Here is a 144,179-nt window from a genome sequence, read left to right on the forward strand (position 1 = left end):
GGTGGAGCTCCGTCGGGGCCTGCGATGAAAGGACAGAGGCTTGTTGCGTCTTAAGGACTAATCAGCGAATTTATCGCGGCTTAAGTTTTTGAGCCCAAGATACCTTCTTTAGACCAGTTCCAAAGAAGCAGCATCGTGTTAGCCTCTTGCAGCCGAGATTGTGGTACCAAGGGCAGTTATTGCGGCATCGTGTTTGAAGTGTCTGTTGTGCAGTTATGGTTGCAACAGACTAACCTGGGCTACCTTTCTGGAATGAGTCTAAAAAGAAGGCGTCTTCTGAGATGAGGACATCCCTTAAACACAAGGGGATGGATGTGTCATTGGCTGGCAACTTAAGGCGCAGCTATCCACCTGAATTGCAGCTTGCAGAACTCCAATGAGAAAGTTTCTCATTGGTCATGATCTTGATGCTCCACACACCAGAATCTAACAACTGGGATTCTGAGGTTGTGAAGAACTTCCTTGAAGTTGGTGTGCAGATAAAATAGGGAAGGAAGTATGGCGCATGTTGCCTGGTGGAAGGTTATATTAGAGAGCTGATTTGTTTGCTTCCTACGCCTAATGCTTTTCCTACACAAAGAGCACTTGGCTGGAAAATAGTGGAAATAAAGCATACATCCTGCTTGCAGAACCTCATCTGGGGTAATGCTCTTGTATTACATGCGCATGCTGGGGAGCCCCAGCTGATTGTGTCTTCCCAGCATGTGTGCATGAGTCAAAACATAATCCTATTTGATGCTTATGTGTACTAAGTAACACTCATGGTTCTTCCAACATTTGTGGGTTTTGTGTTGGAAAAGTGCAGCATGCAAAATGACTTGGAGTGTTTAGCACATGAAAGCTGCTTTAGCAGACCATTGGTCTATCAAGGTCAGATACTCTCTGGATGAAGAGGTCTTTCATGTCATCTATTACTGGATCCTGTTTAACCAGGGATGCTGGGAACTGAACCTGGGACCTCTGGCATGCAAAGCAGGTACTCTACCACTGAACCATAATCCTAGCTCCTAAAATAGGTATCTGGACGCAAGAAGAGACTGCTTGGAAGTCTCATACCTTTCTATCCCCAAAGCTGTTGTCCTTCACCCAGAGGTTAGGAATGGCTCTTCACTGTTTTCATGTGCTCTTTGGGCTTTGAGCCATGAGTGGTGAGGACTTTGTGCTTACCAGCTATTGCACCATGAAGTAGCAGGAATGCAACATTGACTATGTGCAGAATGCCTTTCCATCACCACTAAATAATCACAATCAGCCCATTCAGATTGGAGGCCAGTGGGACAAAGTAGATGTCTTCTATGCAGGCTTGAGCCCCAGTAAAACCTTTTCATTTTCAGAAATTCAAGCACTGAGTGAAGCTGAGAAATGGATAAAGTATAAGGTGGTGTGGCTGTAGCCATATGTCTACACATCTACTCAAGAGTGAGTCCCACCAATCTCAGCACTTCTAAGTAAATGTGCATGGAATTGGAGAGGGAGACTTGCAGAGCATCTCCAATGAAGCCTTGTTTTGCAGATTGAAGTGAAAAGCTGGCCAAAAAGCCCCAGCAATGAGGGGAGCCATCTGGGTGGCCCTTTACCCTTCCCTCTCCCCCCCCCCTGTTGCAGAGCCAGAGTTCCTTCTCACTTAGGGAGCAGCAGGGCACTCCTCTCTGGCATGTGCTCTTCGAATCTGCAAAGTGTATCGGAGCAGCTCCCTAATTGCTTGTGACATGGCAGTCTCCAGAGCCAAGCCCAGGCCAGGCCCTTGGGGAGAGGCTCAATTAATTCCGGGATCAGTTGCAGGGCAAAGGAAATGGTGCATGCGAGAGAACAGCAGAATGGCCTGACACATTCCATTAACTCCTATGCTGAGGAGAAGAGGGCCTCCAAGGCCTCTTTGGAAGTGGTGATTAAAACAGCCCCCTTTTAAACAGGATTTTTAAATGAGCAGGCATGAGTTTCTGCCCTTTAATCCATCTTTACTCCAATTCCCCTTACATAGATAGGAGTACTGAGGCAGAGAAGAATCTCTTGCTTGGTGTGGATTGTGAGGCAGTTTTCCAGGTTAGTATACTGGGGGAGTAGGACTGTTTAATCTGCTTCTTGAGTAACATCCCACCTGTTCTCATGGACTCATGTTGTTTTCAGTTCAGGACTCATCAAGTTTCCATGAAGCAAGTCCAACACTGTTGACTCCCAAGTCTTCTGTAATCAGTTGAAGAAGAAGGGTTAAACTGTAACGCAAAGTGGGTGATGCACAATAGGGAAGAGAGTATATTTGTACTGCTCCATTATATCTCTCTCATGTTTATATGCACAGTGAATGGCTGTGGCTCCCCAGTAGAGCATCTGCCTTGCAGGCAGAAAGTTCCAGGTTCAATCTTCGGAATCTCCAATTAAAAGGATCAGATTGTAGGCTATGTGAATGTAAGGCAGCTTTTTGTACTCTATCTCTAACACACTATTTTGTTTATTGGGGCTGCAAAAAGTAACATTGATTCTTTCGAGAAGAATAAAAAAATGACCAATGAGAATGGTTAAAAGTTTTTAAGACTGGCCAAAGTTTCAGAACTTTGAGAGACCTAGAAACCGACAAGTCACTGGGGTTGGAACTCAAATTGACCAACAGTCAACTAAATTATGTAACTTTCTGTTGCTTTTATGTACTTTTGTTTATTTTCATTTGAATAATACCAAATTGTAACTTGGAATAAACTCCTTTTCAGCACCAATTTTAAAAAGAATGATCCAGGAGAGGGCCTTTGAAATTAAGGATCTTTCAAAGGATAATGTCTTTTACAAAAAAAATTGGTGTAGGACATTATTAATGGCATACATTTTAAATATCTGGAGAAACAAGACTTGCAGAGGAGGCATTGGCATGGAGAGCTGTTGTTCACTAACCTTTTGAAATGTTCTGAGTGTGTCAACAAACTAGTAGATACAGGGGACTGGGTGGACATTGTAAGGCATGGATTTTGTTTATTTTTAAAGAAAGCTCTTGGCAGAGTCCACAGTGTAAGGAATCATAGCTATCATAGGATTAAGGGTTAAATCCTTTCTGTGGTTAAAGGACAGCAAGCAGTGGGCAGGAGAAGCAGACTTCCATGGAGGGAAAGTATTATGAATTATTGGTCTGGATCCAGTAGAAATCTCTGCTGACAGAAGGAGGAATTATTTTCCTCAATCCCCTGTCCCCATAGCAGACATCCAACTTTCCCTCATACTGTTCTTGGGAGATTCCTCTACCCCCCCACCCAGCACCATTTTGGGCAGCAGCTTCAGAGGAGGAGACTGGTAGTTTTGGAAAATCCTTTCTATCCACAGAGATTTTGCACAGCATCCAACCTGCTATTAATACCAGACTCTGTGAACAAATATATTTTGTCTCCACCAGGGACTAGATGGATCCTTAGCTTGACCTAGCAAGGCAATTTCTTATGAAGCTGTTTCCTTTTTACGCTGCTGTTTAGGAAGCTAATTGGCAAGTGGATTTGTTGCATTAGCCCAATTAAGCATGATAGCGAAATTGCTTGAGCCACATGATTCTTTTAGACTTCAGTGCTTTTTTCTCTTTATGCATCTGCAAGTATGTCAGTGGGATTGCCCATGTTCACCATGAACTGATTTCAGACTGGTATATTAATACTGCACCCTTAATGATGAGAGCTGAATGTAATATATAGATGCAAAGAAAAGCTATGTCAAAGAGTCAGGAAGGGATTATTTAGGTCAAAGCAGCTTGAGGGTGACAGTCTTTTAAAGGCAGCCACACTGTCCTGGGTTTGGAATGGTTTAGGGGAAATATTTATTTTCCTGGGGGGAGTTTAAAAAAGAGCAGCTTAACTAATTAGGTCTAGGAAAAGAGCTGAGGATGTTGAGTAAGAAATGCTGTAGTTTGTGAAGGAAAGGAGGAAAGTTTAGCTTTTGTAAGGGAGTAGAGGAAATGTGTAGTCATCAAACTTTCCTTCAAAAAGCTGAAAACACAATTGAGCAGTCTTCTAGTCTCCTTTGAAAATCTTTCTTGTTTACCTTTCCAGAGTCTTAATCCTTTGATTATGAGAACTTTGTTTCTATAATGTTGTTTTAATTGTAAGGCACCTTCAGCAGGACTCTGCAGGCAATATCCTAAATCTATAACATAAATACTGGTCCACCACATTCTCTTACAGATGACCCATAGCAATTGTGGTATCAGTGAGAGATAAATGGATGTTAGGAAAGTTTGGCCAGAGAGCCTTTGTTGGAACCAGTGCTTAGGTTAGATGTGCTATTCTGAGTCATCTCAAGAATCAGTTTCGCAAAGGGGAGGGGTATCACAAGTTCGGCTGAGGAGCAGGACTTTTTTGTAGAAAAAGTGCAGCAGGAATTCATTTGCATATTAGGCCGCACCCCCTGATGCCAAGCCAGCCGGAACTGTGTTCCTGCTCAAAAAAGGCCCTGCCAAGGAGTAACCTAGGTCTCTCCTTAACCCAGAATGCCAAATCAGCCCAAGTTGTTTTGGAACCTAGTGAGGTATACTTTTGTTTCTTACTATATTTGGGATCAGTGGGAGAGGATCACACCAGGACAGGATCTGCTAGAGAAACAGAAAAGGAATTGTAGCAAGAAGAATATTATTGTGCAAGCGGGGAGGGAATAGCTGGCATGAAGGGAATTAACTTATTTTATTGTGTGTTTTAAATTGTATTTTGCTGTATATCACAGTGGAGATTTTTAATTGTGGTATGTTGGATTTATTTATTAAGCAGCAGGGGAAGATGCCTTCTACAATGCTCCCCTAATCTATCCATGATTCTGTATGTGGAAGTCACTTATTGGCTGCCATTTTCAGGTCACATGACTTCCAGTGAAGTGGTCCACTTGTCTCCTGCTGTTTATGTGTACATCAGAAGTCCAGCATGAAAAAGAGATGGAGGAGGCAAGCTTACTATCTGGGCACCAAAACAGGGTCATGGCAGAGCTTAATCTCCATCTGCTAGGCCCCTGAGAGGCAAACCAGTTGTGAAGGGTCAGGCCGAAATATATCCTCTCTTCCTACTTTGTCTTCCCAGAGGCAGGCTTGACATGAAGGAAGATAAATGCTGAACTGTATTTATCCTTTCCTATCCTTTCCCATTGCCCCCGGCATGGCTCAGTCTCTCTCTCTCTCTGTGTCTGGCTTTCTTGGGACCTGTTGGTAAAACCAGACTATGAAACACTACAATGGCCTATGAGAGGGAAGAGAGCAGTTATTAAAGTGAAATGAAATAATAAATTAATATGCTGATGAAGTCTTGGCATTGGATGCTTTATTTTCTGTTTCAGGCTTTTTGATTTGGATCCTGATCTCTTGCCCCTTTTCCAGTACAACTGCAAAAAGTTCTCTACCCCTGAGGAGTGCCTCTCATCACCTGAGTTCCTGGAACACGTTCGGAAGGTGAGAAATGCAAAGTGACTCATCTAGTTTCTGGTGTGAATTATACTACAGATCACCCCAATGCAAAGTGGAAGACATTTTCTGATAAAATGTTTTTTTTAAGAAAAACATCACAATATCACTTCCAGGTACTCACCTGGAAATGACATCAGGTGAAACCGTGATGTCAGTTCCCCCCTCCCTTTTTGCTCCAGCTACTTATTCTCCCAGGCCAGGATGGGAAGTTGTCTGCCTAAAAGTGAGCAAACAAATCATTTTCTAATATAACCCAAAAGCACTTTTATGTAGGATATCATTATTAAATTGAGTATTCAACGGAATCTTTTCTGTAAATCCAGTTCACACAGCTCCAATGGGTGAAGGTAGTTAAAAAATCTTAGTGTAGTGTAATGGTTAGCATTTCAAACCAGTCCTGGTTAAACTTTGTTTAAAATCCTCTCTGCATCATGAAGTTCACTTAGGTGACATTGGGTCTTCACTGCCATTCAGCCTAACCGATTTCACAAGATTGCCAAAAGGATTGAATGTGTGCTGCTCCTTGGAGGAAGAGTGGAATAAAAATATAGTACATAAATACAGCCTAGACTAAAATCTTACCACCCTGATTTTTTTAAATGTTATTTCTTAAGGACTCTAACCAAAGTTTGAGTTCATAGAAAAATTGCAACAAAATCTACAATAATGAGGAACAGAATAATTCAGTGAGGTCTGTAATTGTGCCTTGCTGGCCTCTGTATGGTCTGACCAGTTGCACTACTGTTCTAAGACCACTTTTGTCCAATGGGCTATTGTACCTAAGGATGGAAATTCTTGCATGTATGTAATCAGAAGTATGCTAACTATGGACATAGAAGCTCCAGTTATAGCTGTTCCGTCTAAAGAGAACCCCAAAGTGCTATAGTGGTTAGAATGTCAAACTAGTGTTTGGAAAACCAAAGTTCAAATCCTGTCTTAGCTATGAAACTCACTGGGTGACCTTGAGCCACTCAGTTCTTTCAATGTAACCTACCTTACAGGATTGTTGTGAACATAAATGGAAGAAGGGAAACCATGTGCACTGTTCTTGACCACCTTGAAGGAAGTGTAAGATAGGAACATGATATATATCCAACAATAGGCTGTTCCCAACTAAATATGCATAATTCTTTAAAAATTACCCTTGACTGCAATCTTTTGTATGCTTATGAAGAAAGACATCTCTCTGAAATAATTGGGGACGTATGTGGATGGGGGTGCATAAATCATCTTATTAGAACTGCATCTATTTGCACATGCATTTGGAAAGCCATGACAATTGCAGTTATTAAATGAGTATAAATGGTGAGCAAACGAAGGTGTTTGTAATTGATACATAATAGCAATATGGTTGTCAAACTAGATAGAAGTACTTTCTGTGTAGAAAAGTCATAAATGTATAAAAAGGTCCTAAACAGCAGGATTGCAGTATTTGACAAATGGAAAACATTAGGTGCACAGTTCCCTCAAACTTGCTTTTTAAAAGGTTTTTGGGCTTGTGGTGATATTAAGTACAAACATATTCATGCCTACTTTGACATTTGCAAAAGGCTCATAGAAAATATGCTCTTGTTTAATCACAGTTAACCAGATTCCTCTTGTCTGCTTGCTAGGTGATGCTGGTAATAGATGCTGCTGTGACACATTTGGAGAACTTGCAGTGTTTGGAGGAGTACCTTGCCAACTTGGGAAAGAAACACCATGCAGTTGGCGTGAAGGTGGAGTCTTTTTCGGTAAGGTGCCCTTTTATTATGGGATATTTCCTGCCCAGGGCAGGGTAAAAGTATTTCGTTGCTCAAAGCAAGATACACCCATTATTAGCTTCTTCTGTGCTGCTGCCATCTGAATTCAAACCAAGTCCCTGAAGCAAGACCACTTGCACAAGTCCAAGAGAAGATGCCACACTAGTTATTTAGGTGTTTACACCCCCTCTCCGCTTTTCTCCCTAGTTCATGGGGACCCAAAGCAGCTTACAATATTGTTCTCCATTATATTCTTACAAAAACAACTCTGTGAGGTAGGTTGGGTGACTGGCCAAAGGTCACCCACAGAACTTTCATGGCAGAGTGGGGTTGTTTTGAACCTGGTTCAACATAACCCCATGCTGGCTTGCACTTTTTGTGCTGTGGGTGAATGGAAAGGAGCTGAGCCCTGTGCTGTTGGTGCCCTCCTTGTTGTAGCGGCTCAAGCAATTGCTTTGGTGGTTTGACTGGAGAAGTAGCCTTGCTTCTGCCATGGAATTCCTTGCCTGGCTTTATTTATCCCTCATCTCTTCTGTGTCACTGAATTCTTTCTTATCCCAGGTGTCTGATCAGTGGTTGACCCCACAAAGAGTTTGCTGCTGCTAAAATGTGGGGAGAGACGATATTCACACGGGAAGCCTGACAATGACAAATGAATTCAGCAGATGTCTAAATACTTAGCAGTATACCTATGAGCAGTCGCCAACAAGTGTTTTGACTTGTCTGGTGGTGAAATAGTATTATTATTAATGATTATTTTCATTTATTGTCATCCTTTCTAACTGGGACTCAAGGTGGATTACAAGTATGAGAGAAAATTACCAGTCAATAATACTTTGTTTTGACATTCTCAAAATTCATCTGGGATAGTCTGCTTACTTACCACAGGTTTTCTCCCCCAGGGTGGGGGGCTTTTGCCCAGGGCCCTAGAATCACTAAGCCCACCCTCTGACAGAAGGCTGACCACCTGTCCCTCCCTTCCCACTTCTGCCTGTTGCACACTTAACTTTGTCTCTTTCCTGTTTTGGTTTGCAGGCTGTGGGGGAATCCTTGCTGTATATGCTGGAAAAATGCCATGGCCCTGCGTTCAACTTGAATGTCCGTGAAGCCTGGACCAGGCTGTATGGCACTGTGGTGAAAGCCATGAGCTGTGGCTGGGATGTTCCAGGAAAGGTGGAATAAGCCTGGAAGAGGACATGTGGGCTGTGGCTGTTCATCCTTGGGAACAGCTCTGAGGAGAGAGCAAGCTCGCCTTTCCAGTTTGGTGTGCTTCAGAGTAATCTTTGCTGCTTGCTCATCTCTCTCTCATTTACTTTCACATTTCCCATCTCTTGTGATAATGTGATTTTGCTCCCAAATTTCAGTGTAGCAGTTTCACAGGTCTGGGGGTTTTTGGGTGAGGGGAGAGGAGAGCCAGGCTGGAATCATAGCCGGTAGAGGTGATGTCTGTAGCGGCTTTCCCACCAAAAGGTCTTATGAAGAGTAATTACAAAAGATCCCTCAGTACAGAAAGGTTATTCCACCAGCTATTCCCTCAGCCTACGAAGCCTGGGAGTGTTTGAATTAAGTCAGACAATGGTGGATGCTTTCCTGTGGGATTATCAAAGCAATGTATCTTTTTTTTAAAAAAGGGTGAATTCTGCCATAAAGCTCCTCTTGCTATGTCTAAGCTGCTAGCTGGTGGAATTCCAAAATGCTTGGCCACAAGAGAAAACTTGGAGATGCAGTGGTTACCCATTCCCTGTGTGTGAAAATAAAACTTTCTCATTAATTGAGTGACACCTTAGGCTTCTGTCCTGGGTAAAGCTTCCAAACATTTATCCTGGTTCCTGCTCAAAGAGTGTTTGTGCAGTTCATTTCTGGGCAATTGAGTAATATCCATACACTGCCATTTTCCCCAAGGCCTTTAAGCTCTTGTAGAATCTTTTAAACTTTTCTCAGATTTGAAGTAACTTTCTAGCCTTTGTTCTTGACATGTACATTATCTTTGAAAACTTTAAAAAGGATTATTTTAGTTTAAAACATTTAAACTATTTAAAGCAAATTACCTGTAGGATGGAGCAGATGGCCCTATAGAGGAATTCTGAGATGGGCAAATAGGGCCTAGTTATGTAAAAGGATGGGGACCTGTCAGATTTTTTCACTTAGTCTGGTCCAATTCTCTTCCTTAATACAACTCCCATCTCATGTGGCTTTTGTCCAGGCAAGTCCCGTGATTTTGGATGGGAAAAGGGGGACTTTCTTCCCTTTTTCACCAATAGAAAAGTTGGTAAGATCCCTCTCAGTGGGTTGGGTGGGGGAACTATCTCTGATATCCACATAATAGTTTAGTTAAGTTTTCTTTCTGTGATCCTTTCACCTAACCCACCTATACCAAAGACACTCTGATAGAGTTAGTGATAGTTCCTGGGCCTCTCACAAGTAGGGTTGCCAATCCCCAGGTGGGAAGAGAGGCCAGTAAATCCCCAGGTGGTGGCAAGGGAGCCCCCCAGTTTGGAAGCCCTCCCCCCCACTTCAGAGTCATCAGAAAGTGGGGGGGAAGGGAGGGACGGTGGCTTAGTGGTAGAGCATCTGCTTGGAAAGCAGAAGGTCCCAGGTTCAATCCCTGGCATCTCCAAAAAAGGTTCCAGGCAAATAGGTATGAAAAACCTCAGCTTGAGATCTTGGAGAGCCAGTGCCAGTCTTGATGGACCAGTGGTCTCATTCAGTACAAGGCTCCTTCATGTATATGTGGGAGGGCATGGATTTAGTTTGGAGCCTGACATAGCAGGGAGGATATTTAAACCTCCTCCATGTCATTTTCCAATAGAAGTCACCTGACAGATGGAAACTACATAACAGGGCAAAAAAGGAAAGGTGCAGTATGGGTCTTTGCCTCCTACTCTGGCTAAAACAAGATGTGGAGAACAATTTCTATTGGGGAAAGAATTCATCATCCCCATTTCCAGTCCTGCGACCTATATTGAGGCCTCCTGTGTATGCTTTCTTACATTAAAACACAGTTCTCCCATGTCCTGTGTAATTTGGCTATATTAACTGGTAGCTACATTGGGTGGGTGAAATTCCATAGCTTAGCAGGCTGATGACATAGTCCTACGCACATGTACTTGGAAGTAAGCATCTTTGAGTTTCAAGAAAGGTGAGATGTACAGTAGTCAGTTAAGTCCACTGTGTTCAGTGGAGCTTACTCTCAGGTAAAGATGCATATGGTTGTATCCTGACTATGATGAGGCCTTGAGACAAAAAGGGCAGGCCATTGTCCACTCCTGATCATGCATTTCCTTCAGGTGTGAAAGCACTGGCTGTATTGTGTAAATGTATGGTCCATGTTAGTCTCATTTAGTGTAGCACTGAAGTGTCTTTTATAGGGGAGGAACCTGCCCCCTCCCTCCCTTCCTCCCCCCTCCCTTAAAAAAAAGCAAGCAAATGCTTAGTGCAGTCTAGTCTCTCTATTATATGATGTCGCTTCCTGGGATGTTTTAGGGTGATTGGCAACTATTTTGATGTGTTTAAAAAATGCACAGAAGTTGCAGCCCAAGGTATGAAATGTGTCTGTTGTCCTTGACTGAATATCCACAGCTTTAATGCAGCTAGGATTAACAATAGGCAAATAGTTTGTCTGGCATATTTGTTATCTTGCCCTTCTTCCAGGAAGTGCAGGGCGGTGTGTATGTTTTTCTCTTGTCCTCTGTTATCTCCATAGCAGCCCTGTCAGGGTAGATTAAGCTGGAAAAAGAAGTGCCTGGCCCAAGGTTATGCTGTGAGCTGGGTAGAGATTAAATCCAGGTTTCCTTAGTCTTTGTCTGACATTTGAGCCACTATCATGCTCTGCACCAGAACTCCCCAAACCTGGTAGGATCCTGAATTTGTCATCCTTTATTGGGACACAATACTTTTGTTCACCCTCAACAAAGGGGAAGCAGGTAGCTGGATGTGAAGACCCAGGAGACTAGATTTGGTTATTGGGCCAGCAGGATATCTAGGAGAAATAGCCAGCTAAAAAGCTGTGTTGTGAGATCTTTAATGCCCAGAAATTAAGTGACTTGTCCTGAGAAATCCCCTTTTATGACACTGACGTACCACCTTCAAGTGCATTGGGAGTTTTAATTCTGCTTGTGAAAAGAGACCCTCGCATGCACATGCATACAGCTACATGATCTGTACCACAGGGTTTTGTTTTGCAGGGCTTGGGTTTCAGCACATAGTCTTGTTTTTTGACATTATAAATGGATAACTGTAATTCATTGGTTCAGAACTGTGGCAGTCATCTCCACATTCCCAGACAGCAGGTGAGGAGATAAGCATATTTTCCATCCTGCAATGGCCAGATTTTAGGCAAGGACTCATACAACTGAACTCTCGTACATTTTTTTTAAATCCCCACACTTAGAAAGCTAGTCTTTCAGGGACAAGGGTTCTAGCCTGGCTTTTCCACTGGCGTGCAAAACCTCTGATGCCTTTCATAACTCTTTAACTCTTTGTTCTTTTGTGCCATATTTTGGTGAATGTTGTCGAAGACATTTTAAAAAAAACAAACCCCCTGTTCTTGGTGTGCCTCAGACTGTTTTTTGCAGTGCTTTACGTGCTATGTCTGTTCTGCAGTGTAAAATGTTAAATTTAATCCACTAGGAAAGTGGTGATATGAGGAAGTGTGATGTTGTTTTGCTCTCTGGACATGACAGCTTACTCCCGTGCTCTTGGATCAGCTGTGACTTGTTCATTGACCCAGAGGAAATGCTGTCTTCTTTCTGCCATCCTCCGCTGCTGTCTTAGATGAGAAAGGGGGGGGGGGAGAAACTATCCTTAGCTGGGCCAAACTTCTGTCATGTTAGTTCTTCAGAAGGGAAAAATCCACCAGGTGGGTATGATGTCTGCTGTCACTGCAGCACTGGGAAGGGAAAAACTATACCCAGTGATGGCATTCGTCCTTCAGTGCAGTTCTTTGAGGTACAGGGCCTGGTAGGTACTGGGCCCAGACGCTGCCTGTATTCCCTGTACTTTCCCAAGCCTGCGGTAGGATGGTGAAGAGATGAACTTTAACAGAACTCAAAATTCAGGGATCAGGATCTTTACAAAGAAATGTATGTATATGCAGAACCAGCTGGCATAATAAAGTGAGATTGTGACTAAAGCCCTAAAGGACATTTGTTGTCATCTTGCAGTTCTAAAGAAAAATTTAAAGCAGAAATAAATAGAGAAATTTTAAAATGTTCCTTAATTGCTGCAGGGACAGGAAGAGGTATGAATTATCAGATTCTGGTCAAAAATTTGTGCTAGCTTTGCAAAGGCCTGGCAGATTGGGCCCCAAGCATATCAGCTGTTTGGTATTCACGGTGTGCACAGAACACTAGAATGATGGTAGCAGGGCATTTTTTGAGCAGGAATGCAGTTCTGGCTGGCTTGACATTGTGGGTGTGACCACAATGAGTTCATGGTTTTTTCCTATAAAAGCCCTGTGTGAAATGGTAAGTCAATGCTGGACTTTTTCTACCCAAAAAGCCCTGACTGGTAGGAAAAGTGCTTGTTAGTACCCCCTTTTGGGGGATATCAGTGGAGGTATAAAGGTACTAGCTTGGTTTGAAATTGCTGAATAGCGGCAGGATTGGCAACTTGGAGATGCCTCACCTTCTAGCCCCCATTCTGCAGTCCATGTCTTTCCCAAAGGAAGTAATTGGTTCCCCTCAACAGCTTAGTTTTTGTTACCATCCCATCTTTGTTGTCTATATTAGAGCAACAGTCCTCACAGAATCAATCTAGTTTTGTGGGAGTTCCAATTTCCATGGTTACAGAAGCAGGAGTTTGCCAGGGCAGATGGTTGCCTACAACAGCAGCAGCAGGTAGTCCTTTCTCATTGGCTGAGTATGATGGGAATTGGCATTCTGGGTGGAAGCAAGGTAACTGAGGAGATTATGCTGGGTGTGTGTGTATACACAGCTACGTACTATCTAGATTTGTGCTGGACCAGCTAAACAAAGGGACTGTCCTATTTTGACCAGGAAGTCAAGACATATAATATTTTTAAAAAGACCTGCTGATCAGACCAGTGGTCCATTTTGTCCAGTGTACTTTTCCAAAAAACAACCAACCAGTTGCCCTGGAAGGCCAGTAAACAGGGCATAGAGGGTTGAGGCTTTCCCTTGAAATTGCTTCCTAGCACTGGTATTGAAAGGTTTCCTGCCTTTAAATGTAGAGGTGGTTAGTGGCTACTAATAGACCTATCTTCCATGAATTCCTCTAATTATTTCTTCAAAACCATATTTGCTTGTGGCCATCCCTAAGTCCACTGGCAGTGAATTCCTCAATTTACTTGTTGAATGAAGTACTTCCACTTGTCTTTCCTGATATTGCCTATCAAGTTAATTGGGTTCTGGTATTACAGGAGAGAAAGAAAAGGTCGTCAGTTTTCCATACTCTGTATTATATTGGTGGTGGCCTGAGGTGGTGTTGGGGCTACACACTTTGTGCTCTTTTCTCTGTGTTATATGGTGGTGGCATGGAGCTGAGCTAGATGGCTATTTATTCAGACCCTGTGTTGTTTTTTCTGTTCCTGACCATCACCTAGGTATGCCAGCCCCCAGGTAGGACCTGGGAATCCCCAAAAGCCCTGTTACAACTAGTTTCCAGACTACAGAGATCAGTTTCCCATGGAAAAAATGGATGATTGGAGGGTGGATTCTGTGGCATGGTGCCCCATGGAGGTCCCTGTCCTGCCCAGGCTGCAGCCTCAAATCTCCAGGTGTTTCCCAACCTAGGTCTGGCAATCCTACCCGCCTATTTCCTGCTGGTGGCTTCGGTGGGGGGGGGGGGTTCCTGGCAACTGTACCACCACCACACCCAGCGAATGTTTCTTGACCCAGCCAGATTTTGTGCTTTGTGCAATACAGACCCGCCCCCCCTCAGCTCAGCTTTTTAGTGAACTCAGCAGTGGAAGTATTTGACTAGGACAATTAAATTTATCACTTGCTATCATTTGGATTGTGTTGAACAGGCATCCCTTTTCCAATCTGAGAATACACTGTCATTGAAGGCAGGGACAGGAAGTTTTGGGTGGAGAAGGCTTTTGGCTCATACCTCTACCCACATTAGCAAAACCAAACGAAGTGGCAAATTGAAAGGGGTGGGAAGATGGGCCAGGCCACCCTTTCCTTTTAACTCATGTACTGCAGCAAAACATTTTAAATCAGTTTTTTGTTTTAACATTCCCAGTTTCCACTAAAGCATGGGGGAACTGAGTGTTAGGGAAAGGCTTGTATGATTACCATTTGGGCAAAGCACAACTGGCCACACAGACCCACAAGGCTGGTGAGTGAGGGTTGCTATTGAATGCTTAATATTTGGTGACTTAATTAATAGAAAATATGCCTCATCACTGTAGCAAAGAGCTCTTGCAAGCCGCTGGAGTGCAGTTACACATCACACCTAGTCCTGGTGCTATGTTGTAGGAGCTGGTTTCTCATGATTGTTGTTTATTGCAGATTTATGGGCCTGCTATTCTGATTAACCAGCTGTTAAGTTTTTTTTGAAAAAAACACTATAAGTGGGTAGGGGAGATAGAAAGGTTACAAGTTCTCCCCTGGTTAAATGTTTAGCAGCTCTGCCTCTTCTCCCAGCCTGGTACAATTATTGCATAGGCTTCTGGGAGCTCCAATCTTCTTGGAAGATGTACCTAAGTCTCTCATTGGGTTTCTGGTTCGTTGGCGCAAACAGACCTGAGCCTTTCCCAGTGCTCAAAATCTCACTGCTTCTAGCACATTGAACAAGGCATGGTTTTTGTGCCAGTTTTTTTTTTTTGTCAAGTCACAGTGGACTTGTAGTGATCCTGTAGGGCTTTCAAGGAAAGAAACATTCAGAGGTGGTTGGCTGTTGTCTACCTCTGGACTTCCTAGGTGGTCTCCCATCCAAATTACTAACCAAGGCTGATCATGCTTAACTTTTGAGACAGGCTTGTAGCCAGTCAGGGGCACATGGGACAGTGCCCCCTCCCAATTCTGCCCTGCCATTACCCTGTGGCCTGCCCCTGCCAACTTCTGCTGACTGCAGCCAGATTAACAAAACGAGTGTTGAGCTCAGCATCTTTCTGTGCTCTGGGGGCAGGCTGGATGGAAGGGAAAGGAATCAGCATACCAGGATGCCTGATGTCACCACTGCTGCACCTGCCCATTGGCTGCTCAGCTGAAGGAAGGAGGGAAATTGGCTGGGCTTGATGTGATGGAAGGCTGTGCAAAAACCGAGGAGGAGGCTCCTGGTCAGTCCAGCAGTGATTTCAAACCTGGAGCCGTGGACATGATGGTTGCTGCTACACCCGCCCATTGGCTGCTCTGTGACATCTGGCTATGGGGCTGTTCTGAGATCTGATGAGATCAGGCTAGCCTGGGCTTTCCAGATCAGGGGATGTATTACTCTCTGTATAAACATGGTGCAGCTCAATCCCCGCCCCAGGCACCGGCTGGGTGACATAACTTTATTCAAGGCACGTTTATAGCAATAAAGATAACAAGAAGATACAGAAGTCTGGCACATTCCTAGAGAGTGACAGCCAAGGGAAGGACAAGAAACCAGAGCCCCACACCAAGACATCATACCCACGCACAGGCACTTTGCCTCCATGAAAAGAGACACAGGTAGGAAAGGAGGCCTTGAGGTTTGCTACATGAGCCTATTCACATGGTAAGTTCACTTAACAGGCTGCAGGAGGAACATGAGGAGGAGTTTCTTTTACCCTACATCACAGGGCTAGACCACCCTTTGAAGCAGGCAGCCATGGCCTTAACTGAGATGGGAAAAATTGCATTGTGGGCACATAGGCAAAGCTTTTTCCTTGATTTGGTGCTGTATCAAGACGGTAGGTTCCTCCACATGCATATAAAAACCTCAATGGACTTAGACAGTCAAACTGTAAGAGCCCTGGATTCAAGTCCCCACTTGCTCTTAAAATTATTGGGTGACTTTAGGTCAGTCATTCTAGGCTACCTCATGGGCTTCTAATGAAAACAAAATGGAGAGGGCAGCATGTATACTGCTCCAAGCTCCTTGGAGAAAGGGTGGGATAAAAATGTACTAAACCAAGTTATATGACACCCCCCTCTGCCTCCTCTCATATAAGCAGTGATTCAGGCCCCATTCTTCTTTCTTGAAATTAGCCATGGCCCTGAAGTTATGTTCTCATTCTGACAAAACTGGCCTACTGCACCTGTCTCTCCATTGTAAGGAAGACAACAGCTGCTATTTCTGACCCATAGGAGACAAAGAAGCCCAGCATACGATGTAGGATAGGCACACTCTTAATAACACCGCTATATATACATTAGAGACTGTGATTTGGTTCAGGGGCTTGTGTGTTTGTGTGTCCACTCATACAACACGATCCTGTAACTTTCCTCAGAACTAAACCTGTCCACTTGCACCCAGTAGGGCTTACTGCTATGTAACTGGGCAGGATTGCATTTTCTAAGTAATACTACGTCATTTGGAGGACATGTTCATGTATGAACACTCTCATGGGGTCAGAATGTTCATCAGCTCTCTTGTCATGGCCCAAAATAGTTATGTAATGCTCCCTTCGATCATTACTGTTTGTCTCAAACTTTCCAAGGCTCTGCATTAGAGACAGTGTGATTGTATGACAGGGAGAGAACACCTCACAGAGGTGTATATGCCGCTGTAAGATATTACCTGGGTCATTGCTGGGATACTAAATGTAGCTCATGAGCTGTAAAAGTCTCCAAAAACTGTATGAAAGGCAGGTGAACATATATTCTTAAAATGAGGAGGCTCAACATCACGAAATCAAATTAGGAGTTCATTTGGTCAGTTCTGGGGGGAGGGTGGTCTGCCTTGATTTCAATCAACCATTTTTGTAATGTGATCTATCTGACAACAATAATCTGTACATACATGCACTCATAAATGCACACTCACCTGCCAAGGATAATCCTGACACCTGTGGAATCACAACCACAAAATGGTTTTTGTGGAACAGCATCAGGTGTGCGGTGCCATCTTATAGGGACGCAGACACAGCCTGCAGAAGGCATTGACTGTCTCACTGTGAAACCTAAACACCAAAAACTACTCTTCATCTACTCATGTGGCCCCCTTTGGACACTTCTACTTTCCCCCTACTATAGATATAACATAGGTTGCCACCCTGCCTTACAATCCACAGTTCAGATAAGAAGAAGATGATATTGGATTTATATCCCGCCCTCCACTCCGAAGAGTCTCAGAGTGGCTCACAATCTCCTTTACCTTCCTCCCCCACAACAAACACCCTGTGAGGTGGGTGGGGCTGGAGAGGGCTCTCACAGCAGCTGCCCTTTCAAGGACAACCTCTGCCAGAGCTATGGCTGACCCAAGGCCATGCTAGCAGGTGCAAGCGGAGGAGTGGGGAATCAAACCCGGTTCTCCCAGATAAGAGTTTGCACACTTAACCACTGCACCAAATTGGCTCTCTGTTAAGATAAAGTCTGTGGAATCTCTGGCTCTCTCACAGATAAAGTCTGTGGAATCAGTTTTCACGTCATGGGAATATCGATTTAAAACATGCCACCACTCATGGTTCAGTAGTAGGGCATCTGTTTTGCATGCAGGTTCCAGGTTCCATCCTCAGCACCTCCAGTTAAAACGATGAAGTATGAAAAGATGTGGAAAATCTTGACCCAAGATCATGGCATTTCAGTGCCACTCACAGTAAACAATACGGACCTTGAGGAATCAACAGTCTGGCTCAGTGAAAGACTGTCTTGTGGGACTGATATTTTCTTCGGTTAGGTACCAACATTTTAAACCTACCTTCCCCCCTCTACCAGACCCCTCATTTATACTTCCTTCCTTGCCTAATTCTTAGAATAGGATTTATTAATGGCATATTTCTTACTATGGGCACAGCTCCATGTAGCTCTGTAGGACATGCTGTGGCACACACGATGCCTACCATTTCCTCAGCGAAAAGAGTTTGCATAGGCTGAGGTTCAGTTACCAGTTGGAGACTTCGGAGTTAAAATTACAAAATGTCTAGGTTATATTATATATTCACAAGATTTACTGTACGTATGTGGTGTCCAGTCAGCAAAACACATGTCTCCTCCTATCAGATTTCTGTACTTGCTGCATGCTGTTTCCTACCTGAAATTGCTTTCCAGTTGTCATACTATGTAAAGCTGGGAAGGGACCTCTGTCTGAGGTTCTGGAAACCTCAGTTAGGTCAGTTGTCTAGTAGCAGGCAAGAAGCTAACTGCTTTTATAAGGGTGTGCCTTACAACCTACAGCAAGTGATACTTAGTAACAGTTCATTAATTGCCTGAAGGCTCTCTGTTCATTCCTTTCTGCACATTCAGTCAGCAGGTTTTCAAGATAGGACAACCCATACATCCGAACAAACAGCCCTCTCTGCTCTGCAGCCAAAGTAGAGAGGATACTTTAGTATCTTTAATTCATCTGGTGTTTAAGAACAGTGAAGGAGAAACTTGGTAAGCCATGCCATCTCATGCTAAGAAGCAAACCAAGTTTTGGGATGATAACTGCCCTTCGGGCACTGCTTCATGAGACCAAGAATGGGAACTTAAGCCAGGCATGAAGCCACTGTAGAGGCGTAGTAAGAATATGTACCTGAAGAAATATGTGAATGTATGTTAAACAATAAAAAACTTTTTTTCTGCCATCAAGTCACAACCGACTTATGGCAACCTTGAGGTTTTCAAGGCAAGCCGTTCAGAGGCAGTTTGCAATTAACTGCTTTGGTAGTCCTATCTATGCATTAACCAGGGCTGATTCTGCTTAGCTTCCAAGATCTGATGATACCAGGCTAGCCTCAGCTATCTAGGTCATGGCATAAATGATTCTCAAGAGGAAATCACCACCACCAGACACTGGTAACTAATTTTAAGGATGTAAGCATGTTTATAGCTTAGCTTTTGGGAACCTCAAGGTGTGAAAGCATTTAGCTGCATTAGGTAGAATAGTCAGGTCTGAGTTGGGAAATACCTGTAGATTTGGGGATTGGATCTTGGGGAAGGACCTGAGCAGGGCTTATTGCCACAGACTCCACCCTCCAAAGCAACCATTTTCTCCAGGGAAACTGATCTTGGTGGTCTGGAGATCAACTGTAACAGCAGGGGATCTCTAGGTGCTACTTGGATGTAAGCAACATCTCCAGGTGTTACTAGGATGTAAATATTCAGCCAACATTTTCAAGGGATAAACTTGATTATTAAGTGGCAACATAGCCAAGTTCTCTGTAACATCTTGCAATGCAGTTAAAATTTTACTGTTCACCTGGTTCCCTAGCTACCCAGTTTGGTGGGTGTGGTAAAATTCTCCACAATTACACAGATTCACTTACCAGTTCAACTGTATGTGTTGTTCTGCTTGTTAAAGGAAGTGGCCCTTTATAGCGGTTGTGCATACAACAGCCCAGGTTGGGTTTTGATTAAGCTCAGTCTTGCATGTTATAGTTGGAAAAGCTAACATCTTAATACTTCATGTTAACATCTTGATTTACAGCAATGTTTTACTTGGAAGAAATTCCCATTGCTTTTTAATAGGATTTTCCCCCAAGGTATGCGTTTTGGATTGTAAACGTAGGTTTTACCCAATTTTATATTCTTACCTCTGGATTTAATTTAGGACCCTAACTCTTTGCCCCCTGCTTTGTGAATGGGAAAAGGAAGCTGACTTGATTGGTCCTGCACAAAACAGGCCTTATGCTCCTGTTTGATCTTCAGTGCCTTAGGAGTTGTGCAGCAGGTACAAAAATCAACAGGTGAATCTTTTCTACAACAGAGGTGCAGCAGCTTAGAGAAAGCTTTCTTCATTCCTGCATCTCTCTGTTAGGATGGCTTCACCTGCTAGGACCAAATCTAACATTACATCTGAGTCCCACACATGACCTAGTGATCCAGATATGCATGCAGAATTCTATGCTCAAAACTTAATTCCCCAATATATCTGGAACTTTGGTGTGTGGGGAAAGGGGACTTTAGCATTCCTTTCTACACCCTTTTCCTGACCTGAAATGGCCTTCGGGAACCACTATTAGCCTGACTGGGGGATACACATGTACTTACGGGCAGAGGTGAAAGTAAACAATTATAGCAGAGGTGGCCAACGATAGCTCTCCAGATGTTTTTTGCCAACAACTCCCATCAGCCCCAGCCAGCATGGCCAATGGCTGGGGCTGATGGGAGTTGTAGGCAAAAAACATCTGGAGAGCTACCGTTGGCCACCCCTGAATTATAGGATGGTAAGGAGAACCCGTAACAAAGTTGCTGATGTGGTACTTTCTGTCTTCAGCTTTGAAACTTGAGAGGGACAGAGACAGGATCTTTACCAATACAAATTGTTAAGTTCCGTTGACCCCTTCAGAATGGCTATGAGTGGGTTTCCTCAGTTGGTCATTTTATGTTGGGAAAATGGCTTCAACCCTTGCTCCCCACAAACCTGATCCAAATTGACCTACCGGTGCCTGGGAATTAAGTCCTGAGGACAGAATCCCAATGACACCCTCTATCAATGTCCTTTGTCAGCGTGAAGATTTTTGTACGGCGTACCCCCAATAATGGTAATTGGCCTTCCTTCTAGTGTTGTTTTTGTGTTTTTAATTGACTTATATAAAGTTAACTGTATTCTGAATTGTTTAAATGTTCTTTACGCTTGCCACCTTGTGGACCCTGATTTAGCAGAAAGGCAGCATAAAAGTATTTTAAATAAATAAATGAATATTTGATCAACAGGACTCGAGGGGAAAATAAGGAGTTTGTAATACTGAGTTAACCCTTAGTGCCTATCACACAACTGTTACCACTTGCAAGGAGTGACAAAAAAGGAGGCAACTCCACATCTGTAAGACTTGCATGCGAGTCACCTGTAACTCTGAAGTCCTTCCTCTCCTTTATGACACTGGCCGTGTTCCAAGCTCTTTCACATTCTAGAATACCAGCAATGAGAGAGAATTCCTTCCATGCATTTAACTCCAGGTACTCCACAGAACACATTTGGCATGTGTACTATCTAATAGCAAAGACAATGTACTACGCAACTGAGCCAAAGGAGGCCCTGTATGACTGAGGTGTTTCTAAACAGCTCTGAAATCATCCCTGTGCAGAAATCTACTTTTAAAAAGTATCCTGTCATCCTTGATTGCCCTCTTGGAGTCTATGGGGTGCATATATGATAACCATGCAGCTGGAGATGGCAATCTGGAACATGCTGGTGTACAAAGGCTTCCTTTATCGTTTAAAGTCCTGTTATTTCACTGCAGCCTTATCTGGATCTGCCACAATCACAAAGGAAGGACGGGTGTGAGTCATGTAAAGGTGCCAAAAGAAAGCATGCAGTCCCCTCAGAGCCCAGCTTACCTGTCTGCAGTCAATCCTGTGAACTCCTTTCCCCCTAGTCAGATACGAGAAGCAGGCCTAAGCCAGGGGGAAATGCCGAGTGGTGAGCACATCTATCTACCCGTTTTGCTTTTAAGTTCTGACCATGCCCCTTCCCTGTTCTCTATGCAATTCTGGCAGATTGTAGGCTTTAAACAGAGGCAAGTCTGTTGCTGTTGTGTTCTGTTAGGATCATGGCTGCTAGCTCAATCTGTCTTTCATCCCCACCCCCACCCTGGTCTGGAAGTCTACTTTAACAAGGAAATCTACCACCAGCCGCCCTTCTGGAGCTTGGACAAAGACAGGCAAGGCCTGAATGAGACAAAGACAGGCAAGGCCTGGAACACAACCAGCCTCAAAAAATACAGACGAGTCAGGCCAAATGGGCACAGCAGGTCTTTCTTAGAGACAGCTGATTTTGGGCAAAAGCAGCAGCAGCTTGTAGGGCACAACCAAAAGCTTTAAAGTTTTTGTCATTCACAATAGAGAGTCTCTTTGTGCCCCTGCAGCATTCAGGAACCTCTGTGGGCCTGAGTCTGCAACAGACACATTGCTCATTTTTAATTTGTTTCAGGAAACTCCTTCCCCTCCCAGTTCCCCCAAAGGCTTCCATAAAAGTTCACAGCTGCCGAGATAGGGTGAGGGAGGGATAGTACTGTGGGAACTCCACCATCTCTTTCCTTGACTGTCATGAGCAAAAGGCTGCACACGCTGCAGAAGGTTTTCCCCATAACCAGAGAAAACATAAAAGACACAGCAAAGGAATGGAAGAGGGAGAGTGTGAGAAAACAGGGTGACTGAGATTGGAAGTTTATCAGGAGAGTCAGGTAATGGAAGTCTGTAGGACCTGGAATGGAAGGATGAGAGGCAACAAATTGAACAGGTGCGGAACAGCCTGGAGCTACTGGAAGCAAGACGTCCCCCTGAATCTCCCTCAGTTCCGTCTCCACCACGAGTCAAGCTCTCTTCGCAGAGCACTCAGCTGCCATCCCAAGACTGAGGCCACAAGACATGCAGCATAGAAGGCTCATGATTCAACAGCCCAATGGGTCCCGGTCTCCTTAGCAAGAACCAGATCTCTGCCCAGGAGTGGTTCACAGCAGGACTGATACACAGCAGCACAGAACAATCTAGAGGCCTTAGGATGTGACACTTCCTTATGATGCTCTTAACATTTCGATGTTTCTATCTATCGGTCATTGCTCTGGCCAGAGGTTGTCAATGATAGGAACTCTGGTTGTCCAGCACCAGCTCTGTTCCGTATTCGTCCCCTGTGCTCTCCAGCTCCGTCTCAAAGCTCTCCATGCCGCCCTCATCCATATTCTCCACTTGCTCGAGGCGGGTGCCCATAGTGCCGTAGGACCGATGAGCTGGGGAGGCAGCGGGTGTAAGACTTAGCTCGGGCTCTTGCAGCACCGTGGCCACAAACATCTGTGACAGAGAAGCAAAGAGCAGGTTACATTCAAGAGGGACTTTACTTGCAAAGGAATAGAAGCCAGAGAAAAGGAAGGATCTGGCTGGTAAACAGAAGACGGTAGACTCATGCAGCCAGACGGAATGGTGTCCCAGGTTGCCTGTGAAGAATCCAGAATGCTCCTTAGTGCCTACAAAAATGCTGGCACCTTGACAGCCCTGGTGTGCAGGAAGAGGGGGAGGTATATGCAAAATGGAAGGCATGCTTACATTGGAATTGGGAGTGGAAGAGATGCTGCTCCTTTCTGTATCATTGAACGCTTCATCAGATTGCTCAGACATCTGCTTGCAAACAGAGAAAAGTACTGGCAGGAATGAGAGATAAAAAGAAGGCCCTGCCTACAAACCTCAAAAGGAATATTTCTCTCAAGAGATGAGAATTAAATTAGCAACAGTCAGATTTGGAGGATCAGGCCAACCTTGCCAGATCACTGCTGATTACATGCTGACACGCAGTTTTGCGAGCAAGTCATTTTCTACAATAATAAAAGGGTCTGTTGGGCCATCTGCGACAGAAAACGAAGCTGGGAGTGTTGAAACTGGTCACTAATGTCAGGATGACTGTGGAAGCTGCAGTGCCAAACATGAAGGGAATTGGAACATCCTGGCCCATGTAATCTGCAGCTACTTCGCCCCATTTTTTGCATTGAAAGCTATGGCTTACTCTGGCAGGCATAACTTATCAGAAAATAAAGCTAAGCATTTGAACATTGACCACAGAATCACAGAGTTGGAAGGGGCCACACAGGCCATCTAGTCCAGCCCCCTGCTTAATGCAGAATCAGCCTAGAGCAGGGGTGTCAAACGTATGGCCCATGGGCCAGAACTGGCTCACCCATGTCTTTAATCCAGTCCAAGGCTCTTTTCTCCCCCCTTGTCACCTCCCCGACCTGTTCTTACCCTTTGAAGATTAAGGCTGCCAAAGATCCCAGCTCTCTCACCTTGTATTGCCTCCTGCAAGCTCTTCTGGGCTTGCAAAGTTGAAAAGAAAATGTGGAATTAATTTTACATTAAGGGCTCTGCACCCAGATACAGTCCCAGAGTAGTCTATCTAGCAAAAGAATCTATGTTCTGGAACCTTAATGAAAAATCCATTCTGCATTTTGTGCTGCAATGTATTTCAATGGAGTGGAACTGAATTAGATTCACATTCCATTGCCTGTATGATAACTGAAGCTGTTTCCTTGAAAATAAATGGCTGATGTTTTGAGCCAGCTTGTCTCTGCTGACTGGACCTGAGAACAGGTGACCAAGTGAGTAGTCTAACCAGGGAATCCACAGTCAAACCTGGAGGAAGGGATATTATACTGGTGAATCACTGTGACTCTGAGTAGACCTGGAGAGGAGGGAGAAGCTTGCAATACCCAGGTGTTTCATGTTTTCCTAGGCTCAGAGCATTTTAGGTTTTTAGTTTCTGCTGTGATCCTTGTGCTTTTTCTTGATGTTTTATTTAAGAAATTGCATTGCCAAAACTCACTATTCCCCACCTTTCCATTTTAAACAAAATATTGCAAGTGTTTTAAGCATGTTTGTATTTTAAATAAGAACTAATGTCTTTAATTGTGTTTGTCTGTATCCTTTATAAAGTTTATATCTTCACTATCTGACATTGCATTCTATGATACACATGGTCCAGCCCCACAAAATCCCATTAATGTCAAATATGGCCCCCCAAACAAATCAGTTTGACATCCTTGACCTAGAGCATCCCTGTCAAGTATTTTTCCAGCTGCTGCTTAAAGACTACCGGTGAGGGGGAGCTCACCACCTCCCTAGGTAGCTGATTCCACTGTTGAACAACATCTATTATAAATTTTTTTTCCCTAATATCCAGCCAGTACTTTCCCACCCTTAATTTAATCCCATTATTGTGAATCCTCTCCTCAGCTGCCAACAGGAACAACTCCCTGCTGCCTTCTAAATGACAGCCCCTCAAATACTTTGAGAGCAATCATGTCCCCACCACCACCCGCTTCCTTTTGATGGTACCTTCCTTTCTGAAGGTCCACTTGGCTTGTCAGCTCCTCAGCTTTCGTGGAATGGTCTGCCAAAAGAGCTACAGAAACCCCCTTCCATTGTTGTCTCATAAACTATGCAAGGACATTCTTGTCTGGTAAACATTTTAATTTCAGCTTTTTGGAGTTTTAATCTGTGCTATCAGTTTCTTTTTAAGGTAATGTCTCCTGTTTCCTCAGGTTGGAGAGTTGTCTTGCTTTTGTTTTTTCCGATGGGTTTTCTGGAAGCCATTCTGAATGTTAAGACATCCACCATTGAAATAAATAAATTTGCAATTATTTTTGGGACTCATCCTGATTTCAGAAGTATATATGAAGTTTCTCCAGCTAAATGTGCTTCACATACCCCTAAGGGATCTGAAGCTCTTTTAACCCAGGCAAACTATCCAAAATGTGTTGGGATGCATACAGCATTTAAATAAATTTGTCTCCTGTGCTTGCTGAATTCCAGACTTTTTCTGTTTTATGTCACCTCTTCTAGAAAAAAATAACATGCATACCTGTTTCAAAAGCCGGACAAAATGTTAAGAAGGTAGTTGAAGAACGTTTATTTACACAGTGCATATGCATATCTTAAAAATAATGGAGGAACCAGTATTCAACATTTGGTTCCCTGAATTTGCTAAAGTCCACCTGAGATGCACAATGAACAACTTACTGGAAACTGGTAGCATTCTTTATTTCCTACCTGGTAACTGGAAGGTTTCCTTGGATGGAGCTTCTTCAGACAAAGGCCAAAGAAGGAAATAAGGATGCAGAAGAAAAGGACTACACAGGTGAAGAGGGTGATGGGCCTGATGAGGCCTGTGGCAGAGCGAGCGAGAGAAACAACACAGGAATCTGCATTAGCTGCTGTTGATTTTCCAAGTACATTTACTGTTAAGTCTAAAGCCCAAATACCACTAGTGCTAGGTATAAGTCTTTTGACATCTGGCTGGGAGCTCTCTAAGTAGTAATGATCCTCAGTCCTCAAACCAAGCTAAATTTTTAGCCCTTCAGAGAATCATCAATAGGCCACTCAGTCAACACTCCTCCCCCTGCAATCTTAGCATGTGCCGGTTAAAATCTGCCTCACATCAATCCAGCTTTGGCTGCAGCACAGATCTAGAAGCTGGGAGTTTGAAGATCAGTGGCAGAACATCTGTTTTGCATCCTTATGCTCCCAGGTTCAATTGCTGGTATCTGCAATTGGAATTATCAGATAGTAGATGACCTGGATAGCCCAGGCTAGCCCAGTCTCCTGAGAACTTGGAAGCTAAGAAGGCTCTACCCTGGCTAGTATTTGGTTGGGAGACCACCAGGGAATATAGGCAATGGCAAACCATATCTGAACATCTCTTGCATTGAAAACCTAATGGGGTTGTCATAAATTAGCTGTAACTTAGTGACACTTTCCACCACCAGAGGATCTGATACCCTGGGGAGCCACTGCTGGTTACAATAGACAATACTGACCTTAACAGGCCAGATTCTGTACAAGGCAGCTTCATGTGTTCATAAGTTCTGGGGCAGTGGAACATCAGTAAGACCTTCCACACCGGTGTTATCACCCTCCAGATATTTCCTAACAGAGTTGATTTTGCTGGTCAAAGTAGCAGAGATTGCAAATGCAGAAATCGCTGTGGCTTCTAATCCCTCACTTGTAATATAGGATGTATCCATGATAATGACAGGAAGACTTGCAAATCTCATCTCCAGCAAGAGCTGAGTGCTCAAGATAACCATGAGACCTCAAGTATAAGCATCTGTGACCTCGGCCATGAACATCTATGCAGCTTTAAAGAAGTCATCATCTCTCAGCCTTAAACTGTGTGTGTTCTTCAAAAATGAACTGGATCATAGGGCTGCTGTGAGTGTGCCCAAGACAGCAACTTCAAAAGTACTTAAGAAATAATTGTGCATGGATTGCAATGTGTAAGTCCTATTGATTTCAAATATAAAAGGGATAAGCAGCACTGATCATTTGCTTTTGGGAACGAAAAGTTATGTGATTTCTGAACTAGTTCAAGGTACAGGAGTGAACAATTGATTCAAAGTCCATGCTGGCAAACAAGGTTTGATCTGTCTGGAAGCAAAGTGATCAAGTGTGTGTTTCAGCAGCAGTGTTTGTACATAACTTTTCACAAATGCCAAGAACGAAAATGTTATAGCAGATGAACATTCTGCAATATTCCTATTCAGAAACTGCTACCATCTTCATATTCAGAGACACATGAATGAGTCTGCAAAGCATAAATTGTGCCTACCTAGACGGAGGATGGAGAAGAAGAGCAGCCAGAACATGCAGAGGATGGGAGCCACCACCACCTGGCTTACAGCTGCGGTGTGGATACGTTGGTTCAGCTTGGTGGGAATATACACGTAGTAAATATTATAGCGATCAACCATATGCTTCAGCAGCATATAGAGCAAACCTGTATGGAAAGAGATAGGTAGGGAGGAAAGAGAACAATGCAGAAGATACAATCTGGTTGCAGGTTCCATTCTTCTTGGTGATATTTCCTAAACATTTTGCTATGAGAGCCAATGGGGTAGAGTGGCTAAGAGTGACGAACTCTAATCTGGAGAACTGGGTTTGATTCCGCACTCCTCCACATGAAGTTAGCTGGGTGACCTTGGGCCAATGACAGCTCTTTCAGAGCTCTCTCAGCCCAAAACCAAGTCTAGCTCACCACCTAATGGTCCATAATGCTAAAAGAGCTAGAACTTCAGACTGCCAGACAATCTTAGGATCTTCTGGCTATATTACACACATTTGAAAATAAGAATTATTATTACATTTTGCTGATTTAAAATTCTGTATAATTCAAAACTTCCCACACATACAGAACCTGATCACCCAGAAGGACGGACTGTCCCAGATTAGGGGAAACTCTGCAGTGGCAAGCGTGTGACCCACCTTATGTTGCTTTCTGCTGCAGCACCTTCTTTGACTTTGATAGGCCAAGTCAAGGCACTGCAAGGATGGCCAGAGATAACGACAGCACCTTTTGAAGATTACCATGGATATATGAGGTTGGGCTGTGGCTCAGTGGTACAGCAGCTGCTTAGTGTGCAGAAAGTTCCAGGTTCAATCCCCAGTGTTTCCAGTTTTTTTTAAAGGATCAAAAAGTAGGTTATGCTTTAAGACCTGTAACTGAGACCCTGGAGAGCTATTGCCAGTCAGGATAGAAAATACTGACCTTGATAGACCAAGGGTCTGATTCTGCATAAGGGAGCCTCATGTGTACTCACCAAAGGGGACAATAATGGGGCAGGTGATGCTATAGGTCATGACCACAGCAAAAATGCAAGAGGTCCAGGCATATTCCAATCCAAATTGAAACTCGTACGCTTGGTTCTGAAGGGGAGAAAAACACATTAGCACACTTATTCTCAAGTTCCCTGAGATCACAAGAACACTGTAGCATGGGACACCATGGTCTAAGGCCACATGCAGAATAATTCTTGACCATAATTTGTTTTCTTTTTTTATCAAGGTTAAGTATGTTTGAATCTCAAAATCACAGATAAGGACTGGCCACAACCAATGTTCCCTCTAAGCTGCAGAGTCTTGTGAGCAAAAAATTCTACTTTGTGAGCTACTGGTATTAAAGTTGTGAGCTACTGGCAATAAAGTTGTGAGCTTCTGCATAAATTATTGTGCTCTGGGGTCATCCTTCCTGAGCTAAGACAAAAATGTGTGATCTGCAGGCTAAATGTCTGTGAGCTAGCTCACGCTAATTCAGCTTAGAGGGAATGCTGGCCACAACCCAGAATGAAAAAGCAATTCCAAGGGGATCTGCAAGCCAAGGTATTGCCTCTGGTTAAATGTTATGACTGCCCTGAGCAACCATGAGTAAGGCAGTTTCCACTTTGGCCTTCCTTGCTTACAAGGTAACAGACTGGTTTTGCTGGTGGCACATTTATATATGCCCTCTGTAAACCATGGTTTCACTGTACATTTAGGAAGAAGAAGAAGAAGATATTGGATTTATATCCCGCCCTCCACTCCGAAGAGTCTCAGAGCAGCTCACAATCTCCTTTACCTTCCTCCCCCACAACAGACACCCTGTGAAGTGGGTGGGGCTGGAGAGGGCTCTCACAGCAGCTGCCCTTTGAAGGACAACCTCTGCCAGAGCTATGGCTGACCCAAGGCCATGCTAGCAGGAACTAAACCAGGGCTAAAGGCAATGAACCATAGTAAATGCTAGCCATAGCTAAGCATTGTGTGTGTACCAGATCAAACAGAATTCCATATGAGAATTCAGCTCTTCAAGAATCCCCATCACCTGTTTAGTGGCATCCCTTCGCCAAGGTCTGAGTCAACTTTGTCATTGGTTAAAACCACCCAGGTGATTGTGTTATTTCTCTTCAACCACAAGGAACAGAAGGGCAATTTCCTTTAAAAGAACACTAAGCTGTTTGAGATGTGAATACTTAGCACTAGACTGCATGTTGCATAGCATGTTGCAGTGCACTGAACACACACAGAACATAACCTCGCTAATGACAATTCAAGGCCAAGCTTGTCCAAAGTCAACACTTTCTTCATGTAAGTTTTTGAAGAAACTAACATGTCTTTCAGAAAGTTCTTTCAGGCTTAAAGGGATTTGATACCAGAGCACAGTATGGGGTCTAGAAAAGGCACAACAATGTAAAAACCTAGTGAAGAAGAGAACGCCACAGAGTTCAAGAACCCATCCAAGCTTCAAGAAATAACAGAACTACAAACCCGCTTGATATGGAGTCGCTCTGGCTCAGACTTGGCAAAGCAAAGTCGAGTAGTGTAGACAATAAGTCCAGGAATGCGCAGCAACTCCATGGCTGTTCCTATCAGGCTGGAGGTGATGACGTAATTGACAAAGAAAGCGCCATTACCAGGAAGGAACACACACCTACCAAACAAAAAACAAGGGGAGAGAAAGAGGTGTACTGAGCATATTTTGGTAGTGACTGGCATTCCCCAAACTTTGCTGAGAACAAAGGCTGTACTTATATACAACCTCCCCTCATAAACACAAGCAGAGGCACCCGTCCCCACTGGTAGAACTGGTAACAAAGCACACTTGTGCAATCTTATTGTTCAGCAACACTCACTGAAACTTTATCTCTGCCTCATCCAAGAAGCGGATGTCAAAGAGCCATCGGAAAAAGAGATCCAAACTGGGGAGACACAATGGAGACCAGGAGATGGTTATAAGCCGATTGCTTAGTACAAAACAGAGAGGAAAATATTCAGGGCTCATGGGCAGGGATCCTCTACATGCAGGTTTTAGGAAAATTATCTTAGGATAATTTTTTTTACCAAGACCTTTGACCAAGCCTGATTAAAGTACAGTACTAGATCTGATTACAGTGCTGGAAGATGTTGCAGAAAATGTCTTGCATTCTATTAAAAACATTTTTGTCTGATCTGGAAAGCTGTCCGCTGAATGAGCCAAGTTAAATAGATCTCACTACAAAGGATTTAAGCAGTGTAGCTGAGAAAGCATAAGCAATCCTTTCTTGAAGCTACCCTGACTTTTGCAACCAGCATGGTGTTGCAAATGGGGAGAATCAATGGGTGCAATCACACACAAGACCTAGCCATGCGCCCCCTCCAGATTTAATGTGTGCAACATCTGCCCATACTTAACCTCGTTTTAGGACAGGCTGGAACTGGATTAAATAGCTACTGGGAACTTCTCAGTAACAAATCTTTGAAACGCAGGCAGGGTGCATTTCTTGGCTGTCTGAACAGCTGGGGCACGCAATGCAAGAGCCCTGCATGGGTAGGAGCAGTCTGAATGATCCTCTTGTGCATGTGCATCTCCTGGCAGCAGGGCAGGGCTGTGTGATTGCCATGGCTCATGTCAAAGAGAACCAGGTTTTTCAAAGCCAGGATACTGCCGCGCCAAATTCCCAGCATGATCCCGCGCAATGTCTGAAAAGCACTTCAAACCTAGGTTTAGGTTGAGCAAGCTTCAACTATCACATGGAACACATCCTTTTGAGATTCTCGCTACAATTTTTGGGGCCTACCAGTGTGCTTTCTGGCATCTGTCAACTTCTTCTGCCAAAGCAAAACATGTCCTCCACTTCACTGGAGCACAAAGTGCCCAGGAGGCATTAACTTTATGTCTCCAGGGAGCATCCATTTAGAAACAGTTGGCCTCCATCATAAGAAAGTGCTTGGCTTGGAAACTCCCAAATATTCTGATTGCTCCTCGCAGCCGCCATGGCAATCAATTGGTGGTGGGACCCTTCAAAAATGTCAAAAGCAATCACAAGCTGCCACAAGGTTGGGGAATTCTTCTCTAGACTATTACCAGGTACTGTTAAAATTATTGCTGGACTCTACAACATTGGGGGCTGAATTTCAAGTGCAGAAATTTGTGCGTTCCATTTGCAAACCATCACTGGGGGGGGGGGGTGGAGTTCATGATAGAACCGTTGAAAGGACAGTATGACCTGGATATATATTGTATGTACTTTGCTCTGTACCTGGTCAGTCCAAGTGAAGGCAAGATGATGACCATAAAGACCAGAAAAAAGTAACACTTGTGCATTGTCAGCTGATTTTCATTTGATCTAAAAGGGGTGAAATAAAATCTTTTTGTTAATTACAAGCAGATATCAAGGTAGCGAAAGTTATCAGGGAAAGCCAGATTAGAATTCGCTAGTAAACTGAAGTGACACACTCAGCATTCCCCTCCCCAAATTACATGTTTTTCTCTCTGGAGATAGAAAAAAAATTGGGAGGGGGGGGGTTTCATCTGAAAACGAACCAAGGAGCAATGAGAGTATTAGCTCTTGGGTACTGTCTGCACTACAGTTCATTAAATTTAGGCTTTGCTTTAAGACTATGAGTACTACAAAGCATACTTATTTTAACTAAAGCAGAGATTCTTAAGGTTATTGGACCGTTACCAAATTTTGTAACGGTTGGCATGGAGCTCCCTAGAGATCCTGGAAATAAATTGTGGGACCAAAACTAACTCCAGCAGTAAGATATGTAGTTACATTTCCAGTCTGAAAAGTAAGATAGTTGAGAGTTACCTTGTCCAGTGTGCCTCGAAGAAAGCTGAGTAATACACAATGAAAGGGAGGAATACAGAAAAGGCCCAAAGTAGCAAAGTGGGGAAGAACTGGGTGACAATAGGGTTCTGTAAAAAAAAGGGAGAAAAGGAATAAGCGCAGGACTTCCTCTGGTGTCCCAGAAATCTCTTTCCATGCAGCCCCCTGGGGATGGGATTAAAAATATACAATTTCTTCTCTATGAGGATGGTCCGCTATAGAGAGAGCCACTCCTCACACCTGCCTGATCTCCCATTTAGAGGATTCTTGTCTTGAGAAATACTGCGTCAGTGATCAAGACTGAGGCCTGACTTGCATATACAGCTTGGTGGGAAAGAATAACTCAGCCTCACTATTTTGCATGCACCCAGCATCTTGCTAACACTTGGTCCCGAGCTGCTATGCATTCAGCGTTGATTCACCAGAGATGTGTCACCTGGGAAAACATTGTGCTTAGCATGCTATAAGATTGTATGCATAGACCCAGTTTAAACAAGATGCTGGGTCCATGCAAGGCAAGTTCTTCAGACAGCTAGTGTAGTGTACTGGCTAGAGCGTTGGACTAGGTTCTGGGAGATGCAGGTTCAAATCCCCATTCTGCCATGCAAGCTTGCTGGGTGATCTTGGCCAGTCACATATTTTCAGCCTAACCTACCTCACAGAGTTCTTGTGAGGAGAAAACGGAAAAGAGGAGAGCAATGGGAAGAAAGGTGTTATATAATAAATGTTAAAAATTAAGCCTGAAGGGCAGTTGTGTGTTTGCCTCAACAACTGCTATCCGTATGTTGTTCCTTGTCCATATCAACAACCCATTCAGTATACATTTGCATGTCTAAGGCCAGTTTGATAGGTATGCCCACAGAGCATGCATTAGTCTTGGTTTTCCTGCTGTTCTGCAAACAAAGGCAGTAAACCTCCCTATCAAGTCCAGGGCAGGGGTATAACTCCCGGTGCAGTGCATTGAGTGGCACTCTCCCTTCATTTGATGAACATGGAATGAGCAAGGCCAGAGAGGCCTAGAGTGGGATGTCACCCTCTTCACAGCCAAGCTTTGGTGCCAACCAGGCAGAACCCCACGGGAGGGGTTTGTGCACCTTGAGGCTCTCCACAGGCCGTGTAACGTTGAACATGTCCATGGTGTTGACAATGATGGCGGGCGTGGTGAGGAAGAAGAGGAGGATGAAGAGGCAGATGTTGAGCAGGATAAATCGCACCCACCACGATGCACCACAGACGGACAAGTTCTCCCTACGAGAAAAAAAGCACATGCAGGATGGGGTGTGCAGGGAAGGCATCAATGCCCTCTTCTACCAGGATAGTGAGAGATCCAACCTCATAATAATACCCTGCTCAGCTTGCAGGATTCAGAACTTGTATAATCTTTCACAAAATGTTGGCTCTAAATTCCACCTGGCAAAAAGGAGTATTGGCTGGATTTTTAAAGAGATAAAACAACATGTCATCCCTATCATCTGCAGAGCTCACTTCCACTGATTGAGGAGACTAAAAAGATGATGGGTGGAATCCAAACCTTTCAGCACATGAAAATGTTCCTACTCATGAACAAGTGACATACAAAGTTTTGTTTCTTCTATGGCAGACCCTGTGCCCCAAGTGGTACTACTTCAAAGAGCATTTGGGCAGAGGGGAGGCAATTTTTAGGTAGCAGCCATTGTACCCGGAGAGCTGTGCCCACCAGTTTGCATCCTGGCCAATAAGTTAATGCATTTAAGAGCATGATATAGTTAGCGCGTACATCCTAATCTTCTCACAACTGAAGAAGGGAAAAATAAACATGCAAGAAAGTAATGCTTGGGTGTCCTAGGCTCTTGATATTTGTTTTGCTCTCCAAGCTTCTGGAATGCAGGAAATGAAACAGGCAGGATCTTGTAGAAGTTGATCCTTAACAGGGGGATTTGGAGCTGCTGTTCCTGATTCTGGTCAAAGTTGCAGTCGTAAGGTTGCCAGCAGGCATGCAGAAAAACTATTCTGCCTTTTTATCAAAGGCTTGATGCAGGGAAATGGGCAGCTGAAGCTTCTCAGAGCATGGAGGTCAATAACATCTCCTGATAAACAACATCCTATTAAGCTTCTATAAAAGGGCCAGGACATTTTTCTCCAGGCCAGTTGGCAACCCTATGCATTTCTTCCTTGTACATCTCTACAGGAAACAGCTTAGCTGACATCTGGCTTGCAGATGTCTATAAAAGCTCCAAGGTTGCTGGAGCCCCTTATGAGGAGGAAAGGTGGGGTATAAATATTTCAATAAATAAAATCAATAAGAATGCTGACAGCTAGAAGTGTTCACAGGAGAGCACTTCCTTCAAAATCAGATGATGAATATTTGCCATGAGGACATTCTGGAAGCCATTAAGGCCCTTTCAGAGGCTCCTGGTGTACCTTTACCAAAGAACTCATCCGCCTCCAGCAGAAGTGCTTTAACTGCAGTCAGCAGATGCAATGGCTGTTTTACTTAACTCTGCTGTGAAGAATGCTACAAAAGTTTTTATGGGTTCCCCTAAAATAGTACCTTGGGAAGCTGATCAGAATTATTTCTGCTCACAATATAGAGCTAGCATGTCTTTCTGGACTTAGTGCCCAAGATACATTTAATTTTATTTACCTCACTTGGTATCACCACCTGGGATTCAAAGAAGCAGATTTGCAATCCTCTACATACCTAGATGTTCAAAAGGGGAACGTAAGAGGCAGGAGAGGAGAATTCTTGGGCATTCTTGTCTGCCAGATGAATAAAGTCTGAGCTGAACTTTCAGGTAGATTTGGGCATTGCCAGAAGCACAAAGCCTTTTAGGATGATCCAAAAAGCTCTTAGCCCATGAGTCTCAGCCCGTGGCCTTGAGTGAACCAGCTCAGCGGAGCCAAGGCCAACCCAGCATCTGGTGGAAAAGGATGAACATTTACCAGATGATGTCATTGGGGGCAGGGGCATATCTGACCCCCCAGCAATGGGACTTCACCACTGTGGTAACGGAGGACTGTTGCGGATGCTTGCGGCAGTAAGTACGACTGTAATCCTTCAAAATACTGAGAAAGAGAAGAGGCAGTGGTTATAAATGAAGGCTGCATTGTGCTCCCACACAGAATCACTGTGCAATTATTTTAAAAAAAATCAATTAAGCAAAACAAGACAGCTAACTAAAGCCTTATATTAAAAGAAAAGAAAAGATAGAGAACAACTCCCCAGTCTCTAGACACCTCTGCAAGGAGAAATTCTGGCTCCAAATAAAGGCCTGAGGGCAAACGCACGCACACACACACACACACACACACACACACACTACACTCTCTAACAAGAAAATGCTCTTGGCATTTTAGTTATGATGTTTCATATCACAGCAGAAGGAGACACCTTCTCCCTTCAACATTTTAGGTGGGAAATCCTCCCAGCTCTAACAAGACTCAGCCATGGCACCACATTAAAGAATCACAGAGTGTTCCCAACACCATTTTAGAACCCATTTAGTCCAATATTAGCACTGGAAGTAAAGCTGGGAGGGATAAAGGTTCTTGGGAATAACGATATTGTAGATGGTCACTGACACTTATCACAGTCCACAGCAACAATTTTTATTTAATAACATAAGAGAACCCATGTTGGATCAGGCCAGTGGCTCATCCAGTCCAACACTCTATGTCACACAGTGACCAAAATCCAGGTGCCATCAGAAGGTCCACCATCAAACTGTTTCATGAATTTGGGCTGGACAAGCACAAGCTGGCAAGGTATGTCTTCTACAGGCAGCAGGATGGAGGCAGGAGGAGTCTCAGAAAACACCCTGATGAAGGGTGGGAAGGAGCTTCCAATTCAAAGTGCTACTCCCAGGATTACAACCAACCAACATGCTTACAAAACTGGGAAGAGGAGGGCACTAGAATGCATCTTGAATGGCTTTTCCTCATGTTCAGCTTTCCTAGCTATCCAATATGTGTTTTTTGGATATTTTCTAAGGTAATTTGTTTAGCTGCTCCAGCTCCAATGGAGATCCTTTGGATTCTATTTAATGAGATATATGTCTAGCCTCCTTGTTAAAAGACTGCAGACACAAAAGGGCCACAAGAACCATAACTTACAGGATTTTGCAAGGTTGGGATAGGCTCTTCTTGCCAACTGCTTAGATGTGTGTTCACAGTTGCAGTTACCAGAAAGCACAATCCTAGTAATGACAGATTTACTATGGACGCCACTTAAAATCATGAACCACATTTTTAAAAAAAAGATTATACACAAAAAGGTTTTAACTACTGTATATAACTGTAACTAGTATGTGTATTTAAGGTGAACTCTTTTTTCCCCTTCATGGCACACATGGGAAAAAACCAACAACACTAGCCTTCCAAACTGAGAAACAAACAACAGGAAATGTTTCTCAGCTGCTGAAAGAGGCCATGAAATGTAGGAACTCATTCACTGGATCTTGGCCACCTGAGTTCAAGCCATACCTCTTGGTACAGACCAAATGGACAGCCCCATTCAGTGAGGGCAAGTGAAATAAAAATGGAAAACTCCTTGAAGTGGAAACAATTAGAAGTTGTGGGTGCTCACGTGGCAGTCATCCTTTTATCCTGGAATGTGACAAAAGCCATATCGAGGCGCTTGAGCATAATCCGACTGCGTTCAGCATTAAACTCGTCCGTCAACTTCTCCTCTAGCTCCCCATAGTACTGCTCAGCATCCACCTAACAGAATGAAAGGAAACACAGAGAGCCTTGTATGAAACGGGTGCCTTTCTTTATTTCCCCAAAGGCTATACTCATTGGCTGTTTCCCTAGGCTCCATACTGCTTCTTTGGAAGTTGTTTCCAGCTCTACGATAAACTGATTTGTTCCATTGTATTAGAAGAAGAATTAAGCTTAAAGTCAGACTCCACAACAATACTGAATCAATAAAACGCTCATTGACTGCCAAATTCTAACTCTGGAGGTGCAGAGGGGCAGAATCTGCCATCACAGGAGGTGTGAGCATACAAGTGAGAGAGACTGATTGTATCATTCTGGTATCTTCAGGCCAACATGACCTGAAAGAAAAAGAACAGCAATAACCATGCCAAGGAGAAGAGCCTCCAGTAAGAGTCGCCAGAGGACTGTCGCTATTGCAGCAAGGCCTCTAGATGGCGCTGGATGAAGCAGGTTACACAGATGGTGTAGGGAGGAGCAAGCGTCTTCAATTTTTTGTCACCTCAGAATTCACCTTAAGCTCCAGTCTAAAAAACAGAGCTCTTTTTCAATTCCCTCATTTCATCTCATTTCTTTTTTCTTCTTCCTTCCCCTTCACTTTCTTGAGGAGAAAAAAATCCTTAAAGAACAACAAAATCAAAATCATGGGCATGACAGTGGCATGGCCCATCTTAGACCAGGACTTTATGGAATTGTGAGTAGGGCTGGCACATGTCTAGTATTTCCCAAGCACTCCATGGGGGGCAGAATGGGAAAATAATGGGCATATACGTGCCCAGTATTTTTAGGGTTGAGAAGGAACTGGGCCTGGAACACAAAGCTGGTAGGCAGCGGTGACAAAATGCAGCAAATTCTGCCATCTGCCAGGGCCTGGGCTAGGCGCAGAAGCAGAGGAGAGGGGAGCTTTGCCTCCTTCCCCCTTAGGACTTATTGAGGGGCTGGAAGCAACCAGCCACTCTCTTTTCTCCAGCATGCTGATGCTGTTGCTACTCCCCCCCCCCCCCACTGTGCACTGGGAAACATGCAAGATACTATGGATGCGCAGGGCTTTTTTTTAATAGCAGGAACTCCTTTGCATATTAGGCCGCACCTCCCCAATGTAGCCAATCATCCTGGAGCTTACAGTAGGCCCTGTACTAAAGCCCTGTAAGCTCTTGGAGGATTGGCTACATCAGGGGTGTGTGGCCTAATATGCAAAGGAGTTCCTGCTAAAAAAAAAGCCCTGGGTGTCTGTTTATTTTTTCACATGGTGTGTCATGATCCTAGGCCTTACAGGCTCCATGGAAGCCTGTGAAGGAGTAGTTACAGGGCGTACATCTCCCTTCTGCTCCTTTGATTGGTGAAAGCAGTTTTGGAGGGAAAACCTTCCCAGAGGGGTGGGATCTGGGAGAAAAGCATAAAAAGGTCCAGCTACAGACAGGGTTGTTCCCTCTGGAAAGGCTGCAGACAGAGAGAAGTAGTTTTCTCTGGAGAGGCTGCAATCTGGAGAGAAGGCAGCCAGAAGAGGGTGAGTCCATTTGAAATTAAGAAGGGAATGTCTAGTTACAATGCATAATGGCTTTTATTTCTTTATACCAACCTTTACTATTTTCTATATTCACTGTGCACCGAATGCTCTACTAGCTGCTTGTTGTTACAGAGAACTTCTTGTTGTTAAACAAGGACATCTTTGCAGAATATAATGCCCAAAAGCAATAGAATAAAGTTAGAGACCAGTGGTACCTTTAAGACCAACAAAGGTGTCATTGGACTCTAACATTATTCTATTGTTTCAGACTAACACCTGGATCAATCCCCAAAAGCAGTTCAACTGAAAGCATGGGTGGTGCTGTGGTTAGTGTCAGAATAGGATCTGAGTGACCCAGGTGCCAATGCCCACTCTGCTATGGAAGTTCACTGGGTGATCTTGGCCCAGGCATGACCTCTTAGTCTAAACTACCTTACTCAAGAAGCAACTGTATCTGGGCCTAACCAGAAGAAAGTCCCAGAAGTAAGTGCACATATGGGAGGAAGGTAGATAAATTTTTATCACGTTTTCCAGTATTTTTATTGAAACCATCTGACAACACTAATCATGGATCACAATTCATCAGTGGAAAGCTGGTTGTATAGTGGTTAAAGCGTGAATTGTGTGTCAGAATTAATCTAATTCTGAAGACCTCTCTTCATGAACCTACTTTGTACTCCATTGTTACAGGAATTTTGTTTTGTTTTTTGCTGTCAAGTCACAGTTGGTTTCTGGTGACCTCATAGGGCTGTCAAGGAAAGAGACATTCAGAGGTGGTTTGCCATTGCCTGCCTCTGTGTAGCGACCCTGGTATTCCTTGGTGGTCTCCTATTCAAATACCGGTGAGAGCCAAGCCTGCTTACCTTTTGAAATCTGATGAGATTTGGGTTAGCCTCAGCTATCCAGGTCAGGACTCAAAGGAACCTTACTCCTGGACAATCAAAATGGTTCCAAGCTGCTGCACAGACAGCCAAGTGGCTGTATTACAAGCACTGGAAGGATCAATATGCTATCCTCGATCACAAGTAAACAAAAGACTGATTTTGTAGTATCTGAAGACCTATCATGGTATCTCTTGTTGTAACTGAATTCCCGGTGCTCAAAACACAACAACAAGACAGCTGCCAACAACTAAACCTTCATCACTGACTCCTAACATGACATGCCTGTCAAAAACAGACTGTGGAGAACTACTCTCAAGACCAATTAAGAAATACCATTCAAACCCCTTCTTTCTCCTGATTTATGCTCCCCCCCCCAAGGTTTGAACGGATAAAACTGTAAAACCTTTACAAGAACTCAAAAAGCATCCGTTGTGAACTGGGAGTCCAGAGCTGAAATTTTACTATTGGAAAGCCACTAAGTCCATTCATAAGGATCATCTTCCCCTTGTTCTAAAAGAGTGACATTTTAGCAGGCTGAAGGAGACTGTCTCTTGCACAGATTGTGTAGCTGGTAAATTAGCCAAGCAATGGAGTGAAGAGAAGACACAAATGTCCAATCCCAGTCAGTCAAGAAGAATCAGCATTCTGATTTTCTCCCTCCTACCTCTTCAAACCCACAGATACGGCAGCAGAAGATGCGGGAACAAGGGTGGATCTTGATCATGATTTTCCCTTCCTTTTGAGCTTTGGTAGTAAAGTACAATCTCCCTTTCATTGCCTTGCGCCTGTGAGAAACAGAATTTATTTATTATATTTATTTCTTGCTGAGACTGAAGGCAGATTCCAAAATATAATGTTCTTACAGGACATATAATAAAAATGGAGAAACTGGATTAAAAATTAGAAAACAACATGGGGGGGGGGCTCTGTAAACCTTTGATGTCCCCCAAATTTGCTGAAAAATCAGTTAAGCATCTGTGTGATTTAGGTATTCATAGATGGTGATCACAGGCCACACACTGCTAATATTATATAGATGTAGTCAAAATAAGATTATACAGACAATAAACAATGTAATAATAAACCATCCTATCCATTTTATAAAAGCACTGTCTTGACAGCATTTTACTATGGCCCTTTCCCCTTCATAAAAATGACCTCCTGAACAATTCTGTTTTACTTATTCTATGGCATGACAGAAGTGGGTGTCTTCTTAGGGAGCAAAATTAGAGAGGTCAGCCATTTCTTCATCACAAATAACTAGAAGGGCTAAAAGGTGCATGCTATGTACACATAATTATTGTTCCACTGCAGAAGTGTGGAAATTTGGATGTCATGAAGGATACAGTATCCCCAGAATTTATACTACTTTTAAAAGGAAGCTTTCTAGCCCTTATGGATATGAAAATTAGTGCTGGTTACCAGTACCTAGTGGAATCTCAAGAGGCAGGAGCAGAACTGGTGGGGTTCAGCACAGCTTTGCCTTTCCTGGACTATCTTCCTAACCTGAGCAGGAACAACTGATTATACCCATCTCTTCCATGAATACATCCTGCTAATGTTCTTGAGCTCCAGAAAGCTAATGGCAATGCAAAAAGGACTCCATGCATACATGGCTCACATTGGCCAGACTAATGTGTTATGGGTAGTTGTGTACAAGACTGGGGTTGATTTCACACTGCCTAAGTCTCTGGTATAGCAGCTGGTCAGTTATTGAACAGTAACGGGTTTCTGCTGGCATTTCAGGCAGACCCAATTCAGTAACTGGCTGCTACTGGAATACTGTTACCTTTTCACACAGTCCCGCAGCTGTCCCAGGAGTGAGGCGTGCCTGAGTCATTTTTGACTAAGAGCAGTTCCCTCCAGTTTTCAACCCCTCCTTCCAGGTTGAAATCGCTATGGGGCGATGTGTGAAATACCCTGTAGCGATTCCGGGAACACTGGGCATTTTCGTGACCTTTTTTGCTGTCTGGCGCATGATCTCCAGCTTTTTTTTTTTTTTGAAACGTCAGACTAATTTATTTTATTTATTTATTTCTGTGAATTTATATTCTGTCCTTTCCCATAAGGGCTCAGGGTGGATTCCAACATGTCAAACAGTTAAAACCAACAATACATCAATAAATAAACAATAAAACAATTAAAACATATTAAAAGTTAAAACAGTTGAGCCAACAGCTCAGATTTAACTTAAGTTAAGGCAGGGTGGATAAGGTAGACACTTAAGTTCATGGCTTAAGTGTCCGAAGGATGTCAACTATATTGGCCCGCTTTCCTCCAGTCCAGATCAGTGTTCCCTCTAAACTTCAGAGTCTTGTGAGCAAAAATTCTACTTTGTGAGCTAATGGCATTAAACTTGTGAGCTGCTGGCATTAAAGTTGTGAGCTACTGCATAGATTAGTGCGCTCTGGAGTCATCCTGCCTGAGTTAAGACAAAAATGTGTGAGCTGGGGGCTAAAAATCTGTGAGCTAGCTCACGCTAACTCAGCTTAGAGGGAACACTGGTCCAGATGGTAATCAGTATTGGGAGGCCAATTAGATGGTATAGCAAAATAAAAATGCCCGCATACCTCCGAACAGGCCCTCCGAAATGGTAACAGATCCAGGAGGGCCCGGACCTCTGTAGGGAGCTGATTTCACCAGGCAGGGGCCAAGGCCGAGAAAGCCCTGGCCCTGGTAAAGGCAAGGCAAACGTCCTTGGGCCAGGGATGGTTAGAAGATGTTGGGTGGCCGAACGTAACAACCTCTGGGACTCATATGGGAAGAGGTGGTCCCTCAGGTATGCTGGTCCCAGGCTGTGCAAAGCTTTAAACGTCAGTACTAATACCTTGAAGCGGATCCGGTACTCAATTGGTAGCCAGTGCAGACTGCGCAGCAATGGATGACTGCTCGCCTGTACAGGTGATTCAGTCAGCAATCGTGCTGCCGCATTCTGCACCAGCTGGAGTTTCCGGGCCAACCTCAAGGGCAAGCCTGCATAGAGTGAGTTACAGTAGTCCAACCTGGAAGTGACCGTTGCATGGATCACTGTAGCTAAGTCCCGAGGAACCAGGAAGAGTGCTAGTTGTTTGGCCTGCCAGAGATGGTAAAAGGCAGATCATGCAACAGCTGTGACCTGGACCTCTACAGAAAGGGTGGCATCAAGTATCACTCCCAGACTCCTCACCTTCTGAGCTGGCGCAAGGGATGTGCCATCCAGGATGGGGAGCCGGATGCCCGATCCTAGCCCCTCGTGACCCATATACAGGACCTCCGTCTTAGTTGGATTAAGTTTCAGCTGGCTCAATTGCAACCAACCAGCCACTGCTTCCAATGCCCCGGTTAGATGGTTTGGGGTGGAGTCTGAGTGGCTGTCCATCAACTAAGAGTGTTATAGCACTATAACAACACATCAATAGCAACAGCACCAACATTGGGATACCTGGGCTCCATTGAGTTGTCTGATTTTCTGTTTTTGATATCTGTTTTTGATATGTTGATATGATATAATGCTTTTAGTTTGACATCCCCCCCCCCCAAAAAAGCTGGAGATTGTGCACGGGCTGGCAAAAAAGGATGCAAAAACAGTCAGCACTCCTGGAAGCGAAATAAAATTGGAACAGTGTGAAATGGCTTGCTTCAGACATGGAACCCTACCAGAAAGAAAAATCATGTGTCTGAAACTCCCATCCCTGTCCCAGATTACTCCAGGGTGGTACAATACCGATTCCCTTCCAGTTTCTGTTGGTAAGTGTGAAAAAGGCCTGGATTAGATCTTCATTTCCTGTTGTCCTACTACAGTTCTATGAACATGAAATGTACCTAAGGTTTCCTCTGTTACCACTCTACAGTGCCTGGGATTCAAGTAAACAAGGCCAAATGGATAGCATTCAATAGGGAATAGTCCTAACATTATAAGTTCAGCATCTGAGATTCTGTATCAGGCAAAGAACTGCTGAGATTTGAAACAGAAAGGTCAGGAGCAAACTAAATTTTAAAAAATGTGCAGTGCATCTGAAGTAACAACTATGAGATGATAACCTTGCAAATGCTCCTTGCAACTGCCAAGGGATGATGTCCTGCAGAGAGGCACTAGCACTGCCCCTGCACACAGGAAACACTGTGAACACCATATTCCAAAGAGCTCACAACAATGCTGTTACAAACCCACCTCTCCGAATCCAGCTTCATAAGTTTGCGTACATCCGAGCAGAACTGGACATCAGTCACTGTGCAGCTAGGATAAGCCTCACTGTAAGAAGAGACAATCAGGATTTGGGATTGATTTATAAACCCATTTGGAAGGGACACAACATTTCAGTGGCCCTGGTTCCAACAGAAAGCTACAGGAGGGACAGTGCTATGTAAGTCAGCATATATGGGATATTCCCTCTGAAATGCTTTGCACCTGTGCCTTATTTATTTATTTAAATATTTTATGCCCATTTCCTCCGCTGTGGGGTTTCAAAGACACCTATAATGTTGACCTCCCGACCTCTTCATTATCTTCACAGGGTTGCTACTGTGAAGTTAGGCTGAGAGAGGTGTGCTTCCACATATGCTAAATAATGCAGTTTCAATCCAATTCAGCAACTGTTTGCAAGTGGATGTTGTCATTTCACACAATAAAATCCAGTTGCAAAGTGCATTAAAAGCGGATTGAAAGTGCATTATTTAGTGGGTGTGAAAGCCCAATATCACCCATAAAACTTCCATGAGAGAGAGTGCAGGGATCTGAACCCATGACTCCCATATCCTAGGCCAGTACTCTAGCTACTACACCACACTGGCCCTTACAGTGTACTGGTTAGTACTCAGGGTGCCAGACATTGAGCCGCCTAGGCGGGGAGGGCGGGATATAAATAAAATTTATTATTATTATATTATTATTAATTCTTTAACTATTTTAAAGCAAAATCTCTCATGTTAATACTTTGCATTTATGTAGTATACATAACTATACTATATTCAATATTCAGAGCACTTCACATACACTATTTTGTTGCCATCCTTACAACACCTTGATAAAAGTAGGCCAGTTACTCATTGCGAGACAATGATTTGTCCAAGGTCTCCTAGAGAATTCAAGGCAATGATTTGAACCAGGGAGCTCCAGACCACAGTTCACTGCTCACTTCTGTCAGACACTGGAACGCTCTCGTGATATGATATGATGCTGTGTGCAAACTGCAATGTATTGCTTGACTTGACTGACTCCATTTTCTAACATTTGTTACTAACCTCAAATAGAAACCTTGCATATCAAAGTAGAAGTGAAACTGTTACTAACTCTACTGTGAATTCCTCTCCTTGATACTAACAAAGGAAACAATCCTTTGAAGATAAAATGCCTCAGGGAAGCCAGCAGAGCTGTTCCTGTGAGAATGGGAACCACAACGAGATAAGGGAAAGCAAATGTGTGAAATGTATCACTCTAGTGTGGGAATGTAGTTTTGTTTAGAAAACCTTTGATGTGCATTTAGTTAAAACATCTAGGCTCTAGGAAAAGAGTATCAGTTCCAATGTATCTATGCTCAGAAACTATGGACTACAAAGCCTTAACATTGTAACAAATGGAAGTCTTCTTACTTTGAAGTTCCATTGTCTGACAACTTCTTCAGATACAACAGAAATTTTGTTCATTTTTAAGGTGCTACTGGACTCTTACTCTTTTGTACAGTAGTCTGCTACAGACAGACTAACACAGTTACTCTGAGGACAGAGTTTAAGAGCTTTGGTGCCCAAATTGAGAAGGCTCTCTCCTGGGTTGCCATGTATATATTTTACAATTTAGACTCTAGTATTCCTTGTGCCATTAAAAATAACTTGTGACTGCGCCTTCAGTAATTGACTAGCAGCTGGACTAGACAAAGGAAGGAAACAAGGATTTGTTCAGAGTCAAAGAAAGCACCCCCCTGGCCCTGGGGAATGTACTTACTGGAAATGTTTGATGACAAGGGATGGGTCCGTGATCTCTTTGGGAATCCCTGTTACCATCAGTGTCCGGGCCACCTGAGGCAGGAGAAAGAGAGACCACTTGACATGGAGGCACCTAAAAGCAGCAGTGCTTAGGCTGTGTTGCACACAGGCAGGACCTCTAGAATTCTTCACTAACAAATTCCAGTTCTGCAATCAGAAACCCAGCTGTCTGAGGAACATAACTCTAGATTTGGAATAAATGATGGACTATCACCTTTTTTGGGTGCCCATAGAATTGGACCCTCTGGTCCAATCTTTTTGAAACTTGGGGTTCTTTTGCAGAGAGGTTCCAGCAGCTACACTGCAAATTTGGTACCTCTATCTCAACTAGGCCACTGAACAAACCCCAGGATAAATTTTCCATTGAGTTTAATGCTCCTAATAGGGTATAATGGACCCCCCAAAAAATTGGGATTCCCGAATATTACCGAATCTGAACACCATACAGTATTGGGATTTGGGAATACTGAAAAATACCAATATTTTTCAGGTCCAGTATATCCAAATCTTGGGGGGGGGGACCCAATTTTGTTCTTTACACACCCCTAGTGGTTACTGGGACCCAATTCTGGATTCCCTAACAAAGAATTCTTAGCAGATTTGGATGGTTTAAAATTCATTTCCCACTTCTAAAAACTATCTAAGAGAAATCTACTTATCCTGTTTAGCTGTTTCACAATTTAATGTATGAGTTGCTCATCTTTGATGCTTTTATTGTGTGAAAATGCTTATCTGATTGATCATCAGAGCAACTCAGTGAAGTCTTTCTATTGAATGGATCAAGAACTAAGGCTGAGGATGCCTTTATCAATTTGTTCCTGCTTCCTGTATCAGGACTGGAGAGGGAGCTTCACTAAATTCTCCCATGATGAGAAATTCAAGCTTATTCATATCTGTGTGGATGGAGCTGGGAGCTGGGCAAGTTCCCTACTTGGCCATCACATGGAAACAAGCACTGAGGAAAGCATCAGGATACTGTTAAAGATCTGAAGCTGCCTTCTGAGATTGTGACTTTTCTAGGGTTGCCAATTATGTCTACAGATAAGCTGGGATTTCAACCCACTTCTCCCAGAGCAAAGCTGGGATTTCAACCCACTTATCCCAGAGCAAAACCCAACATTCTAATTACTGGACGACACTCAGCTCAAACGTGTGGTACTTAGTTTGGCTACTAACAGCAATTAAAACTGATATTTGAAACAGCAGGAAGGGAGTGAGGCTGCCATCCTACCTTCTCATTCTCCTTGTAGTCAAGCTGGATGGAGTGATGAGCCATGCAGAGGATAGTTATAATAAAATAGAGGAGGGCAAAGATACTGTGCAGCCACAAGAGCCGGTCACTGCAAGAGACAAAGGAAAGAGATTTGTCATCCAGGAAAGCTAGGGATCTTGTCTGCAATATAAGGAAACATTAATCATTTCCCAGTATATTCTGAGTATCATAGTTCTGTGGTAGAAGATCTAATACAGAAGAACCCTGAATGCATGTATGCTGCTTAACCACCATGAAAAAACTAACCAGGGCTCATACAGACCAGGCATTCAAGTAAAACATTCAGTTCAGTGGTTTCCTGAGTTTAACTCTACACTGTAAGATAATCACACAATGGCTTTTGTGAATGGACATGAAGGAGGAATGTGGTCCATACAGTGTCCTGCAATTAAACAAAAAAAAAATGTAGAAAAAAAGCATAGTGCAGATAACTGGCCTTGAAACTGTTTACACTTACCCACAGCAGCTCCCCTAAGAATTCCCACAGTAAGAAATGCTGATGTTTCAATATTCTTCTTTCCCTCTATCCTCCCCCCCTGCCCCTTTGGGGGCTTAGAAGGAGAAACGAATCCTTTTATTATTTACCACTGAGACTTGGACCTACTTGCATAGCAAACGTGAACATACACAAACAGATTGTAGTGGTAACAAGGTATCTTTCTGAGTGAACCTGGAAATGCTAACAATGTTCTCTATGTATTCAAATTTGCCTTATTCACCCATAGGAATTATTACAAGCTACAAAGGTGGCAGATCAGAGGGTTGGAAATACATACTCTTTTGGAACATTGGCAATTGTGGTTCGGCCAAAATTAGCCGGCTGCTTCCCTGAAAGATAGAGATGAGAAAAATCAGACATGTGTAAGAACACTTTCATCGAACATTTATATATTTATTTATTTACTTACTTCATTTATACTCCACTTTTCTCTCCAACAGGGACTCAAAGTGGCTAACAAAATGTTTAAAGCTTGCAATTTCTCATTTTGCATTTAATGTTATATGTAGTCAAATGGTAATATTTTATGCATTTAATATACTAGGAATCTCAGCCAATTAAATAACTAAATTGCTTTAATCAACTATGCATTAATAAATTAATCCAGAGATGGTCTTTTGGAGGCCTATAGCCTGTATCTAGTCTCTGAAGACATCCTTTCTGATTTTCTAGTGGTCTTATCCAATTTAAATCAAGATGTGGTTAACTCTTTTTATTCACAGTTTTAATTCTTAAGGGAAGTTTTAACACTTTTTATTATATCAGTTTTCTCATTTGCATTCTGGAAAGGCAAAGAACCACTGGCAACCTGCCTCTTGAGAAGACCTTTCTGGAAGAATGTTTGTTCTTCAGCACTTCAATTAATGAACTCATATAATTGGAGTTTGTAAGCTCCACATCTGTGAAGCCTTTTCTGCAAAAGTCAGATTGTCTGATCCTTGAGCTAGTGATTTAGCAACAGAAGCTGGTCATCCCTGATTGAGTCATATATTAAATCTACATAGCCTGCATATTGCTAAAAACTCAATACCAGCAGTAGTTTGAGGAAATTTAAGATAATTACTTAAACATCTTTTTTTTTTTAAAAAGCTACCACTCTATTTGAAGAAATGCGATCTTTAATATTTGTCATTTGATACCTATCACAATAATGCACCAGGTCTGAACCAGATTCACTGATTGAGCAATCAGTGCTTAAGCTGATTGTGGGAACAACACTAAGCAGGAAGTAATTCCCATTTTATTCAATGAGGCACATTCCCAGGAAAGTGTCCTTAGGACTGCAGCCTAACTCTGTTGGCATGTATCCTACCTTAGGCTGGAGAAACTGGCTTCAGTCTGAGGAGCTATTGTTTCCCCCTACATCCAAAACCATGAAGACTGTAGAGTCAGCAAGCACACATGCAGTACTAGCCTCTAGGACAGGGGTGTCAAACATACAGCCCAGGGGCCGAGCAGGCCTCCGGAGGGTTCCTATCAGGCTCCTGAGCAACTGGCTCTTGTCTGCTTCCTTCTCCTACTCTCTTGCTTCCTTCTGCATCTCAACTTGCTTTGCGATGCTTGCTCAATCGCACAGGAACTACAGTGCAAAACCTCAATTTTCTCCATTGGTTGAGGCTCCTCCCCATCCTGGTCTCCTGGGGAGGGAGGGAAAGAGCCAGAGCTTCCTTTGCTCTGGATTCCATAGGAGAAATACAAAGAAAGCACCTTTAAGACCAACGAGTACTAATGTTTTAAGCATCTTTTATTTTAAGGGGTTTTTTTTAAAAAAAATCTTGTTGTGTTTGTCTGTGTCCTTTAAAAAGTTTATATCTCTGCTATCTAATCTTAAATAGGTACACACATGGCTCGACACAGCCCAGCCTGACAAGGTCTCATTTATGTCATTCTGGCCCTCATAACAAATGAGTTCTATACCCCTGCTCTAGGAACTATAAATCGAAGAAAATGTACTTATTTCTCACATTAGATGTTATATGTATTATGTTGAACATTTACTTCAGCTCAACTCATATTGCAACCAAGCTCAAAACAAAATGTGCTCCTTGTATAATTTGTGTGAGTGTTATGAATGATTCAAGGACAAAACTTCTCTGGGCCAGATGCCTGAATGACTTCCAGATGTTTCCTTTCTTCTGATTTTCACCAAACATTGGCGTCTCTCAGCTACCCGCTCTCAAAGTTTCTTTGACACTTTTCCAATTTCCTTAGCATGACTACTCATTAGTAGGAAAGTCGTGAAAACATTGTGAAAGCAATGTCACCCCAGAGTCGGAAATGACTGGTGCTTGCACAGGGGACTTTTCCTTTCCTCCCTCTGGAATTCCTTGGGAACTTTCAAATCCCGTTCTAGATGATCAATACATCCCAACAGTTATCACTGATGTCCACCCAACATATTGCTGGACTCTGTGCCCTGCTGTGTTGGTGTTATCCAGGTGAATCAGAATACCACATACCCAGGAGGTCTCCAGAGAAGTTGATTGGGAGGATGACAGCCACAGAGAGCACACAGATGATCATAAGCAGCACCAGTAAGTGCCGTTGGAAGGAGAGGTAGGTGGTGGCATCGATTCCACATTTGCTTTGAATTTCCTCATCCCTTATGGTTGTGTGGAGAGAGGAAGACATGTCATTAGAACCACATATTATCACTCATCTTCCCCTTTCTTTTTCTGAGAAAATACACTGTCAAACCATGAAGACCAAGTTCCCAGTTTCCTACACATAAAAGAGCAAAATGGCTCTTTACTGAGATATGCTGACAGTCAATGGTCTCATTATTGTACTTTATCTGGTGTGACATCTTTTCTAATTTGCTCCACTAGAACGGCATGTACGGCCAATGAAGAACAATACCAGCATGGTGTTTAAATATGTGTGCCCCGCCCCTGCAAACAGATGCAGGGTAGCTGCATCTGGAGTCTACCCCTCCCTTGACCTGTCTCCCATCAGTGCCTTCAGAATCTGGTGAGAAGGTTCTCCAGCACCTTCCTCATAAGTCCTCTTCCTGCTCCATTTAAAGGCACCTGATAGGCCACACATACCCCCTTTCCCAGCCCCAGCCCTCTCTGACAGATCCTTCTCCTCATGAGAAGCAGGGAGCCATTCAATCTGTAGCTGTGGTAGGGATTCTCCTCAGGCTGCCACCACTCAGCTGCTGCAAAAACTGATTTTTAAAGGGATTGGGCCCTGTAACGGCCACTCAAACCTTTGCTACACCTCATGGCAGTCTTTGGTTGGAGGTGGGGGTGCTCTACCCCTAGACACAGACTATCGTTGCCACAAGCCTCCCTACATCATGAAACTCTTGAAACTTGGTATGAGCAAGAGCCTTACAATGGAATCTGTTACGGTGTATTAAGAGAGGTCAGTGCGGTGTAGTGACGACAGCATCAGTCTAGGACTGGAGAGGTCTGGGTTCAAGTCCCCGTTTAGCTATTTAGTTGACCAAGGGACTTTGGGACAGTCAATGGAGGAGGAAATAACTGTTTTTGCTGCACTTTGGAGAAAGCAATAAATACATAATAGAATTAGAACCGAAAGAGCATTTGAGATGAAGATCTCCTTCATGGAAACAGAAAATGCAGGAAACATAATGCTACCTTTCCCAGGTGTTCTTCTTAGCAACTATAGATGAAAAATCCAATACTAAAGAGTTACAGCAGGAGCTCCCCAATGTGGTGCTTGTGGGCCACCATGAGGCCTGCCACCACTTTTCTGGGGCCTGCCAAGTGTTTTTAGAAAGTAGATGGAGTCAGGTGGAGCTTCTCCCTAGCAAGGCTTCTGATTGACCGTTAGATTGGCTGTCTAGATGTTTTAAAATGGTGCTTTGGCAGCAGCTGCCACTACAGGACAAGAATCTTCACTATGTGACTGAAGGTTAGCTATGGCTGCCATTTTGTGGCTAGTTTTGCCTCCTCTGACAGCCATTTTATGGCTGTCCCCACCACGCTATGTCAGAACTCCAAAGGTGCATGCAAGATCAAAAAGATTGGATACCCCTTAGTTACATCAATGATATTAATTTTGTCTTCAGAACCATGTGTTCTTCTGGTTTTTGTATCTCCGTACCCTCATTATGATTATGTCTCACTGAAGAATATACTCACTTCATCTGGTAAATGGACAGGAGCCAGGAGCAGAATCCCTAGAAAGACAGTTAAGGGGGGGGGGGGTGAGAACTGATTGAAGTCAATCAAAGAGCACACACCTATCTGGAGAGGTTTGCTTCCATCTCTGAAATTACCCCACATCTGCACACATGCAAGAATAAGCTTTTTCAAGGCAAAAATAAACAAACAAGAGCCTAAACTACAGTGCCTAGAAGCAAGAAGACACAGCAGAGGACTTATGCCATTATTTAATTACAGTTAATCAATATTAATTAGCTTCTTTTTGGAGGAACCTGAAAAGGAGGATGACTTGAACTCTATGACATGCTAGAACATCAGAGGACAGACTGCTACGCAAGTGCATTTTGCTTTTTCATACATTTCCACTCTCGTGTCTGGTACTAGCCATTGTCAAAGGTATCTGCCAGATTGAAGTCAGCAGGTCTTATTCAGAGATTGTCCCATTAACGAGATGATGCAATTGCTAGGGCTTTCTCGGGAAATGGCAGCACACAGGTTAATGGCGGTGATGGCAAGTTATGGATATGATTAGAGCATTATGATCACCTTGCATCTATTTGCCTCTGGCGTTATCTGCATTGTGGTATGATGAATATTATGATGCAAAGTAAAGGTGATAGGTTACCACTCCCTAAAAAAAAATACTGGCATGGATACTAAAACCTTCTCATGCTAGGTTCTTTTTGGTGCATGCTCCATAGCAAGGGACAAGCTCTACAAGGAGCAAAAAAAAAGAGTGCAAGTGGAAAGGAAGTACAAGATCCAAGCCATCAGCAACTATTCCCCTTTCACATCTGATTGACCCAAGGTATCTATATTACCAGAAATTTCCACCGGAACTCACCACATCTTTATTATCTGCATCTAGGGGACTGGTCTCCGATGGCGATTTCTCTTTTTCACTTTGCTCCCCATAGAAGAGTGATGTCAGGCTTCACATGTATCAGAAGAGAGGAAACATATATGGGAAGAAACAGGAAAGAGGGGAAAGAAAACAGGAGAAAAGGGATTTGAAAGTTTGAATTAAAGGTAGGAAGGAAAGGAAGAAGGAAAACATGATTCTGATCCGAACAAAGTTTAGTGCCTAGATCATCTTGCAATTATCCCAGTCCCTAGGAAAAGAGACAGGCCTACAGAAAGAAAAGAGAGGTAGGCAGATGAAGAGGAATCAAAACTTTCTAAATAAAGCAACTACACTCCAAGAACATTCTGATATTCAAGAAAGCCCATGGGAAACTGGTAGCTTTTATTCCCCCATGCAAAGCATTCAGTTTTTCCATTGTAGCTACATAGACAGTTGCATCACTGTAAAGGGATGGAATTAATACCCCCCCCCCCCCAATTCCAGTAACAGATTAATAGAACCAAGGGGAGGAGAGCTTCCCCAACAGTTTATAGGAATTTAATCTTTATGAATGAAAGGCACTGGAATTATGCATGCATCATTGCTCTTGACTGGATGGAAATGAAAACTGCTTTCATATAACTCAGTCCTATTATTGCTTATTCCTAACAAAAAAGACTCCTGGTCTGAATGGACTGGGGATCAAGGGAAATTTCTGTAGGTGGGATAAAAAAAAAGTCTGTTCACATAGGCATGTAGAAAAGCCAATAACTGTATAAGCAGAAATCTTCCCAGGGTTACTTCTAAATGTCCAGTCCCTGAAGAAGGGGCTATGGCTTGGAGACAGAGGATGTATTTTGCATATAGAAGGTCCCAGGTTCAAAATCTGGCTTCTCCAGTTAAAAGGATCAGGTAGCAGGTAATGTGAAAGACTTTTACCTGAGGCTCTGAAAAGCCAGTCAGGGTAGACAACAGTGAATAAGATAGACTATAAGAACATAAGAAGAGCCCTGCTGGATCAGACCAGTGGTCCATCTAGACCAGCATCCTGTCTGACCCAGTGACCAACCAGTTCCTCTAGATGGACAACAGGGCATGGAGGCTGAGGCCTTCCCCTGATATTGTCTCCTGGCTCTGGGATTCAGAGGCTTAGTGCCTTTGAATGTGTAGGTTCCCCTCAGTCACTATGGCTAGTAGCCATTGATAGACTTATCTTTCATAGACCTGTTTATTCCTGTGGCCATCACTATATTCTCTGGCAGAGAATTCCAGTTTAATCACTCTCTGTGTAATGTAATGTTTCCTTTTGTCCACCCTGAACGTACTGGCCATCAGCTTCACTGGATGCCCTGGAGTTCTAGGTTTTTGAGAGAGGGAGAAAAATTTATGTTTGATAACTCTCTCACCCCACATATAGTTTTATAAAGCTCTATGATGCCTCTCTTTGTCATCTCTTTTCTAAACTGAAAAGTCCCAGATTTTTCAGCCTTTCCTCATTGGGAAGGTGCTCCAATAATCTTAGTTGCCCTACTCTGTCCTTTCTTTTTCCAGCTCTGCAATGTCCTTTTTGAAATATGGGGAACAGGAACTGTACACAGTATTCCAAATGAGGCTGCAACATTGATCTATACAGGGGCATTACCATACTAATTTTATTCTCAATTCCTTTCCTAACAATCCCTAATACTTTTTGCTTTTTTCATTGCTTCGGCACACTGAGTTGACACTTGCACTGAGTTATCTGCTACGACCCCAAGATCTTTTCCCCTCCCAGCTTCAGCAAGTTCAACAGACCCCATTAGCCTATGCTTGAAGTTGGGATTTTTCATCCCAGTGGTGTGACTTAGTGTAAGGTAACCCCACGTAGGCATGTGAAGTCCATTACATCTGCCACATCTTCACCTCTTTTTTGGTATATCCACCCAGAGAAGATCAGGAGCATTCCTGCTTTGGCATATTCAGAGGCTTTCTAAAGCCTTCCAGGTGGTTTTTTAGAGTAACTGATACAGTTTTTTGGTCAGTCTGGCCTTAAGAATGTGTTAATGTTTATGTGGTTAAGTTTGTAAGTGGAATATAAATATTTCAATCAATAAATTGAAACTGTGGAATATAAATATTTCAATCAATAAATTAACAAATAAGACAAGAGATGACCAGTATGATAGTTTTGTCCAATATTTGACAAGTATTTTTTGACTAGCCACATCCTTCACTAACAGGGCTTTCCTGGGTTCCAAACAAGTGCTCTATGGCCTTTCCCCCCAATGCTCTGTCTTCTGATTCAGCAACAACTACAGAAGATCTGCTACTGTTCCATGGTTACATCACAGACATGATATCACTCATTTGCACAGTGCCACTTGCTTGTAAAATTTGGATAGAAAAAGCTTACATGGAGACAATATCCCTTAGAAGAGACAAGAAATTTGAGCCACAATGATGGTTCAGAAGGAGGGGAAAAACCTCCTGAGGCTCTTGACTAGAAATGTTTGCTATTACTGAAATATGAACTAAGTGTCTTGACCACAGCCAGCTATGGAATGACAAGAGCAAAGAAGGCGGCTGAGAGCATTTTTAAAAATATGGATGTTTCAAACAGGCTCCACAGTTCATTCTAATAAGCTGTTCAGACAATGAGCCTGTGAGAAGAAATACACCATGGAGTACAGAATGCGTGGCCTTATATAGCCAAATGTGATTAGTGAGTGTTTCCTGTGGCTGAATGGAATCACTAGAGACCCCTAGTTTGGCCTCAGAAAGGGGTGGAGTGTTAATTGTCCCTCCTTTACCTGTAGTGCTGAATCAAAAGAGTTCTGAGGATCTCTCTCCTGGCAGATGGTTGGCTCTATCTGAGCACTTATGCGAACAGAAGCATTTCTGCCCATGGAGTAAAAAATGCACCCCAGTGCTGATTCTTAGAGTCTGCTGTCCCCTAGTTTGAAAAATCATCTGGATACCTGAACCACAGCAAGGAACCCTGAAGTCTCTACAAATAGAAATCTAGAATTTGGTAAATACAGAGATTTGACAGGACCCATGCAAAGCAGCTACACATGCTTGTGTAACATCCCAGAGATTGGTAGTCAGGGCAAGTCTACAAGGGTGGGTTAATTCAGGTTGTGTAGTGCCCTAGTTTAAATAAGACATTGGGCCTGCACAAATGTGCATGCCAACATCACATTTCAACCCTCCACCTTGCTTATGATTAGCCTAAAGCACTTTGCAGATAGCCCACAGTCAACATTTGCAATCATTCTTACTGAGACACCACAGTTCATGGTTCAAGGCCCTTGGTGGATCATGGCTCAGAGGCAAAGCATCTGCTTTGCACACAGATGGTCCCAAGTTCAATCCATGGCACCTCCAGTTAAAAGGACCAGGTAGGAGGTAATGTGAAAGACTTCTGCCTGAAAACCTGGAGAACTGCTACCGTTCTAAGCAGACAATACTGATCCTGATGGATCGATGGTCTGGCTCAGTATAAGGCAGCATCATGTATGTGAGCTGTCTGACAATAGGGAATTTTTAGAAGAGATCTATCTTGTCTCATTTGGTATTGACATCTGTGAAATGAAAACCAGTGCCAAATAGCAACAAGCAACACAGTACAAAGTAGTAATAATCTCACACACTATGAGGAGAGGGCTGCTGGATCAAATCTGTTACAAGAGTTGCTTTAGAGCTGTGGTGTCTGAAATAAGCAATGCTCATTATTTCCTATGGAAGTGTCCTCTGGAACAAGATATGGCACAATCAGGGGTGCTCAGGAAATCCTATTTTAGTGTGAAACTGTAATCAATATTTATAGGATCAGATGCTGACTGCAGCCATTCACCACCAGACAGCCAAAGCCACAGAGTATAAGGAGGAAGACTCTACAAGAGGATATAGTCAGGAAGCTGCTCCATCTACCCTGCAGGTAACTTCCTGTGAAGGAAAGAAGGGCCACTGCAAAGCTGAGAGCAGAATTTCATGGCTCCCTAATACAAACAGAATAAGAAGCAGAGGACAAGTTCATCCAATTCAAATCTATCTCACAGCCTCTCAGGAGTTTGCCATCAGAAATTCCTGTATCATCCCACCATCACATTTCTACACAAATAATACTCATAGATTTCCTCCTGAGTCCTTTCTTCAGTCCTCACCACCAGTGAAGGCAAATCACCCATTGAAAGCTTACAAAGCAGGGGAGGGACACCCTTCCCCTGGCCAAGTATTTCCTTTTCACCTTGGCAGGATCAAGGAAAAAGTGAGGAAATTTGGGGGAACATAGCTATTCTTCTGGAACTGGATCCAATTTCCAAAACTTCCTTAAAAGCAGTGGCAATTCCTTCTCTTTCACAAGAATTCCCATCTCACCAACACCTCCATTCCCATGTCACCCTTTTATCATTACTCGTAGGAATTCCATGTGCTTGGAGGGAAACGGCTGGTTTGAAAAGAAATGAGGGTAGGGGCGTGAAAGAGAGATAATTAGAGCCGACCAATAATAGTGATACTAACACACTTCTTAGCATTCATAGAGAGCTTTAAAGGAATTCAAATTGTTTCATGTGGATTATCAAAAAAGATAAGACCATAAGGTCAAACTAGTTTGAAACACTTTCTCTGCGTTTTGAAGCACTTGCTTTTAGGGCAGCGAATCTGTATTCAAATAATCTCCTGTGGCTGAACATCTCTGTCTTCACCCTAAATGATCCTTATTTTATAACGTTTATTTTATAACTGTCATGTTTTCTTGACTATCTGTGATTATAAGCATTAGAACTTTGCTGATTATTGTTTGAAATGTGTGGTTCCTCAGGAGTCCATGTGGGTTTTTACATTCGGTATCATGAGGCACCACTGTATATAAAGGCATGCCATTCTGGACATGCACATGACATTTTGGCAACTGCTATCCTGCACTTTCAGATGTCAGCCCACAACCACCCATCTAGCATGGCTGGGCCTTTTGACTCAGAAAACTGCCCCACCACTATCAGCCCCTCCATCGGGAGGCCTTACCTGTCATTATCCACCAGCAAAGCCAGGAACCCGTAGTCCCAAGCTGCCCTCCGAAGGCAGGAGAAGACCAAGAGGAGGAACTGCAGCAGGAAAGAGAAATTGTGGCCCTCATGTTTTAAAAGATAACTCATTTAAACCTCTTTTCCTGGTCTTTGTGCTAACAGAAGCCAATGTAGCAGGTAATAAAGGCCCAACTTTATAAGATTTTTTTTTGAGAATCAGGTCTAGATTTGCCCTACCTATCCCTCATGCCATCAGTCACACATCACACTGCTGGGAACTTAGTTCTCAAGTATGTAGGTCCTTGATTGTGATTTAGGACCATGGTGTGGGGGAAAAGGGAGCTTCAGCCTCTCTCCCTGCACTATTTTCCTGACCCAAAACGTACTTTGCACATTTGGCCTATTTGCATATGCACAGCTCTCAACTTTGTATATGTGCAGCTCCCCAGTGTAGAATTGTGCTCCCATCAAGGCTGAGAAAATGATGTGGGGGCACAGGCAAAAGCCCTTCTCCCCATGCCATTGTCCTAATTGCAACCAAACCTCTGTTTGCTCAGGAATGGAGTTCCCAGCAATGTCATCGGTAGCTGATGATGTAAAAGTCAAATCTGGGTTATCTGACTTTTTAAAAAAAGTCTCATGTAATTCAGCCCTAATATATGGCAACCATGAAACAAAAGTATAGAGATAACAGGATTCTGCTTCCATATTTTTGGTATCTACATGTTTCTACAGCAAATGTGCATTCCTCATTTTGCATTTCCTCTTGCATATGGGAGAGGCAGGAAGAAAGGGTGCATAATCTTTCTTATGAGCAACAATTCTCACTGAAAATATCCTCTCAGTCCCCCATCCCTGCAAGATGGGCTTCATTGGAACTTGGTAGGTAAAAGGAGAAAAACCATCCAGAGAGGTAGTTGCAAATACAGCAGACTGGAAGGTAGGGGTGAGAAGGGCGAAACACTTTCTGCTCACCAGGTCTCCCCAGCAAATTCCACCCCTCCCAATAATGCAACATATAACTTTGGACAAACTTTTAGCAAGAACAAGCATCCTTGGTAGCCACGCAACCTGAACTTTGCAAACTAGTGTCAGGACAACAGCAATTACAGATAAGATTATTTGTTTGCAACAGGTCAGGTGCTGGTTAAGTCAATTTCAACTTAGTGATGGTCAAAGTTATAATGCAGATTCTACCTCCGCCTTCCCCAAGTTTTTAAAGACATCATCAAAGCCCCATCTTTTCAGGCAGGCTAATATTTAGTAAGTAAGAGGTTTTATTTTAGTTGTTTTAAAACCTCCTCTTTAAGAATTCCCCACCACCACTATTTCTCACTTATTTGCATTTTCTTGATGAATATATGTCCAGATATATTGTGACACTAGTTGGATCAAGACAAACAAACAAAGAGCTTACAGAGCAGTGTTGAAACCAATCCATTCATTCCCCATTAAAACACTTTCCCCCCAAATACTCAACCACATCTGCACATATGCTCCACACCCTTTGCAGTAGGGATGCCCCCTTTCCTCTCTGGATCTGAGACATCCTGTCTGTGTGCCTGTGTGACATCAATGCCCCATGACTAATTATTGCTTATCCCACTGACTGATCCCAGCCATGCCCAATTGTACACAGAGCACTTTGTGGGAGGTGGGTAATAAATGGACAGTAACAATGACCTATTGCTTTGGCTCAGCACCACTCACCAGCCAGAGGATGAAGTTGAGAGCAAGTACAGTAGGTACCCCACCAAATGGCAGCCCTTGCAAGACTGTGCTACGTGAGCGGGCACTGAAGCACTGCTCTTCTGTGCTGTTGCTCAGGGTCTCCAGAACGGTGAGAACACTCAAGGAGATGGGGCTCCCATCCCCTGACACAGGATCGTCTATGAGCATGCCGTCCATTGGTGATGCTGGTGGTCTTCTTGGGTGTTTCACTCCATAAAATACCTGGATGGAGTTAGAAGATAGAGGAGCAGAGCAGAAGGGATCTCAGAAAGCTCAAGCCAAGGTGGCCATCATTCTTATTCCAGCACTCAATTTAAGCAGCAGAAAATGCTGCAAGGTTTGAAGAAGGAAGCAAGAAAAGCTCAATGCATAAATGGAGCTGGCTTAGACTGAGAAGTGGCTGAATAAAGCCTGTCCCTGCCTCCTGGTTCTGGTATTCTGAGGAGGTCCCCCATCAAAGAACTTGCCAGAGTTGACCCTGCTCAGATTCTGAGATCTGGCTTGCCTGGATCAGCCAGGTCAGGACAGGTTGCTTCTCTTTTGTGCGGCTTACTGCCAGTCTCAAAGCCAAGACTGGAGAAGCCTCTGGGGGAAAAGCTTGGGGGCAAAATGTGTGTGGGCATGAAAACGCACTTCCCCTTCCCTTTTCCCACTTGAAGTTGTTCCCTTCCCCGTTGTGATTTATTTATTTAGGTAGATTTATATTCTGCCCTTTCCCATAATGGGCTCAAAGTGGATTACATACATAATAAAAACAGTTAAAATCCAACAATAAAATAATATACAATCAAAACAGCACAGCTTAATAAATATAACATAGGCAGAGCGGGCACATTTTGCAGATTAAAACATAAATATCGGCCCGAATATAATAGTCCAGATGATGAGTCATTGTAGGGGAGGACAATAGATGGTATAGGCAGTGGAGAAAGGACGCCTGCTTGCCTCATGAAGAGAGATGATGAAGAGAGATGGTGTTGCTGATTGGGCAGAGTGTCAGACTGCAATTCAGGGACAGCTGGGTCCAGATCCCTAGTCTGCTGTGACTAGAGACTGGGTGACTCTAGGCCAGCCATTTTCTCTCAGCCCAAGCTACCTCATAGAGTTGTTTGAGGACAAAAAAGGGGGGGGGGACACAATGCACAAAGCTGAGTTCCTTGGAGGATAACCTGGACAGGATGAAAAATAATAACAAATATCTAGTCAGCCACACAGGTCTGCTGCTGTTCAAGACTGCCTGGACCCAGAGGCTACTGCGAAGACAGAACACCACATTACTCAGGCTGGATCAAGCACCACCCTTCAATTGGGCAAAGTCAACCACTGCCTGTCCACATGCATTCTCTGGCTTGCCTGATGAGGTAGGAAGGCTCCCATTCTCTGGGCTGTCTGCAAATTACACAAAACTAAATTATTCAAGAGCAGTTTTTTAGCATGCTGTCTGATGTTATAAGTATGACCCAACAATGCAATTCCTGCAGTGTTTGATGTTGCCATGTAATTGCTTATGCTTTTTGGTTTCAGTTTGGTTTCAGCTCTGTGATCAGACTTCTGCAATCCAAACCTTTGGTGTGTCATTTACTGGATGTTCAGTTTCTGTTGATTTAAGCTGTCATGTGCTGTATAACGCCCCCCCTTGAGTCTCAGTAGAAACATAGGCTATAAATGTTGTAAATAAGTAAAATAAATACATAAAATCAGCAAGCCAGTTTTGTTTTTCTATCAGATCTCTACAGCCCCCTTAGCTGTCACTATTCAGAAAGATGCAAAGATTCTGGCTGCAGAGAACTCACAGCATTAACACAACACATCCATCTTTGTACATAGCAGAACGTGCAGGTTTATGCATACCTGAGAAGGGTCATTCCCTGTTTCCAATTCAGTCCCAGAAGCTGGGATCAGCTACTGTCATTATGGAGCAGTCTGTCCAAGGCACTACGAAAAAACTAAAACCAAAACAATGATTAGTCACTGAGATCTGCAAGTGCCCAGCATCAAGATATGGAAGAATCTAGTGAATCTAGTCCTGTTGCACAACACCATCCCTCAAAAAACAAACTGTTGTAAGAAGCAGAAATGTCATTTTAGGCCTTCAGACCATCTCCTCTTGGCAGTCTAACAGCATGATCATATCATTCAGTATTATGGAGCACTGGCAGCCTCTGCATTATTAAAGGCCAGCAAGGGTTTGTACTGAATTCTAAACTTTTCTTTGTTGCTAATATTTTTAGACCAACCTAAAGCAGACCTGGACAGCCCCAGGCTAGCATGAATTCATCACATCTTGGAGCTAAGCAGAGTTGGTCCTGGTTAGTATTTGGACAGGAGACAGCCAAGGAAGTCCAGGGTCAAGACCTAGGTTATGGCAACCCCCCTCCAAACATCTCTTGCCTTGAAACACAGCTGTGACTTGGCGGCAAACAACAAAAAAGCAGACACAGAAGTGAACTATATGCTAGACTTCCATTTCCCTCTTTTTCATTTCACATGGCCAGCCATGTTTGTCTTAAGTAGTAAAAGAACATTTGAGTCTAGTAGCTCTTTAAAGTGATATACCGAGTCCGGTACAAGGTGCTGGTTATTACCTTTAAAGCCCTATATGGCCTGGGACCTGCCTACCTGAAGGACCGTCTCTCCCCACATGTTCCCCAGAGAGCACTGAGGTCAGGAACACAAAATCTCCTCATTATCCCTGGGCCAAAAGAAGCCCGTCTGAAAGCCACCAGAGAAAGGGCTTTCTCCGTTATGGCCCCCGTATGGTGGAATCAGCTGCCGGAAGAGGTGAGGGCCCTGCGGGACTTGGCGCAGTTCCGCAGGGCCTGTAAGACGACCCTCTTCCGGCTAGCCTATACCTAGCCTATATTTAGCTAGGATAACAACTTGATGTAACTGGCCAGCCATCTGTTTACAGGAAACTGAATTACTCTGTTTTAAGGTTTTAACTGTTTAAATATTTAATTGTTTTATGCTTGAAATTGTTTAAATTTTATGTTTGATTAACTGTTGGAAGCCGCCCTGAGCCATTCGTGGGAAGGACGGGATATAAATCCCGAATAAATAATAAATAAATAAATAAAGACCAACAACATTTTCCAGGGTATAAGCTTTCATGAGTCAATGTTCACTTTGTCAGCTACCTGGGAAAATTACCTGTTAGTCTTTAATTTTGTTCTCTCTCTCTCTGAAGTTTGCTTAAGAAAGTTAACATTTTTGTTTACACAGGAGATAGGGTGATACGTCAAACTGAACTGCACAGGCAAAAGCAGGGAAGGTACCCTGATGGGAAATTTCTTTTAAAAGGTGTATTCTCACCACTACCCATATCTAAAACCTGATCCTGTGTATGTTCTCTATAAAGTAGGTCCACAGAGTTCAACAGGGCTTGCTCCCAAGCAATGGTGCAAAGGACTGCACTGTTCTCTATGTGAAATGCTCAAATACATACCCTACTTAAAACAAAGTAAGAACAATACATATCCTGTACACAGTCCTGAGTGCTTCTGTTCCATAGCAGGACCTCCTATTGTTAAATTCAACCAGAGTGAAACTATATACACAGGGACATGATTGCACATGCACAACTGAAAATCTCAGGCCCTGCATTTCCACTCTATAAATTGCTTGCTGTGGACCTTGTAAGTGCCAGGCACATTTCCTGCCTTCTATATTCCGGCCATGAAAGCCTGTCAGCCACTCATGGTCAGGGATGGCCCTGCGACTACACAAACTAGGCAATTGCCTAGGGTGCTGGCCTTCTGGGGGTACCAAATTGGGTGCCCCCTTTGTCTCAATGATGCTATCAGTGTGGGGGCAGGGCCAGAAATTCACCTTGCCTAGGCTGCCAAACAATCTAGGGCTGGCCCTGCTCATGGTGTAGTGGTATAGAATCTACTTTGCATGCAGAAGGTCCCAGGTTCAATTCCTGGCATCCCCAGATGAAAAAGGATCACATGATAGGTGACCAAAGGCCCTGAGTTGACAGCTGCCAGCAGAGCAGACAATACTGACCTTGACAGATCAATGGTGTGACTCAGTATAAGGCAGCTTCACATATTCATGTAATTGTTCAATCAAGTGAATTTAGTCAGCCTTAAAGAAAGCCAAGGAGAAAACAACAGGCTTCAAGACCACCAGCAGTTTTTTCAAACCTACTTAATAACACTAATTTGAATCCTTTTCTGTTCTATTGCAAGAGGGGAAGGATTTTAAAAGCATTTTCAGTAGGGAAAGCAGTCAAGGTGGGGGGCAGTAAAGTTTAATGGTACGTAGACTGAAAGAAATGACAGCATAGGAACAGAACACAGAATTACCTTTCCAGACAATTGTTTAATTGTGCAATAAAGATGGGTGATGGAGGGCAAGCAATGTTGCCTGAAAGGAATCTGAATGCCCAGCTCCAGAGGTATAGAATACAGATGATAATCTGGTGAACATTTCTGCCCGGTTCAAAGATTTGCTGCTTCCTTATAAAGCCACCCCTAGAGCAAGGGGTCTGTAACCTTTTACAATTAAAGAGTCAAACTACATTAAAATTCAGAGCAACATCTCAATTGACTGACATTAAGGAGAGCCAGTTTGGTGTAGTGGTTAAGTGTGCGGACTCTTATCTGGGAGAACCGGGTTTGATTCCCCACTCCTCCACTTGCACCTGCTAGCATGGCCTTGGGTCAGCCATAGCTCTGGCAGAGGTTGTCCTTGAAAGGGCAGCTGCTGTGAGAGCCCTCTCCAGCCCCACCCACCTCACAGGGTGTCTGTTGTGGGGGAGGAAGGTAAAGGAGATTGTGAGCCGCTCTGAGACTCTTCGGAGTGGAGGGTGAGATATAAATCCAATATCATCTTCTTCTTCTTCTTGATTTATCCCTGTTATCTTCTGCAGCCTAAACTCTAGTTGTTGTGAGTCCTTTATTAGGAAGCGGCATTTGCCAGGTCTCACAATAAATAGATAAACAAACACAGGTGAGCTGGCATAAATATGCCCACGGTTTGAGCTTGGACTCCTGACAACTGTTCCCCTCTGCAATTTCCTTTTCTGTGCAGAATCTCTAAAAAAGCCCTTTAGTCCCATAAAAGTCTTGCACAAAATCCCCAGGGCCCCTCTGCCCATGCCTACCATCTTTACCCTCCACCTGTGTGCCTCCCACCTGTAGGTCCTTCTCTTGCCCATTCACAAGCCCTCTCACCACCTGTATTCACAACCACCTCCAGCCCTTTCCCCCAGAGGCAATGGCTAGTGCATGCAGCTGTGAATGCCACCTCCATGACTTCCAAGAACATTGCTATTGCTGTGCACAATCCACACACGCTTCCTCTGCTGGTACTGGGCAGCAAATGCAGTCAGGAGCATGGATGGTGGAGTGCTTGCCAAGAGGGCAGGGGAAGGGCATATAGGCAGGTGACAAGGCAGGAACACAGGGGGTCAGCAGCCCACCCTGCCAGAAGCCCAGGGCCCCGGTAGCTGCTCCCCATCAGGGTATATAAATGCCAGTCCTGATCATAATGATTAATACAGGAGTATGAAAGTCAGGAGTAGCAGTAGTGCAGCATTGTCCTCCCCCCTCCCTCAAATAGGAGTGGGTGGGTGTCTGACTGTGGAACTGCAATGTGTAAGTTGAGGTTTGCTTTTTGAAAGCAGAAGATGTTGTGAAAGAGGCATCTGCACACAGATCAAAAGAGTATGCTGCAGTGTACGTGCAGGAGGAAGAAATACTCCCCCCCCCAATTCTAAAACATCCTCTTCTTTTATGTCCATTCAGTATAGGGTTGCCAGATCCGGATTGGGAAATACCTGGAGATATTGGGGGTGGAGCCTTAGAGAGGCAGAGTTTGGGGAATAATCCCATAGAATCCAATTCCAGAAGAAGCCATTTTCTCCAGGTGAACTGATTTCTGTTTCCTGGAGATCAGTTGTAATAGTGGGAGATCTGCAACACAACCACCTGAAGGCTGACAACCCTAATTCAGTACTCTAAACATCTCTGCTTAGAATCAAAGGCAACCTTGTGAGAGGGTAAGAGTGTTGCATGGGCAACACACCACACCTGAAAATGAAGGCACAGAGAGAGCCAAGGCAGTAGAAACTACCTGCATAACAAAGGGAGGTAACTGTTCCTTCTCCCATGATATACCTCCAGACAGGGGCCAGCACCATACCAGTTTTCCTTCAAACCAATTTGCATGTACCACTTTAGTCTACTCAGTCTGAAAACTTGGAACAATGGATGCTAAGGCCTGCTTTAATAACTTTGAGGCTGAAGACAAACAATGTTTCTTTAGAGAGCTCTAAGTGATATGCAAATCCATATGGGAGGGGGGGGGGAATCCCTGCTCTTGGTAGGTACACACATCCTGCTTTTGATCCTGAAAAGCGACTTCAAAAGGTTTTTCATTGCATTGTTTCAAAAACCTGAAAAACTTGTTCTATCAGTGGTAACAGTAAGTAAAAAGAAATATATCACATATACATTTTGGGAATAGGTGAGTAGCCGTGTTTGTAGAATCTGAAGGAGTAGTGACTCACAAAAGCTCAGATTTTGCCACAAATTTTGTTAGTCTTCAAGGTGCTACTGGACTTTTGCTCTTTTCTATGGCTGCATTTGGGAAGAGATGCCACTCAAACCATTTGAAAGTCTGAAAAGGCACTGTACTTTTTCAGCCTGTATCAGAATCGCCTTATTTCTACTTCTTATGCATATTCACCAAACCATCCCTGATATATGCTTGGCTCATGATTTCCTAATGGTGGGTCAGCACATAGAAGCTTCCTGAGTGGATCTCAAGGGCTCTGGACTTCTTCCTTGCAAAAAAGAAATAAGGTTAGGCAAAGAGTGGATATCTCTTAAAAACGAGCAGGTCACAACAGAATTCCTTGGGTTTTCCCCAAAGCTTTGAAGTGCTGGATTCTGCAGCATAGAACTCCAAGATGGTCTGTAAAGTCATGGGGAAGGCAGGGTTGCCAACTTCAGGTGGGGTAATTCCTGAAGGTGAGGGGTAGAGCCTGGAAAGAGTGGGGTTTGGGGGTGTGGAGGCTCTTCAGCAGAGTCATAAAGTCCACCCTCTGAAGGAGCCATTGCCTTTAGGGAAACTGATCTCTGTAGTCTAGGGACACTGTAATTCCAGGAGTTCTCCAGGCCCCATCTGGAAGCTGGCAACCCTAGGAAGTACATGACATGTGAGGGACAGCAGAGTGTGATAAGTGCAGCTTGCCTGCCTTCTCCCTCCTCCCCTCTGTAAACAGCAAGGAAGTCACCATCTGGCACTATCAGATGCTGAATAATTCATCTCCTCTTTGTTAACCATGAGAGCAGTCCCTGACTGAGAGAGCCTCTGGCCAGTCAGCAAACAAAGACTGCTGGCAACCTGCATCCCCTGCCCTGTGTGATCTTCCCTGGAACTCCTTATTCAGCAGCATCTCCAGGATCAGCATTTGCCATATTTCTCCCTTGCACAGAAAGCCTCTATATTACACAGAAGTCCTCTTAAATGATCTATACCATGCCTCCCCCCCCTCCAAGTGGCTTCAGAAAAAAAATAAACATAAAATAACTAGCAAATGAACAGGCAATATAATATATGCCCCAAATATCCCTGTTTAGCTGACACGGTCTCCATTATTGGACAGCTGTTCCAGATAAATCAATGTTCGTATATTGCTCAGGTTTTTTTGCTTTGGGGATATATGTTAAAATCCCATCAGTGCTGAATCTCCCAATCTGCACTACATGGATTTGTGGCATCTTTTAACTTGCTTTGAAGTGAGCTGCTTGTCTCACCATCTCCCAAGGTAATGTGGAGTCTCTCTGCCCTACAAACACTTAACTACTTACAATTGTCTTAGTAGAGAACAATGGTAGCCTGAATCAGATAGCGCTGGTCTTTTTGGAGGATACTGCTTGGCAGCAGTAATGACTGTTGCTATGCATACTGGTTAGGAACAAAAGACTTCAGAGAGAGAGTCGGCTCTGCCTTTGCTCAGTAGCCCAACACCGGCTTCCATGCAATTAGTAGGGCTTTTGAAATTTAAAAAATGGCTGCCCTAAATGTATATGAAACATTGTATATTGGCAAAAACAGTGCTTGGTTAATCTAGCCCACAGGCTATCAGAAGAGAAATAAAAGGTCAATGAAATGTGTTTGTTATAAAATATTCATCCACAAAAACCTGGGACTCTTTTTCCATGTTTAGATTAAAAAAAAAAAAAACCTTAGTTATTAAATGCAAGTCAATAAGGTTACCTCTATGATAGCTGAGGTTCTGTCCCCAAAGGGGAAATCTTTTCTGTTATTCAAGTCTGTCTGCCTAATAAATTCTCATCATTATGAGAAAGGCTGGATGAAAGCAAAGTCAACAATTGCTCATAAAATATAATGTTATTCTTTAAAATGCTTAAAAAACAAGTATTTTCTTTAAAGACTAATATGACCAAATCAGAAGTTTTGCTATTCTGAGCTGAGGCAAAATTATATTTGATCTTCCGAATGCTATTATTAAAATGAAATGTGCCATAGGTGGGTGCTTGTCTAAAAGCCACTTCAGAACTTGAGAAATCTTCCCAGTATCCTAATCAGCAAGTCATAACAAAATAAATTACAGGAAATTTTTTTTAAAACCCCACATTGTTTTGTTCCCTTATATTCTTAGCTCTGTTACATCCCCATCTGTTATGAGACAACCACAATTATGATCTAATTTTGTGATAGAACCAGGGGTGGAATTCTAGCAGGAGCTCCTTTGTATATTAGACCACACACCCCTGATGTAGCCAATCCTCCAAAAAAGAACCTTGTAAGCTCTTGGAGGATTGGCTACATCAGGGGCGTGTGGCCTAATATGCAAAGGAGCTCCTGCTAGAATTCCACCCCTGGATAGAACAATGAAGACATTAACATAGGTGAGATCATTCATGGTTGGAAAGATGAAAAGAGCCATTTACTCAGCTTCCTTGTAAGAGGTCCTTGTTGCTTTTGTATTCCTGCCTATTTGTAAACCCATTAAAGGTTTTCTCCACCTTCCAGTAGCATATGGCTATTAGGGTCTGGTAATATTAATCATCCTTTACTGGCCACAGCCACAACAAAAGAATGAAGCTCTCTGTTTGTATGACTTTGATGGCCAAGCCTGCAAGGTTACTGGCAACTTCCTGGGGAGGTGAAAAGAAAATATCTGCCAGAGATACTGACTCAGCACCACAGTCAAGTCAATAACTTGCTCTGCCTGGGAAAAAGGCATCAATCAATACCACCACACTGAGCTCAGCATAGAATACTAAGAGTGAGGTCATGATGTGCGGTGATGGGGGGGGCAGGGAAGCATGGATAGTCGTGACCTCCTGCATGCCTTACTTCAATTCACCAAGGAAAGAACAAGACCACAGCTTGCCTGGACCAATACCCTTTTAGATAACATTTTTTTAAAAAATGCATAGCAAGAAGTAGATATGCCAAACATGTGTGTGTGTGTGTTAAGTGCCATCAAGTCGCTTCCCACTTATGGGAACCTTATGCATTAATGTCCTCCAAATGTCCCAACAGTAACAGCCTTGCTCAGGTTTTGCCAACTAAGGGCAGTGGCTTCCTTGATTTGAGTCCATCCATCTCATCTTGGGTCTTCCTCTTTTCCTGCTGCCTTCAGTTTTTCCTTGCATTATAACTGTCTATGCCAAACACACCTGTAAAAATACATAATCACTAATAGCAAGAGAGCCTTTGCTTGGATAGCCCACTTTAGCCCTATCTTATCAGACATCAGAAGCTGAGCAGGTTTGGCCCTGCTCTGTGTTTGGAAGGGAGACCACCAAGGATGTCCAAGATTGTGATGTGGAGGTAGGCAATGGCAAACCACCTCTCAATGTCTCTTGAAACCCCTCGGGGTTGCCATAAGTCAGCTGTGACTTGATGGCAACAACACTATCAAAAAAATTAAATACCAGAGTAACAACTGGCTTTTGCAGTCCGTTCCCAATACCACATACCTTTTCATGCTCTGTTTGTGCTTACATGTATTTTCACAGAAAAGCCTTCCTTCAGAAAAGAGATATTAACCTTGGGTTGGAACCAACAGACATCTTCCAGGGAAAGATTTTTTTTTAACTCACTGCCATCTTCCTTTGTTTCTGAGGGTCTCCTGGCTGGAGCAGTGTTTCAGGGACTAAGTGGGTTGAACTGGGATGGGACAGAGGGAAGGTTATGCTCTGCTAGCAGAAGCTTCAGACACCAGAGAAACATGACTTTTGGATCCAGCCCAGTATGTCTGCAACAATATTTCAATACCAACAGGTTCCTGTAGAGAGGATAGCATACCATCTGTGGTGTCCTCTTCATCTTTCCCTTTGCCCCTACCTTTATTTTAAATTATCAAACTTTTGCATCAATATAATTTAGCAACAAAGGGAATACCTCCTACCTCCAACTTCTTCCTCTTGGTTCCTAATTTTGCACTCTCCTTCACACTTCAGCCATTTCATGCATATATATCCAGCCTTACTGTCACATAAATTCAAGGGGGCAAACCACAAAACCAACTAAATCAGCCAGCTTTTAGCAATTCATAAAAGAAATGCACATTGGAAATCTCACCTGGCTTAAAGGAGAACAGCAAGCCCGCCCATGAACAAGCATAATTACTGCAGGACAATAAGGTGCAGGCATCTTAGACCCAGAATGAGTTCCTGGAAGGCTGCTACATGACATCAATGATGTGAAGAAACACAGTGTGCAGAATAACGAAGGTGTGCTGGTACAGGAAAAGGGCATTAAGGGGCCCATTAAAGCAGCCTGGCAGGGTAAGGCTAGCCTTTGGAGTCAGCAAGCATTAAAAGGTTTCCAAGTGACAAAGAGGATTTTCCTGTAAAAACCTGATGTCCCAGCTCCTGCCCAGAGATTCATCAGGGAACAGAGCATTATGTAATGCTGGTGTGCTCCCCTCCCTTCACATGTGGAACATACCTGACGGCTCCCAGACGCAGGGACGGCTTTGAATCCAGTTCAGCTATGATGTCTCACTGAGCAAATAGGAATTCTAAATTAGCACTAAATCAAAGTTCAGAATCCCTGAAAAGAGCAAGAGTCCAGTTGTAACTTAAAGACTAACAAACTTTGTGGCAGGGTAGGAGCTTCGTGAGTCACTGCTCACTTCTTCAGATACAGCTTTAAAATCCTGGGGTTTTTTGGGGGGGGGGGAAACAAATGCAATTTTGCACAGGTGCCTGAATTAAGATGTTATGGCAAACTGAAATCTAATTCAAAACTCAGGGCTGAACTAGATGTTACAGCCACTAACACCATTTTAGAAGATAATTTACCATTTAACAATTACAAGGGGCTTGCAGCAACCTCTATATCACCTTTTAAAGTGCCAAAATAGCGGCTATGTTGGCACTTTAAAAGATGCCATTGGCCCAATCAGGATCAGGCCCTAATGGTGATTTTTAAATGGCTAACCTCCTCTAAAATGGTGTTGGTGGCCACAAATTGGACCCATGGCTTCTGTATAGTTCGATCCACAGAAGCCCTCAATAATGCTCCATACATGAAGGGGAAAAAGAGAAGCAAGCATGGAAACGTTCTATGTTGGTGCCATGATCAACAAATATGTTTGCTGTGACATCAGAATGCAGTCCTAATGTTTCCCTCCTCCCAAAGTACTGGCATACAAAGCTTGTACATGAAGAGAGTCAAACCACTGGGCTATTAGTATTGTCTATTCTGACAGGCAGCAACTCTCCAGTGTTACAGACAGTGGTCTTCGACATCTTCTGCTACCTCATCCTCTGAACTGGAGATAACAAGGACTAAGCACAGGACCCTCTGCTTGCAAAGCAGATGCTAAGCCATTCAACCACAACCTGTCCCAAACCTGTTCATCCACTGAAACTCTCTGATCCAACATTCCTCCCCACAAAGCAAATACAAGAAATTGTTAAAAATACTTTACTAACTGTGGTTTTACATAGATGTGCTTAGATACAGAAATATGCAATAAAGGAACTGCTACAGGAGCCAAGCTATACTGAAAAAAACTAAATAACAATAAAGAAGAAAATGCATGTTTGTGTTTGTTTATTATGGTGAATGTATTCTCCTCTGTCATATAATATAAATCCCTATAATTAGATTGCTTCCCTCCTCCTCTTTTCCTTATTACCAGCCGTCCCATGGGCTATTTTCACACAAGGCTGCTTTTGAGAAAGCAGGTTTTGCCTATGTCCTGACACCCACGTATAAAAAATGTGACTTGTATTAGTTATGGGGGGGGGGGGTAGTTCTCACAGCTTTTCCTTTGAAATGCATAAGGTACAGTGGCTAGACTGCTGGATTAGGATCTGCGAGAGTCAGGTTCAAATCCTCACATTGCTATGGAAACTCATCTTGGGCCAGTCACTCTTTCTCTCTCTCTCACCTACTTCACAGGGATATTGCTAAAATAAAATGGAAGAGAGGAGAATGGTATGTGGCAAGCCTCTTTGTTGTTTGAGCCTCCACTTAGGCGAAAATCAGGATATAAGTATCTAAATAAATGAAACAAGTAAAAGTGAGCAATCCTCAGGAATGCAATCTTCAGGAAAGTCGGAGTGTATGCCAAAGGAATACATATGAAGGAAACAACTGTAATTTATGAATGCATGTGCCATCATTACAGATATGACCTGCCTGGATTGTGTACGCAGACAAGTTACTGGAACCCACCTATCAAATGTATGGTTGTTAGGTCTGGGTTGGGAAATACCTGCATAATTGGTGGATGGAGACTGAGGGGAGCAGGGTTTGGCCAGGGGAGGGACTTCCATGAGGTATAATGCCACAGAGTCCACCTTCCAAAGCAGCCATTTTCTCCAGAAGGAGGAGGTTTGAATTTATACCCCACCCTTCATTTGGAGTCTCAGATCAGTTTATAATCTCCTTCCCTTCCTCTCCCCACAACACACACCCTATGAGGTAGGTAGGGCTGAGAGAACTCTCAGAGAACTGCTCTTGTGAGAACAGCTCTGGGAGAACTGTGACTGACCCAAGATCCCCAAGTTGGCTGCATGTGAAGGAGTGGGGAATCAAATCCTGTTCTCCAGATTAGAGACTGTCACTCTTAACCACTATGCCAAACTGGCTCCATTGCTTGTGATCAATTGAGTGATGCTCTGTATTCTTGGTGCTGGGTGGGGGGGGGCAACAGTGGGAGGGCTTCTAGTGTCCTGGCCCCACTGATAGACCTCCTCATGGCACCTGGGTTTTGGGGGTTTTTGGCCACTGTGTGACACAGAGTGTTGGACTGGATGGCCATTGGCCTGATCCAACATGGCTTCTCTTATGTTCTTATGTAATCCCATATTTCTAGCCACCACCTGGAGGTTGGCAGCCCTACCAAATGTCTCCTAACAGATGAACAAGAGTCTCCCCAGATTGCTGGGCAGCTTCCCAGAGAGTAGGCCAGGCTTGACCTGCCTGCCTTCCCTCAGTCCACTCCCACTGCCACGTCACAACTCTTTCCCTCCTGACTGCTCCGTTCACCTTTGGACAATATTTATTTTACCCCATTAAATATACCTGCATATGCTGTAATACAAAATAAACAATGTTATTCTACACAATGCCTCCACAGTAAAAGAGCCAAAGTCAGGAGTGGCCAATCATTCTGTTAAGTATGCCTAAGTAAATCAAGAAAGAGATAAGAGTTTGACAATGTATTTGAAGCCCCGCATCCTGCACTTTGACAGTTTTTTTCCTGCCACTTCTTCACTGGAAACATCTGGCAGTGCAAGGCAAGAAAGTGGGCAGCAGTTAACGTGTGTGTGTGTGTGTGTGGAACTTTACAAGGTTCCCACATGGGTGACAGCTGTCAACATCTCTTCCTCTGAACTAAGGCATCAAAATCTGGAGACAATGTCTTTGCTGTAGTAATCCTGAGTATGCTGCTCCTGTTTTTCAGGTGTGTATCTGTAAATTGCAAGCCTACTTTTGATCTATTGACATTCATTACAGTAATCTCATGGTCAGTGCTTTGAGCCTAAGACCCAGGGGAAAACATGAAATGGCTGGCCATTGCAAGCTTTTGTACATGTTGCTTCATGTGCTGGTCAGCCAATAGAAAAAATAGAGGCTTTGCTCTGTAGCCGCCCTGAGCCTGCCTCGGTGGGGAGGGCGGGGTATAAATAAAATTTTATTATTATTATTAGCTCCTGTGCAATTAAGAACATAAGAGAAGCCATGTTGGATCAGGCCAGTGACCCATCCAGTCCAACACTCACAGTGGCAAACCCCCCCCAACAGGTGCCATTAGGATGTCCACCAGTGGTGCCAGGGCACTAGAAGATTGAGAAAGCCTGGCAAAGCAAGCTGTGATGTAGAAGGAAGCAAGAGAGAGAGAAAGAAGCAGATGACAGTGAGTTGCTCATGGGCCTGATCCGGCCTTCAGGCCACACATCTGACACCCCTGCTTTATCATGTACCCGCCCCCCCCCCAATCTTCTCTTTTCTAAACTGAAAAGTCCCAGTTTCTTTGGCCTTTCCTCATAGGGAAGGTACTCCAACCCCTAATCATCTTGCTTTCCCTCCTCTGTACTTTTTTCAGCTCTGCAATGTCCTTTTTGAGATACAATAATCAGAACTGTACAGTATTCCAAATCATGCCGCACCATCGATCTATATAGGGGCATTACAATATTGGTCATTTTATTCTCAATCCCTTTCCTCATATCCCTTAACATAGTTTGCCTTTTTTTCTCACTGCAGCACACTGAGCTGACACTTTCATTGAGCTATCCACAACAACCCCAAGATCTTTTCCCCTCTCAGTCTCAGCAAGTTCAGACTCCATAAGGCTATACTTGAAGTAGGGATTTTTGTCCCAGTGTGCAACACCTTACACTTACCAACACTGAACTTCATTTGGCACATTGTCACCCATTCACCCAATTTGTGGAGGTCCTTTTGGAGCTCTTCACAGTCCGCCTTGGTTTTTACTATCCTGAATATTTCTGTGTCATCTGCAAACTTGGCCACTACACTACTCAGCCCCAGCTCCAGATCACTGATGAATAAATTAAACAGTACTGGCTCCAATACCAATGTTTTTGGGACCCTACTGCTTACTTCCCTCCATTGTGAAAACTGCCCATTGATTCGTACTCTTTGCTTCCTGTTATTTAACTAGTTTTTAATGCATAAGAAAACCTGTCCTCTTATCTCATGGCTGCTAAGTTTACTCAGAAATCTTTGGTGAGGTACTTTATCAAAAGCCTTTTGAAAGTATATAATGTCTACCAGATCACAGTTGTCACAGTTTTTCATGCTTGTAAAAAGGTAAAGGCAGTCACCAGTCGTTTTCGACTCTGGGGTGACTTATGTTTCACAACGTTTTCACGGCAGACTTTTTACGGGGTGGTTTGCCATTGCCTTCCCCAGTCATCTACACTCCCCCCCCCCCCGCAAGCTGGGTACTAATTTTACCGACCACAGAAGGCTGAGTCAACCTGGAGCCGGCTACCTGAACCAGCTTCCACTGGGATTGAACTCAGCTTCTCAAAATGATGGAGGTATATGCTGCTTTAAAACAAACTTGAGTAACCTGTAGAGATTTGAAGGCTTTTAAAAATTCTTCTGATGTAAAGACTAAGTAGTCTGGGAAAGCATTGAAAAAAACCATTTTTTCTTTGAAATTAGTGAAATTAGCATTTTGAGACATTTTACTTATTTAAAATGTGTCATTCAGTTTTCCTGATGGAAAAATGGAAACACTGGAAAAACTTCCACTGATTTTCGTTTTCTTTTGGAATGAACAAAATGTGCTATGATAGCATACTGCAGGGGTCCTTGGCTTTTTTCAGCTTGCCGGTGCCCTTGCAATTCTGACATAGGGTGATGGGAGCCACCACAAAATGGCTGCCACAGAAGGCAGAGCCAACCACCAAATGTCAGGGAATGAGGTTGTACATAACTTTTATAGCATCATTTAAATTTTTTAAATTATAAATTCTTATATGTTTTTGATCTTATAACCATAAGGCATTGTTACTATGGTATTGTGACTGTGAGCCGCCCAGAGTCCGTATAGAGGGGGCGGCATACAAATATAAGGTAAATAAATAATTAAATAAATAAAATAAACTTTTGATAGTAAGTCTTCAGTGTTTCAGGTAGAAGCTCTCTTTAATAGACATTCTTTAGAATTAATGGTTTAAAAACAATTTCTTGCATACACACATTTAGCAACTCATGTTGAATTTAACAACAGGAGGTTCTGCTAGGGAACAGAAGCACTCAGAACTGTGTACAGGATATGTACTATTCTTACTGTGTTGAGTAGGTTACATATTTGGGCATTTCATATAGGGAACAGTGCAGTCTTATGCGCCATTGTTGAACTTTGAGGAAAGCTAACAGGTAGAAAACTGATTCATTTGAAATGTGGTGTTGGAGGAGAGTTTTATGGATACCATGGATTGCTAAAAGACAAATAAGTGGGTTCTAGATCAAATCAAGCCTGATCTATCCCTAGAAGATAAAATGAGGCTATCATACTTTGATCACATAATGAGAAGAGAAGACTCACTTGAAAAGACAATAGTGTGAGGGGGTTGAAGGCCGTAGGAAAAGAGGAAGAGCCACCATGAGGTGGACGGACTGTCAATGAAGCCAGTGGCCCAGTTTGCAAAACCTGAAAATGTCTGTTAATAATAAGATGTTTTGGAGGCCATTAATCCATAGGACATAGGTTGGAAGCCGCTTGATGGCACTTCTCTCTCTCACACACACACACATTATTTGCAACTAAGAGAGCTGGTGATGAAGGGCTGGTGAAAGCTCCTTCCACTGTTACACCTCAAACAACTTTTTATTGGGGAATATTAATATTTCTTAGCTCAAAATGGTAGGCCTACGAGAGGTGAGGTGAATAGGATCTATGTCTTTGTCTACGGAGATAGACCACTGAAAATCCTTTGGTTAATAATGGATTTTATTATAGCATAAGTTTTCAGATAGTTACATCCCAATCAAACAATTTCAAGCATACAAGAGGAATACAAAGAGGTTAGCTGAATCAGTATGGATTGGGGGATGGTGATACAATACCTAGATCTTTGCAGGGTAGACTCAGTCAGAGGAAATGCAAGGCCTCTGGAGAGAGATTTCTCTTGAGAGGAAGGGGGGGGGGGTTTGAGGGTAGGAAGGGAGGAAGGGGGTTGCCACCTCCTCCTTTTCTCCCTTTGCTCTCAGGACCCCTGCTCCCTTCCTTGTTCTCCTAACCGGACAGGAGGGGTGGTCTGTTTTCTAGGGTAAATTACATCACGTCACTCAATTAACCTACCCAATGAGGGGGCAGAGTGTCACACCAATGGAAAATCGGGGTGTCTTATGTGTAATATCCAATCAGAGACCATTCGTATCACAGATCCATACCCCAACATAAAAATTTTAATTACACTGGCCAAATGACTTTATGGCCTTGTTTTTCCCAAAACTGGTTCCTTTGAAGCTCCCCAAAAGTGATAGATTTCTCTCTTAGTGTCAAACATGGATAGGCATCCATCAAGTGGTCAGGGGACTGGTTGACTTTGATGGCCTTAGCAATTAATTAAAGAAAAATAGAAACTTTGTAAAAGTCAGAAATGTGATATCAGTTTACAGGTTATACCACACATTCACAACAAGAGGAGTACTTAGCCTCTAACCTTCTTGTTTCTGCTGTCTTGCTCTGAGGAATACCAGACAAGCCATTTATTTGTGTTGGAGGTTTCCTGGGTCATATGCTTTGCTAAAAGGACCTTTAAAGGTTGCCAAAAGAGTGGAGGAATTTTTATGGCACTGCCCACCAGTCTCTCTGGGCCTGGAACTTTTTCATTCCCAGGAGCAGAAAGATGGATGCTTCTCAACCTTTCAGCTGGCCACATGTTGTTCTGGCTTGTGAACCAGAATCACATTACAGACCTGCTTTGGGTCAAGAAGGAACTGGATTTGTCTCCCTTATGTGCAAGAAAGACCATTCTAATTCAAATGGGCACTGCTGTATCCAATTAATATTCTAGGGTTACATTGCAATATCACATTCCAAGGATGCATGGCTTGGGAATAAGTACAGGGGTGTCTTCCTGGGTATCACCACATGTATACTGACAGAGAGATCCTGGCCAGAGTTTGATAGGAACACAAATGATATTTGAAAAGGGAACAAAGTTTGACACAGCAATGTTATTATGATGACTTCAACAGAAGTTCCAGTTAGGTGAATTAAGCATTTCAGTTGTGCAACCCAAATGCCTTTAATCAGAATCAGGTTCCACTGTGTTTTTAGAATATCACTCTGCTATTTACACAGGTAAAGTACTTCACATAAAGCCATTCTTGGCATTACACTATGAATATAAAAAACTTCAAAAGCCCTACCTGGTCCTGCCCACTTACTAAAAACCGAAGGAGAGCACCAGGAATGGTCCTTGCAGGTGCCAGCTGGCAGCTTTCTCTTGCTTTCACATGTGCAGTACTTGCAATTTTGATTATAGAAAACCAGGACACTTGCACCTGCATTTTATGTTATTAAAGGAAGGGCTAAGTTTGATATAAAAACACTGCATATATTTTAATCCTGCAAACAATTGGGTCACCCCCTCACTACAGGTTCATTGTTTCTGGATATTTCACATCTTTATTTCATATATGAGCAATAGTAATCTCACTTGAAACCCTGTTGGATTGTGGAGAGGAAGACTACCTAATTTGTTCTCCAGCAGCACACAACAGGGGAGACTGGGGTGCAGCTGACCTTAGTAGATCATTCAGCAACTCCTCTATGTTGTGCTTTGAGAGCATCTGAACTGCTGACTGAAGGGAAGTGAGGCTGCAAGCTTACAGCAGCTGAGTTCAGCCTCTGCTAAGTTTGTCTTTCATTCTTTTCAGGTACTTGTGTCCTGAGTGGGGCCAGAAGTATGATCCAGAGGCATGACCCAAAGGACAATAGTCAAAGAGCTCTTGGCCTGTGGCTTGTGCTAAGCAGCTTCCTTGGTTAGACCAGCCTATGAGCCATTTCTTTTGCTTTTTGTTGCGTCATCGTCTTTCAGTCCTTTCCTAGAGTTACCTTGAGTTTCTTTGGGGAGAAAAGCAGCATAAAATTGCTGCAATAAATAGGTACATCTGAACTTATAAAAACAAACAAACAGAAGGTGCAGATTGGGAAATATAGTTTCAGGCCAACCCTGCCATCTTTCTTCCTTGGGACATCCTTAGTGCTTAAAATTTTTTACAGCCATTATATTTTGCTCCTTGTTTGTCAACCAATGTGGGATTTGACTTCAACAATAAGTAGCATGACTGTAATCCTAACTAGATCTAGTTTGAGCTTGAAGAAAGAGAAATATGTGCTTTTCTTATGCATTTCAAATTTATTTTTTTTCACAGAGAAGTGTGCCAATGCCTTTTCTTGGTAAGTCATCTCAGAAAACCCAGACGGCCCTCAATGGGATCCTCTGTGAACTGCACTCGCGATTCGCTTGCCAACCCCACAGTGCTGCTGCTAAGCTCTCACTTCTTAATGCTGCATCATCTTTCAGCAGCATTCAGTTCTTGTTCATCTTCAGAGATCAATCTACAGTTTGGCATGCTTGCCAATTCAGAGTCATGAGATCATTTCAGTGCAGTTACAGTAAATGCATAGAATGGTAAAACATCATCATCCATAGTACAGGAGGGCAAGGGATATCAGACTATAAAGTACGCATGACCGGCAGTGCCAGGTTCTGGATTTTGGCAACGATCCCTCCAAAATAGGGTAGGCAGCCCTGTGTGGGTAATATTTGGGAGACAAAGCCTGAGGAGTAAGAAATGTCACTGATACTGGGCCATCACTATTCTGTGAGCACCTGGAAGTGATGTCATGGTGTACTCCCATTTTTGTGGGTTTTTTTTATCACCGAATTTTTGGCAATTGCTAGAAGCTACTCTCTGGCACTTCTGGGTTTCCCTAGAATGCAATGCTGTGCCCCCCATGTCCCCGCCTCTAACCCTTCCACTGGTGCAGGATGAAGCAGGGATCATGGGAGGTTAGCCTCCATGCATGGGCAACTGGTATGCCTACTTCAAAGACACCCTTAACTCATAAAGAGAGGTCCTATGCACCTCAAGCACTCCCACATACTACCTTTCACCACACTGGAAGTTCTGTGCAAAATGGCAATATCTGCTCTATCAGAGTGGTATCTGTCTTGGCAAATATCCAGTGCTGCTAGCCCTCCTGGAGACAGCCCTGATCACTGGAGAAACAGAATGGTATAATGATTCCAGTGGCAGACTAGGGCCTGGGGGAGACTTGTAAAAATGCATATCTTTCCATCCACATGGTATCCAGATAGGCTTTGACTGCCAGCCTTCCTAAAAGAGCGATTAGGAAAAACTGAAGATGAGCAAAGGAAACTTAGAAAATGGATCATTAGGGCATGACATTATATGGATGCTCCTTAGCCAAATTTCTGTGTATAAGCAAATCATCACCTGAACATAAGAAGAGCTCTGCTGAATCAGACCACTTAATCAGACTACTACTCCAGCATCCTGTTTCATACAGTGGTCAACGAGTTATTTTGGAGGGCACAAAGACTGAGGGCTTCCCCCATGTTGCCTCCTGGCACTGACATTCAGAGTTCCTGACTCTGTATATGGAGGCTCCCTTCAGTCACCATGGCTAGTAGCCACTGACAGACCTCTCCTTCATGAATCTTGTCTGCTTTTGATACAATATCTTGTAGCTTTATCCAGCATTTGGTGTAGCCAAGGCCTAAATCTTAGCATTAGGTGGGAAAGGTATTCTGGCAGGTCCTGTCTCAGGAGTTCTCATAGGGAAGGCATCACAGAAGAAGCATTTTTAGCAATGGCCAAATCCATTCCATGCAAGGGGCTGTCTTGTGTCCAAAGTGCTGCTCCTGCTTTGTCACTTCCCTGCATGCTCAAACACCCCTCAACCAAGCTAGCAGCCGTGCTGGTATGAAGGCTTGTATTTCACTCAAGGAATGAACATAACTCTGAGTGTGCATGTTTATCTGTGTGGGTGTGCATGAGAGGAAGACACAGCAGACGTGCAGGAATGTTTTCAACGCTGCCTCTCCATTTTAAAATGGCAAAACAAGTTTCCACAAATCAGAAATGGTCCCTCCACTTCTGTTGATTGGTTTGTGTTTAGGTTGCAAAAAATGTTAAAAGCAGCTAGTGATACTCAGCCAGCTATACATTTCTCTTGGAATAATTAGCAGTCAATTAGTTCTAATTGTTTCTGTGGGAAGCAAATGAGCACAGCAGCTGTACTTCGCTTCTATATAACAACAACAAAAAACCCTTTCTGCTCAAATGGGAACTGCCCATTTTCATTTAATTAGCGCACTATTACTGCAGGTTCATTTGGGTGCAATCATATAGTTGCTCTGCTGGAAGGGCAATTTTAAGATCCTCTAATCCATTCCCTTGAAATAAGGTTTCAAACTCTTCAGAAACAGCAGCACAAAAACTTAAACTTCCCTTGGCAATTTTTCTCCAGTACCAGACCTGTGTTTATTTCAGGTTACATCCAACTCCCTTCCATTTCTCCCTAATAAACAGAACACAAAAGGGAAGACAAAACAAAAAAGAAAAGACTACAGATCAATTCTCCATTATTCCCTACGGGGACCAATCTCCATACGGTATAATGGAGTGCCCAGTGAACACCACATACCCCTTTCTGATAACGCTGAAGCAGGGGGAGGGCCTTGAAACTATGGGATTGACAACCCTAAGGACCAACCACATCAAGTTGTTTCTGCATCCACCCCATCAAAGCAGATGTATGCTGAGAGCTCCAAACATGGAATTCTGAGCAGTTTATGAAACTGAACTATCAGGCATTGCGGGGCAGGAGGGCGGTTGATGCAGATCAAGACTGCAGCACATGCGAAATTGGAGCTTAAGCCTTCTTTTCCACTGTTTTCTAGGCCTGATGTAGCCATGGGGAGTCACTATTCACCTTGCTGGGGAAGTTTTCATGTAACCATGAGGTACACCCAAGTTTCCCCAGCTGAGCAAGCAACAGTTGCCTTGAGCCATTTCAGGTCAGGAAAACTGGAAGGAAGATGCCTGAGAACTAAATTTCAAAAATTTCTGGGAGGTGTAAACACAGAACTCCAGAGCGTGTCTGGTTTGACAGGGCCAATGGTAAAGCCGGGAATAGTGTAACATATGGCTGGAAGATTTACCCATTTAGAAACTCTTCAGCTCTGTGTGCAAGGGAAAGAGGGATGCAGGGTTGGATGAAACCCTGTGGAGGCCTTAGGCAGTCAAAATCTTGAGGGCCCCCTCGCAAATTATTTCCGAGTTGGAACACCCGCCCCACTGCCTGTGCCCCCTGCTGCAGCTTGCAGGCACTGGTGGCTAAAAAGGCATTCCCCATTTTCACGCTGACACTCTCCCCGGGCTCTTCCCACCCCATTCCTGCCTCCCCTACTCTCCTCACGGCCCCATTTTTGCCACTGCCGCTCTCCCCAGGCTCTTACCTGCCTCTCCCACTCTCCCCACGGTTTCGTTTTCTCCACTGCCACTCTCCCCGGGCTCTTTCTTGCCTCCCCCACTCTCCCCGCAGCCCCTTTCCCCCACTGCCGCTCTCCCCGGGCTCTTCCCTGCCTCCCCCACTCTCCCCGCAGCCCCTTTCCCCCACTGCCTCTCTCTCTCCGGGCTCTTCCCTGTCTCTTCCACTCTCCCCGCAGCCCCATTTTCCCCACTGACTCTCTCTCCGGGCTCTACCCTGTCTCCCCCGCTCTCCCCGCAGCCCCATTTCCCCCACTGCCTCTCTCTCCGGGCTCTTCCCTGTCTCCCTCGCTCTCCGGGCAGCCCCATTTTCCCCACTACCTCTCTCTCCAGGCTCTTCCCTGCCTCCCCCGCTCTCCCCACAGTCCCTTTTTCTCCACTGCTGCAATTCCCGGGCTCTTCCCTACCTCCCCCAATTTCCCCGCAGCCCCATTTCCCCCACTGCCTCTCTCTTCAGACTTTTCCCTGCCTCCTCTGCTCTCCCCGCATTCCCTTTTTCCCCACTGCCACTCTCCCCAGGCTCTTCCCTACCTCCCCCATTGCTGCTCTCCCCAGGCTCCTCCCTACCTCCTCCCCTCATGGCCCCGTTTTCCCCACTGCTGCTCTCCCCAAGCTCCTCCCTACCTCCCCCACTCTCCATGCAGCCCCATTTTCCCCACTGCTGCTCTCCCCACGCTCCTCCCTACCTCCCCCACTGCCCCATTTTCCACACCGCCACTCTTCTTGGGCTCTTCCCTGCCTCCCCTGCTCTCACTGCAGCCCCATTTTCCCCACTGTCACTCTTTGGGCTCTTCCCTGCCTCCCCCGCTCTCCCCACAGCCCCATTTTCCCCACTGCTGCTCTCCCTGGGCTCCTCCCTGCCTCCCCCGCTCTCCCCACAGCCTCATTTTCCCCACTGTCATTCTCCCCGAGCTCTTTCCTGCCTCCCCCATTCTCCCCACGGCCCTGTTTTCCCCACTGTCGCTCTCCCCAGGCTCTTTCCTGTCTCTCCCGCTCTCCCCATGGTCCCATTTTCGCTGCTGCTGCTCCCCCAGGCTCTTCCCACCCCCAAGAGTGTGAGAGCGAGCAAGCTGGGGCTGGGCAGCTGGCCGCTGGAAAAAGCAGCCAAGCCTCCACGGCCCTCCCAACCAAAATTTTATGCCCTGGGCCCGCCCACCCAGAAATTTCTGGCTACGCAGCTGAGCTGCAGTCAACAGACTAGGAGAGGAAAAGGAAAAGGAAAGGTCCCTTGTGCAAGCACCAGTTTCCGACTCTGTGGTGACATTGCTTTCACGTTTTCACTAGGGGAACCAACAGTTAATTAACAGCACATTTATCCATAAATCAGCCTCATGGTTACTTATCTTCTTACAGATGAAATACCTAGGATGTTCTCTGTCGCTCCACTGCTAAGTTGCTCAGCATAGCAGAGCTGCCCCTCCTGCATGGGATCCCATGGGTGGGGGCTGGGGGGAAAGAGCGAGTGAGACCCAAGGCCAAAGGGAGGGAAGGAGGGAGGGAGAGGGAGCGGAGCCTCACAGACTTCCAGCTAAGCCAGTCAGACTGAGCCAGCCAAGGAAATGCAGCCAGTTGTATGGAGGAGGTTCTTTTGGTGCTGGCCTTTCTCAGCTTCAGTTTGAAAACAGCTGCTGCCCGCCGTGCATGCCTGCTCCACCCCCTCCTGTGCCACAGCCAATCGCCAGCCAGTCTGCACAGGAAATCAGCAGGACGCTGGGAAAGAGTGCTGCCTGCTGGGAAAGTGAGTTTCAGAGTCATGCCGCTGAGGATGACAGAGGGATGCACAAGGAACATGCTGGCCATGAAAACGGGGTGGGTGGAGACGCGGGGCCCATAGGCAAGTGCCTAATTTGCCTAATTGTTAATCCGGCTCTGGAGGGATGGGTTACACATGCCCTGGACTAACCCTAGACTCATTCTAATCATGAACAAACCAGGATTTTTTTTCTTTTCTTTTCACAGAGTCTTAGTCTCAGCTAGCAAGGGAGTTCTTGTATTCTCAAGGAGGGATGCAGACTGTGCTTGCCTTTCCCATTAAGAGACTATGCAAAGTGGAAATCACCAACCCCACTGACAATCAAGGCTTGGTCAGACGAAGTATGGGATCAGTTTGTCATGGGCAACTTTCTATCATGTTGGATGCCACCCAAGCAACATTGGTGGCGAAACACTGGAAGTTTGTATTGGTTTGGGCTCTGGTCCAAATAGCAGAGAGAGATTTCCTTCCATCCAATCCATTTTATCATAGATAGCTTTTATTTTAAACTCTTGATCTGACTGGCTGTGTTGTTGGGAACCTTTATGGTTGACTTGCTAATCAGGTGATCCACATAGGCAGCTTCGTTACTTCTTGTGTATATTCTCTGCAGAAACCTCAGTGTATTGCTGATGGTACACTGATACTATAGCCTTGGTGCAACTGACTGGTATTTTTGTTTGTAACGTCAATTGTTCAAAATAAATATTTTATTTTAAAAAGAGAGAGAGACCATGCAAAGAGTTCAACAAGCACAGCCAGAGGGCCACAGCCAGTCCTGTGAACAGGAACTCATGAACTGGGGCCTTTTTTGGCATAGTGGTATAACATGGTGGGGTTTGCATCCCGTCACAAACATTTCTCACGCATGGAGAGTGGGGAAATTTGGGGCTTAAACCTTTGAGCATAATTTGCTGCTTGCTAGACCTGTGCTAGGATCAGTTGAGTTTAATGACCACACAGCACCCAAATGCACCTTTTAAATATTCCTTGTATTTCTGCTTGAAAAAAGCTCCTCCTTTTAAGCTGAGGCTCCGCCTTTCCAACGGCCTTTCCTCATTCAGGGGCACAGGTTAGAAATTTAGGACAGCATCATGCATACAGGATTTCTCATAAGGGCTGGTATCTGAGAGATGATGAACAATATTGAGAATTTCAGCTTTCACAATTTGAAAGCCACATTTATTTATGGCTTTGAACCTCTGTTTAAGAATGTGCAGGACTCCAGAGTTTGAAGGGAGGAAATTCTGTACTATGCATACTGATCCCAAAAGCCTAAAGTCATTCCTCCCTCAATGTATACCTCCTTTCGCTCAAACATACTCATATTTAGCTAGTTGCTACCCCACTGCCCTTACAAATTCTGAATTCTAGGATACTATATTTTTAAAAAGCAGGCAAAGCAAGAGGGGAGTGTGGTTTGGCAGCATCTGCTTTTCATGCTGAAGGTTCCAGGTTCAAGTCCTGGCATTTCCAGTTAGGGTTTCAGGGAACAAGTGATGGGCAAGACCTTTCTCTGCCCAGAATCTGAAGAGCTGCTGTCAGTCAGAGCAGACAACACTCCATTCAGATGGACCAAAGGTATGATACAGTATAAGGCAGGTTCATGCAACCTCACTTCATCATTTACATGTTTCTATGCAGTGTATTACTCGACTGATAGTAATGTGTAATGGATGGGTTTGGTGGAATGATGCAGAATTTTCTCTGCTTCAGTACAAAAGAAAATGTGTGTGTGTTTATGGTGCCAAAGCACTTCTTTTAAAACCTATGCTAAGAAAGAGCTTTAAATCAAAGTGCAATGTCTTGTTTCAATAAAAACAAAACCCACTTTAGAAATTCTCTCATCTTTAGGGAATGTTCACAGCTCTTTAAACACACACACACACACACTACCACGTTTGTATATTTTAGCTTTTGATTTACTTCAAGGTTTCCTAAATGGTGGCCAAGAAGACATTCTTGCTAATCCTCATCTTCCTATACCATACTGTCAGGAACAAATTTTGAACGTAACACTAAACTGGAAAAGGCTTCAAGATTAGGAAGGTCAAGTCAACAAGAGTGGCTTCTATTACAGGCCCATTCCAAGCATGAGTTCCTTCCAAAATGCTGCACCCCATTTTGAGGCCAGGAGGGCATAAGCACTAACCATCTGCCTCTGCATTCAGCACTACACAAAACACAACATTCAGTGCTTCTGTGGCATTCTCTGCAGCCTGAAAGCTAGTACATGCTTAGAAAGAAGAAAGCAAAGTTTATCATATTCCTGGTAAACACGGGCCCCAAAAAGCTGTTTCTCCACCACTGTGTTCTTCAGATCTCAGTCCCACACATTGGTACAAAGTTAAAATCCAATAGTAGAATAGAAAAATTAACAAATTAAGAAAACCTTTGATCTGGGTTGCATTAGTGTGGGAAACCATAAAACAGTAACATGTCAGAATGTGAGAATGCCTATTAATTATTCTATTGCTAATAAACCTGGGCCAAAATGAGGGCATTTCTTTCCCAGAAGTTTTTCCTGTCCAACTGATTTCCCTTTTAACATGTAACATAAATATATATACATCATTCTAGTTTGCCATTAGGAAAAAATACATTGAAATATAGTAGAAGGTGGGTTTAGTATATGTAATGAGATAAACAGCCACTATCCCTTGTTTGAGTATGTCAGTACAAAAGCATAATTCTGATACACTATCCCAAAAGAGAAATACATTGGAATACTCTGGATGTATCGTCATACTTGGTGAAAGTGGGTTATATGTAATGAGATAAAGAATACCATTGACTCGTGTCAGAAACTGGAGCTGTCTATTCCTAACACTGAAGGCACATTCAATTTCTCAGCTGCTCCAGCTCTGAAGATTTTTCACACAGTTTCTCCCTGTGGGAAACAGAAACAACCCAGCAAGGGTTTAAAAACTCTGTGAAGAACTCAGAATTAAAAGCGTAAACCGAAATTATAGCGCCCCCCCCCCTCCAATCCCTGCAAAGGCCCTGTGTACCAGGCCTGCTTACTATGGATACACCTGCAATGGTAGAGGCTACAGGAAACTCTCTGGCAACAGCAGATTAAGATCTTGCTTCAAGATATCTTGATGCAAATTAACAGAGGAAGGCATGGCATAAGTCAACATACCAACCTTTAAAAAAACCTGAGAAACCTTCTTGCAGTTTCTACTTACCCTAGACAACAGCCAGGAGCTTCTCAAATGCAGGCCACAACGTTAATGGAAGTCACTGGGGAAGGGAGAATGGGTGATCCTTGTTAGTGACTGGCTTATTGAATCTCTTCTCTGGGCCCTGACCAAGTTCCCAGAAAAGAGCCCAAGAGCTTTGCTTCTTGCTGAGAAACAGCAGCTGTGCCTCTATAGCTACAAGAGGGAAGATGCTGTCAGTACATCTGAGGCCGCTACGGTATGTACGCAGCTGATGATGCATGAAGAATTGGCCTCCTTCCCTGCTGCTCGCCTTTTTTGGACACGGGGAACAACCTTGCATTGACTGGCAGCAGATCAGAGTGGGATGGGTCAGCTTTGTGGAGAAGGCTTGGCTTTTTGCTTCCCCCAGTGCTAAGCACAAAACCTGACCTTGAGCAGGGGAAGCAGAGACCTCAGAGAAAGAACATTCAGCATCCTTGGGTACCTCAGCTGGACTTTGGCCACTGGAAAGCACCACCAGTTTATCTCAGAATGATGCTCTTTATGTATTATGCTCAGCAGGCCACACTGTTCAAAGCATTTGTCTATAACCAGAGTGTGTGTGGGAGGAATCCAGCAAGCAAACACACACACGGTTTTCCCCAATCCTGTCACTGCAGCAATCCATCAGTTTTGGTATTTCAGCTGCCCACAACTAGGTCACTATTTGGGGAGAAAGGGGCTCAGATACTACCTGTTTCCTGCCCAGCCAGCAACCACAGATGCCCCACAAGACTGAGAACCTGGAAGAGATTTCTGCTGTGCAGCAGCCAGCCTGTTCAGATTCTTTAGGAAAAGGGCCTCTGAATTATTTTATTGTACATCAGATGACTACAAAGAGGGTGAAGAGCCTGGCTCGAGCACAGGCCCAGTAGCAAGATTCTCAAGGTTTCCTGTTGGCATGTCTGCTCAAGTACCTCTCGCTGCTCTAAACCAGGAAGAATTGTGTAGGAATTGCAATCTTGGCCACATCTCAGGAGTCTCACCAGATTTCCTTCACTCTTCCTCCCGACCATCAAAGGAACTGTTCATCCACAATATTTTTTCAAGGTTATTCTCCTGCAATCACCAGCGCTGTCTACACAAATAAGGATATTCCAGTGAAAATCTTTTGTTGACTGCCTTGGGTCACTCACAGGTCACTGCATTTCTCTGTGGAACTGTGAACTCCACCCATCAGAGATAACGACCCTGCCCCCTCCATCCCGTCCTGAACAAGAGGAGTTTAGAGAATCATTGATCTTCAGGCAACAAAACGCTGCAGGCCTCTCTTATTTATTCATTGCTGTCACTCTTAATACAAAACCCAGGGTTTGAAATGCAGCTCTCTGCAACTACTAAATTAAAGGTTGATTCACACTTCACAGTGGTAGGCCTATTTGCCACACACATACTCACATGTTCTCTATAGGGGAAACAAGAAATGTCAAGCAGTGACGTATATCTCTAAATACAAAGAAGACACACATCAGGCAACCATGCAAATCACAGCTCCCTAGCACAAGTCCAGTAAGAGCACCTTACTGTTTGGAGACATATACCTCCCCTTTTTACTTTATGTTCTTGAAATTGTGGTGCAAACATAGAAAAACATAGGTTTCCACCAGCAAGTGGGAATCATCAGTCAGGCCCAAAGTGGCAAGGATTTTATGTTTTAGTTTGTGACCATTTTGCTGGGGAGTGTGCAACCTTCCAAGCTCCACAGAATCCTTCATCAGTACTGAATGGCTGTAACAAGAAGGAAGATAGAGATAGCCAAGGAGAGGACACCTGCCATCCTTATGCAAAATCCATCCTTTTGCTCTAAAACTTCCAACAAACACCACCGTCCAGCTTTGTTCAGTGAAACAGTCAGGTTCTAACCCCTACAAACAGCTTGTTTTGTAACTTAAATAACAAACGGTGCATGCACTGTGCCTTGACAATATTATCTAATACCACTTTCCGCATGATCCATCTGCAAAGCACCAATCAAACATTAACTAATTAGATGGCATGCTCCCCCAGGCAGGGACGTTACTTGCTTGGCAATGTTGTACCTTATGACTTTACAAGCACTTGACAACTGCATCAATACTCTGCATTTTTTCTGCTGCATTACCAAGGCTAGCAAAATATTTTGACAGCCCAAGAAACACTAATGGTTAGGTTGGTTTGTCCAAGTGACAGAGTTCGGGTTCACATCTCCTTGTTTCTGCTGCCTTCTCAGAGGGTGGAGCTTGTTCCCTCTGGCTGATGATGATGGCGAGGAGCTGTGACTCAGTGGCACAGCATCTACTTGGTGTGGAGAAGGTCCCACATTCTATCCTTGGCATCTCCATTTAGAAGGCCCAGGCAGAAGGTGATGTGAAAGACTTCTGCTAGAGACCCTAGAGAGCCACTGCCGAGTCTGAGTATATGATACTGACTTTAATGGACCAATTCAGTATAAGTCAGCTTCACGTGTTCATGAGTCTATTTCAACAGCCTGTAGGGATCAGTTCCTTCCCATAACCTCCATTAAGCTCTGAGATGTCTCATTCAAAGAGATGTGGTCAAGTGTTAAAAATGACAGAAGCTATTGTTTGCTAGGAATATCAGCAGCTATGCAAACCCACCAAGATTCAGGGATAGAATCTTTCTGTTGATTCCTTTGTGACAGTGCTAGAACTCAGCACCCACTAGTTAAGATCCTGTTCCTGAGCCCCCATCTGCAGAGATGAGAACAGGGGTAACTACAGACAAGACTTGTTCCGTGGTGGTGCCTTCCCTTTGGAATACCCTCTCCCAGGGCTTTTTTTTGTACAAAAAGCCCAGCAGGAACTCATATACAGATTAGGCCACACACCCCGATGCCACTGCGTTCCTGCTCAACAAAAGCGCTGCCCTCTCCCATGAGGCTCACCCAGCACCTGCCTTATTCTCCTTCAGGCACTTTTCACCTAGACTTTTAACTAAGGGGTTTTTATCTCTTTCAGCTGTTTTATGGTTTGCTTCTGGCCCAAGGACTGTTTTATCTAAGTCTTTTATGTGGTTGAATCTTTGTATGATACTGTTTTGATACTTTGGGTTGTTTTTATGGTTTAATGGCCAAACTTCTTTTTAATGGTTTTGTCCTGTTAAAGGAAGTGTTTTAATACCTGGTTCTATTATTTTTAATTGTAAGCGGCCTTGAACAGGTCTCTGTAGAGGAGACATATACAACTCCTTAGAAATATAATCAAGCAAACAGATGCAGAGCATTACCTAATTTAATGACAAAACTGCAGAGAAGTTGTGGTGGGGAGTGGGGCTGCAGAATGGAAGAAGGGTAATAAGTGTGTGTGCAGACCAGCAGGACATGGGTCAAGAGAAGGTACCAGGACCCCCCACACCCCGTCCTTACCTATACAATTTCAAGGACCTCTGATACCAGGATATAAATGCCCTTTTATTGCAAATTCTGTTTCTTTTTCACATTACAACATGATACCAAAATAACGGGAGAGTAGGAAAGTACTCTAGACATTGAATGTATGTTATTTAAGATTTGGAAGGCAGACTTGTTAAGGACAGACTGAAGGCAACAGATAGTGGCACCGAAGGGTGCTGATTCATATGAGTATTGGGAGCAATGGAGTGGACCAATCCCAGTTAAAGGATCTAGAAAAAGCAGGATGGAGAGGAGGCAACACTGGGCATCAGAGAGATCCTCCAGAAGCAGCTGCCCATAAGGGGTTTTGGGATTCCTGGAGCAAGCAAGATGTAGCTCCAGCAACTGCCAGAATGGGATTGAGATTTTAGAGGCTGCTGAAATTCTTGATCCTCTCAACTCTATGGTATAAGTGTATAAATGGTCAGCTCCCTTACAGAAGCTGAGTCTGGGCTTGCAATCTCATGCTCCTTCATTTCTGGGCATATTATCTGTTATGGCAGACGTGTCCCTAGAAAGTTTTCTGTAACTAGATATATATTGATGAATATTGCTCAGAGTCTTCACTGGTATCTTGAAGTTACGAACTTTTTTGTAAATGGTATTTTTGTATTTTTATGTGCATGTGTACATTCCTGCATGCACCTGGAAGTCATGGCAACCTCTGGTGACTGACCCCTACTGGGAGCCTGGAGGATATTCAGAGAGGTGGTTGAATAGAGCCTGCCCCTGCCCTCCCAACTTCTGGTGTACCACAGAGATCTCCCATCCAAGTACTTGCAAGAGTCAACCCTGCCTAGCTTCCGAGATCTAATGAGATTGGCTTTGCCTGGGTTTTCCAGGTCAGGGCTTGAGGTTGCAGTCTTAAGAACATTGGCCTGGGAGTCAGCCCCACTGAATACAATGGGACTTATTTCTGAGTAAATGTGCACAGGATTGCATACCCAGGGACTTAATCTTGCTGCAGGATCTGGCATTAGATCTCCATATTGCAGGGAATTCACAGGCAGGTCCTCCACATATTCTCTAATGTCAATTTCAGGGTTCTTCCAAGTTTGCTTCCTCCCTAAGATCATATCCCAGAGGTACTTCTCTTCTTTTAAAACTTCATCATCCTGGCTTGGGAAAACAAATAAACCATAATATTATTCACCAACAGCTACCTAAATGCTACTGTTCTTCCTTTTAAAAGTCATTAATAGTAAATGTGAGCTTATGCTCCTGTGTAACAACCTTTAATGGCTGAACATATTTTGGATTGAGTGGGTGGGTGCAACCCACTACAATCCTGGCTGCTTTGTTGTGAGATGTCCATTATGTTTTTTGTTTTCACTGCCACTCAACAATCCATGCAAACAACAATCCATGCATGTATTTAAAAAAAACTTTTTTACTAAATACTAAATCACTGTAAGTACTAATGCTTACTGTATCCCACCCCTAATAGAAATTACTTAATTCAGCAATATCCACATAACCTTCTAATTGGATCTGATTTTCATGTTGCATCCTGTACCTGCCTAGACCAGATTTTATGCTACTCCTGCTTTGGTGATCTGTCAGCAGTCTGGAATAGTCCTCACCCGCCCTTTTGACTGGATTTTATTTTAAATTCATCTCTCTTTGCAACAGCTCCCCAACCTTTCTTTTGTTTCTTTCTATGCCTCCTCTTCAGAGTCCGGTTTGAAGTGGCTTTCAATTAAAACAATGTAATGTTATAAAAACAATCCAACTGGACAAAATACAAATACGTTGACCTAACAGGATGGACACTTCATGTACCTGACGAAGTGAGCACACGAAAGCTTGTGCTACAATAAATGTTGTTAGTCTTTTAAGGCTCTTGCTTTATTTTTCCTTCAGATGTAACCAGCGTCACAATCTAAGAAGGGCAGACGTAACTATTTGCTAAAAGGGATTGTTAGAAAAACAATAGGTATGAGATCTCAGATAACATAGCAGGAACTGCAGTTCAAGGCTCTCCGCCCCCCTCACATTCACTATAGGTCCCTTGGTGACCCTACTTCCCAGCAGCTGCTGACTGAGATTGGCCCTGTTGTCTGCCGTTTTGCGTGGGTGGGTGAATACGTTGGCTGATGAGCAAGAGTCAAGCAGAATATTTTGCCGCTCCCAGCTCTGCTCTACTGATGGAGGCAAGGAAGCTTTAAAGACGACAGACAAGGGAAGCATTTCTATCCAGGGGAGGATGTGGGGGAAGAAGCAAGTCCTCGGATCCAACACCTACATGGAAGAGGTGTGAAGAGCATCGGAAATGAGCATCACAAAGTCATTAATAACACTTCAATGAAGCCCCATCCAAACACACTGAGCATTACAGTTTTAAACGCAACACACACCTGCTAAAAACCTGCAGTAAAAATGAACCAATAGTCAAAAAGGGAAAGACAACAAAACACCACAGATGGGATGTGACCAAATTAAATGACATACATAAGCTTGGGGTTTGTCTTTTTGAATGTGAACATGAATTTTCCCCTTGGGAAAAACATACAATCTTATTTGGAGGGTACTCAGAAAAACAGGAGATGGCCAAGGCCAAATTCACCATCCTGGGCAGAGAGTACCAAAGAAAGACCCTGGGCTAGTTCTTATTCTTGTTTTCAATGAAAGCAGCTTTGCCAGTGAAAAATCCACAGAATTGTTTGGTTAGGAGGGTTTCCTCACAGGAAACAGTGCTTGGATATCTCAGGTTCATAAGGAAAATGAAAAAGTTACTTTGATTAAAAAAAACCCTGTTTTTCTTTTATTTACTTCATTTACACTTTCTCTTTCTCCCCAATGGGAACCTAAAGTAAAGTGGCTTACATTGTTCACCTCTCCTTATGAGGTAGGCTAGCTCAAGGTCATGCTGCTATCTTCTGTGGCAGAGCAGGATTTGAACCCGTCTCCTAAATCCTACTCCAACACTTGAACCACTTCACCACACCAGCTACTTCTACACAAGGGCACAATATGAAAATAGCTCGCCACACACACCCTGCCCACAGAAATCAGCTAAGCACCCTAAAGACAGAGGCCTTAACACCATGGCTTGAAAGACATGGTTCTCTCTTCCCCACCTCTCTTTTGTTTTGACCATCCAACCTGATTAAGAGCTCTAAAGAACTTGAAAGCTAGAAGCACAATTCTGTGTCAGTTTTGTTGGTCTTCATAAGAAGTGACAAGTGGGTTGTTTTTGGACTTCAACTTCCAAAAAGAGCTTTCAAATGTCAGGTGCACCAATTCAGTCCTTGCAACACTTCCAAGTCATACTGGGGTTCTGGGCCACTCCTCTAGCAGGATCCATACAGGATGCAAAGACCAAAATGGCAATTTTGTTTGAAAACCACCTCAACTCCACCTCCATACCTACTGCAACACTAAATCAGCAAGGGGGAGATTAGCATCTTGTTAGCATCACTTGTGGAAATGATCACCATTAGCTTCAATATTGTGTGGATTTTTGTGCCATTTTTCAGCGTCTTCTAAATCATTTTAAGTCCATCCTCACTTAACATTTTATCCCAATCAAAGAACATCCGAGGTGGGGGGGCATGTTAAGTTGGAATAGAAAACGCTTGTCAATTTTGTTAAGAAATATTCAATTATTTTGCTTGTGGTTTTTCATGCAAAATCAGATGCAAAACTACAGTACAAGAAGCCTCCCCCCCAGCGCATTCCTCTGCAGGTGTTCCTCCTTTCCCCTTCAGAAGCTGCTCTAACCATTAGGTTTGGGGCTTGGTTATTTCTTTTCTAAGGGAAGCACCCCATACCTGGTTTTCTTAGGCACCAACAGTGTTCCAGAGATATCAGCAGGTGAAGAGAGTACCTGTCAGGTCTTCACTTGAGGTCTTCAGCTGGTGAGAAGCCTCAACAGTACTTATTAATGTATGATGCTCAGTAGAGTGGCAAAGGTCACCAGTTTTACCAAAGCCAGAAAAGGAACATCTCTGGACATTTCTGAAGATAACTTACCTACCACTATAAATTCGATGCAGTGAATACTGTTGTCCCCCCGCCTGTTGGTTTATTCTTTTTCCTATCACTGCTTTGTTAGTTATGTCTGTGATCTGGTTTTTATTGATTCTACTGCAATGAGTTTTTAAGAGTTGATCTTAAAGCTGCTGTTTAATTGCTGGTTTCTCTGTTTTATTAATAACTGCTTTATAATTGACTAGAAGCTGGCTTGAAAGCTTAGCCATAGGGAATTGTGGAAATATAAATATTTTTAAAATTGTGCAAAATCCACAAAATGTCTGAAATATGTGCCAAACATCTTCCTCCCAGGTGGTGCTTGGGTTGCACAAGGAAGTTGCGTTTTATCAACCCATTTTCTCCCAACCTAGCACTTCTCTGTAGCAACCAGGTCTCAGATTCAGTGGGAGCTCACAGGAGCACAGCTCCTGAGCCTTTCGGAGAGTTCCACCTCCTCCTCCTGAAAGTTCCACCTCCTTGTCCATTGACTAGTATTGTAGCTGCATAACAATCCCTGGATGAGCTCCACCACCTATTTTTCTACAAAATGACCGCTGGTAGCAACGGTGGGCACAACAACAGGGACTAAGATGGCTTGAGTGCCATGGGCACCTGCTGGGTAGTGCCCTGAAACGTGAGGCATGACCACAGGCTCTTTGCACGAGACCACCATTTGGAACCTTTTGAAATACGTTTCCAAGTTCCCCACCCACTAAGGGTACTCCTCACCCAGAAATTGCATGGCATATGGCACAGGGACTATTGGGAAAGGTAAAAAACCGCATTCCTCTAAGCAGTCTTGCTTAAATTCTTGGAAATTGCTGACATCAGTTTGTCTTTTCTCAAACAGTCTCCACATGGCATCCTGTGCCATTCAGAAGCACCCCCCAAGCACCAGGAGCAAGTTTTCAAGGAACTGCAATGGAAATGGACAATGTTGCACAGTGGATATAGTACAGTTTTAAGATTGGAGAGGTCCAGGTTCAGATCTCCACTTTGCCATCAAACCCATTTGGCAGTCATTCTCTTTCTGCCCCACCTACCCAGCAAGGCTGTTTTGAAGATAAAATATAGGAAAAGAGCTATATATGGAGATAAAATGTGAAGATAAGATGGAAAAGAGCTTTGCAGGTAAGGTGTGATAAAAAAAATGCGACTGCCAATCACTTTGAGACCTGAACTCTGGATCATTTGCAGTTCTCTGATCCCGTGTTTCAGAACCATGGTGGGTCTCCCCCACCTTTTACAAAAATAAATGGGCAGCTGAAGTTTTCATGCGGTGGAGATAAATAACATCCCAATAACCCTCTATGAAAGAGACATGAGGGTTTTTCCCCCTCCAGGCAATTGGCAACCTTACTTACTGGGCTGGCTTGGGTTATTTCTTGCCAATACGCAAGAATGGGCCTAAAACACACACACTGGTTTGAAGGAATGCTGCTTGTATGGAAGTTGGCAATGACCCAAGCCCAGCCTCTCTGGGGCCTTCCAGCATCTTGCAGCTGCCATTATGTGCCTGCACTTAGCCTTTAGAGCCCACTGAAATTTCATGTCCCTTGCATGGAGACTGCCAAAAAGCCTTTCCCTGTAGAAATGCTTTGTGCAATAGAGCAGCATGTCTTAATGTGTGCCTTTCTCCCTACTGCTCACAGTTGCTGTGGCAGAGGTTCTGGAGTGTACACACCATTGGCCACTGAGATGAACATGACACAGATCCTGAAAATGCACTATTTATGTATTATTCCAATTTATATACTACCCCTCCCCTATAAAGTGGGACTCTGAGCTGTTCACACCAGTAGAAAGCAAACATGATAAATATGGTTAAACCAGCATAAAAATGCAAATTACATTTTTTTTAAAAACACCTCATAACTGATAGCAGCTGGTTAATGGATTGCCTTCCATTCTCTCCTTATTGTGGCTCCTCAGTAGGACCAGTTGCTAACTATGATGAAGTTATAACTCAGGGCTGGCATCAAAATACCCTGATGTGGGCAGCTGCCAGGGCCTTGGACTTCTGGTGGGGATGGCTGCCACCCCCCTCCACCCACATACACAGCTTTCACCCACCTGCAGTCAAGTGCACACTCACCTGTGCCCCAAAGTACACAACATGCTGCCCAGTAACCTTAAGGAAAGAATGTGAGCATAGGTAGTGGGAGGGCTTGCGAGCAGGCAGTGGGAGAATGTCCAAGAAGATGGGTGGCACATGGGTGAGCAGGCTGAAAAGGAGTCATGAGCAAGGGGCCTGGTGGTATGCAGAGGAGGTCCCTGGGCACTGTCTGCTCAGGATCCTCCAAAACATGAGCTCAGTCCTTAAAAGTGAGAGGTGGTAAGCGTGGCTTTTGTTCTGCAAGCTCTCCCGACGGACAAGAGCTGAGCCACCCACTCACTTCACAAGGATATCAGATACCAGACAAAAACAGCTCGTGGTTGCTGCTAGAGATACAGGCAGGATTGCAGCCAATGTCCTGGGAAGCCCTGGTGCTTTGTTTTTGCTACCCCTGCAAATATTATCAATGGAAGACTATAATTAATAGCCCATGCTTTATCTGCAGTAACTTGGATCCCTGACAAGCCTTATCTCTTTTTAGAACTGCCATCTTCTCCTTCTTGCTCAAGGAACCAATGCAGAATTAATTAATTATCATATAGCAGTGTGCACAGCACAGTCAGCAGACCCTAAGATTGTCTGGCATCCAGAAGTTCTAGCTCTTTTAGCATTATGTGGTGGTGGTGAGCTAGAGTTTTGTGGGGGGTTTTGGTGTTTTTTAAGGCAAGAGATGTTTCAGAGGTGGTTTACCATTGCCTGCCTCTGTGTCATGCCCCTGGTATTCCTTGGAAGTCGTCCTTCCAAATACTAACCAAGGCCAACTCTGCTTAGCTTTCAAGATCTGACGAGACAGGGCTAGCCTGGGCTATCCAGGTCAAGATACCAATGCAGAGAGACACCAATAACGTTTACACAAGACATCACCTCAGAAATAGAAATGCCACAATAAATAACCAATCAGTCCCTTCATGCAAGTGACTAGACTGCTACAGCAGTACACAGAAGGGGTGAAGTCCCTCCAGTGTTGTGTGTGGCCCTTGGAAAAGACAGTTGTCTTGAAACTTCCAGAACACTGCAGAAGGCTGCAGTGTGAGTTTTACAGTAGCAGACAGAGCAGCAGGTCCTAGCAAAGTCCAGCCATGGGGATGAAGAATGCCAAACTTTGAAGGCTTCATCTGTATTGCTGCCCCTCCCTATAGGTAAAGGGAGTCCCCTGTGCAAGCACCAGTCATTTCCGACTCTGAGGTGATGTTGTATCATGTTTTCACGGCAGACTTGTTACGGGGTGCTTTGCCATTGCCTTCCCCAGTCATCTACACTTTACCCCCATCACCGACCTCAGAAGGATGGAAGGCTGAGTCAACCTTGAGCCGGCTACCTGAACCCAGCATCCGCCGGGATCGAACTCAAGTTGTGAGCAGAGCTTGGACTGCAGTACTGCAGCTTACCATCCTCCCTACCTCCATGTAATTAGTATCCCTTACAATGGAAATTCTTAGCTTTAGAGAAGGCCAAGAAGAAATGTGATTAATCTGCCCTGAGTCTGCTTGTGGGGGAGGGCGAGATAGAAATCTCAAGACGATGATTAGCATTATCATTTCTACAAGTCAGGGCAGTAGTAGCAGTTAGCCAGGAGGAACATCAAAAGTGGCTCAAGTACACACAAAAATTGGACCTGGGACCTTCTGCGTGCAAAGCAGATGTCCTACCACTAAGCCATGCTCCCACATCAAATGAAGCTGCCTTCTCCTGAGTCAGACCACTGGCCTCCCAAGGTTTGTGTTATTGTTTCTGGCAGAGACTCTCCTGGGTTTCTGGTGGAGGTATTTATACCAGCTACTTCTTGAGCCTGTTATCTGGAGATGGCAGAGGATGTAAGGCAGATGATATACCACTGAGCCATGGCCCCTTTTCAATGTAGGAACTAGTATGGGTATCATACTAGTTGCCATGGTATCAGTAACTAGTATGGGTAAAGCTGGTCTGTGTTGATCATGGAGACAAGGTAGAGCTGAAAACTAAGGCAAATCCAAGATATTCTGAAACCCAAGCACAAGTAGTGCACAGCCTAAGAGGTGTGCTGCAGAACTGTTTATGAGTTTGCAGGTGAGCTTGGGGTGCACCTTAGACCCCATTGCACAAGCAGTGACAGTGACTGCCAGGGACCAGTCCCCAACTGCAGCACTTTTTATGGGGTTGCAAAGCACACTAAACAATTCTGAGCTTGAACTCAACTTCCCTGGCAGGTCCTGCATTTGAGAGCTACATCCTATATTTCACAATGACATCCCAGAGGATGTCAGCACCATGTTAGTAGTTAAGAGCAGCAGGCTCTAATCAGGAAAGCCAGGTTTGGTTCTCCACTCCTTCACACGAAGCCTGCTGGGTGACCTTGGGCCAGTCACAGTTCTCTCAACTCTCTCAGCCCCACCTACCTCCCAAGGTGCCTGTTGTGGCTCTGGAGAGGAAGGGAAGGCGATCATAAGCCACTTTGAGACTCCTTAAGGTAGAGGAAAACAGGGCATAAAACCCAACACTACTACTTCTCTTATTTAATTTCACAATGACCAGTACTGCCGCTGCTGCTATGTAATTCTCAATGCAGGCATGTACCAGTGGCAAAGAATCTGGGCACATTGTTAGGACTGCACTGTGCATCCACTTCCTCATCTAGTGCACAGAAGACCACTAAAAAGAACATGCCCCTGCAATGGAGATCACTACAAGCCTGGCAGACTAAGCCAGGCCTGGTGGAAAGAGTGCACTCTGTCCCCTGAATTACAGCCCAGTGGAAATGTCCTTAGTCAGAAATTCCTTTGCGCAGAAATTCCCTTTCAAGCGTGTTAATCCAGCTAGCTGATCTCCAGCTAGCTGATCTAGTAAAGTAACAGCAGTGAGAAATCAGCAAAATTTACATGGACAGCATGTTATCCTAGGTGTGACAGCCTCTGAGATTATTGCCCAAGTTCCCATGCAGTTGCATATTTCTTTTTGGTACTCTTTCTCGCACTTCTAGATTCATGCTAGTTCAGATAAGCAGATATTCTCTCATTACCAATTTACCAACTGATGCCTCAGCTCTCTGCTGAGTCTAAGGCTAGGGGTCTAATGCTAGGAAGAAAGGTGCAGAAGGACTCACCGGCATTCCAGGGCTGAGCTACCCTGGCTGCCAGGAGGCCATTAAAATCACTTTTTGCAACCCCGTCCTGCTCTCTAGTCATTCCACTTCTCTAAAGATTCACGCAATCCTTCCAGATGCTCTCAGCTCACCTAGCCTGGGGAGCCGGCTGCTTATAAAGCAGGCATCTGGTGACTTTCCTCTTTTGGAAGCTAACAAGAAAGAAACCACTGGGTCCCAGTCCCCATTTGCTCAGCTGGTTTTATCCCACACAGCCTCCAGGAAAAGAGAAAGAAAAAAAAAGAAAGAAGGAAAGACCCACAGAAAGCTGCAGACGTGCTGCTCCGAACAGCACTCTGTTCCAGCCTCTTCCAGGCACTGTAATGAGGGCAAGCTCAGGGAACAAAGATAGCCTTTATCACTCCATTCATTCCTGAACAGAGTAGGATCCCCTTGCCTCCCGTGACATCTACCTAAGCCATGAATTCTGGTCAAGCTTCACATATTTCCTCCAGGTGAAAACCAAACTTCTTTTCCTCTGGGACAGTCAGTAAGTCAGAGGTTAGGTTAAACAGATTAAACAGCTATTAAAGGGACAGCTAGAGGGACTAGCCAAGACAGACATTCCCTCTGCTTCCCACAACTGGATTAAAGGATCAAGATAGGTGTTTCTTCAGAAAGCAATTAGAACTGGGTGTGTACCCACCACTGCAAATTTAAACACCACATTCAATCAACCCAGGGACAAACAGGCATGAGATGGTTTAATATTGACAGTAACAATAACCGTCAGTCAACATTGTCCAAACTTGGATTCTTCAGCTGCTCAAGAGCACCAACACAGATCACATAAACAAAACTTGCAACCAGTTCAGGCTTTGGGAAGAAAGGGAAGAGTTAAAAATGAGTACTGGGCAGGAATTGCTATACTGCCAGAAATATGATAAAAACAACAGCAATTAACTAAGAGAAGAGACAGCCTGACTGCAGGCTTAAGGCACCAACAAAAGAAGAATTAAGATCACAATCCCTGTGGGTGGCAGAATGCTGAAAGTGGGACCCAAGGACAGCACATCCCTTCTCATAGGTCTTGCAATAGTTCTTCCCCCCACCTCCTGCTACACACATCCATCCATCTAGCATCTGGCAAAGAAAAACAGTGCATATTGGCCATCAGTGAGGTTGCCATGGTATCAGGAGATGCTGCTGGGCAACAGTGCACCAATATAACCCTTCCTACCCAGCAATACATGGATTTCCTGATAACTGCAAGCCTTCTGGTCTCTTCTTCTGCAACTAGTGGCTGTTTCCTTTTCTTTGCAAATAATATGCATGCAAGAATATTTACAGGCCAGAAACACAGCTACTGGGGGGGGGGGGGGGGTTAAAAGCTCCATAATCTGACCACAGAATTTTTTTTGGTGGGAGCACACAATCTTTGTCAGTGCAACAATATTTTCTGCAGCAGACATGTAAAGTGTGAATGAGAGATATGAGCCTTTGAACATCCTGCCTAGGAACCCTATTTCAAGAGGAGATTTGTAATTTCTATTTTTAAAACAAGTTTTGAGATCTTGAGAAGGGGGGAGAAGCTTAAGCAGTATTTGAGAAGTCACAGGGAGGGGCAGGCCTTCCAACAGCCACTGTGTTTCAGCTTCACTATTCCACACAGCTCTCAGTATCCTCTCCAGGACAGATGCTCTTTTTTACAGGAACTACTCCATGCCTTTAAGAGCAAGTATCTCATATAGTAAATGCTCTCTGTCATGGGTACACTGATGCTTCCTGTGGCAAATAAGCAAACAACAGATGTGCACCTGTATGTATCTTTCTGACTGATACCAGTTAAGAACTGTACTGGTGCATTCTGGACCAACTGAGGTTTCTGGATTACATTCAAGTGCAGTCCAACAGGAAGGAGGTTGGCAGAGATGAAGTAGTCCCCACTGCTCCAGTTCTGAGCCTTATGTGGGTCCTGCATCCACTCTGACTATGGAGGAAGGTGGCACAACCTCAGAGAGGCACCCCAGACGCAACTCCAAAGCATATGTTTCCTTTGTTTCTCCCCACTGGGGAACAAATGTGGCTTGAATCATTTTCCACTCCTCCCTTTACCCTCACAATAACCCTGTGAAGTGGGCTAGGCTGAGAGGCGTGCGACTGGCCACAGACCACCCAGCAAGCTGCCACAGCAGAGCAGGGATTTGAACCTGGTTCACTTTACCCACAACCACTACTCTGGCTCTCCTTATCATATATGCTTTGGTAACATGACTGTGCTGTCAGGAGAAAGGTGAGCTTTAAAATGTTGTGAAATAAATAAGTGGAGTAGACTATCAAAATGTCCTTAGTGAGGGACCACCCTTAATGACAGCCCACACACTTCTATTGAGGCACTATGGTGGTTAACTGAAGTAAACAGTGAGATCACATGACATCAGTTTTAAAAGACTTTAAGTGATGACCATCTGTTTGGGGCTACATTAGAACTGCTGGTTCTGACTCTGTAAGATGTCTTTTAAAACATCCTTCTTCCATAAAAACCTCCCCAGCCACTGAAATTTTTATGGGCTTCCCTACAATGAGAATGGTTTCATCCATTGTACGATCTCCTCTGTAAAGGTTGCTGGACTAGCCTGAAAGATGGTTTTCTGAAGGCCAGTAAAAGCCATTTGGTTTCAGGTCTTTGCAGGATTATATGCAGGTCATGTTTTTCAGCATTTTACTGACCAGACTGTAAAGCACTTAGTTTTTTTAATCCAGATTGTTTTAGAGAATTAGACTTTATTGTGGCTATTGTAAAATGCCATAAGAGCACCTTGTGGACCAAAAGACTAAGCAAAGAAAGGTAATAAACTAAAGCAGTTTGGAGACAGTGCAGAAAACATCGTGTCCATATCAGGTATGGTTGCTATGGATAGCATTTAGCCAGTGGGACACATAGGTATTTAGCAAGGGAAACATACCCTACCACACTTTTGATCGTATTTTCTGTGTAGCCACTGGTTATAAAAGGCACAGAACCAGTCTTTTAGAGATGCAGAAATATCATTCAGGACTACTCTTTATTTCTTTAATAATTTTTATCCAGCCCTCCCTCCAAGGAATCCAGGACAAGGTACACCATACTCCCTTCCCCCATTTTACCCTCACATTCAGCCTGAGAGATAGGTTAGGGTGAAAGAGAACAATTGGCCCAGGAAGTTCCCAGAAGAGGGGATTCGGACTGGGTTTCCCAGATTCTAGTCTGATGCACTAACTCTGACCACATGCTGAGTCTCTGTCGGCAAGAGCCTGTCCTTATAGTCTAATGCATCTTAGAAGTAGGCTAAAATATACAACTATAAGCCAACTTGTATAACTTATTCACACTGCAGATGTGGCTTTCCAAGGCAAAGGGTATGTACTTCCTTGGCCGTAAGAGCTACTCTCTCACATGCTAAATCTTAACCATACAAGGTTATATCTCTTGAGGTTGTTCGTGTTTTTCACAAATGACCACCGATTGGTTGGCAAGGCAAAGAGTACTATATATAGGTTATTTATCATTAAAAAGAGAACTCTCCCCCACCAAGTGCTGAAAGTATCACTTGGACACACACACTTTGTTAATTCTTATATAAACTCTGCAGATTTGTCAGCTACCAGAAAGGATGGGAAAAGGAGGAATCCAGGTTTTTCCAGACCTAGTATTTGAGGCTGGAATGATGTACTCAGCAGGCTGGGGTACATTTTTCATGCCGGGCATTTGATATGACAGAGTTGTGAAACACTTCCAATATAAGCAGAACAAACTCCAAGGAATTTGGCAAACAGAACTGGTACAAAACCACAACAAATCACAGTGACACAGAACAGCCAATGCACTCTGACATGGCAAGCAGGGAAAGGGAGCAGAAGAGGAGCAAAGGTCAGCTTTCCTTACTCAGAGGAGGAAAGTCTAAGAGAGTTGTGATCTGTGAGACAGCCCAGACTCTCTCCAGCACATTCATTCACAAAAATACCTCTCTTCATCATCTAGAAGGGAGAGGGGAAAAGGGTTTACAGTAAGGCCACAAACACTCTTCCTTGCAACCCAACTCAGTGCAGCAGATCCAGATATGGGCTGCAATCAAACATCCTACATAATGCATCTTCAATCCACTTTTGATGCACTTTCCAAGTGGATTTTACTGTGTGAACTGGCAAATCCAGTTGGAAAGTGCATCGAAAGTGGATAAAAAGTATATTATTTAATGTGATCACAGCCATGCATTCAGGACACAATGGCCACCCCACATCCCCAACCACCCTTCAAGATCTATGTGCCTGGAGTGATAAACGCTGTCCCTGAGTACAGAGCAGCAATAAGTAACTGCAGGTGCCACATCGTTCGCTTTAATGAACTTGTAAAGAGGTGTGGGTGTGAAGAAGTGAAACAGATTTCTGAGGAGTATTGAATAGGGAAGGGAGAACTTCAGGAGGCAACCAATATCCTGACAATCTTAGAACCATGACTGGGCCTCTGAAAAAAGGAGCTCAGAGATATTCAAGGAAATCACTGATGATGCAACACACTCTGGTTAGTCTACCAGATGCTATCCTTCCAAGGTCGGTAAAATGAGTACCCAGCTTGCTGGGGGTAAAGAATAAATGACTGGGGAAGGCAATGGCAAACCACCCCATAAAAAGTCTGCCATGAAAATGTTGTGAAAACAATGTCACCTCAGAGTCGGAAATGACTGGCGCTTGCAAAGGGGATACATGCATGTAAATTCCAGTTTGCCTGTTTCTCACCTCCTCTTCCATCTGCAAGTAGGGAAGAGATAACCTCTCTGTATATTTGCCAGATGACCACAAGGGGCAACAAGACTGTGCTTTATCCAGGTGGGCAGCCGTGTTGGTTTGAAGCAATAGAACAAAGTTGGAGTCCAGTAGCAGCTTTAAGACCAACGACGTTTTATTCAGAACATAAGCTTTCATGTGCTCCAAGCACATCTCATCAGATAGCGAAATGTAGTAATTCAGACCTCACCACAAACTATTATTAACAGCTGTTAACAAACCAGCAACAGTCCTGAATTTGGAATCCTAGTTTGAAATCCCAGTTTGGTGCCAATCAACCAGTTCTGGCTTAATGGAACATTTGCAATCATATATCATAACTAACTTGGGTTGCATCAAGCCACAGACCATCACACTGCCTGAATGCTGCCATTGGTATATTTTTCCTTTCACAGAAGTCAAATTCTGTTCACCAGGTCCCAGTCAGGGCTGCCATACCAAGAAGCAGAAATAACCAACTCCACAGAAATGTGTTTTTCAAGCTGCCATCAATACCATAGGCAAGGTTCCTATCTTGTACAATTACAGTAGTTGCCAAATTGCACTACTGCAATTTTACCTTTGCACAGGCCTGACCCAGAAGAGAATCTTCCCGCATCCTTCTGTAATTCACTGCCCTTCCAAAACTATCTTTATTGGGAAAGTTTTAATTAACCCCCTGGTGAATCTCAGTGTATCAACCGGGAATCAATATTCTACAGATCTATGTATTTTAAAATTCAACATAAGTGACTCCATCAGTTATAAACCAAAGAAGCCGAGCCTCCGAGCCAAATAAGCACATGTGGTAATTATATACTAAGATTAATTTTGATCTAGTTTTCACAGAAGTGTCTAGGTTTGAACAGACTGCAAATCTGAGTCCTAATGCATAGCTTATTGGACTATAAATACCATCTGATTAAATTGTTTTATACTGTGCGATCCACCCCAAGTCTCAGAGAGAAAGGCAGGCTATAAAGTCATTAAATAAACTAAATAAAAAGGGGGAAGGCTCTATGGATGGATTCTGGTCAAGACATATCCCTCACAGGTGCAGGAGGGTGGGGATGAAGAAGCATTCAATCATGGGAGTCCCCATTTGAAATCTGAAATGATGCAACCCAGAAACAGACTTCCTGTTTCACTCAAGGCCAAACTATGTGTTTACAATGGAGATCTGTGATCCTCCCTCTTTTGACCATAAGAATAGCCAATGAGGTTCAGACCAGAACTGCAAGAGAGTTTAACTTGCCCCAGATGTTGTTTTCCCTTTCTGAATTTATTTATTTACTGAATTTACACCCTGCTTTTCTCCACTATGAAGACCCAACATGGCTCGTATTTCCCCCCTTCTCCATTTTATTTTCACAACAACACTGAAGTGGGCTAGGCTAAGACTGTGATTGGCCCAAGGTCACCTGGCAAGCCACCATGGCAGAGTACAGATTTGAATCAAGATCTCCTGGATCCTATTCCAACACTCAAACTACCAACATCATCCGTGGATTGGTGCAATCCCCATTTAAAGTCAACTGAACAAGTGGCCATTGCTACATCACACAGCAATGGCTCTCAAAAGTTAATTTATCATCTAAGTCAGGAAGTACTTCAGGGTTCAGTTTCTAAAGAGAGAGATGCTAAGGATAAGGGTCACGCATGAGACGCTTGTGAACTGGACACCCTGCCCTCCTCAACCCAGATATGTCAAAAGGCAGCCCTGAGCTGTGCCTTGGCTTTCAAATCAGGAGCAGCGACTCAGTCCTGGATTTAGTACACGTCAGCAAACACCACTCCTAGCCAAAAGCAAGGATCAATATGGGATCCAGTATCATTGGGAAATAATGACACAACACCACTGCACCTGATTTATGCAGTGGGCAAGATGTCATCTTTTAAAGTGCAGTACATCCAGGGAATCCTTCCCTGTGTTAATGAACAAGCAACTGGACTTTAAAAAACGGCATAGGGACATCTCATCCGCTTTCCTTTCTGTAATGTTAAAAATACATAAAGAAGGGCCCTATTGGGCCCACCCAAAGTTCTCCAAACCAGCATCCTGTCTCCAACTGGGGACAGCCCTATGCTTCTGGGAACCTGACATGCTCGGCACGAATAGTAATTCCTCCTCCACCACCCTCATCAGCCTCGATCTCCCAGTTCTTTTGTTTTAGACACGGGGCTACCAGAGAAAGCCTCCACAACCCCCTCTGCTAGGCTAATCGGCCTAACTAAAGGCGGCTAGAAGAGGCGATCTCGGCGACTGCTCCTCATGAACTAACTGATCAAGCAAGCGACCCCCTGCTGTCCACACTCGCACTGCTTCACACGGGTCCTAAAAGTGTCGAAACGGCAGGCGCTGCTCGAAGGGGGCAGTCAGTTATTGATTTTGAGAAAATTCCACCGGCCAGATCGTTTTCGTTCTGCATCCCTCTTCCTGAGCCTGAAAAGTATTCCCTTAAACTACGATCGCAAGGCGGGGACTCGGGGGAGACCTCTCCTCTCCTTCCTGGAGGGCTACTCCCCATCCTCACGTGCATGCACAAACCAGAATAGCTTCCTAGACTAGCTCTCCTCTGCGGATCCGTCGCCGTTGCGAGGGGCCAAACTAGATGGTTTGTTCCCTACCTGGAGAGCTGAGAGCTTGCCTTTTCTTCCGCCCCATCAGCCGACAATCCCACCCGGTGCACCGAGGGACCGTCTGCAAATTTCCAGCTGCATATTCAGACTTTTTTTTTTACACGGTTTTGCAGCTACTCCCTTTTCCAAGTCTGCCGCTACTGCAGCCGCCGCAAGTTTTATTGCCCAGGTCACCTAGTCTGCTTCAGCGGGCTATAAAAACACCCAGAGGGACCATAACAAACCCCACTTCGCAAGGCAAGGGATCGGCTACAAATTACCGAACCCCAGCGACGAAGAGCCTCTCCCCTTGAGAAACCGGAGCGGAGAGACGCGGCGTGCTCGCGCCCCACCCCACCAGCCGGCGTTTCCTTTGCGTGTGGTGACCGCACAGATGCCGCCTGCGTGCGTGGTTTGCCGCCCCTTTCCCAGGGATCGTGTGCAATCTGCGCTATGTCACGAAGGAAGCGCAAAACTTCACCCCTAGAAAACATTAGTTGGAGGCGGCAGCAGGCGAGGAGAGACCTTCCCGTTCCGCCTCAGCCCCTCCCTCCGGCAGCACTGCAGCAGAAAATACCTCCAGGCCCCCAAGTGCCCCCGGCAGGGACGATCTACAAATTCCGTACGAAAGTAAATAGTGTTAAACAAGCGAAAGGGTTTTCGGCGGTGCCAAAGAGTTCGGGCAGGGAGCCAGGCATAATTCCGTACTTGGAACACCCACACTGCCATTTGTACAATCTCATGAGTCATAAAAGGGAAACAAAAATCCATCTTGTTTTCAAAATGACGTAATACACAACGGAAATATAAAACAGGAGTCCAGCGTCACTTGAAAGACTAACCAGATTGATTCTAGCATAAGCTTTGGAGAGCTAGAGTGCACTCACTTCATCAGTTGCATGAAGAGTACATTTCAGGAAGAGTCATTTATACTAGAAGCTGCAAAAACTCTTCATGTGCGTCTAAGGGAGTAAACTTTGACTCATCAAAGGCTCTGGGGGAATGCAACAGTCTTGGCAAAAGTTCGTTTTGTGGGGGATAATTAAGAGCTTGACCTGACAACAAATCGACCAGCCATTCCCAACAAATTATAAATGATAAAGTTCCTCATCAAAGGCTGCTTAGTAAGCTCAAGAGTCATGGAGTAAAAGGACAGGTCCTCTTGTGGATCAAAAACTGGCTAATTAATAGGAAGCAGAGAGTGAGTATAAATGGGCAGTCTTCACAGTGGAGGACGATAAGCAGTGGAGTGCAGCAGGGCTCAGTACTGGGTCCCATGCTCTTTAACTTGTTCATAAATGATTTGGAGTTGAGATTAAGCAGTGAAGTGGCCAAGTTTGCAGATGACACTAAATTGTTCAGGGTGGTAAGAACCAGAGAGGATTGTGAAGAACTCCAAAGGGATCTGTTGAGGCTTGGTGAGTGGGCGTCAACGTGGCAGATGAGGTTCAATGTGGCCAAGTGCAAAGTAATGCACATTGGGGCCAAGAATCCCAGCTGCAAATACAAGTTGATGGGGTGTGAACTGGCAGAGATGACCAAGAGAGAGATCTTGGGGTCGTGGTAGATAACTCACTGAAAATGTCAAGACAGTGTGCGATTGCAATAAAAAAGGCAAACGCTGGGAATTATTAGGAAGGGAATTGAAAACAAATCAGCCAGTATCATAATGCCCCTGTATAAATCGATGGTGCGGTCTCATTTGGAATACTGTGTGCAATTCTGGTCACCGCACCTCAAAAAGGATATTATAGCACTGGAAAAAGTGCAGAAAAGGGCAACTAGAATGATTACAGGTTTGGAACACTTTCCCTATGAAGAAAGGTTAAAACGCTTGGGGCTCTTTAGCTTGGAGAAACGTTGACTGCGGGGTGACATGATAGAGGTTTACAAGATTATGCATGGGATGGAGAAGGTAGAAAAAGAAGTCCTTTTCTCCCTTTCTCACAATACAAGAACTCGTGGGCATTTAATGAAATTGCTGAGCAGTCGGGTTAAAACGGATAAAAGGAGGTACTTCTTCACCCCAAGGGTGATTAACATGTGGAATTCACTGCCACAGGAGGTGGTGGCAGCTACAAGCATAGCCAGCTTCAAGAGGGGGTTAGATAAAAATATGGAGCAGAGGTCCATCAGTGGCTATTAGCCACAGTGTGTGTGTGTGTGGCCTGATCCAACACGGCTTCTCTTATGTTCTTATGATTGCGTAATTTGATGGCAAGGATCTCGCAAAAAACTGCAATCCTATTGGGGCAGCTTTTCCTGCCATGGAAATGCATTGAGAAAAGGGCTTTGCTCATTGGATTTCTGTATGACTCGCAACTATGAATGACTCAACAGTTCTGTTAGGGAAAGGTGGGACAACACTGATGGATATAGGACTTCTCATCACAGTTGCAGGTGTTTAATTATAATCTCTCATTGTCGTGAAATAATTAGTATTTCAGCGACTTTTAAGACAAAATCGCCCCCCCCCCCCAGCTGTGAGGAAAAGTAAGAAAATGTGGTACTCGTGTGCCTCTAAACCAGTAGAACAATGACATGTTTCAGGAACATCATTTTTAAATTGAGATATAAAGCAGATAAATAATTATTTTATCAGTCCTGCTGTGAAGGCCTGTGGACAGGCAGATTATAATAAGGGAAGCAGAAGATTAACATGCGGAATTCACTGCCACAGGACGTGGTGGTGGCTACAAGCATAGCCAGCTTCAAGAAGGGTTTGGATAAAAATATGGAGCAGAGGTCCATCAGTGGCTATTAGCCACAGCATTTTATTGGAACTGTCTGGGGCAGTGATGCTCTGTATTCTTGGTGCTTGGTGGGTGGGCAAAGTGGAAGGGCTTTTAGCCCCACTTGTGAACCTCTGTTTTTTTTTTTTTGCCACTGTGTGACACAGAGTGTTGGACTGGATGGGCCATTGGCCTGATCCAACATGGCTTCTCTTCTGTTCTTATACAATGGTAGTGCATGCATGTGTGGGAGGAGTGTATTGCAAGTCAATACACAACAACAAATACCAAAATAAGGATATGAATATGTAAACATAATTACATTCTATCACTTTTCATTTTAAAAAGCACCCTGTATTGGCATATATATGAGAGGCCCCAGGCTGGACAAGACATCTGGTCATAAAGTTATGGTGTCTAAACAAGTGCACCGACTTCTACTTTCAAGTTCAAGTTAGCCTTTATTGGCATAAAAATATCAGAACAAATTAGTTAAAAAGGTAGAGTGGAACCATCACATACATATACAATCTGAGTGAGCATAAATTGTTTCGATGAGGTCCCTTCGCATACTTTTAAAACAGAGTAAAGAAACTCAGTCACGTTCTCAGTGACATTAGATGAAAAAACACTGACTTCAGTGTTTCAGAAAATGGGCTGTTTCACACTGATTCTCGCTTGTTTGCTTCACACAGAAACAGAGGGGACATGTGGCTTCTCTGTATTATCTCACAAACTGCAGCCCTGTACATCTCATATCATGTTCCTTGATTTTATTTACATATTCATACATTTTTGTAAATGTACTTGCGCATCTATTGTATGCTGGATCACAGCCAGAGCATTATAGAGGTTAAATCACAGGGCTAGAGTCTGGGAGACCTGGATTTGAATCTCCACTGTGCCCCTAGAAGCTTGCTGGGTGACACACTCACAGCCTAACCTACCTCACAGGGCTGTTGTAAGAATAAAAAGGATGGAAGAAAGGAGAATGATGTAAGCTGTTTTGGGTCTTCACTGGGGAGAAGGGCAGGGTATAAATGAAGTAAATAAACAAATACAATTTTGTATTACATTCAGTGCATTGGGTATTTCTCATAGTCCTTTCTTTCTTTGAATTCCTTGCCTGATTGATGTATTTTGTAGCCCTGGTCATTTCAAATGCATGCTGTCAAAGCTCATTTTATGAATTGCTGAAGCATGGTAACCTAATAAATGACTTAACAATCATTCTCCAAATTACATAAGTTAAAAGAAACAAGAAGGACGAAGTGCCATAGAGCTCTTAGGCTGCATGTCTGCACCCCAGCCTCAGACATAAAATATTCATAATTGCTGCCAATCAATCATTAAAGACCAACTCAGCTGAAGAGAGCAGCTGTGTAAGAATGGCACTCTTGGGCTCTATGTTTGTTGTCTTGATTTTAGACTCAATCCACCCTTCAGAATACTGACCTTCCCGCTTGTCAGTGTAACTGCCTCAGAAGGAGGGCCTTTCCTGGTTCTTGAACTGTAAGGAATCTGTGACCATCCACTTCCTTTGTATGATCCAATGGAAATAACATGCTTCTGAAATGCTGCTGATTTCACTAATTTTGACTAAGCAAAATTACACCCTTCTGAGACCATAAAAATTAATGGATATAGAAGGATTATAATAGTGCTCAGGGTGGCACTGTTAACTTTGGCTGGCTCAAGCTTCCATTTATCCCTCAGTAGTAAGCTTGCCAGCTCCACGCTGGGAAATACCTGGAGATTTTTGGGGTGGAATTTGAGGAGGGCAGGGTTTGGGAAAGGGAGGTGTAAAGTAGTGGGTTCAGACACTAGAGTTATTTCAACATAGATCTTTATTAGCAAAAACACCACTGAAAAACACACGTGGCAAGCTGCAACTATATACACATAACCTGCCATAAAAACACACACCCAGAATGAAAACCCACCAATAGAAACATCAGGCACTATGGAAACCCCATTTGGTAGAGCATTAGACCATAGTGATTACCTGATTGGCTGGCTCCACAAGAGCAGCCAATCTGAGTGGAGCTACAAGGAACCTCTCAAACAAAGGGTCTTTGCTTGAAGCTCTCCATACACTACAGGAAGGATTTCAATGGGCTATGATGCCATAGAGTCCAACCTCCAAAGCAGCCATTTTCTCCAGGTGAACTGATCTCTGTTGCCTGGAAATCAGTTGTAATAGTGGGAGATCTTCAGCCCTACACAGTGGGAAGCTGGCAGCCCTACACAGTGGTTTTACATCCATTTACATCTTACAGAAAGTACAATGTTTCTTGTAGATTTTATGGGATAGATGTGGCCAATGTCAGTGGGTACGCATGAACCTGCCTTCTGCTGTAGTGTGTGATGTAGTTTTTGGTGGTTCAGTCTTTGGTGAGACCATTGCTCTACAAAAGATATGATAGCCAAACTGGGTTCTGTACTTTCTAGATATCCCTTTAAAAAAAAGCTGAAGCTGGGTTAAAGCCTCATTTAGTTAAGTGGCTAACAATAGCCAGCCAAGTACATCTAGCAGTTTGCAGATTAGAGTCTGCCACTCTTAACCACTGCACTAAAAACACTCTCTGAAGGAAAACCTGAAATGGATTACTGGACTGGATTTTCTTTGGGACTTACTTGCATATTATTTTTTTTACTTGAAAGAAATGTTACATCTTTCCATTTCTACTTAGTTGAATGCCAGATACGATTAAAAGAGCCCTACTGGATCAGACCAGTAGCAAACTGTCTCATACAGTGGCTAACCAGTTCCTCTAGATAGCCAACAACAGGGCATAGAGACCAAGGCTTTCCCCTGATGCTGACTTCAGGCTCTGAGATTCAGAGGATTAGTGCTTCTAAGGCCCTTTTTACACTCACCTTTGATCCAGATTTTGTGAGCCCTGAATACACCTGCCAAAGATTCGCATCATAAAATAGCTTCTACATTCCAAAATTCGCTTCTCACCTTTTGTAGAGTTTTACTTCTGTATTAGCATAGCTTCCTGTGGTTCTGTGGTACATTTCCCCCCCAAAAAACTTGCAGTCTGTGTTTCCTTACATTATGTTAGGTGGCACATAGGGAGACAAAACCTGCAGAGAGAAAATTGGCATGGCTTCTGTAAAGGGAAGTCCTGCCTCACCAAACTTTCGGAGTTCTTTAAGGAAGTGAATAAGTATGTAGACAACAGTGACTCAGTAGATATTATATGTCTGGACTTTCAAAAGTCTTTTGACAAGGTACTTCACCAAAGTCTCCTGAGTAAATTTAGCAGTCATAGGATGAGGACAGATTCCCTTATGGATTAAATACTGGTTAAATGACAGGAGCAAAGAGTAGGAATCAAAGAACAGTTTCACAATGGAGGAAAGAAAACAGTGGGGACCCACAAGGATTGGTAATGGGGGAAGGAACTATTTAATTTATTCATATGGGTGAGTAGTGTAGTGGCCAAGTTTGCAGATGATACCAAATTATTCAGGAAGGTGAAAACCAACGCTGACTGTGAAGAGGACCTCTACAAACTGGGTCAATGGGCAACAATGTGGCAAATGAACTTCAATGTTGGCAAGCATAAGGTGATGCACATTTGGGACAAAAAATCCCAACTTCGAGTATAGAGTCTAAACTTGCTGAAACTGAGAGAGAAAAAGATCTTGGGGTCATAGTGGATGGCTCAATAAAAGTGTCAACCCAGTGTGCTGCAGCAATGAAAAAGGCAAATCCGATGCTGGGGATTATGAAGAAAGGGTTTGAGAATAAAATAGTCAATATTGTAATGCCCCTGTATAGATCTATCGTGTGGCCTCATTTGGAATACTGTGTCTAATTCTGGTCTCCGTATCTCAAAAAGGACATTGTAGAGCTCAAAAAAGGTCAAAGAAGGGCAAGCGATACTTAACATGACAAAAATAGAACATATAATGAGGGAAGGGAGTTGCAGCCTAGGATCAGCCTAGGGGTAGTACATAAACACCTAATTTCTTTAAATGAAACTAAGTCCTCATGGCCAGATGAACTGTATCCAAGGGTACTAAAAGAACTTGTGGATGTAATTTCCGAGCCTTTGGCCATTATTTTTGAGAATTCTTGGAGAACAGGTGAGGCGCCAGAAGATTGGAGGCCGGCAAATGTTGTCCCCATCTTCAACAAGGGGGAAAAGGAGGATCCGAGTAACTACTGACCTGTCAGCTTGACATCTATTCCTGGAAAAGTTTTAGAACAAATAATCAAACAGTCAGTCCCAGAACATTCAGAAAGGATGACTGGGATTACTAAGAGGCAGCATGAGTTTCTCAAGAACAAGTCATATCAGACCAACCTTGTTTCTTTTTTGAGAAAATTACTACCTTGCTAGATCAGGGGAATGCTGTAAACATATTTTATCTTGATTTCAGTAAGGCTTTGATAAGGTTCCACATATTATCATTGTTGACAAGTTGGTAAAATGTGGTTTGGATCCTATTACTGTTAGGTGGATCTGTAACTGGCAGACAGATCACACCCAAAGAGTGCTTGTGAATGGTTCCTCATCCTCTTGGAGAGGAGCAACAAGTGATGTGCCTCAAGGATCTGTCTTGGGACCTATTTTGTCCAACATTTTTATAAATTATTTGGATGAAGGAATAGAGGAAATGCTTATTAAATTTGCAGATTACTAAATTGGGAGGGGTTGCAAATACAGTAGAAGACAGAAACAGGATACAGGATGATCTTGATAGGCTGGAAAACTGGGCTAAAACCAATAAAATTAATTTTAACAGGGATAAATGTAAAGTTCTGCATTTAGGTAGGAAAAATCCAATGCGTCATTATAGGATGGGTGAGACTTGTCTTCGCAGTAGTCTGTGCGAAAAGGATCTAGGGGTCTTCGTGGACCATACTCTGAACATGAGTCAAAAGTGTGATGCAGTGGCTGAAAAGGCAAATGCAATTTTGGGCTGTATCAACAGAAATATAGTGTCCAGATCACATGAAGTGATGGTGTCACTCTACTCTGCTCTGGCAAGACCTCACCTGGAGTATTGTGTTCAGTTTTGAGCACCACATTTTCAGAAGGATATAGACAAGCTGGAATGGGTCCAGAGGAGGGCAACAAAGATGGTGAGGGGTCTGGAGACCAAGCCCTCTGAAGAAAGGCTGAAGGAGCTGCATATGTTTAGCTTGAGGGGAGGCAGCTGAGGGGTGATATGATCACCATCTTCAAGTACTTGAAAGAGCTGTCATATAGAGGAGTATGCAGAGTTGTTTTCTGTTATCCCTGATTTTTTTCAGGGGGCACATAGCTGCCCCAACCTCCATGGCCTTCTCTCCTACCACCGCTGAGGAGGAAAGCTGCCAGTTCGCTGCCATATAGCCTCCACCTTCCCCACAGCTGCCTCAAGGTGATCCCTTTCCACCCCTCTTCTAGCAGCTCTGGTGGGGAGCCACTCAGAGGTTTAGATACATGCCGCACAGTCTCCTGCCCTTGCCTGTATCATGATCCAGCTAGGCAAGCCCGGTGGGACAAGGGGGTGGTGGTGGTGGTGGAAGGCGCCACCAAGTTGCAACTGACTTCTGGGACTACAAGACCTCCAATTCAGATTTCTTCTTGTCGGAGGGCGAACCGAGGCTGCCCAAGTGCAGCTCCCACCCTCACTCGAGTGGCCAGTGAGACCAGGCCAGAAAACCCCTGCAGGTGAACATCACCTCTCCACTGATCCCCAGCCCCGGACTGCAGCCGGGACCTCCACTTGTGTGCGCCAGCCTACTCTACCCTGCCTGCAATGGAGCCATCCGCACCCTACCCCTGCCGCCCCACTTGAGGGCCAGAACGGTCTCTTCTTGCAGGCGCCCTCTAGCCCAACGTCTGCCCAAGGTGTCAGAACTTGTAACTTTTGCTTTATGTGCCTTAGCCAAACCGACTCCATGCTGTACCTTAGTAATAACATAGAGTGCCTGACCACTGCAATTAACCCTGGCCCCTGTGCTATGCCAAATATTTAGGGCAGTAGGGCGGACGACAGATAGTCTCTGCTTAACATCTACAGGTGCCCTTTGAAGACAGGCCGTTTGGCCTTCACAACAGGGGGGCATCCTCCTTTCTGATAACGGAGTCTGGGAAGAAGAAATGCTTGTTTGAAACCGTGTGAATGATTGCTTTATTGTGCTTTACTGATGGCATAAAATGTAACCAACTGCCAGGAGTTGTCATTACTGTTATTTAGTCGCTCTAGTACTGTAGTTCTTCAATAAAGATCCTAACTTGTAACAAGTATTGGACTCGTCTGAAGTTCGTCCAAGTTCTGACACAAGGTGGAGCTTAACTTTCAGTCCTGAGCGCTGAAAGTGCCCCATTGTTTCTGCTTGGCTGAGGGGTCAGAGATTTCTTCCAGCCCCTAAGCAAACAGAAGCAACACAGAGCTTAACTTTCAGTCCTGGACACTGAAAGTGCTCCCTTGTTTTTGCTTGCTGGGGGTCAGAGATTTCTTCCAGCCCCTAAGCAAGCAGAAACAATAGGGAGCTTAACTTTTAGTCCTGGGCACTGAAAGTGCTCCATTGTTTCTGCTTGCTGAGGGGTCAGATATTTCTTCCAGCCCCTAAGCAAGCAGCAGCAACACAGAGTTTAACTTTCAGTCCTGGGCTCCAAAAGTGCCCTGTTGTTTCTGCTTGCTGAGGGATCAGAGATTTCTTCCAGCCCCTAAGCAAGCAGAAGCAACTGTGTATGATCAGGTCCCCTAAGCAAGCAGAAGGAACCCTGTATGATGAAGGCAGAATGGAGAAGGATGCAGCCGAAGCACTAGAGGCTGGTCAGGGGACCCAAGTCATGGGGCCCTTTCTAGCAGTCAGGGGCCTGTGCCCCCACAGGCCCCCTCATAGCTACGGGCCTGCATCTGACAGCAATAAAGATCCTGTGAATTTAGGGGGAGGTATTTGTGAATTTCCTGCATTGTTCAGGGGGTTGGACTAGATTAATCTGGGGATCCCTTCCAGCTCTGTGATTCTATGCAAGATTATTAGGGGGTTGGAGCACCTTCCCAATGAGGAAAGGCTGAAGAATCTGGGACTTTTCAGTTTAGACAAGAGATGACTGAGTGGGTACATGATAGAGGTTTATAAAATTATGCATGGGGTGAAAAGAGTTGACAAAGAGAATTTTTTCTTCATCTCCCAAAATACTATCGAAAACTGTCTATAACTGAATTGTCTTTTATTTTATTAACATGTTTTAATTGTTATTCATATTGCTTTTATAATGTTGTTATCTGCCCTGAGCCCTCTTTGGGATAGGGCGGACTATAAATGACCTTAAATAAATACATAATAAATACTAGAACTCAAGAGCATCCAATAAAACTGATGGACCATAGATTCACGATGGGCAAAAGGAAATGCTACTTTACAGAGAATGATTAAAATGTGGAATTCTTTGCCAGAGGATGTAGTAATGGCCACAGTAATAAACAGTTTTAAAGGGGGATTAGATAGATTAATGGAGGATATGTGTATCAATGGCCACTAGCCATAGTGACTGAAGGGAACCTCCACATTTAAACCTGTTATGAAGGTAGAAAGCCAGCAGAGGATCTGGGGCTATGCAGTGTTTTGCAGAGCGTGCCACATGTGTGATTATTTACCCACTGGGTGGAAATACTGGGGGTGTGCTTGCTGAGGTTGTGGTTCTTAGGGAGCAGGTTCATTCCCTAGCTGGGGAAGGTGGGGCGAAGAAGGTGGGGCGAAGACTCCGCAGGGCCCGCACTTCATCCAGAAGTTGATTCCACCAGTGTGGAGCTACAATCGAAAAGGCCCGTTCTCGTGTGCTCTTCAATTTGGCCTCCTTCGGCCCAGGGATTGTCAAGCAGTTCTTTCCCGCTGACCTCAGTACTCTCTGGGGCTCATATGGGGAGAGATGGTCCCTAAGGTAGGCAGGCCCTCGACCATATAATATATATTTTCTAAATGTTTCTGTGTACTGTTGTTTGATATATTTTTGTGATAGAAATAAATTTGTTAACCAGGTAAGTCTGTGAGAAAACCTTTTCCTTTTATTTTTATTGAATTGAAAAAAGCCAAAAGTTTTAAAAAAGGCTTCAACATAAATTTAAAATCAAAAGTATCCACAACAGAAAGACCTAAATATGTTTCTGATAGGTTTCAAATAGGTTTGAAAGTCAGGGAAACATAGGGTACATGCATTAGTAACCTTGACACTAAATTAATTCTGCAGTTCTGTAGTAGGGTTGCCAATCCCCAGGTGGGGGCAGGGGATCCCCCGGTTTGGAGGCTTTCCCCCCGCTTCAGGGTCATCAGAAAGCGGGGGGAGGGGAGGGAAATGTCTGCTGGGAACTCTGTTATTCCCTATAGAGATTTATTCCCATAGAAAATCATGGAGAATTGATCTGCGGGTATCTGGGGCTCTGGGGGGGGCTGTTTTTTGGGATAGAGGCACCAAATTTTCAGTATAGCATCTAGTGCCTCTCCCCAAAATACCCCCCAAGTTTCAAAAAGATTGGACCAGGGGGTCCAATTCTATGAGCCCCAAAAGAAGGTGCCGCTATCCTTCATTATTTCCTATGGAAGGAAGGCATTGAAAAGGTGTGCCGTCCCTTTAAATGTGATGGCCAGAACTCCCTTTGGAGTTCAATTATGCTTGTCACAGCCTTTATCTTGGCTCCACCCCCAAAGTCTCCTGGCTCCACCCCCAAAGTCCCCAGATATTTCTTGAATTGGACTTGGCAACCCTATTCTGTAGTCAAGATGTCAAAACCAGCAAATTTTTCCGGCAAATTTACAAGCCACCTCTTCCCCCTGCTGAAGATCTCTTTCATCAGCAAACTGGAGTCTGGACTGCTAATGAAGAATAATGAATGTAAACTTTTTTCAGGCAGCAAATGAGAAGCAGGATTATTACTGCAAAACTGCCTGTCCAGAGCAATTAAGGAACAAGCTTGTTCCATATCCTGACAAACAGACGTCATTTAACTATGCTCTGTTGTTTGCACCAGGGCTGTTATATTCCCATTCTATGATTACAATCTCTATTCCTTCCTGAAAAAAACTTATGAGAAATTATCTTTCGGGATGAAGTCTTAAATTTCAAGCAGCCAGATTTGCTAAATGTTTTTAATGAGCTTTCAAGCAAGTGATACAGTTATTGCAAAGATAAGTGTGTGGGGGGGATGATGATGATGATTTTCACTGGATTCATGAGTAAAGGTCTTGACTGATGTAATACAGCTGGGGAGAGCCAGCAAGGGAGATTTTTTTTTAATGAGCTGTCTGCTGTCTCACGATTCAAACCACACTCTCAGATATGCATTTCTTCAAGAGCTATGATTTTTCTCCACCTCTATATCCTTGACCTTCCTACTAATGAGTATAAAATGGAAGTCCTGCTTGGGTCTGCAGACAATACATGCTCTACTTCGAATTTAAACTATATTCATTACCTATATCAGGGGTGGCCAAAATGTGGCTCAGGAGCTACATGTGGCTCTTTCACACATATTGTGTGGCTCTTGAAGCCCCCACCACCCTGTTGGCCAACTTAGAGAAGACATTTGTTTCTTTAAATCACTTCTCCAAGCCAAACCAACTGGCAGCATGGAGAATGTATTTAAAGTTAAAGTTGTTTTCTTTCTACCTCTCTCTCCCCCATTTATTTGCCTGCCTGCCGTCCTTCCTTCCCTCCTTCCTTCCTTCCTTCCTTCCGTCTTGCAGCTCTCAAACATCTGACGTTCATGTCTTGCTACTCTCAAACATCTGACATTTATTCTATGGGGCTCTTACATTAAACAAGTTTGACCACCCCTGACCTATATGATGGGTACTGGTGGCTTTTCCCCAAGCTGGGGAAAGGCAGCTGGGGAGTGATTTTGTGTTGATAAATGGCCCTCTTCCAAACCTAATCAGTCTTCCTTCCAGTGTTGCTTTTTGGATTACAAAGATCAGGATACATACATCTGTATGTACTGTAAAGTTTGGTTCTCTTTCAGGAGTCTGAAGTTTTCTACTTTGATGATATAGCTTTGACTCCCCAAAACTTATACCTTGAAAGTCTTGTTAATCTCTGAGGTGCTCCTGGACTTGACTCTAGCTGTCCTTCTGCAGACCAACACGGCTACCCTCTGAAGCTATTCAGAAAGGAATGCCTTATGGTTTGTAATGTTGCGAGTCTGGAGTTGGATCCTGTTTAAAGGTCTATCCTAATGATCCTCAACAAGGTATTTGTGGGTAACATGTCCATGCTACCTTCCAAGGGGTTTTCTGGCACCCATCTGAGCCAGTTCAGTATAGTTCTTAAGTGCATGGACTCTAATCTGGAAGAACTGGGTTTGATTCCCCATTTCTCCACATGCACCTACTGAGTGATCTTGGGTCAGCCACAGTTCTTGAAAGAGCTGTTCTCTCAAGAGCAGCTCTCAAAAGAGCTCTCTCAGCCCTACCAACCTCACAGAGTGTCTGTTGTGTGGAAGGGAAGGAGATGGTAAGCCACTCTGAGTGAAGGGCAGCGTATAAATCCAATCTCTTCTTCCTCCCAAAGCAAATGTCTAGTGCTGGCTTTCTACCTCAGCGGATCAGGAGGTTCTTCAGAAGAAACCAGAAGGCTTCATCGCTGTTACTTCAGGGAATATCCATTCAGAAACAACTGCATTCTTTGAAAGATGTTTGGTGTGTATTCTCCCAACAGTTTGTGATTGGTCCCAGTCAGGGCTTTTCTCTCTCTCTTTTTTTTGAACAGGAGCGCACAGGAACACAGTTCCAGCTGGCTGGTGTCAGGAGGTTTGGCCTAATATGCAAATGAGTTCCTGTTGGGCTTTTTCTACAAAAAAGCCCTGGTCCCAGTATCCCATGGCAGACATTTTGTGATTGTGCTCACACTATACTCTCAAAATTTCATAAGTTCCCACAGGGCTTGACCTAAAGTAATATTCCTGAGGAAGGGGCATAAGACAAAAGGCATGACAATGTTTCTTGCCTATCATAGATATTTTTTCAGTGGATCGTAATTGTTAGGAAACGGTTCTGTCTAAGCATCTGTTAGTAAGGTTGCCAGCTCTGGGTTGGGAAATACCTGAGAATTTTGAGGAATGAAACCTGAGGAGGGTGGGGTTCAAGGAGGGGAGAGACTTCAGGGGGGTATAATGCCATAGAATCCACCTTCCAAAGAAGCCATTTTCTCCATATGAATTGATCTCTGTCACCTGGAGAGCAGTTGTAATAGTGGAAGATCTCCAACCCTATCTGTAAGGGCTTGGAGCAGCTGACTCCCCTTCTAGTGGAAGAGACGGAAAAGTCTTTCATCTGTGTAAGAAGAAAGACCAATTTAGATTCTTACAGAGATAATAGCAGACTGACATTGCTTGGATTTGGTTTGAGAGATCTCATTCTCTTAGGGGATCTGCTATGGGGTATCAGACCTCCTACTCCAGAAAAGTTAATCTTAGCCTCCGGTGGTGCTACATTGAAAATATAATCAATACTTTTAAAAGATAAAGGTAGTCCCCTGTGCAAGCAGCAGTTGTTTCCAACACTGGGGTGACATTGCTTTCACAACGTTTTCACAGCAGACTTTTTTACAGGGTGGTTTGCCTTTGCCTTCCCCAGTCATCTACACTTTCCCCCCAGCAATCTGGGTACTCATTTAACCAACCTCAGAAGGATGGAAGGCTGAGTCAACCTCAAGCCAGCTAGCTGAACCCAGCTTCTGCTAGGATCGAACTCAGGTCGTGAGCAGAGTTTAGGATTGCAGTACTAAAGCACTATAGGTCTCCAGTTTCACCAAAGGGAAGCGGAAAGTGTGTCCCTAGAACTTCTCATTGGTCAAAGAAGCATGGAGAGTTTATGTTTAATTCGATTTATACCCTGCCCTCCCCACAGAGTGTAATGCCACTGACCAGTGGCCATCACAGGACATATCCAGTTCAGGATACTTACAAAGAGGTAGTGCTAGGATGAAAATTACAGAGGATCAACAGACATGCTTAGTTTGCTAGGCTCCCATCTCCCAGCAGTTCCTGGAAAAGAGTGGCAGCAGATCCACTGACCCACCCTTGTGAAATTTTCCTTACATCTGCCTGAGCCAGTTTTATTTTGTTCATCTATCCATAAGCCCTGTTCACATGTTACAGTGAATGAGCATACTTTCTGAGAGTACACATGTACATCTGGTTGAAAGACAGAGCCAACATGTATTCACTTTGAATGAAATTGGGGACCATTACCATTATCAATTGCCAGGTGGGGCCTGAAGATTTCCAGTAATTAAGTTGATCTCCAGTCTACAAAGTGGCCCCGTGACACAGAGTGGTAAAGCAGCAGTACTGCGGTACTGTGGTCTGAACTTTCTGCTCATAATCTGAGTACCCAGCTTGCTGGGGGGAAAGTGTAAAAGACTGGGGAAGGCAATGGCAAACCACTCCGTAAAAAAGTCTGATGTGAAAACGTGAAAGCAACGTCACCCCAGAGTCGGAAATGACTGTCGCTTGCACAGGGGACCTTTCCTTTTCCTCCCAGTCTACAAAGATCAATTATTCTTGAGAAAATTATTGCTTTGGAGATAAATGTCATGGCTTTACACCCTGCTGAGATCCCTTCACTCCCCAAACCCTGTCCTCCTCAGGGTCTACCCCAAATTTTCAGGAATTTCCAAACCTGAAGTTGGCAACCCAGTTGCCTGGATAAATGTGCATTCCTCTGTCCCCTTCTGTAGCCATCTTCCACCAGCATGTGAAGACTTTTATCTGGCATTTCTTCAGAGATCCCTCCTTCCTGCTTGGTTTTTAATTGATATTTCCATGTATGTATATTATATTGTATTATACGTATATTTTGACTTGGTTTTAATTTAAACCCAGTGGGTTTAGAGATATGTTTTTATTGCACGTTTTTAATCTGTCAGCCACCTTGATGGCCCTGATAAAGGCAGAAAGACAGGGTATAAATTTTGTAAATCAATCAATTTTTAAAAACTTGATTCTGCAATTTGCCTAGTTTGTACCCCATTCTTCTAGGACAGTCTGTAAAGAGTGAAATGTTTACTTCTCAATATTCACACAAGAACTTCATTTGAAAATGCAGTCATCTCTGTGATGCATAGTAATAGCATGAAAACTGAGAGAAGTAACTCTTAATGAAACAACTGAAAGAAATATTGTACCCTTTGTCCAACTGAAACTGTAAAGAAAAATTTGCCATGCCAGGTGATCCCCTTGTATAAAATTATAACATCATGTACCATGTTAATGGTACAAAACACTGGACAATATAGTCAATTTTAGAATTCTAACAGTATTATTGACCACAAACATTCACCAAAGTCTCTGTCATGGCAGCACATAGCTACTCTAAATGAACCAAATAATTGTCACATTACCATCTGCTTGCTAACTAAATATATAAAACAGTAACTTCAGTAAGCCATCACTTGCACTATTTATTTATTTCATTCTATTTGTATCCTACCCCACCTTGCAAACAGGCTATCAAAACAATTGCATAAGAACCAAAAGAAGGCTGTGCTGTAAATATCAGCTTACTATTGATGTTGTATTCTAACAAAACATACAAATTAGGACAAAACTGCTTAAAGGACAAGGAAATCAATTAGGAAATGCAGTAGCTTCACATCACCTTTGTGTGTATCTATAAATATCCACACATTTTTCTTCTAGCATCTTTGTTATACATTTTTACTGGGAGATCCTGAGTAAATTGCCAACAAATGTATTAACCAGTTCTACCCAAAAGCTGCATCTCTGGTGAATTATATATCTCATTTCTCCTCCCTAATAGAAAAATAGTTTGAGAAATTGCTGTATCTTTCAGTTTTATGTCAGACAGTTACAGTACTTGCTTCATCCAGTAAGGAAGCTAGTTCCACAGAGACAAGCACAGAGAGCTTACTGGAAGCTGTGTAGAAAAATTCACATTTTCGTTAACATTAATTGTCTGTCACTAAATTGCTTCTCTTGACTTGTCCATTTCTTCTGAAGTCTTACAATCTTCTGTTTTAATTCTCTGTTGGCTTCCTTCTGATATTTCCCACTGTCTGGTAGAGATTATGGGGTATATAAGTAACACTTTGGATTTCTTTGAGACATTGTCAGTCTCTACTGGTGCAAGGAGCAGAGTCTGGGGCTGTCAGCACCCTCCAGAGTTCACCTTTTCTGTGCCATGCTCAAGAACAGCCTCATTTTTCAGGTAGAGAGGGGAGTTCTCTTTTCCACCCACTCCAGGTTTGGGGAGCGGAGGTACCCCAGCTGACACAGAGTACAATGCAATAGAGTTCTCTCCTCAAAGCAACAATTCTCTCCACGGAAATGGATTTCTGTCATCTGAATATCAGTGGCAAATAATTCCTGGAGATCTCCAGGCCCCATCTACATCTGATTCCCACCTCCCTTCTGAGTAGAGTTGCCTGCTCTGAGTGAGGAAATGCCTGGAGATTTTTTTTTTGGGGGGGGGGGGGTGGACTTAAGCCTAGGGATGGCAGGTTTGGGTGGGGGAGGGAGCTCAGCAGGATACAATGCCAATGGGTGCTTTCAGACGGTGACTGTTTGCAAGTGGATTTTGCCATTTTTACACAATAAAAATCCAGTTGCAAGGCATGTTATTTAGTGCGTGTGAATGCACCCACAGGGTTCAAAGCAGACATTTTCTCCAGGGGCACTGATCTTGGTTGTCTGGAGATCAGCTTTAACAGCAGGATATCTTTAGGTGCCACTTGAAGGTTGGCAACTGCATTTCTGAGGCATGCACTGAGCCTGCCAGATTCTGAGACTGCTGCTGATGCTTTTTGAGATGTGATTATATGACTCCTTTCCCCAAAGGCTCTGGTTGGGCTGCCTGCCTCAGCAGTGCTTAGATGAGACTGCCCCCCTCTGGCATCTCCTCCAGAGCATATGAGATTAATCTGATGAGTGCAAGCTAGGACCACCATCTCTGTACAGACATATAGGAACACAGGTACATTTCAAATCTTGTAATGCCATTTTATTGATTGAATCAGGACCAGTTGGAGGCATTTTGTCACCCTGAAAATGTATAATTTTGCTTCTCCCTTTCCTTCTTCCTAAACAGTACAGCATAAATTCTCAGAAAATAAACTGCACTTTCCTGGGGTACACTTTTCTTTTCTTTTTTAAACTGAACATTAATTGCATAATATTAATTTATTGCAAGGAATCATAGCTCCATGGCGGAATGCTTTTTAATGGTGCTGCAACTGCTTTTCTTTTTATAAACAAAAAGGAGTTTTGTGGCATCTCAGAAGACTGATTTATTGTAGCATGAATAATTGCTAAATTAGAATTTAATAGAGGATGTAATTGTATTTAATCATAGCTTAAACTAACACCATTACAGCTGAATTCCTCTATCTGAGTTGTGCTGGAGTTGGAAGAAGCCTGTAATGCATGCATTAATTAAAACTGAAGTCACTGGGAGGAAAATTTGGAGGGGAGAATGTCAGCAAATCCATATAAAAGTATTTATTTTATTCAAATCTCTTGCATGCAAATATTCAAATTTCTTGCATGCCTCAATAACTTATGTTACTAACAATGATAAACAGAGCGGAAGAGTATTATCTTGAAAGGCTTCAGAATACAGGAATACAAATGGGAGACCTGCAAGACTGGGGGGAGAGAATCTGAGCTGGCTACTCTCTAGGAGATTTTGGGCACCCTAGGCAAACTATGACTTTGGCATCTGCATTCAACAGAGAGAATAAATTACATGGTTCATCATGCTCTTCAAAAACCCTCTGTGTTTCATCCTGGCAGCTACAGAAAACCCTAGTCAACAGATGGGTTCTGGAAGCCATGTGATGTCAAGCTTCCCTTCAAGCTGGTAGAGGAGACTCCTCCCACTTTTGGGGTTCCCCCAAAATTTGGTGCCCTAGGCAATCACCTGGGTTTGCCCAGCGGTCAGGCTGGCCCATCCTGCAGCGTCACCTGCAAGAAGGGACTCCAACTATAATACAGTCAGGGCTTTTTTTGAGCAGGAATGCACAGGAATGCAGTTCCGGCTAGCTTGGTATCAGGGAGTGTGACCCAATATGCAAATGAGTCCCTGCTGAGCTTTTTTTTACAAAAAAGCCCTGTGTGAAACAATGGTGATGTCAGGGTGTGCAGCCTAATATGCAAATGAGTTCCTGCTGGGCTTTTACTACAAAAATAGCCCTGAATACAATCAAACTGTAATATAATCAAGAGGAATAGAAAGAAGAAAGATGGGAAAGAACCAGAAGTCAATCACAAAACAAGGGACCAGGGGTGGGGTGGGGAGACATGAAAGCACCTGTGGTTGAAGCAGATCTTCTTCCTTATTTCCCCATAGGAGACACTTCTGTTATGCATGCAGCAGCTTCCCCAGTTTATGGGAATGGCTAAAATTTACACTGGCTCAGCATTCACACAACATGGTTGCATGAACTGTGAGACTGAGGCAGCCCTCAATAAGAAGCACAGCTGGTAGGTCAGGCAGCAGCTCATCAAAGGGAGCATAATGAGAATTTAGCTAATTTAGCACTGCCATCTACTGGTTTCCCTGGAGATGTTCAGACATTGATTTCTAATCCCCACAAGAAACTAGGCTTTCTTCAGTACTGGAAACGTATTAACATAGCCTAGGGATATTCAGCATGCATGTTCACCTCCTGAGCTTTGGCTAAACCACACATTATTTTGGGGTATTTCCATCTCTGATTCTGTTCTAATGTGATGCTGTAGCAAGGGATGCTGGAGCAGAACTCTCCTTTTGTGACTGCTGTATGCAGCCAGAGCTTGGCTCAACAGATATCAACAGATATGGAGATTCCAGAAGCTGTTTGATGCCATGCTTCCCTTTATGCCCCCAGTGCAGTATGGTTGTCAGCAGGGCCAATCTGTCTATTAGGGTGATAGGACTTGTGTCTGGAGGGGCTGGGGGTCTAGATCAAAGATTTCATCTTCCTTTTATATTTTGATTTTCCTCCATTGTGGTGTTTGAGGCAGCATAAAGGGTCACCAGTGGGAATGCAGGACCTCCTTGGCCTTGCTCAGCACTCCCAATGGATGTGATGGGAGGGAGATGCAGGAAGCCCAACTGCTCTGCCTTTATCTTAGGGTTGCCAACCTCCAGGTGGTGGCTGGAAATCTCCTGGGACTATAGCTCCTCACCAGGCTATAGAGATCAGTTCGCCTGAAGAAAATGGCTGCTTTGGAAGATGGAGTTTATGGCATTATACCCCATTGAAGTCTCTCCTGATTCCAAACCCTGCCCTCCTCAGGCTCCACACTCAAATTCTCCAGGTATTTCCCAACCCAAAGCTGGCAACCCTACGCTGCTACTGCCTACCTAGGATGGGCAATGAAGCATGTCCAGACAGCTGCTGAGGGTGACTGTAAATGAATGCTGATGCTCTGGCTTCCCCTCTCTTCTCCTGATGGTACCATCAAGAATAGAGCTAGAGGGTCTACTGTCCAACCACTCTGCATGTATGAATTCTCCAGCATGGCTGCCATCAGGGACAGTTGGGAGGCCTATTGGGAGGTGTCTTAGCAAGGTGGGTGAAGGGACCATGGAAGGCTGGGAAAAGGAGGAGCAGAGGGTGGCAGGCTGTAGCTGCACATCTTTAGGAAGGGACTGTGACTCAGTTGAAGAGCACTGGCTTGGCATGCAGAGAGTCCCAGGTTCAATCATTGGTGCCTCAGTTAAAAGGATCAGTCAGCAGGTGACGTGATGGACCTCTGCCTGGGACCCTGGAAAGCTACTGCCAGTCTGAGTGGACAGTATTGACTGTGATGGATCAATGGACATGCTGCTGGCTGCTCTTTGTTGTTGTCCTCTTGTGGGGTGTGAGGTGAGTCAGGAGCAGACAAGGGGGTTGCTGCCAGGATGCCCCCTGCTCATCTCAGTGCTTCTTTTGTTCCCTGGCTGTTTCCCTCCACTGGTGCTACTAGCAATGGCCCAGGCTGTTCCAGCACCTCCCTGAGCCGCTCTCCCAGCTGGGCTATTGGGTAGTAGCGGTGGAACAACAGCAGCAGCAGCAAAGACAACTAACACTCAGGAAGGTTACGAGAAGGAAGGGAAAGACAGATGATGGGAGGGCAGCAGCTTCCCTTTGCAAGCCAGGAGAAAGGCACATGGGTATCCTCTCCCCTTTTTGGCACCCCTGAAAATCTGGCACTCTAAGTAATAGTTTGGTTGGGCTGGCTCCCTGTGCATGTGATTGCATACAGTGACTGGGAAAATGGGTGGGAGTGACTATTAAAATCTGGCCTGACAGAGGAATCGTGGTGAATTTTAGGGTTGCTGCTCACAAAGATGCTGACTTTTCACCTAACATCTTATTACAGAAAACTCTAAAGAAAATATTTCAGAAGTCTGTTTTTTATAACTTGATTATTGCATGGTTTGGTATAAATTTTTGCAGCCCTCTCTAGTGTGCCTCACAATAACTAAGCTACTGAAACAAATGCTTAAACAAGCCAGGGACTTTCGGTATGCCTGGCATGCACTCTTCCATAGAACCAAAGCCCCTTACACAGCTTCTGCTGCTTACGTGTCTGTCATTCTGCAGCTCTCATTAATAGTAAACAGTAAATGCCCTCTGTAATTTGTCTTGCAAAAAAAAATTGAGACTAATTGCCAAACTGGATTTAGTCCCAAGTAACAAATTCCATTGTGGTGATTGTGTCAGTCTTTTGCAGTGAAAACAAAGACAATTCAAACAGCGCTGGAAGAATTGTTTTTGCAGTAGCTCAGTTTCAGTAACCTTCAGTCTTTAAGAATGCTTTCAGTTCCAAGGAAACATGCAGCCTTAGCACACACCCCTTTCCTAAACTGACAAATATAAAGGATTTAAGCCAGCAGAGTTTGGCACGTGCCCAGGGCTGGCATCACCATCCTGTGAGGTAGGGCATTTGCCAAGGCCCAGGCCTTCTGGTGGGGCCCAATGTAAAACGCTTGGGGCTCTTTAGCTTGGAGAAACGTTGACTGCGGGGTGACATGATAGAGGTTTACAAGATAATGCATGGGATGGAGAAAGTAGAGAAAGAGGTACTTTTCTCCCTTTCTCACAATACAAGAACTCGTGAGCATTCGATGAAATTGCTGAGCAGACAGGTTAAAACGGATAAAAGGAAGTACTTCTTCACCCAAAGGGTGATTAACATGTGGAATTCACTGCCACAGGAGGTGGTGGTGGCCACAAGCATGGCCACCTTCAAGAGGGGTTTAGATAACAATATGGAGCAGAGGTCCATCAGTGGCTATTAGCCACAGTGTGTGTGTGTGTGTGTGTGTGTGTGTGTGTGTATATATATATATATATATATATATATATATATATATATATATATATATATATATATATATATATATATATATATATATATAAAACATTTTTTTTTGGCCACTGTGTGACACAGAGTGGTGGACTAGATGGGCCATTGGCCTGATCCAACATGGCCTCTCATGTTCTTATGTTATATCTGTTGATGGACAGTCAGCCAGATGGATGGATACTATACCAGATGTCTTGGCAGAGGGATTGGAAGCTGTGGTTGGTTGGTTGAAGCAGAGCTGACTGAAACTAAATCCATCAAAGGCAGGAGTCCTGTACCTGATCTGAGGGAATATGGGGTCTGGGGTCTGACTCGCAGCTCTTGATGATACATTGTTAATGCCAACTCCAACTGTGAAGAGTCTGGGTGTGATTTTGGATGCCTCCCTTTCTATAGAGGCCCAAATCACAAATGTTGTCCACCTAGCATTTTCCCACCTACATCAGGTCAGACAACTCGTTCCCTTTTTCTTTCCTTCGGACTTAGTTACAGTAATCTAAGCAATGGTGACCTTCAGGTTAAACTACTGTAACTTGCTGTACATGAGGCTACTCTTGAGACTTACCTGGAAACTCCAGATGGTTTAGAATGCAGCAACTCGCGTCCTCACTGGAACACCACTAAGAAGTCACATGAAACCAGTGTTCTGCCAGCTGTACTGGCTCCAGGGGGAGTACAGGATCAGCAATGTTCCCTCTAAGCTGTGGGGTTTTGTGAGCAAAATTCCTACTTTGTGAGCTACTGGCATGAACCTCTCCTGGTACATCCTCCATATAGTTTTATGCTCAGCAGATCAAAATCTTCTGGTAATCCCTGGCCTGAAAGATATCCACTTAATCTAGGGTTGCCAGGTTTGGTTTGGAAAATACTTGGAGATTGTGGGGGTGGGTCCAAAAGACAGTGGGGTTTGGGGAGGGGAGGGCCTCAGCATGGTACAATGCCATAGAGTCCACCTTTCAAAGCAGCCATTTTCTCCAGGGGAGCTCAACTCTGCCACCTGGAGACCAGCTGTAAAAGTGGGAGGTCTCCAGGTCCTGCCTGGGGACTAGGGTTGCCAATCCCCAGGTGGGGGCAGGGGATCCCCTGGTTTGGAGGCCCTCCCCCCACTTCGGGGTCATCAGAAAGCGGGGGGATGGGAGGGAAATGTCTGCTGGGAACTCTTTTATTTCCTAGGGAGATTTATTCCCATAGAGAATAATGGAGAATTGATCCATGGGTATCTGGGGCTCGGGGGGGGGGCTGTTTATTGAAGTAGAGGCACCTAATTTTCAGTATAGCATCTAGTGCCTCTCCCCAAAATACTCCCCAAGTTTCAAAAAGATTGGACCAGGGGGTCCAATTATATGAGCCCCAAAAGAAGGTGCCCCTATCCATTATTTCCTATGGAAGGAAGGCATTGAAAAGGTGTGCTGTCCCTTTAAATGTGATGGCCAGAACTCCCTTGGAGTTCAATTATGCTTGTCACAGCTTTGATCTTGGCTCCACCCCCAAAGTCCCCAGATATTTCTTGAATTGGACTTGGCAACCCTACTGGGGACTGACAACCCTAACCTCAACCAGAACCAGAGCCTTTTCAGCTCTGGTACTGGCCTTGTGAAATGTTCTCCCAGGTGAAATCCAAGCCCTGTGGGACTTGATGCGATTCTGCAGTGCCTCTAAAACGGAGCTATTTCACCAGGCCTACAGTTGAGTCTGTAGTAACCATCTGGACTGGCCTCCCCTTGTACATTTTCTTTCTTGTCTGCTTCTCCTGCTCCTCTGTATTATTAGGGGAGGGATGGTGGCTCAGTGGTAGAGCATCTGCTTGGGAAGCAGAAGGCCCCAGGTTCAATCCCTGGCATCTCCAAAAAAGGTTCCAGGCAAATAGGTGTGAAAAACCTCAGCTTGAGACCCTGGAGAGCCGCTGCCAGTCTGAGAAGACAATACTGACTTTGATGGACCAAGTGTCTGATTCAGAATAAGGCAGCTTCATATGTTCATATGATGGACCGAGGGTCTGATTCAGTATAAGGCAGCTTCATATGTTCATATGTTTATATATGTTCAGTGGACTTTAACATCTATGGTATTGTAATAACATCTATGCTATTGTCATCTATGGTATTGCTGCCCTTGATGCAAAACCCCCTCTGGGATGTATTCATCTTTTCTAGTTTTTGGCTGCCATGGGACATTGATATTAGACTTTGTTCTTTATGCTAACTTATATTTATTGTTTTAAATGTTTTATTGTTATTGTTGTTACCCACCTTAAGTCTGCTTGCAGGGGAGGGCACATTTTAAATCAATCAAATCAAATTATCTTCCTTGCTATTTTTGTGCTAAATATTCCCCAAAAGCTGCTCCCCAAAGGGTCCTGGATGAATGTTTAGCCCACACATACCTGGAATCTTGCAGCGGAGTGATGGGGAAGTAAAATGGAAAAGAGATGGATGGGGGAAGGTTAAAAACGCCTCTCTTTGTTTATTCTCTGCTACAAATTCCCCCTTATCCTGACCGGCTTTTTCCTAGAAGAAATGGTTGCCATGGTTTTGTTATACAGGTTGATTGGAACACCTGAAGATGCCTTATACTGCCAATAGGGTTGCCAGCCCCCTGGCTGGCAGTTCTTGTCATCACTCGAAGCAGAGGTAGTAGGAAAAAATAAATAAATAAGTGGTCATTGGCAGGACATCTCTTTCAAGAAAATGCAGAAGTGACATCACACTTCTCTAAGAATTGCTAAAAACCCTGCAGTTTTGGTGATTCTCAAAGAGGGCTGATGTCACCTCTGGGTTTCCCCTGTAAGTGACACCAGTCCTCTCTAGGACAGTCCAGGAAGAGGCACATGCAGCCCAAGCAAGGTGGCTCCTGGCCCCATGTGTACATAATTCAGGGAAGGCTATGCCCAGCCGGTGAGCTGCACATGGGACATGGATGGATGCTATGCACAGTGCATGGATGGAGCTGAGCTTTGATAGGTATGGTGCTACCTTTTTCTTTCTCCCTCCTTTGAGGGGGAAGCTGGGGCAGGCTTGGGGGTGGGACTCTTTTCCAGTGCTGCTGTTCTCTCCCAGACTGCCCCGTGATACTACCTGATCCTTTTAAATGGAGACACCAAAGCCCAAACCTGGGTCCCTCTGCATGCATTGCAGAGCAGGTGCTTTACCATTTAGCCGCAGCCCCTCTTCTACCATGTGGTTCTACTGCTACAACTGTGTGACTATATATATATGTGGATTTATCTGCAGAGCTGTACATTTGGTAAGAAGAGCCTTGCGGAGGGAGTGAAATGACATGAATATTTTAACTTCAGCAACTGGTCATTTCCATTTTAAAGCGATTATAAGAACAACCATCTGTTGGGTGCTGAATATTCAACACTCATTCAGCAACCAGGTTGTGTATGAATATAAAAATGTGTTATTATTTTTAGGGCTTCATAAATATGAGCAACACTTCACTGACAGGAGGGGTTTATTTATTTATTTATTGGATTTATATCCCACCCTCGCCAGCAAGGTGAGCTCAGGGCGGCTTACAACATATAAACATAGAACAATAAAATTAATAATTATTAAAATACATATTCAATAATTTACAGTAGTTAAAACAATTAAGACAGCAGAAACAGAGACAGGCTATTAATTTGGTGTTAATCTGATGGTGACGGGCTTCCTCTGAAGTTCTTAAATGCCAGTCAGTTGTATGCTAACCGGAAGAGGAGAGTCTTGCAGGCCTTGTGGAACTGCCCAAGGTTCCGCAAGGCCCTCACTTCATCCGGTAACTTGTTCCACCAGCAGGGGGCTGTGATTGAAAAGGCCCTATCTCTGGTCGATTTCAGTCGGGCCTCCTTCGGCCTGGGGTGGGGGGAAACCATGAGAGATAGCAAGGACATCGGCAGAGACTTTGCTAGCAGGGAAGAGAAGCCTTGGGAAGGCTTCTGCTGGAGCCATAAGACCTGGACTGAGCTTTTGCTTCCCCTCATGTAGTCAGAAGAAGTGTATTTAGCCAGAGGTATGAGCCGTCTGCAGGTCTTTGCCTCTTGGCTCTTAACCCATGCTTAGCCTGTGGCTTTGAGTGAATCAGCCCAGTGGATTCCAGACCAGAGATGTAGTGTGTGTTTCTGTTAGTTTTTTTTTTGTTTGCCTGCATTATATTTGTACTTCTTTAAGCCCCAATGGGGAGAAAAGCAATATATAAATATTTTAAAATAAAAATAAATACACTTTTAAAAAAGTGTCTGCCCCATTTTGCTGCTTGGGATTGCTAGTTCTATCCATGACTATGGAATAGCCTGAGGGCAGAAGGCTCCTTCATTCCCTGTCTTCAGGAAGGCATGCAAGACACTTATTTCATAGAGCAATTTAGTGGAGGGTAAACTGCTTTGGCAGATTTGGTTATTTTGTTTAAACTTGCTTTTATCTTTTTCCTGGACACTAGTATTACTTTTGTGTCCTTTTAGCTAGTGCTGCTTTGGTCAGCCACCTTGAGACCAGGTAGGAGGTGTCTCTGCCCATGTGGTTATGCACACAGGGACACAGAAACATACCTGAACACTCCTGCACTGGCCAGTGTCGAACAAGTGCTCCTTTTCATGCAAAATCTTTCCTAAAATGCCCAGCAGCTCTTGAGGAAGAATCTTTCCTCCTAACCTAGCCTCCTCCAGAAAAATATTTTCTCCCTTCCTCAGTCTGGGATCTTTGTCAAGCCATGTGGCAGCTTCCAGTCACTCTACATAAGATGTTTCTGTTATGTAATGATAGCCCTGAGCCTAGCAGTTAGAAATGGAGGAAGTGATTGTGACAGTAAGGGAAGGCAGCTGTTTGAAGACATGCATGCTTGTTGCTAGGACACTAGTATGGAAGAGGGCAGACTCATGAGAGGACAACTGAACTCTGAATCTGGCACATGCTCCTTTACTACGCTGGGCCCAGGAGAAACACTTTGATCCCCAAACTGTTACATGCTCTCTTGGGTATTCGTTCTCTCCTTTCCATTTCAGCTTCACATTATATTCTCTAGATTTAGATCAGCCTGGCTGATCTAGATGTGTTGCAGAACGAGGCAGTCATGAGGTGACGGAATTCTGAGGCAGTAGAACGAACTGTACCACTTCAGAGTGCAGGTAGTAGTATTGCATATTCACATGTCTCATGCAAATTAAACTAGCACAGTATGTGAAGGGATTGGCTATTTCTTTTCCCCCAGATATGCTAATATTTTGTTTGTAGGATGTTTTCACATGAGTGAGCACTAAAAATGGGGTCTCCCCACCAGCAACCAGAAGTGGTACATCCTATCTTCCCACCACAGAATTCTACCACCTTATTTTAACACACATGTAGTCCAGGCATCAGACCTTTACCATGACAGCCTTCATTTCCTCAGAATCCCTTTAGTGCCTACCATAAACCCAGAAATGCTTCAGAATACATGAGAAGAATTAGCTAAATAATCCCCAAAGATGACCTACTTGCCACATTCCTTTCAAATCCACAAGTCATGCAGCTCAAAACAAGAAAGATGATTGACATAGAACAGCTACAGTGGATATGGGAAAAGGATGATGAAGAAGAAGAGTTCATTTTTATGCCCTGCTTTTCTCTACCCTGAGAAACCCCAAAGGAGTTGTAGTTGCCTTTCTTTCCTCTCCCCACAACAAGCACCTAGTGAGGTGGGTGGGACTGAAGGAGCTCTGAGAGAGCTGTGTCTGACCCAAGGTCACCCAGCTAGTTTCATGTTTGGAGTGGGGAATTAAAGCTGGTTCTCCCCACAACAGGCACCTTGTGAGGTGGGTGGGGCTGAGAGCTCTGAGAGAGCTGTGCCTCACCCAAGGCCACCCAGCTGGCTTCATGTGGAGGTGGGGAATTAAACCTGGTTCTCCAGATTAGAGTCTGCCACTCTTAGCAACTACACTGGCTTTGAGATATGGGGGAAATACACAACAAGATAAAATAAATGTATCACAGAGCAGGTCTAGAACACTGGGAAGTGAACAATCTAGGAGGCTGGTGGTGGTAAGTGCCATCAAGTCACAGCTGACTTATGGCAACCCCACTGGATTTTCAAGAAAGAGACAAATAGAGGTGGCTTGTTGTTGCCTGCCTCCATGTAGCAACCCTGGACTTCCTTTTTTGCTTCCCATGTAAGTACTAGCCAGGGTCAACTCTGCTTACCTTTTGAGATCTGACAAGATTGGGCTAGCCTGGTCATCCAAGTTAGCGATCTGTTAAATTATTGGGTAAAATATAATCTCAGCCATGGCCCAATAAGTGGCTTTCAACAAGCAATTATCTCTTAGAACAGATAGCCCAAGTAGAGCAGATAGTCCAAAACTTTTATGTTCTTTATTCAGTGCCATTCACAGAGACTCCAAAGGGGCTGCTGGTAGAATGTCTAAGGTTGGAGAGTGAGTTAAGAATCCATTACCTCAGATGGTGTCATCTTCTGGGCATTCCCAAGATGTCCATTGCATTAACTGCCTTGGAGTTTTTCAGGTGATGTCCATTGTCTCTCTGTGGCTCACTGGGCTTGCCCATTGCAATGGGCAGTTGCAACCTCTTCCAAAGGACATGATGGCTGCCCCCTTTCACCTCTGATGTTAGAAGAGAACAAGTCTGTGACTCACCCCGGCGGGCATAGTGGGGTAAGCTGATAGTGTCTCTTGGGTGGCTTACTCCCTTGGGTTAGGAGCAGGCTGATTGTGGCTCCCTGCACTGAGGTTGGGGGTGGGGGGTGTCAAGGCCACTAATGTCTGTTCTGACTAGCAGCAGCTAGCAGCTGTCCAGGTCTCAAGCAGAGGTCTTTCACATCACCTACTGTGAGTGAGAACCCCCTATTTTTGTTTATATATGAACACTGTGATCACTGGTTTGGTTGCCAGGGTGCCTGGAGTTTCAGCTGGCACACATCTGCACTAAGACTTGGGTTTTGGCCTGCCATTTCCTGATAGATTTATGTGAATATTATAGGCCTCATCTTTACAGCAGCACTCTCTCTCTGAATGGATGCTAGCCAGAAGAAAAGCAACCTCCCAGCCTCCCTAGCGTACGCAATCCCAGCTGTTGCAGTGGAAGAAGTCGCGCTGCCATGAGCTGTCCAGTCAAGCGGTTTTCAGCCCTTTTCAATGGAAGCCATTGCCAATGCTAACACCACCAGCGACCATCTTCATGCACTTCTAGACACCATGAGGGAGAAGCGGGAGCCCCATGTATCCAGTGGTTGCTTCAAACATGTGCATAAGGCCATCATGCTTATCTTAGGCGTGTATCCTGCCAGAACTCCCAAGCCTTTGTCAAATGGAACATTCTACAAAAGACGATGCCAGCCAGAGGAAGAAGAAGAGGAAGACCAGTCTTAATCCAGAGCCAGCGCTATTGTGTAAATCGGGTGTCACTTTAGATATCAATTCGGCTCTCTATTGTCATTTTAGATAAGTTTGTGTAGCTTGTTTTAATCCTCACAACCCATGCCTTGCCCAACTGTCACTTTGGAGTCTCCCCTTTTCTGAGGTCATGTACCACATGTCACAGCATCATGACCCACCTGACCCCATGTCACAGGTCCTTAGACCTCCCTCCCCCTAAGGGCTCAAGGTAGTCCTTATAACCTCTGATCCAATGTCCTCCAGGTATGTATCTGACAGTACCCCTACCCTGCTGCTTAGATACGGCCCCAATACCTGATCAGTTGAGGGTCCTTTCCCTCATCCCCTTTTTTGTCACCATTGGAGCCTTCCTTGAAGACTACGAGAGGTAATTGTATTGGACTGTTTATCCATGCTCATGTTACCCCTGTATATTTCATGCTGTTTTCTTAGGCCTGTATGTGTGTTGAATGATTTTATACCCTTGTATGCTTGCCTTTATTTTATAATAAATACCATTGATTATTAGACAACATCTCCTCATTACTGGGTGACTTCCAAAGGAGACATCTGTATACATAGATCCTGATCTATGCTTTGATCAGTCTTATGCTTAGTCTTGAGTATGCTGATATCAATAAAGAGCTGATGTCGCACTACCATCTCGCCTCATCATTGTATGGAACCCACTATATCAGGTGTGGCCAGCGGTAGCTCTCCAGATGTTTTTTGCCTACAACTCCCATCAGCCCCAGCCAACATGGCCAATGGCTGGGGCTGATGGGAGTTGTAGGCAAAAACATCAGGAGAGTTACCGTTGGTCACCCCTGCACTATGTTATAAAAAAGTATGTGCAAATACATATATGTGAGAAAAGATTTCTCCCTCTTTTGTCTTAGTTTGGAAATTTTTGCAGAAATGTGCTTATTTATGATGTTAGAGATATTTTTGGTGGAAAATGTTTAGGTTTTTTAAAAAACGTAATATGATTTGGTTAACAATTCTAGAGGCACAGGGAATGAATTTAAGATGCAGGTGGTGGGTGAACATGAGGACTGAGATGTGAAATCAGCAGCCGGATAAGGAATTGGAACAATTTAGGTTAAAAAGTACCATGCTGGACTGGTATAAGCCCTAGTTCAGATCAAAGTCCAAACACAAATTTCTGTTGGAAGAGGAAGAAGAGGAGAAAGAGGAAGAAGAATAAAAAGAGGAGGAAGAAGAAGATGATGAGGAGGAGGAGATTGGATTTATATCCTGCCTATCACTCAAAGTATCAGAGCTCCTTCTCTCCTTCCCTTCCCCTCCCCATAACAGACACCCTGTGAGACAGATGTGTCTGAGACAGCTCTGACAGAAACTGCTTTTGAGAGAAGAGCTCTGCTGAGAACTTACAGCTGACTCAAGGTCACACTAGCAGCTGCAAGTGGAAGAGTGTGGAATCAAACCTGGTTCTCCCAGCTTAGAGTCCATGCTCTTGACTTCCGGGTTACATCATCTTGACTTCAGGAGTGTCTGCAGATCGTCCTCCTGCGGCACCTTTGAATCTGGTGGTTGGAGGGGCGTCACAGATGTGGTGCCTCCATAGGAAGACCCTGGAGGGGTTTTTCTTCAGCATGGGACTTTTGCGCGAAGCTAGGGGTACAGCGGCAGCTGCTCCTGTGCTTCTTGCATGTCCCGAGGCTCTGCCGCCATGATAGCTCACGTAGCAGGAAAAAGATGAACACTTGACTGCTTTCTTTCGCTCCTTTCAGTAAGCTTTTGATGTATCGTCTTTCTACTTCTAATGTGGCAATTCTACTTGGCAAGTAAGTAAGCTTTCAACACTGACTAATGGGTTGTTTTACCTAACAACGAGCGGCTAGCTCAAAGGAAGAGATAGAGGCTGATTATATGCCTACTTCTCTTTGTGAATGAGGCCTCAAAAAGTCAAAGAGCAATTTGAAGTATTGGCAATTACTTGAATTGGATTGAATACAAATACTTAAATCGACCCGGATTATAAGACTATTATTTAATAAGACTATTATTTGGCTGCAAAATGATCTGAACATAAATGAGATATATTTTAGAGAGATCGGTCCCTGTCATTTGACTGTAATTGAAATGATAACATTGGAAATCTCATCTGAAGCTGATTTGGAATGATGATTTAACAGAATCTTTAAGCTACTTTTCAACTTGGATTAAGAGACTGAGTTTGCTTACAGAGAAAAATGGCACTGCCAAGCGAAATGTCTTATAAAAAAGATATTTTATGGAATATTAGTTCTCTGAAACAGGATCTTGGATCATTAATGCAGCTGATTAGAAAGCAAATGGGAGCTTTTATGCTGAAAGCTAGCGAACTTTCAAATCTACATGAGCTGAGTGCTAAAGATATTCTGGTGACGTCTGCGGAATTAGAATGTGAAAGTGATCCGTTCCAAAACGAACAAAAGAAAACCAAAATGGTTCCTTATGGCGCAGCTACAAAACAAGACCGGAAAATAAGAGTGAGTGAAGTCATGCTGAGAGGAAGAAATGACGTAGAATTCTTCTTCCCATTATCGAGAGGGCAGGCTACATTAAGAAGAGAGAAGGTGCATCCCAACCAGCAAATTAAGATGTGGAAATCTTTCAGGAAGAACTCTTGAACTTTTCCCCTCTTTGTGGATAGTTGTATATGGAACTCTCAATAAGAACTGACATGCGATTTTAAAAGGCAAAGTGTGTTGTCTGGGTTACACTAAGTTGGTTTTCTCAGGCGTAATATGGATATAGAAACTAAAGGAACTTAAAAGTTTTTAAATTTTGGGAAGGAGGATTCCTGAGTTCTGGTTTTCCTTGGGGGTAAACAAATATGGAATTGTTAATACAGAATTGATATGTGATTTTAAAAGACTAAGGGAGATCCTAAGGAAGGAAGGTTGTTGTTAAAATTTTAGTTAAATATACAATTAATTTGGATCAATGCTAAAGAGTGCAGACAACACAATTATTTTTTACATAGCAGATTTATTCTTAGTATGTTTATTTGGTGAAATTGCTCATATTGATATAAGAGTTGGATTAATTGTTAAAAAGGCAGACAGCACAATTATTTTGTAATCTGGTAGATTTGTTTTTTTAATACACTCCTTTGGAGAAATTGATTATACTGAGATAGACAAATTACTATGTTGTATCTTTTTAATTTGTTAAGGCTAGAGATATGATTTTTATGTACTTATTTTAATAAGAATATTGTTAAACCAACAAATTAGTCTGTGCTTTTAACATGGTTAAGCTAAACTGGACAGCTTTGTGTTGAGATGGCTTTGAATTTTTTTTATATACTTATACTTATTTGTGTTCAAGAAGAATTGTTTAGATTTATATTGCTAGTATTAGTTTAGCAAAAAATTTATATCATGAAAGACAAGGATGGTAAAATATATGGAGAACTTTATACTTGCAGGTAAAATGATCTGGATATTTTATTTGGAGGTAGAATTATAACTGATATATTTGTACTTTTCTCTGTTTCTGTTTTTCCCACTCTGTAAATGCCCTTTCCCCCCTTTTATGTATCTTTGCTCTTGCTTTTCTCCTTTTGTAGTTAAAATCAATAAACATACAAAACTAGAGTCCATGCTCTTAACCACTACACCAAACTGTACATTGTACTGTATCCTTCCTTATTATAAAGTGAATAGGATAGGTATTGAGAATTTAGGTAATGTATTAAAAGAATTCACAGATGACTACTGAACCACATATAGAAGCTTTGCTAGACTACTTAGTAACTGTTAGGCTTTGCTCTGCCTCCCTCCATAGTACCATTTTCTAGAAAGCAGCGAGTGTCTCGAGTGTGTTCCTTTTCATTCATCATTTGCCAGTGAACTGGGGTACCAGGCAGATGTCTTCCTATTCATTTAGGGCTCTTGTCCTGTGTATGTGTGTGTGTGTGCAATGTTTTGCCAGATAGTTGTCTTTTATGCAATTCAGTGGCTTGCAGGAGTACATTTGATTGTAGCAAGCAGGTGTTTCCCAGAATCAGCAGCAGGCAAAAAATAATTCAGATGTTAATGCTGGCAACAGCTTTCATGACACATAAAGATGCGCAATAGATTGTGAGCTGGTACATTCACCTGTAATTGCAATACTCTCTTTGTTTTTTCCAGCCTTTCCCAATCACAGCTCAAAGGTCACAACATCCCCTCCTCCCCTTTCACAAACTCTCCCTGTCAGGTTGTACTGAGACACATATTGAAAAATTAGCCAGAGAAGAATGTGGATATTACACTGAGAGTGCAGGCATCAGTGGATTCATTCTTTCATGGGAAATAGAATGAGATCAGTAATGATACCACAGGCAGCCTTGGAGTATGTCTGCACCGGCCATTTGTTCCTGATTTCTTTCATTATAAGCTCTTAGAAGAATGTTCAGATGGAGCCTAATGCCTCCTTGCCTTGTAATGATTACAATCCATTTCTGGTTGGTGAAAACAGCAATGGGTACCTTGCTGCATGGATGACTTCTCCAGGTGATTCAGCTTGCTTGTCACACAGAACCAGGGCTTTTTTTGAGCAGGAACGTGGTTCCGGCTGGCTTGGTGCCAGGGGGTGTGACCTAACATGCAAATGAGTTTCTGCTGGTCTTTTTCTAGAAAAAAGCTCTGTGTGAAACAATGGTTATGTCAGAGGCATGACCTAAATTGCAAATTAGTTCCTGCTGGGCTTTTTCTAGAAAAAAATCCCTGCACAGAACCATTGTCTTTCAAGACCCACAAGAGAAGTTAGGTAAACTGTCTTTTGTACTGAGGTCTAATGGATGTAATGATCACTTTTTCTAGAGCCATGGGTCACCTGGAGGTCCCCTTGGAGTAAGACTAACATAGGTCAAAGAAACCGTGCCCTGGCCTTGGTGGTCCTCTTAGCCAGCCAGATCTCATCAGATCTTAGAAACAGGGTTGGTCCTGGTTAGTACTTGGATGGGAGACCACCAAGGAAGTTAAAGGTTGCAGAGGCAGACAATGGCAAACCATCTCTGCATGTCTTGAAAACCCTATGGGGTCATCATAAATCAGCTGCGACTTGATGGCACTTTCCTCCAGGAAACTATTTGTATTTAATTCAGGGTGAGCTTTTTAAAAATCCTTGGCAATAATATTCAGATGTGCTATGCACCTTGAAGGCATCTAGATGGTAGCAATTCTGAGCAATCCAAGGGCAAACAAGGTAATGGCTAAACAATAGCAAGATTTATTTAGGGAAACATAAAATAAATGAAGCATACCAAAAAAAGAGCATGAAACATTATTCCAATACAAAAATTTAGCCAACCCACAGCAAAGTGCATTAAATCAGAGTAAATGCTTCAAGTTACAACGTCCCCAGAGAGGAAAACCTATTTTTGTGTTCCAGCTGGCAGAATGCTTCATGTGTTCCTATCAGGCAGGCAAAACTGAGAAAAATGTGTTTGAGGGGAAAAATATTTACAACTATAGTGTGATATTATAGCCTTCCTGCAGAGTCATAGACCTGTCTCTATCGCCAGTTTGAAGAACATCCTCTAGACCTGTATACGTGAGTAGAACATGTAGTTTAAACATCAAGATATGTCTGCAGTCCTATTCACACCCACCTGGAACAAGCATATTATCCTATTACTTGGATCAAGCCCCATTACTAAACTGATTATCTGAGTAAGCATGTATAGGAGAGGGCTATAAGCACCCTAAGTTCATATGCTAAACCTGCTAGGATAGTATTGCTGGGGGACATGAGCTTGAATACATATGGTTTCATGAAGAAGCCAACTAGAACAGACAAGAGTCCATCCATCCCTGCTTCCTGTTTCTAACAGTGGCCAGCCTGATGCCTCCAGAAAGTGCATAGGCAGGAATATAAACAGCAGCCTTCCTCAAACCCCAGTATCTCATATTCAGAAGTAAAGGGGTGTGTGGCTTTGCATGCATAAAGTCCAAGGTTCAATCCTTGGCATGTTCAATTAAAACAAGGATCAGGTAGTAGGTAATGTGAAAAAATCCTACCTGAGTCCCTGATGGGCCACTACTAGTCACAATAGACACGGGTAATGAGCTGACTCCATAAAAATGAGTTTCATGTCTGCTCACCTGTTTCTCTTTGATGGTATCCTTCCATCTGTTGCTTTTATCAGTTTTCATTCTGTTGCTTTAATTTGCTAGTCTCATTGATGTTCAGAAGTTTTGCCATTGTGTTTTCATTGAGGTTTTACTGTTTGCAAACCACATTAAGGGGTTTTGAAATTAAAAACTGGCAGTGAGTGGACAGAATCCTTAAAAACAAATGAAATAAATGTAGCTGTCATGGTTTATACAGGTTGATTACCTTATATTTGGTTTGCTTAAACCTTTTCCAAAAAAGCCATCAATCACATTTTGGGGCAGGGAACACCCTGAGTGAACACCTTGTGAAACTGAACCATTTGATTAATCAAAAATGATTGTTGGGAAATCCAGTTGGGTGAACCCAAATTCCAATATTATGAGAAGAGAAACATCTCTATTGTCTTCATATTGGTCATAACAAGCCTCAAACTATGTTACATCTCCCCTCCCATGATCTTTGTAAAAGAAGGTTTTTTCTTTTTCAAATGCAGCTTCTGAGTGTCCCCCCCCCCCTCAAAGGCAAGAATGGCATGCAAGGAGAGGCCCCCTAGCCCTTTCCATTGCTGCCATATTCCTCATGAAAAAGCCATCCTTGATCAGCTTTTGTCCTCCAAGGGAGAGTACATGGGCACCTGTCATGTTCACTGCTCTGACCTGGATGGCCTGGACTAGCCTGATCTTAGATCTCAAAAGCTAAACAGGGTCGGCCTTGGTAAGTATTGGATGTGAGACCACCAAGGAAATATAGAATTGCAACCCAAAAGCAGGCAATGGCAAACCAACTCTGAATGTTGCCTTGAAAACCCTGAGTTGGCTGTGACTTGATGGAATGGTCCACCACCAATGTTCAGTAGCCTCTTTGTTGCTTTGTATTAGTTCCAGGGCACTAAGATATGGAGTAGTTCCAGCCCAATTTTTACTCATGACTGGATAAGCAGGCCAGAGGACTGCTATGGACTCTGTTAGACCATTTCTTTGTTCCTCCTGAATAAAGTTACTCTGTCTGTGTTGATTCAAAGAGACCTCTGCATATTCCTGAATGACTGCAGAATCTCACAGTAAACAGGGTTACGAACCTCCAGGTGGCGGCTGGAGATCTCCTGGATTACAGCTGATCTCCAGGTGACTTTGGGAAGTGGACTCTATGACATTATAACCTGCTGAGGACCCTTCCCTCCCTAAAACCTGCCCTCCTCAGACTCCATCCCCAAAAATCTCCAGATATTTCCCAACCTGGAGTTGGCAACTCGAGTTCCCCAGCAGGAACATAAGGGTAGCTTTATTCAGTAGGAAACCAGCAGGAGAGGAAAGAGTTAAACTGGGAGAGCCAGTTTGGTGTAGTGGTTAAGTGTGTGGACTCTTATCTGGGAGAACCGGGTTTGATTCCCCACTCCTCCACTTGCACCTGCTGGAATGGCCTTGGGTCAGCCATAGCTCTGGCAGAGGTTGTCCTTGAAAGGGCAGCTGCTGTGAGAGCCCTCTCCAGCCCCACCCACCTCACAGGGTGTCTGTTGTGGGGGAGGAAGGTAAAGGAGATTGTGAGCCGCTCTGAGACTCTTCGGAGTGGAGGGCGGGATATAAATCCAATATCATCATCATCATCATCATCATCATCATCATCTTCTTCTTCTTCTTCTTCTTCTTCTTCTTCTTCTTCTTCTTCTTCTTCTTCTTCTTCTTCTTCTTCATCTTCTTCTTCTTCTTCTTCTTCTTCAAGAGTCCCCTCTCACTCCACTCTGTTTCCCCTTCAAAAAGGCAGCCCCATGAGCTGCATTTGGAAAAGAAAAAGAAACCTTTTAAATGAACACAAAATGGAAAGTTGTTGGATCCCAGCCTCTGTAATATTCCCTTATTATTTGTCTTTTTTGAAACTTAAAAAGGCCCTTGAATACTGTAACCCTTTTCTTCTAGGGAAGGTGCTTTTCAATAATTAGCTGTCTTCCAGTCTCCTGATATGGAGGCTGATTCTAATGAGGAGCCTTGCCCTCAGAGAGCAAACAGGTCAGTTTCCATACCAAAATATAAAGGGACACAAATCAGATGTAAATAAATGGTAACTTTCAGAAACCAATGGGTGAATATTTGAATACATCTGACAAAAATTGTATATAATCATGCTGACCCATGGGGCAAAAAACTGGAAAAAAGCAGTGGTGTAATACTTACAAACCAATAACACCCACAAACCCAATCCTCCAAGTATAAATTGTTCTAGCTTTCAAGTCCTGCAGAATTGTTCCTCAGGCAGATGTTAAGTACAAGGGAAGGGGTTGGGAGGAGATACAGCCATCCACTTCTCCTCCTATATTTTGAAATTCCACATTGAGCCATTCAAGAAGAGGTTCTTGAACTGGAGGATGACCATCTTCTACTGGGACTTCTATGGGTGTTGCATGCCCTTCAGCCCTTACATCAGGGGTGGGGAATGTCAGGCCCGAGGGCCATTTGCGGTTCTTGAGATCACTTGGTCTGGCCCTTGGGGAGCCTGAGTGGTGGGCATTGTAATGGACTGCTGCTGGGGTATGTGGGTGTCTTTAAAGGTCTGCTGGGAGCAGCTGCAGTTTCTGCATGGAGGGAGGGAGGGAGGGGTGGCAGGGGTAGGAGCCAGCTACCACCAGTTCAATTTGCACTTGATTAT

The 144,179-nt window shown here is 43.8% G+C and overlaps 2 protein-coding genes across 4 annotated transcripts in view; one reads left to right on the forward strand and one right to left on the reverse strand.

The window, feature by feature from the left end:
- Window positions 1–12,286, forward strand: part of NGB (neuroglobin) — a 13,011-nt gene extending 725 nt beyond the window's left edge. Inside the window, exons 2-4 of the mRNA XM_060262836.1 lie at window positions 5,287–5,398; window positions 7,027–7,146; window positions 8,191–12,286. Of these exons, the coding sequence (XP_060118819.1) occupies window positions 5,287–5,398; window positions 7,027–7,146; window positions 8,191–8,337 (379 nt within the window). The 3' untranslated portion in view covers window positions 8,338–12,286. The remainder of the gene's footprint in view (window positions 1–5,286; window positions 5,399–7,026; window positions 7,147–8,190) is intronic.
- Window positions 12,287–22,313: 10,027 nt separating this feature from the next.
- On the reverse strand, window positions 22,314–106,325 carry TMEM63C (transmembrane protein 63C). 3 transcript variants are annotated; one of them, XM_060262067.1, is made up of 25 exons: window positions 106,044–106,325; window positions 60,441–60,535; window positions 58,569–58,811; window positions 56,857–56,936; window positions 56,246–56,278; window positions 51,850–51,937; window positions 50,982–51,019; window positions 49,329–49,471; window positions 47,147–47,198; window positions 46,329–46,437; window positions 45,057–45,130; window positions 43,290–43,370; window positions 39,804–39,924; window positions 36,618–36,751; window positions 34,976–35,098; window positions 33,148–33,301; window positions 32,036–32,142; window positions 31,481–31,567; window positions 30,095–30,160; window positions 29,730–29,892; window positions 28,250–28,355; window positions 27,262–27,429; window positions 25,704–25,819; window positions 23,211–23,282; window positions 22,314–22,958 (listed from the first exon to the last, which is right to left on the reverse strand). In XM_060262067.1, exons 3-25 carry the CDS (start codon window positions 58,764–58,766, stop codon window positions 22,746–22,748), a joined length of 2,526 nt encoding a protein of 841 aa, XP_060118050.1. In that variant the 5' UTR covers window positions 58,767–58,811; window positions 60,441–60,535; window positions 106,044–106,325; the 3' UTR covers window positions 22,314–22,745. The 3 variants fall into 3 exon arrangements, with proteins under 3 accessions (XP_060118050.1, XP_060118051.1, XP_060118052.1); XM_060262068.1 differs by having other exon boundaries at window positions 106,285–106,303; XM_060262069.1 differs by lacking the exon at window positions 56,246–56,278.
- Between the last annotated feature and the right edge of the window lie 37,854 nt (window positions 106,326–144,179).

Source organism: Heteronotia binoei, chromosome 21 (assembly GCF_032191835.1).
Source record: "Heteronotia binoei isolate CCM8104 ecotype False Entrance Well chromosome 21, APGP_CSIRO_Hbin_v1, whole genome shotgun sequence".
NCBI classification, from domain to species: Eukaryota; Metazoa; Chordata; class Lepidosauria; order Squamata; family Gekkonidae; genus Heteronotia; species Heteronotia binoei.

What these genes read in the sequence shown, in the direction of transcription:
- TMEM63C (XM_060262067.1), bottom strand. Translation starts at nt 58,766, where the DNA reads ATGGACGGCATGCTCATAGACGATCCTGTGTCAGGGGATGGGAGCCCC. An exon ending in GGCCTGTGGAGAGCCTCAAG is followed by an intron (nt 32,143 to 33,147) that starts GTGCACAAACCC and finishes TTTTTTTTACAG; the next exon opens with AACCCTATTGTCACCCAGTT. An exon ending in GGAAACCTTCCAGTTACCAG is followed by an intron (nt 23,283 to 25,703) that starts GTAGGAAATAAA and finishes GTTTGCAAGCAG; the next exon opens with ATGTCTGAGCAATCTGATGA.